We start from the raw sequence: 129,960 nt of genomic DNA, 5'->3' as shown, positions 1-129,960 counted from the left end.
GCTTGGGTTCAGAAGCCTGTTAAAGCGCAGTATTTTCAGCGCCCCAAGACCATAAAGTTCCGAGACGCTGATTGGCCATAAATTCACCTAGCAATAGTACATGATTGACAGATTCTCTGCAAATGTGGGTCTGTCTGATCAGCGCCCCCAGAACAGAGACGGTAGGAGTCTGTCTGTGGAAATCCACAAATTAATGACAGTAGATAGGGAAATGTAGTTTATATAATTTGTTTTGCTTATAGGTACACAGTCTAGAGAGTAAAACTGACATTTATGAGTTAATTTCTAAAAATATATTTTACGTTTCTCTCTTCTTATCAGGGAGGGCGGTGCCCCAGCGCCCCCTATGGGCCGGCCGCCACTGGTTTATATGTAGTTTTATCAGTTTGTTGCATTTAATGGCTCATGTATTTAAATATCAAGCCTTTATTTCACAACAATTTATATTTATGAGTCACTTATTTTTTTTTTATGAATTTTTAACTATGGCAGAATCGGTCCTCCATACTTCATCCGTGTATGATTTTCGATTTCTTTTTTTGTTTGTTTTGTTTTTTTTCAAGATCAATACAGGTAGATGTCATACAACTAAACTATGTTGATTTTCTATTTTTTCTTAAAGGGTCCACCATTACAATTGATAAAAAAACTGACGTCAGATTGTTGTGTTCAGGTGTTCCTTCAAATTACAAGGCATCCCTGGTTCACAAATAAGAATGCCTTGTGGATTTTTCTCTGGTTGAAAAATGGGTAGCCTATTAAGAAAATCTGTTGAAATTATCCGAGTTATCCAGTTATTTAAAGTGCATTCTAAGAACAACTATCTGGGGGCCACTTTTCATGGTACTTCTTACCCATGGGTATGTAAACATTAGTTCAACCAAAATCTATTTAGGGACCTTATGAACCTAGACTGAAAACAGAAAGGTGTTGCTTATATACATAAAGCATGCCTTGATATTCTGTGACATCTAACCCTGACACTAAACAATATTGGAATTAAGATCTCAAAAAAAGACTAATCCCACAAAAATGTTGCCAGAATAAAAAAAAATCAACAGGACATATTTTGTTGTTGCGGGACAAACCAGATGATCTTACGGTTATTTTGTTTCAAAATTATTTGTGCATTGTAAATGGGAATTTGAAGTTGGAGAGAGAATTACGTTCTATGTTTTGTATTTGTATAATTTAAAAAAATAATCACAAATGCAATGTTTTTTTTAAACACCTGTTCAAATTTTAAGTGCAAGTACACAAATTCTGTTCAACAAGTTGCAAATCAAAAACCTCTTACATTCTCAGTTTTGCTCCAAATGGTCCAGAACTATTGTTGCAAAAACTATTTGTGCATTGTAACTTTGGTGTTTTGTAATAGTAGATTTTTATTTTTATTTATTTTTTTATCTGTCACAATTACAAAAAGTTAAACCTCTTCAAACTCTTGAGTACAAATACACAATTCAAATTGTGTGTTCACATCAAAAATGTCTTCCATTCAGTTTTGCTACAGTCAAATGGTGCAAAAAAAAAAAAAAAAAAAAAAATTTAATGTGACACCAGTAAAAATGATCTGAGACTAGTGTGTAGTACCATTGATTGGACAGCAGGGGGCGCTCCCTGCTTGTTCAGTCTGCACCAACCGGAAATACATGCTAAACAGGTGTAATATATATATATATATATATATATATATATATATATATATATATATATATATATATATATATATATATATATATATATATATATATATATATATATATATATTCTTTTTCCTACAAATACAAAACTTAGAATCAAAATCTCCAACTTCAAATTAACACATTGGACAAATAGTTTTGAAACAAAATAATCTTCATTATCTGTGCGTTCTGTCGTTTCAGGCTTTCACCACTAGGTGGAGTTATTGCAAAGCCCCTTTTTGGTACTTAGGCTACTTTTATAAAGGCTGAACTCTTCTAAGACATGCTTACTTTGACGAATAAAAAGCACTATTGCAGTAAGACATCCAGCAAATCATTTATTGCAATGTAGCAAAGCCTGTGTCTTAAAACTTAGTCTCTTTACTCTCTTAGGAGTCTTTGGGGACAGTGATGCCTCTGAACCCAATTTATATCCATTTGGACTCAAACCAGTGGAAAACCCAGGATTCCAGCCAAGTTGGATCGCTTTATATAATTAATTTTCTTTTTTTTTTCTTTCATAACAAAAAATGGATAATACTGCAAAAGTCTTTACCTAAAAGAAAATATTAGCATATATCTAACAATGCATTTTCTAGAAGTCCGCAATAGGTTTATATATATATATTTATATATATTGAGATGATGTACAATAACTTTCAGATGCTAAAGCCTAAAATATTTATCAAAGCAATCTTCAGCCCTACAGGCTTTTCAAAAATGCCTCGAAATTAATCAGTTCCACAAACAGGATTAAACTCATTGAATAAAACATTGATGTCAGTGAGGCGTTTGGCAGAACAGCCCAGACTATGTCTAATTTTAAAAAAATAAATCAACAGTTCTTACATAAGGGGTGTGTTTATTTACACCTTGAAACATTTAATACTGTTTTTCCATGTTACAACTCCCAGCTACTTTGCTAAACTTAAGTTTTATGCTTTAGGCCTCATAAGTCAGCATCTAAAGTTGAATCTAGGTCTTTTTACAGCTCCTCTGTGAGATTGGGGTCTGGACTTTGAACTGGGGGCCAGCTAACATCAGTATGCTGTTAATGAAGTCATTTCACTGGAGCTGCTACTTCAGGACCTGGAAGTTCAAACTCCACTTGAGTCTCAAGTGTGGACAGCCTCCGAGTATTTAACAGCATTCATCTTTAAATCAGCTCTGATCAGCTTGAGAGATGAAGAAATGCACCATCTTCTGCTGTTTGGTGTGTGTGTAAGGGCCTGGCATGTAGAACAAAAAAATATCCAGCATTGGACCAGGAAAACTTTAGATTTGCAGAGTCCTCAAGATTCCTGCAAACATGGTTTTTGGATTTTTTTCCCCCCACGCCCTTCTTCTCTAAAGGCTCCAATTTGTTATTTCATATCTAATGAAGAATTCTGTCTACACAAAGCATCACAAATTAAAAATCAATTCTGAATTGATCTTTTTAAAGATGTTTACCATTAAGTATTAAACAAGCACCTCTGTGGCTGCACAGAAATGTAAGCTTGAATGCAGGTGTTCTGCAACAGCTTGATAATTAAAAATACTACAGCAAAGAGAAGCACAACAAGAGACACGCAACACACTGGGAGAGGGAGGGGTCCATAAAATGCCTGCACAACACCGGACAAGCACAAAACAGACAAAGACACACTGTCCATATTAGGGGAAATGGTTTAATTTCGAGACAGAGGCAAAGAAACACACCACACAAACAAACACTGATCAAAAAAATAAACAGAACAGTCTTTCAGCTAGACACTCTGCTATGGTGGGAAAAAACAAAAAAACAAGGTAAACATGTATAAAGCAAAGCTTTAAACTAAACACGCAACCTTGTAACTAAGACAATTATCCACACAAATTGTCAAAATCCAGACTATTAAATTATGTGGAAAGCACAAATCGTAGCATGAAACTTACCATGAGTTTAGAGGATCCCAACCCTCCCCCGAAACCGATTAACCAATGAAAATTAAATCTAAATCAGGCATATTTTAGAGGCAAAAGCAGGAAAATAAGCTAAACATCACCAAAAGGCCAAACTCAAGACCTGTTTTTTTCTTTTCAATATAGATGGATTTTTTTTCTTCTTTTCCTTTAATTTCCAATATAAAAAGCTTCACTGGTACAAAATACATATGAACAACCAGTAGAAATTGGGACAGCCTGTGAATGTCTATTTTTTTTTTAAACCCCACCCCTTCTCCAAAAATGTTTAGAACAGAAATAAACTGCTTGTATAAGACAGATCACATCAAGATTCACTCACTTTGGCTTTCCTCGAGACGACAATACATCTATGAAATTATTGGCGAAACATGAATAAAGTTTTACTTATTAGCAGACAATACGATTTTTTTTTCTTCTTTTCCCCAGATCAAGGGGGGGAAAAAAATCTAAAAAAAAAAAAAAAAAAAAAAACAGCTATAGAAATGCAAAAAGCTACACTTCAAATGAAAAGCACTTCAAAATGAGAAAGAGTCAAAGTGATTGTTAGAGCTGATGGAGATTTTGATGGAAGCCCCTGAAGTGAGTCCAGTTCCTGTTGGGAGTGCTCTGACTAAACATTGTGCTTCTTTTTTTTTTTTTGTTTGAAATTTTTTTTTTGTCGTTTTAAATAAATACCACACCGTAACATACTAAGCAAAACACCTGCAATAATCTTCAGTTACCAAAGCTAAGTTTTAGGCAATAGCTCAAATAGACTTAACCCCCCCTTTCTTAATGAAAACAAAAACACAACTAACATCAGTTGGCATCAAAGTGTTGCAATACTCACCAAGAGAGACGTTTACCCTTCAAATGTATAGGTAAGTTTATTGTTTATCTACAATTTTTTGTTTTTTTAGAACCAACTGTTCAAATCAAGTACATCACAAAACACATTTTACCAATAACTCAGCACACAGTAAGGGGGGGAGGGGCAGGAAAAAGTGGGGATATTAGCAGGTAACAGCTTTATGACTGGCATTTACAGACCAGAACCAAAAAACAGGAAAAAATTATAAAAAAAAAAAAAAAAAAAGGCCAACTGCAGCAACCTCTAAACCAAGGCCTAATAACAACGTGTAGGCAGTTTGTAGACATATTTATATTATGGCACTTTGAATATTGTATTGCATTTGGATAGAAAAAACACCGTAAAAAGCACATGCCCATATTAAAAGAGAAATCAGTGGTACCTTGAAAATTTCGGATCAAAATCACACACACAATCACCACATTCTGTCAACGTGTTTAGCTCCCACAATTGTGCTTAACATTTCCTTACAAAACTACAACACTTCTCTCGAGCACTGTCGCAAATTTTGGTATTTATTTAAATATATATACTGGGTTAACAACAAAAAAAGAAAAAAAATCCCAACTTAAAAAGGTTCAAAATGGTGAGAAAAGTGTGCATTTTGTGTGGTAATCCTGCGTGTTGAAGTTTGAAACGCATAAAAACCCCTGAGTTGATAACTCTTTAGCGCCACCAGATAAGCAGGTTTTTTTGTCTAGCTACCCTTTTTTTTTTTGCTTTATTTTTTTTTTCTAAGGGGTGGAGGGTGGGTGAAGTGGTTATTTATAGCAGGGTTGTTGTTTTTTTTTCTTATTCCCCCCAAAAACGTATATAGCACAAGAGAGAATATTTAACCCTGATAAAAAGTGTAAACTTGGTGCAGATTAATGGAATGTATTTGTATCCCAACCCTTTAGTGGTGGAGCTTTTTAAATGTGCCATGTGAGAAAGAAAGAAAAAAAAAAAAGCAAAATGGTGCGCCTAAAATGTGCAGAGACCCACAGGTTGTGTTTCATTTGTCCAAGTGATCTCCTCTTCAGGGGCTCCCACTGATGCAATCACATCAAATATCTGTGTGTTTAAAAAAAAAAAAAAAAACTAGATATTACAGCAAATAACCCCCCCAAAAAAAAGTTCTGCATTCAAAACCAAAGTTTGACACATGGGCACTTCAACAAACAAAAATCAAACATCTTCTAGTTATGATTAACAGACATTTGTAAATTATTTCTCCTACATGAGGCAATCCAAACTAAAGCAAAATGAAACACCCATCGATTAAGTTAGTAATGAAATAAAAATTCACAGAGTCAAGACGTACCATTGAAGTTGAACACTTTTATATAACAGGAAAAAAAAAATTAAAATAGCCTCAAAATTTGACCCTTAATTTTTCTTTTAATTAAACCAGAATTTAATTTACTACAAATGACCTTTAAATGGTCACCAAACTTTAATTTAGTCCTTTTTTTCTTCTTTAGACAAAAAAAAAAAAAAAAAAAAAGACTAATAATCTGATAGTATCCCCCCCCCGCCCTCCCCAACATAGACGACAATACAACAGAAATCTACAAAACAACCCAAAGTTGTGCCTGGGTTCTGTTAGTTAAACCTCTATAGATTCAATGGTATAAAATATAGGTAATCTAAGTGTGCATTTAAACCACAGATTGTCTATTTGTGAATCAGTTCTAAAAAAGTTGACTCATGTAGGTAGTCATTTCTCTCCGCAGAGCAAATGTACCTTTTATTGTGCCATTGATAGTTTTAATAAAAAGGTAAATACACGCAATCATATTTGTAAATGAAAGAAAATAAATTTTAAATAGCCTTGATGTAAATCATCACACTGCCCACATAATGTAGAGATCGAAACTGATCGCCCAGGGCGATTTTTTTCTTTTTTTTAACTGGTCAGGCTTGGATAAGTGGATCAGAAGGATCTTTGTTTATTTTTCTTTTTTTTTTTTTTAAAGAAGCCAAAATATTGCTAATGGCACCAAATAGCACAGAAGTGTGCCAATCCCTGTATTCAACGTTCAAGTGAAATTTTACTGAGAGGTAAAAAAAAAAAAAGAAATGTAAAAAGAAAGAACATAGCTAAGTTAAAAATTAGAAATCCCACAGGTTTTTAAAAATATTAAACAGAATAAAAAAAAAAAAAAAACCCAAACGTCTCTTCAATGAACTCATTGCAGCTAAGTTTTTCACATTAATATGCTTGACCTCTCTCTCCTGCCCGTCACATTTTCATATAGAAAAAAAAAGCAAACAAAAAAAAGCAAAAACATGATCATACATGCAGAAAAAAAAAATCAGGTTGAGCTAAGGTCAGGGTCAGTGGGTGGCCGGGTATTGGTCAGGCGAGCTTAGAGAGACATCACAGACAATGGTGGGATGATGAGGCCAGGGAGAAGGGGTTTGGCTTGGCTTTCAACATCATGAAGACATGCTAGGCTAATGATGAGCAAACAGGCATGGAGATTTGTTCTAAAAAAGGAACAAAAACACGAAGAGAGAGAGAGAGGAGAGACAGGACAAAGAGGAGAGAAGAGAAAGTTAGGGGCACAGCACAAGAAATTGTTTTGTTTTTTTAAAGCCATGAGGCACAAACAACAAAAACAAAATAATGCAAGTCACCACACAACAGGACAGCAGGATAACCCCCCCCCCCCTTCCCAACATACAAAAGAATACACAGATTTACAGAAGGGACACCACTAGGACTTATGGCAGACTCTGACATGCACATACTTTTATACTTGGCACTGAAAGAGATCCATCTAGAGCCCAGTCCCTGGTGGGAGACTTGGAGGATGGATGGAATGACTGGAGGAGGTTAATTGAGAAAAAGAGAGGTAGCCTAGCTCAACATGGCTTAGATCATGAATGTAAAGACAAAACAGAAGAAGGGGGGGGGGGGACGGAAGAGGCTGCAGAGGGGTAGATATTTACACGACGACGACACGGATGAGACGGACTACGGATGAGAATTTGAAAGCAGGTTGAAGCTCTGGCTCAGGGTCTGCGTGACCTCGCTTCAGCCCTTCAACACAACAACTGATCCTTAGTCAACCTGTCTGTTTACTTGACCTGAAGGCAATGAAGTGGCGTGGAAACATCTGATGCTCTCCACTAAATACAGTGACACAAAATACCTCCAGCAAACACCGACTCCAGTGATAGTCATAAATAATCATATACATTAAAATATTTCAGACTCAAAAGTACATAAAACCGCAGGAATGAAGTACAGCAAAAAACATGGAGAGATCTTAGAAACCGTTTTTTCTTTGTTTTGTTTTTTTTCTTTTGTTTTAAGGAAAAGGGTGAGTCTTCCTCCTGTGATGGGCTCATGTCCCCTTGCCCCCCTGAGTCTCTGCTGTGTGACCTTGGCAGGAGGGTGAACTTACCCTAGCAGTGCTAGAATTGAGCTGGGGAGGGGGGGGCAAGGCCCCAGGTAAGGATCAGTATGGTTTGCTGTCGTTCTTGGAGCGCTTCAGCTGAACCTTCAGCCTCTTCATTCCGATCTGGAAACCGTTCATGGCCTGAATGGCAGCCTGTGCTGAGACAGGATTGTCATAGCTGACGAACCCTGGAAGCAAAACAGACACCTGTTAGACGTCTTACCCACGGGGGTGGGGGGGGGGGGGCATTGCCTGTGAAAATACAACAGTTAACAGATGATGACATCAGGAGTTTGAACTGGACTTTGGAGCTGGAATACCTCAGAATAGAACAGAAAATCCCTTTATTGTCCAACACTGGGGAAATTCTGGTGTTTACGGCAGCAAAAAGATTATATAAAAAAATGGTCATACAACTGTGGACCTTGGAAAGAGAAGTGTTAAAAAATAAACAATAAAATACTGTACTGTAAAGTATTTAAACAACATAACAGCACACCTGGAGAATAAATAACCAATATACAGGCATAGGGCTGGGTACCGAACTTCGGTTCTTTTATGGCACCGACCGAAATGCTTCGGTTCTACAGAGTATCGAAACTTGCCTCGTCTTTCGGTACCAAGTTTCGGTGATTGGCTGTAACACTTAACGTGATTGCGTCATCCAGGAAAAATACACAGGTGGTCCCGCCTACAGCCAGGGTTCATGTGTATCTGTTGTGAACTGGTTGCGAGCGTCGCGGAACCCCTTTAAAATGCCCCCCAGGTCAAAAGTGCGGCTTCACTTTATTAAGACTGATGCCAATAGTGCGCAATGCAATACATCGTGCACGGAAACAATTTAAGAGCAGAAAGTTGCTCGGTGTTTGACTGCAAGAAGAGCGGACCGCAGCCGGCGCGACCATCCTCCTCTCAGCAGCCCGTGGGCGGAGCAAAGCCAGAGCGGAGTGAATCATGCCGCTTTCAAACTGGATGCAGCGGGAACAGCAAAATCACGTCTGCTGCTTCCTTTTTTGCTGCTTGTACCAGTTAGCTCTGACGCGCGGCTGAAGAAGCTTTGCTGCTCTGGCTGCGCGGTGCAAAAGTGGCTCTGACGCGCGTTGGGCGGAGCTACTCTATCCTTTATTTGCCTTGCAGCTATATTTGCTGTGATCAGTGGGAATAAAGTAGTTTTATTATGTTTTTAAGTGGGAAAATCCACCTGAAAACTTAATCAGTGCAGTCAGTTCATCCTGCCTTCCAATATTATTTCTGTCGGAGCCACTCAGACCCCCACATACCAGCGGTGCGCTGTCAGTAGGATCCCATTCAACGGGCTTGTTTGTCAGACATGGTAATTTTTCTAAAGGAAAACTGCTAAGGAAAAGGTCCTCACAGTGAATATTACACACTGAATTTTTTTTTTATGTAAGAGGAAAAATGTAAATGGAAAAATCAGAGCTTAAAATAAAACTCAAGATTTGTACTTTTTTATGTTGTGTAATTTTCTTTTTCTTCAAATTGATATTATAAAACTGGTATCGAAAAAAGTATCGTTCAGGAACCGGTATCAAAGTATAGGTAACGGTATTGCTACCGGAACCGAAAATTTTTGAACAATACCCAGCCCTATACAGGCATGGACATTTTTAGTCAGCATTTCTTCATTAAATCAAGAAAATCTGGTCATTATGCAGGAGTAAATTTATGTTCCACAAGCATCCACAAAGCGGAAAGGTAACTTTGACTTGGGCAGTTTCTCAATTCACTAGGATGCGAATATGGACTCGTGTCCTCGCCTCCTATGTTCTTGAGAAGAACAAAGTATGGGCAGAGCGGGAGCACGCAGCATAAATATGGGTCAATTGGAAAAATTTAACTGAGAACAATACTGTGAGGTAGACATGTAACAAACTAAACTGTTTTAACTAATTGAAAATTTGTTTCAACCATAAAGGGTGGCACTAAGACAGCTTCAGGCTGCCTTTTTAAACAGTTTACAAGAAAAAGTCAAAGCTTGATCAGCAACATAAAGACAGCCTGTTTAAGGCCTTATTTATTTAGCTTATCTGTAAAAGAGTATTTATTAGGGATTTAGTTACTGTGTAAGCTAGGTTCATCCATTCTGCATCATGACCTCATACAGCCAATCATTATGAAGACCCATCACGCTTCAATGGAGGTACAGGGAAGCAGTTCCTTCTCCAGAGCCATTAATCTCCCCATGAGGGGCAGCAGGACATATCAGCGGTTCTTTGATCACATTATTTGATCAGCCCCACTTATAACCAACTTGAGCCTGGAGGCTCGTTCACTTTACTGTGCAGATATTTTTATATCTAAAGGAAACATATTCCAGGACTTGGAAACTTTTCTTATGCTCTTTTGTACTATATACACTCCTTTCATATTGTCTGTTGTATTTTTATCTTTAATGGCATCTTGTTTTAACTCTGCCCTTTGAACCAGAATTTTGCTGAGGGAGTAATACCAGGGGATAAATAAAGGGCCGCAACTAACGATTATTTAGCAAATCGATTAATCTGTGGATTATTTTTTTTTTATTAATAATCAGATAGCCAAAGGTTCCATAAAGAAGATTTGTTACGAAATTAAATCAGGAAAAACAAAAACGTTTCCAACAGATGAGTTCTGGATAGAGCAGACTGACAGACGAACATTTTTTTAATCTTAAATTCTAAATGTTTATATATTTTTTACAATCTTGGTATAATTACTGCTCTAAATTGCTTTAGAGCAAGCCATCTGCTCTATACTCCAGTTAACGATTGATTACTGAATAGTTGACGATTTCAATAATTGAATAATCCGATTAATTGGTTCAGCCCTAATTCACTCCCTTTCCATTGAAAGGAACCCATTTGGGCATGATAGAGGAACCTTCTAACACTGGACCTCTTTTTGACACTTAAACATGTTTGGCGTGGATGCAGCATGAGTCTAAAAACATGAGCTGACCATGCTGAGAAGGAGCTCTTGTGTTGGTGAAGCATTATGGTAGAAACATGCAGGAAATTGTCTCAAGGACTAGATTGGCTGCCAACGTTATCGAAAAAGTAACGACGTGTTATTCAGGCAGCTCGAGGTGCGATAATAATGCATTTCTGCATAAATGGCATGTTGCTTTAAATCAAGACAATCTGGTCATCATTACACCGAGTAGTGTCGCATTGATACCAGTATTGGGCGGGGCCCCGATGCAGCAGTAAAATGGTGGAATCGGTATCAGTGAGTACCAAAAAATAGGGCAAAGATACCATTTTGAGAGGCAAAAATGTATTCAACTATTGTCACCCATTCCAGGTAGGCTAGGGATGGAATGGTTTATGAAAACCGTCCGAACCGTTCGGTTCGATTTGCGTGTGTTGCGTTCGGTTCATGCGCTGCTCCTTTTTCTCATAGGCGAAGCGATTACACTCCAGAGCAGAAGGGGGCGGCTACCAGTAGTAAACAAGAAGAAGAAGGGAAGCAGCGTAGCCAGGTGTAGCAGAAAAAAAATCAGTTGTTGTGGAGAATTGTGTGGGTATGACGAGTGGGAAAGAACAAGAGTTGGAAGACGTGCCAGCAGCACTTTATAGGTCTGCTGTATGGGACCACTTTGCATTTAGAGTGACCTAAGATGACGGCGGAAAGAAAGTTGTGGATAAAAGTGCAACAGTGTGCAAGCATTGTGCAACACGTTTTGTTTATGCTAACAGCAACACGACCAACATGTCAGACAATCAACATATACAGAACCGAAAACCGTGACCACGAAACCGTGGATTTTGTGAACCGTTCCACCCCTAAGGTAGGCAATAAAAAGTTCTACTGGATTAACTTTGTATTATCTTATTCCTGCTTCACTAAGGTAGGCAGCAGCTTGACAAAGCCATGATGGAAATTATATAATTGGCATGGTACCGGCAAATACTGCACAGCCAGGTATCGGGGCCAAAAAAACACTACATAGGAGTCAATTCAGGTTCCTTATCATCTGAGCACATGAGTCTGTAAGCTTTTATTACTGTCATGTAAAAAATTCAAGAACTAAAATCCCAGCTTCTGCATATAATAAAAAAAATAATCACGAGTTGCTGTACAAATGCAAGTTACCAACAGATCTACAAAGATAGCTTCCACTCACCAAAGCATTTGCTCAGATTGGTCTGTTTGTCAATAAAGACTTTGGCAGAGACCACATTTCCAAAAGGCATGAACATCTGCAGAAGATCCTGGTCCCCAAACTCTTGCGGCAGGTGGTAGATAAACAGGTTGGCGCCCTCTGGCCCTACTCCATTTTGTAAGAAACCAGGACCTCAAGTTACATACAAACTTGGAAGAATTCAACATCTATTAATGGTGTCTAGTTCAAATGAAACATGCATGATGAGTGTGGAAAGCATTGGCGTTCGTAAAGGATGTATTCACCTTCCTTCTGACTGCCAGCCACGCTCTGCTGCAGCAGAGACTGGCTGTAGAGGGAGGGCAGTGCCGAGGCTGTGTACTGCTGCATCCCTGAGTAGGCCTGTGTCAGTGCATCCATGGAGCTGGCAGCTGAAGCGTTAGCCATGGAGGCTCCAAGGCCCCCATTCATGGCCCCCATACCTAAAATAGCAACAAAACAAAAAACTGAGGAGCTGCACAAAAAAGGTTGTTTTCCAGAACTTCAGAGATGTAGGAAGAGAAGACTCACCAACACTGCTAGTGAGAGCGTTAAGGTTGCTGAGGCCCATTGAAGTGCCAGTGAGACCCTGCAGTGTGCCCAAAGAGGCCAAAGTGTTCATGGCGGCACCAGCACTGGACCCTGCTGTTGAACCTGGGGGAAGATTTTATTAACATACATCAGTCTCATGAAGAGTAGTGGCCTATTACTAAAGCGATCCTTGATTACACAAAGAGAAAACATTGACTTAAGGAGAGGCGTCCTTTGTCTACCGCTGTAAGTGAAGATTCTTAGTCATACAGGTTATAGTGATTCCAAAAAAAGAACAATACACTGGACTTTGTTTCCAGGTTTTAAGATGTTTCGCTTCCCATCCATGTAAAATGGAATGGGCGAAGGGGTCCACCATTCCACAGGGGTGGACACCTTCGTACGTTTTAATTTGCATGTTTTCAAAACAAAAAGAAGGTTTTGATGGGCTACTGTATAAAACCTCGAACTCAACGCTATTCCTGACATTGTGAATTGAAATGGATGGGAAGCGAAATTTCTTCAAACTTGGAAACAAATACCCCATTTACACTACCCTTGAAAAACCGATCCATGCCGAGACCGGGCCGAGCTCGGATCAGTTAACCAGGCCGAGCTCGGTTCTGACGACCGTTTACACACCACGCTATCTTGGTTCCTCCTAGTGACGATCTGCGGTATTACTGCCAGTTGGTGGCGGTAATGCACCAAAAGTTGTTTGCCAACCGCCATAAAACAAAAGAAGACGAAGGAAGAGGGAATCAAGCAAATCAAAATGGCGGTGCCCGTCACATTCAGAAAGTTATGCTTGATTATTATTGTTGTACTTCAGTGTTATTATTTAAAATGCCATTATTTAAAATGTTGCATGGAGAAGATTTCGATTGTTGTTCATAGTTCTTCTGTTTTGTGCTGGTTGAGAAAGCAAATTCCGGAGGGGCATTAGCGCCAACTACTGGAATGGAGTGTGAGTCGGGATGTGCAGCCTGACGGAGATGATGCGTTCTGCTCATGCGCTCTTGTTATCAGAGAACCGAGCCAGGGAAAAACCGAGCCGAGCCCACCTCTGGAACTGGTCTGCAGTCATCTTGGTTCGGTTGTGTCTAGCTTGGTTCAGTTCGCTTTCCATTTACACACGATAAGTTATCTCAGTTACTGAGCTCGGACCGCTCTCGGCACGGTTTTTCAAGGATAGTGTAAATGGGGTAAAAGTCTAGTGGATTGCTTTTAACTTTCTTTTTCTGGTTTGTCTTCCACTGTATTTCCGCCCTTATCAAAATGAAATACTACCAACAAGCTGGGCTTATGTTGAGATACAAGTTCAATCACCTGGACTTGTGAGCCCCCCCAGGGCTCCGCTGTTGGTTGACAGAGCGCTGGTTGAAGTCGGGCTGGCAGAGCTCTGGGCTGCAGCTGCGGCCGCAGCCAATGTGGCCAAGTTCTGTAGCTGAAGAGGATTCACACCTGCTGAAAAGACAAAGATGAAGAGCTGATTATGGAGGACGGCCATGTGTACGACTTAGTTCCTGTAGGCATACGCCTTTTCAGACTGTCGCTGTCTGCGGAAAATCTTTCTGCCCACAATGTCAGCAGCTGCCTTTATAAATGAAGCATCTAGTTAAGATATTTCCCGATAGTCTGGCCTTCAGATTGAAAGCTTCAGGTGTGGCATTTTTTAGAGACCTCAAAATAGAGGATTATGAAAATAACTTGAAATTACTTTCTACCTAATATTTTATATTTAGTATCAGCTTCACTAGCCAGAACTGGAAACAAATGGGGACTCAAAGTTCACACGTTTACAGAATATAGACAAATACTATTTTTAAATGTATGGAAAATAGAAAAACAGGTACACATACTTAAATTAAATTATTAAATTAAAATACATTATTTTTGTTTCACTGTTAAATATAACTCAATGTATCATTTTTAAGCTCTCAAATAGGAATCAACTAATTCTGCAGTTTTATGTCATTAATAGTTTACAGTTACACATAAGTTATCGATGTCTGGCTAAAATCTTTTTGAAAAGGAGTCAGATTTTTTTTTTTTTTTTAAACAGCCTGATACCATAGTTATTTAGCCATGAGAACTAACAATAATGGATTATGTTTTGTGAAATTCAATGAGCAAATATTTGCACAACTTAAGATATTTTATTTTTTATAATGTAAGGTTTTTATATTGCATAATCAAATAAGCATATACTTCTGTTAAAGGAAGCTTAAAACCTCTGCAGTGAGAGGAGTAGACAACAGATTGATACAAAAAGTGGATTTTTTTGTTGTTGTAATTGTTAAGATTTATCCTGGTTTAGCCGAGGACACAGACAGAATTGCTTCTTTATTATCATTTTTATGAAGGTGAATTTCTTGTTAGGGAAAAAAACCCAAAAACAGACAGGGTTACATTATTGTAATGTTAAAATAAAATACACAAAAGGCTTTGGGCATTTTCTACAGCAGGCAGTAAAATACAGGATTAGATTTAGATTTATTCCTCCAAACAAAACAGCTGCAGTGCATTAACTCGACTGGAGGAAATGTGTTGTAAAGGCTCAGGTCTGCAGTATTAAAATAAGCTTCCAGTTTGTATAATTCCCCCTGATGTAAAGCAGCAGCGTGATTAAATATACTTCAAACATGTCGGAGGGAAAGAACCATGTTGAGCTAGCGATATGCAAAGTGGCTTTTTAAGGTTTACATTTAAAGTGATGAGATAAATAGTTTCAGCTTCTGACTGTAAGAACTCACCTCCTAGCCTCTGAATGCCATTAAAACTGCTTTGATTACTGGTGGATGTAGCCTGCTGGAGCAACTAGAGAGAACAGGAGGAAAAGAAAAGGCAGAGATCAAACAGAGCAGCCAAACTAACCTCCAAAAAAATATATACAAACCTAAGGACGAACAACACATTTTAAATGTATTTAAAATGCTTAAAAAGATCCCAGGCTAAGGAAATATTTTTCTTTGGTTGGTCAAATTGGTGAAATAGCAGCCTTCCACTTTCTTGTCCTCGTTTTCTTGGCAGAAACAAAACGGCTCGTCTGTTGGTGTTCGTCACATGGTCTCTGGCTCAGAGTTGCAGAACACTCATGCAAGTCACGTGTCTTTCCTCATTAGCCAGAACACAAACTGGGAGTGAAGATGTTTAGTCGTCTGAGCCAAGAAAACGGGTGTAAGGATCAGGCTGAACCATTGCACAATATTTCAAACCTCAACGTTTATAAAGCATGTGGAAAGAAAACATAATGTCCCACCTTTCTCTTTCTGCTTCAATTTATTTAGTGTCGAAACATAGAATAGGGATTTTCTTTTTGGAGGCATGGTGTGTGTTTATTTATTGCCAGAGTCAATACTCAGTAGAAACAAATTTAAGGCACGTTTCTGCTAGATATATACAGCTAAAGAAACTTTGATATATTTTTTTAATAGGTTTAAATTAATTGGACGGAGAGCTTTTTTTTTTATTTATTTAGATGGATGAATTAATATTTTAGATTTCTAATAAAGATTGAAAACCAAAGATTAATTTTATCCCAGTTCCTTTTAAGGAGACACAGAGGTTAGGGGGTCTAAACTGTGGATACAGGAGAATCACATTGGTTGGTCAACACTTACAGCTAGATACTGCGGTGTCAGGGTCCCCAGCCCAGCCAGGTTTCCCCAGGTGGAGGCGTTGTTAAGCTGCTGAATCTGCTGTACAAGTTGCTGCTGCAGGCGCCGCTGCTCCTTATCCCTCTGGGTGTCGGCAAACTTCACAACCAAAGGTGAAGAGCAACCCTGGAGCGGTAAGAGAGGTAAAACGCGTTAGCCTAGCCCTAAAGCGCACACACCCACACATCTACCTCTTATTTACCAACGCACACATTGTGGCAAAAGGAATATATTAGCCTTGATATGCATTACACACTTGCATATCAAAGCTAACAGAGAGGACATCTGCCATGCATTGCTGAGCCAGGCTACATTCCAAAAAAAGGAGGGGGGGGTTATGGGACGATGGTGCAGACAGTGAATAATTTTAGCGCTCTGCAGAGCTAAACTCAGTCCACAGATATCACACAACAGATGGACAGAACGTTAAAAAAAAACACTCAAACATAGATGTGAGCGGACATAACGGGAAAAAAATGCATTTTATTACACAGAACCTTGAAAACATACAGTCACGTGTTGTTCAGACAGACGCATGGACAAGGCATGCGATGCAAAAGTTTGCTTTTCTTTCTTTTTACAGAGTGTGGAGCCAGACAGGGACCAGGCTGGATAGGGAAAATGGCTTCTGCATCAGCAGCACCTCCCATGGCAGCTAAGAAATTGGGGAGGAAATTATACTGGGAGAAAGAGGGGAGGGGGGTGAGGGAAGGTGCCCCCCCCACCCACCCCAATGGGGCTTAAATTTAATCTAGTAGGAGGAGCGTTCTGTTTGGTTGAGCTCCTAATTAGACCGGGTCCAACACTTCACTGGGGAGCCTCTGACCTAGCTGTCAAATTACTGCTGCTCTACTTCCACAAAGACTCTATGAGAGCTCAGCTCCAGTATCTCACAATGTGTAAAAAGGGCGGCTAATTTTATTTCCACCTAAAATTGATGGAGTGGGTTATTTTTACTGTGACAGGGAAAGAATAAAAAAACCTCAGAGGCAATGAGCTGCATTTATTTCAGCTCCAAATATAAAAAGACACCCATTCTTAACTATAACTGGCAAGGCTTCGACTTTTATTCAATTATTTTAATTTATACATTTGATCTAGTAATTACCAACGGTCATTATGGATAAATCTCATGCCCTAATAAATAATGCCTACTGCTACAACAAGCGATTTATATTTCCAACACAAGGGGGCAGCAGAAATGTATGAGGGGTAAAAAAGGGGGAAATGAGAAATAGGTGCTAAGGGGTACAGTACCTCCATAGTTTGAGCGTGATGCATGGTTTTGATTGCATTCTGTGCCATTGCCCTGGTAGAAAATGTGACAAACGCACAGCCTGTAGGGGGGATAACAATAGGAAAGGGGGGGAGGGAGGGACAAGAAGAAACAAAACAAGACAAAAAAGGTTTGGACAACTCGTTATGAACCCCAAAAAAAGACATTACAGTACAGAAAATGGCAACTCCCAAGCACACAGAACCACCCTCACTGGTTAGCACACGGAGAAAGAACACAACGAAGAGGAACACGTGTCACATGAGCACAATGATCAACAGATTAAATCGCCACCCAGAGGCTCGACTATGTGGTGTCAGGGGGGAGAGGTGATTATATACACATTAAATGCACACATACACAGTGCTGAAATAAATCAGACATCAAAGACTGATGCAGCCCTTCTGACTGCGTTTGCAGCGGCTACATAACTAGGACAGAGCTATCGAACAAAAACTATAGAACAAAAGGCTGAGTATATACGTTTAGAGTTCACTGCTGGCTGTGATCGGAGCCTTCGTGCAATAAAAAGCTATGCAGAAGATACGAGGTAATGCCAGCCTTTGCAGTGTATGATTAAGGAGGTGGTAAAGGAGCAGCTGAGCTCAAGTGTCTGCCAGCTGAGCCAATGAACACAGGCTGCCGGCAGTTGCCAAGGAGACGAGCCATTGTGCCGGACAGCGAGCGCAGCAGCCCTTCACCGTGACGTGGAGGCTCAGAGTCCCAGGGACGGCAGGACTTTGTGATTTTGCGGATGTTGGGCATTTAGATCGAATATTCCGGGGGGTGGGGAGTAAATATTCTTTATGAGAATCCCTTCCTGTTGAGAGGGTGGCGGCTGTAGCGCTCAGAGCTGAGTGCCTGGATGCTAAAAGGACCACTTACCTCTGCTCTGACCGTCTGGTCCCCGGAGGATCCGGCATTCCTCGATCTGACCAAATGACGAGAACATCATTCTGACCTCGTTCTCGCCGTATTTCTTCGACACCATTCCCACAAACAGTTTTCTGTCTTCCACTGCTGCAGATCGAATATAAAAAATAAAATAAAATGATCAGCTGTTCCTGAACAACCCATGAAAGCAGCAGCAACAAACTGTTGATATTGCACCAGTCCTCCTTAAAAAGCTTCCATGACTCTGTTTTACTCCAGTACCACGTTCATAAGCGAACTGCTGCCGTTCGCAGCTTTTTTTCCCCTCTACTTATTATTCCTGTCCTCTGAATGCATCTTAAGTTTGCAAATTCAGTTACAGCTCTTGTTTTGAAATATTGTTCTATAGAGTGGAGCTAGGGTTTGGGGTAAATAGACTGTTTATAAAGCTACTCATATCTGTCCTTTTAAAGGTGAATGCAATAAATCAGAACTAATATCTTTGATCCGATCACCCTTAAACTGGTTTATTATCGTAATGAGAAGAGGAGGCCTCTTGTTGTCGAAGCATCCGTCTATGCTGGAGCTCTAGATGTGAGCAGACAGAATTCATCCCCTTTGTAGAAGCCCTCATCTGTTTTTCTTAATAATTGAAGAACCCTTTGGGTACACAGTCGGAACCATGAAAGATTAAATAATTTGTCAGCACTGCAAAATAAACACAGATGGAGAGGAGCAACAGCTCGAGTGCTAGAATATAAATCTTATTCACAGCTTCTCGGACAGCATTAAAAAATTAGTCGTTTCATTTTAAATAATTGTAGACTAATAACCTAGGCTTAACCTAGGCTTAGACGCCGATATTGGCAAAAAAAATGCGTATCGGCAAAGCATGTAAAATGCCGATCCAGTTTTTAAAAAAAAAAATCCGGTCCGTATTTTCCAGTTTCGCCGATTGAAACGATCCATTCCACTATTTTGTTTCCCTGTTTTGCATTTTTATTAAAACTTACAGTAATACTTGCACCTTTAACTGTTTACGGTTTTACTGTTCACTGTGCAATTTCAGATTGCTATTCATAATTTTGTCCAGTTTGTGTTTATCTCTTAATAAACAGGTAAGTTTGTTGTTACCAAGCAATGTGTTTTATTCAATCTCACCTAATTTAGCTGGCTAGATGTTATCAAGAGTACTAAAACCCTTTTCAACATGAGTCTTACAATTAAGGCTAAATACTTTAACTTAAACTTAAATACATGCTCGATTGGTATCGGCCAGTATCGGTATCGGATCGGAAGTCCAAAAACAATATCGGTATCGGATCGCAAGTGCAAAAACCTGGATCGGGACATCTCTATAATAACCTCAAACTGTATTTATGTAGACTAAACAGATTCCTTTGAGATGTATAAAATTGTTATTGTATCGTGAAAAAACCTCCCCACACATTTTTAATCGCTTTCTTGGCATCAGGACAACCTAGATTAACTAAAACTAGAATATAGAGACGATCGAACAAATGAGTGAAAGCAGTCTATAAAGATTACAGCTTTCTTTGAAACACAGCTTCCCATTTTAATTTAAAAACAGCCTTAAACCATCTAAAATGTCAAATTTCTGTTAGCTGAATGCATAGTTTCACTTCAGAAAGACTATAATTATCGGCGTTAGCATGACTGAATGGCACTTCCCTGCTCTTTCAGTCTTTATTAGCTTGTCAAATTTGGATTTTTGGATCTCTGTATTTAAAACGAAGCCACCTACCACTTGTTTTCTCACTGTCAGCAGGTTTCATCTGGATAGGATGATGCATCTGTGGGAAGAAAAAGTAGCGACTTAAGAGAGTCAGTCAGTAACAAACCAATCTCATTACATAAGACAGAACTTCCCACATCTAAGCATCATGTTATGTTCTGCATCTTTAAGACCACCGAGACCAGTTGGAGATTCTGAGGCGAGTTTCTAAGCTGCTGGTGGATATCAAATGTCCTGGATCACATTTCACTTCAGGCTGGGGTGTGGAGTGGGGTCTGGACTTAATGATTCTTCTTGCTCACGTCTTATACCCTCAGGAAAATTCAGAGTATTCTTCAACTTAGGACGCTACGTTTTAGATCCGTTAATATATCCGTTACGCCATCTGATCTTCAGCAAATAGGACAAGGAGTGGCAAATCTGGGATGTGAGCGATCTAATTCTGGACAGAACATCTCTTCACACGTTGCTCATTCTCAGTCTTGTCAAGGAGACAAAAGTGAAGCCAGGATCCGTCATTTTGTATTAAATGAACACTTTCATCTACAGATAAATCAAACCAACACACACAGAGTATTTCCATACCGCGACACATAAAAGGAAACAAGCTCAGGCTTTAGCTGCCTGAGCACGTCACGTTTAAGAAACGGAGGGTTTGTTTTTGACGCGGACTAAAGGGAAGCGACAGATGGCCTGCTCAGTGTGGGGACCAGCGAGTGTCAATGAGCAAGCAGAGAAGAGAAAAAAACTCAAAGCAGCCTTTCCACCCTGACACAAAGCTAGCTCAGTCACACCTGCATAAATGCCACTAACAGTAGGACCAGGGATTGGCATTTGAAGCGCACCATTTGAAATGTCGAGCTGATGGATGGTTTTCCAGTGAAGAGACACCGATATAGACCCGGCAGCGAGACTCATTCATCAAACCAGTTCAATACATAAGCTATGCCTTCACTGAGGAAAGGCTCCACTCTAAACAGTCCGAGCTGCAGTTTAAATCGACACCTGGACTTGTCTGGTATAGATTTAATTGATTGGAAGGCGTCATTGAGACAGATTTGTAGCATCAACAAGCCGTTGCCCTTATTCCAGTTGAGCAGGCAGCAATCTCACCAGACAAATCAGAATAACTAGTCTATCTTTTTCAGACCTAAACCATAACTCAAAAACAAAAGTGGTTGTCAATGATTCAGATCAGCTTTTACTGCCCCGCTACATGGCGAACAAGCAGCATAAACTGTCTTTAAACCCCGTCTGTGTGACTCTGTTTAACTCCTCGGCTTAGTGTGCTGCAGTTCAGCAAAGTCTTCAGTTGGATGTTACTGATAGAGGGGCTTGATGTTTTTCCAGGGTCAGACAGGCCTTCAGTGAACCGAGAGCTCATTACTGGCCGACGTGCAGCTTACAGCCTGCAACAGGGGTAATGGAGAGGGGGGGTTCTGGCTCGGGCAGCTAAAAGCATCCCATGCTGTGCTTACTCACCCCACTTAAGGTCTTTATGTTGTGCAGTGCATTCTGGGCCTCCAGTGCAGCTTTTCTTGTATAAAAAGTTACAAAACAGCATCCTGCAGAGAAGGAGAGACATAAGAACAAACAATGGGAGGGGAGAAGGAGACAGAAGGACATTAAAAACAAAATATATTTTAAAAAAGGCAGTTAGTACTTAGGGGCCGGTTTGGGATTGAGCCCAAGACTTTGGGCAGAAAACAGGAAGGTAGAGCTACCATTTTATCCATCCAGGCTTCAAACTACATCAGAACATGCAGAATTTAGAAAAAGCAGCAGCCTACTGGAGATACCAAGTAAATATCTTCATCCAGACTTTTTTTTAATGACAACACTACAACAATTTACATGTTATCTGATTCAATACAACTTGTTAGAAAGAAGTTATGTTTCTACACCAGTTTTAAAAATCACTGACTCATCAAATATGGCTGTATACCCAAGCATCACAGCTGAATTATTGTCACCCGTTTTGAAATATAGCATTAAATTAATATTTATTTTGTTGCATGACTGTCACCTGCAATTTTCCTCCCATTTTATCCCCCGAAAGGAAAGCAAAATAAGAATCTTTACTCCAAAATCCTAAAGCCATTTTGGATTTTGAAGAAAAAGTAGCAACTGTAGTACTTAGAACGTCCACCAGAGGGTAAGTAAAAAATATTAGATCAATGCAGCAGGTTTGAGTAAATTATACACTTTATAAAATCATCTACATATAAAAAAAATACATACTTTTTTTATTTTAGGGCCAATTTCCATGTACAGCCCGTTTTCACAGGAACTGGCGTCACAGACAGCATAACATCCTCTCTGCTCTTACTTAATAAATTATTATACATCCTCTTACATTATTTTTAAGAGAGCCTTTTTGATATTGTGCATCTCCAAGTACCACGTTTAAAATGAGCCAAGATATTGTAGGCACCAAGGATGAGACACTTTCTACAGGGCGGACATGGACAGAGATGACCAACAGCGTTGGCAAGCTGGGAGAAAACTGATTCACAGTCTACAGGGCCACACAGTGCCAGCAAGCTGGAGCAGAAAAAAACCCAACATGTTCATCCAAGTTTTTTTTAGCATTGTACAGAGATTAAATAAAAAAAAACTAACAAAAATAATGTACAGGAGTCCATAAAAGAGCACAAAGAGAGCACATGAAGGAGCAAGCTAGATAGATGGATGGTTTGGGGGGGGAGCATTAAGAAATGAGGAACAGGTAGGAAGGGAAAAAAACCCTCTCATCCTTCCGTCCCAGTAGACCGCCAGTGGCGTTCCAGCCTGTCAGTTTCACTGGGTTGGGGAAGTGGAGCACTGCAGCGTCTCTGACCTACATAGTGTGTATTATTCCGTTAGTGGAGCTCCCAGGCTGTGGGGAGGGCTGTTGAACTCTAATATGCATCAAGCTGCACTCTTTTCACGACCAGCTGAGAGCTCCCTTTCTCCTCTGCTTAGCCTGGACTCCAATTTGTCGGAGCTAAATAAACCATCCAGAAAGGCATGACAGTCAGATGATTCTTCGCGACCTGAACATAATGTGACCTAAACGCCATCAGCAATCTGAAAGGGCTTTAGTAGATCTGTTAACCATCTACCCTGCTTTGCAAACATCTTTAATAAGCGCAATGTTTCTTGCAACAAACTAAGGTATTTCACTGGAAATGTTTTCACAGACCAATTAAAAATGCATTAATACAACGATAGAACAATATGTTGCTGAAATTATAGGATAAAATAAGGAGTGGGGTGTGTTTGTCTGCCATTTTATCTGTGAATCTGCCACCACCAGCAGTAGAAGGTGGCTATTTTATCACCGATGAAAATTTCTTTGGGTTTAGGTTCAAGACAGCTGTAATCAGGCCAGATTATCTATCAGAATAAATTTACATTTCATTACCATGTCAATAGGCTATCATGGCTGACAGAGAAAGGGGGGACGCTGATCCTAAAAGAAGGGCTTTGAACTTTTCCAATGAGCTACACTGAAGAGAGCATGCTTTTAAACTCAGAGATAAACAGACCTTTAGGTGGTTTTCTGACAGTGGCACCAGAATCACTAGCTACGTTTACATGGACACAACTAATCGGATCGAAGGCCTGATCAGATCAAAATGTTTCATGTAAACATGTCAGACTGAAGATTCTAATCCGATTCGGTCCGATCGGATCTAAATTTAATTCCGAATGAGAGAGGTGGTTTTTGCCGATCGCCATTCCGATTGGCGTCCATGTAAACACCCATTCGGATCTGAAGAGTAAAATAATCTTCACTGCGCATGTGTGCGACGTCAGCACGATTTTCCGCTTTGTCAACAACAGGAAACCACTGGTCGCTCTCGCTGTGAACAACATGGCGGGGGGAGTCTAGGAACGCCGACTTATACACTCAAGTTCATTTAAAGCTGCAGGAAGCAGGAATTTATCCTCCTCCTCTTCCTCTTTTCTCTCTCCACAGCCCACTCGCTCTCCCACGCCGGTTCAATCGCTCATTCTCTACATTTTCTCTCGTACATTTCGCTGCCAAGCGCTTTTTTCCTCCTCTCTCCTTTTTTTCTTTCCGCTCGCTCCGAGCGCATCGTTTGTCAGGCCTCCCAAAAACCAGACGCAGACAGAACTGCCAAGTTTGGCAGGAAGTTCTGCGCATGCTTAAAAGATTTAATCTGATCCAACGCTTGGTACATGTATACACACGTCATGATCGGATCATTTCATTTAGTATCCATGTAAACGGAGATTTTGAATTTCCGATCAACCAAGGTTTGGATCGGATCGGGGAAATTTTGCGCATGTAAACGTAGCTTCTGCTGCCTCCAGGTAAAAATCTAACATCAACCATTTTAATCCCAAAAAAAGGAATTAATCAATGGTTTATGGATGTGGAAACCAATCTTGTTGCATTTTTTAGGTGTTTCCCTGCTTGATCACCTGCAGTACTGGTGACATGTTGAAGGTATTGCTATCATTTGATACATGTGTGCTGCAGCAGACACGCATTGAAAACACATAGGGAAGTGAGCCTTGAGAAAGAGCTGAAAAACACCAGTCCATGCAACCAACTTTTTGCTGACAGGCATTTTTTTGCAAGTTCTTTTTCAAGGTTGTGTGTGTAAAGAATATTAACCACTTTACCTCCATGTTTCATGCAGCCACAGCAGTGCTGTTTTACTCTGGTTATCTCCATCAAAAGCTTTCATAAGACCCATGTAAAAGCTATGAACACATTTTATTACCTAAACATGTAAAATGCAAAAATTAATAGTTAAATTGTAAGTAAATTCTTTGGTAGAAGAGATTTGCCTGTGCGCGCTTGTAAAGAAAATGTGTTTGTGATGAATGTGTGTGTGCAGTTTGGGAACATCTGTCTGCAGTCCGGAGCAGAAATGAACATGTTGCCTTCTGCATTTTCCTCTTCAGTAACAAGTGCACATTTGGCACCATTTTTTTTTTCTCCTGTACACTGAGTGAGAACTGGTTAGTCCGACTGACTCTAGATATCAGCCTCAAACACTCAGTGGGAACAGGTCCTGAATGAACACTACATCAGAAGACAAGCTGTTCAATAAATCCCTCAAACCCAGGGATGGGAATCGAAAACCGGTTCCTGTTCAGAACCGGTTCTGTGTGTTCCCATTCCATGGCACCGCTTGGCAGCTCACCTAATGATTCACTTAACGGTTCCAGGCAGCACCAGAGCCTAGAGCTCTGCTCAGCATGACCTGCGTCACGTTTTTTACGCATTACTCACACGCCATTCAGTAAGCAAGTCTGGGACAGCGAAACCAACAAAAAAGATCCAAAGTTTGGCTTCATTTTAAGGAAGAGAACGATGGCAACAAGGTGCTTTGCAATCATTTCAAAGTGGCAATTACATCCAGAAAATATGAATACAACCATACATCCAACACACAGAAACACCTGCGCACACAGCATGGCAAACATTTTAACGAATGCCGTGTTTTTTATGCTTCCGGACAGAAGCTAAAGTTACGACCAGCATGGAAGGCAACTCTGGTGGTAAGTAGGTAGTTTTATATCACTGGCTGTGCTTAATGTGGTCCCTATTAAATCATATGCCATTTCTGGAAATAAACCAATATCCTAACTAGGGGTAGAACGGTTCACAAAATCCATGGTTTGGTTCGGTGTATGTTGATTGTTAGGAAAATCTCTAAGCTGATATGTTGGTCGTGTTGCTGTTAGCATAAACACCACAATGCTTGCACACTGTTGCAATTTTATCCACAACTTTCTTTCCGCCGTCATCGTAGGTCAGTCTAAATGCAAAGTGGTCGCATACAGCAGACCTATAAAGTGCTGCTGGCGCGTCTTCCAACTCCTGTTCTTTTCCACTCGCCATACCCACACAATTCTCCACAACAACTGATTTTTTTCTGCTACACCCGGCTACGCTGCTTTGCTTCTTCTTCTTCTTGTTTACTAATGGTGGTTGGCTTTGGTCGCAGTACCGCCACCTTCTGCTCTGGAGTGTATACGCTTTGCCTATGAGAAAAAGGAGCAACGCATGAACCGAATGCAACACACGTGAACCGAACCAGTCGAACCGAACGGTTTGGACGGTTTTCATAAAACGTTCCATCCCTAATCCTAACTCTCTTTGGGGTTATTAAGGGAGTGTGCCCTTCTCGTTAATCCAGCCCTTCATTGATAGCATGTTTCATTAGAACAGGTAGCGTGAATTCTGACATGATTCTAGCTATTGCAATGGACGTAACGAAACATGCTACGAAGTTGCTCCGCAGTTCAGGGAGCGAGAGAAAGTTGGAGCTCGTTTATTCAAATCAGTTTGAGTTTGTGGCCTGAAATTGTACAGTAATGCTTTTTAATTACACTGAATCGATAAGGAATCGAATTGTTTCACAGAATCAATAAGGGAATCGGTATTGTGAAAATCTTATCAATTCCCAACCCTACTCAAATCTTAAAACACCCAAATACTGTAGCTACACTTTCTTTTAAAAAAATTATATCTCCTGCAATAAAATAAGAAGGAAAGCCCAGAAGGACAGTGTGTTCATACCTTTACTCTGAGGAGGATTCTGAGTACGGTCACGGAGGATGTTGATTTGGTACACGGGTCCGAAGGGCTCAAAAAGTTCTTTTAGTTCTGTTTCTGTCCAGGACCGGGGAACCTGTCCCACGAACATCTTGATAGCGTCTGGGTCGGGCTGGTCCATGTGCTCCAGTGACCCGTTCATCTTGCTCCCGTTGCCGTTGCTGAGAAAATGAAAGTAAAACAAAAAGGTTGAGGTTTATGCAAAACTTCCCCAGTTTCTATTGCTCGTTTGTTTTTTCAGCCACATAATGATTTGCTGGGAACTTTAGAACGGCAAGGAACACGGAGAAGCAAAAATGTCCAACAGCAGCCTCATCTTAATTATGTGTAGAGAATCTGTTTCCCCTATGCTTTAAGTTTCCTGCTGTTCTGGAAGCCCAGGCAGTGTCATATGCTTCAAACAGTGCTTTAGACCAAAGAGAATCAAATCCATTCATCTGAATTTTAACATTTATGATTTTTCCTTACGGCTGTTTACGTCACACCAACTACAGGTGCTGGTCATAAAATTAGAATATCATGAAAAAGTAGATTGATTTCAGTAATTCCATTTAAAAAGTGAAACTTGTATATTATATTCATACATTACATACAAACTCATATATTTCAGATGTTTATTTTGTTTAATTTTGATGATTACAAATGACAACAAATGAAAATCTCAAATTCATCATATCAGAAAATTAGAATATTGTGAAAAGGTTCAAAATTGATGGCCCCTGGTGCCACACTCTAATCAGCTAATTAACTCAAACCACCTGCAAAAGCCTTTAAATGGTCTTTCAGTCTAGTTCTATAGGCTACACAATCATGGGGAAGACTGCTGACTTGACAGTTGTCCAAAAGACGACCATCGACACCTTGCACAAGGAGGGCAAGACACAAAAGGTCATCGCTAAAGAGGCTGGCTGTTCACAGAGCTCAGTGTCCAAGCACATTAATAGAGAGGCGAAGGGAAGGAAAAGATGTGGTCGAAAAAAGTGTACAAGCAAGAGAGATAACCGCACCCTGGAGAGGATTGTGAAACAAAACCCATTCAAAAATGTGGGGGAGATTCACAAAGAGTGGACTGCAGCTGGAGTGAGTGCTTCAAGAACCACCACACACAGACGTATGAAAGACATGGGTTTCTGCTGTCGCATTCCTTGTGTCAAGCCACTCTTGAACCACAGACAGCGTCAGAAGCGTCTTGCCTGGGCTAAAGAGAAACAGGACTGGACTGCTGGTGAGTGGTCCAAAGTCATGTTCTCTGATTAAAGTAAATTTTGCATTTCCTTTGGAAATCAAGGTCCCAGAGTCTGGAGGAAAAGAAGAGAGGCACTTCATCCACGTTGCTTGAAGTCCAGTGTAAAGTTTCCACAGTCAGTGATGGTTTGGGGTGCCATGTCATCTGCTGGTGTTGGTCCATTGTGTTTTCTGAGGTCCAGGGTCAACGCAGCCACATACCAGGAAGTTTTAGAGCATTTCATGCTTCCTGCAGCTGACCAACTTTTTGGAGATGCAGATTTCATTTTCCAACAGGACTTGGCACCTGCACACAGTGCCAAAGCTACCAGTACCTGGTTGAAGGACCATGGTATCCCTGTTCTTAATTGGCCAGCAAACTCTCCTGACCTTAACCCCATAGAAAATCTATGGGGTATTGTGAAGAAGAAGATGCAATACACCAGACCCAACAATTCAGAAGAGCTAAAAGCCACTATTAGAGCAACCTGGGCTATCATAACACCTGAGCAGTGCCACAGACTGATCGACTCCATGCCACGCCGCATTGCTGCAGTAATACAGGCCAAAGGAGGCCCAACTAAATACTGAGTGCTGTACATGCTCATACTTTTCATGTTCATACTTTTCAGTTGGCCAACATTTCTATAAATCCTTTGTTTTTATTGGTCTTCAGTAATATTCTAATTTTCTGATATGATGAATTTGAGATTTTCATTTGTTGTCATTTGTAATCATCAAAATTAAACAAAATAAACATCTTAAATATATGAGTTTGTATGTAATGTAAGAATATAATATACAAGTTTCACTTTTTAAATGGAATTACTGAAATCAATCTACTTTTTCATGATATTCTAATTTTATGACCAGCACCTGTAACTGTACACACTGTGATGATTTAAGGCACACATGCTTTGATGGACATTTTCATTTCTTTTTGCTCTGCTAGATACAAAAAAGACACAAAAAAACAAACATTTAAGACCCTTTGGCAGAAGAGTTTGGTGTGTTATCATCCAAAATAATCAGGACCAAAATCAGCTGGTCAGAACACACAAAACAAAAAGCTAAAGGCAAAAACAGCACCATGTATGAGGTAATAAGTCTAAAAAGATGAAGAAAGGTGAGTTTATTTAAAATCTATGATAATCAGCGTATGAAACTTGTCTTTACAGAAATATCTAAACCAATTACTGACAGTTGAAAAACATTTAATCACAAAACTTTTACAAACAGACCTTTGGACACGAGCCATCCATCTTTTATAAATTGAGCCCAGCCGTTCGGCTGAAACGCCAAACTCCTTGAGGGACTTCAACGACATGCTAACAAATTGCAGTTCAGTTCCCGTCCGTCTGATATCCAACTCCCAGCCTCGGGGAAAAAAAAAGAAAAAAAAAAAAGGAAGGAACGAAAAGAAAAGAAAATGTTCTTCTTTGTCCCTAGGCCTGTCGATATTTTCAAATCATGAAAGAGCAAAGCAGTGGCGAAACAAAAGCCAGTCTGCTCCAAAAAGGGGCGAGCAACCCCTCCCAGCAGCTAGTAACAGCTACAAGAAAACAGCACTGCAGAGGTCTGAACCTCAACAAATCGCTGGTTAGCAAGCAGAGATATTGCAGTGCATCTTCTCTTCAGGCGCTCTGGTGATGGTACAGGGTAACCTACAGCTTCTTTGCCACAGCAGGAGAACAATATGTGATTGTTGCCCCATGCTGGAGAACACCATTCACCGTTCCTCTGCAGCACAAAGGGCCAAGTCAGAGGGATGCTTTGCAACACGGCGAGGGTTTCGTCTATGCAGGCCGCAGCCCTGGTGTGCAACACTATTCAGTGCTGCAAAAAGCTCTTTCACACAGTTTTACTGAGGCTCTTTTTGATCAAACCTACATGTAAAGAGTGCAAACTTCTCTCTAACTGAATCCATAAAAAGCAGCCAAACATTAATAATGCCTTTGCAATTAAGGGGCGTCAATGTTTAATAACGTCCTAAACCTCCAGATGTCTATATATGTTGTTACTGTTACTGAAAGCATATCAAACAACGAGCAGATTTAAACTTTGTAAATCTGAAGAACATCTTTAATTCTTTGACTCAAATGTAAAGGTTGATTCATTTACTTTAGCTGTGGTCACAATTAACAGGTTAATGATTAAGATGACTGTCCATCTGCAAAACAATTTCTTCATGTACAACTACTAACTAGAGAAGACTGAGCTCCACTGCTATCCTGGGGGGGACATACTAGGTGTGTGCATATATTAGGCCTGCAAATCACAATTATTTTGAAAAATCAATACATTTTTCGATTATTTTTCGACTAATAATCTGATAGCCAAAGGCTCCTTAAACAAGATTTATGAAAGTAAACCAGATGAAACTTAAACTTTTCCATTTGAGGAGACTGGATAGAGAATATTGACAGATTACCCCCCCCCCCCCCCCCCCCCCCCCCCCCCCCCCCCCCCCCCCCACCCTTAAATGCAAAATGTCTTAATTACTGCACTAAGTGGGTTGTTGAGTCAGCTAAAAGCATGTTTAGTCTCTATACTCCAGTTAATGATTAATCAGTTACTGATTTTGTTGATTATTTGAGTAAACGATTAATAAGATTAATTGTTAAGACAGGAGGCAATTCCAAGTCTTTAAAGTTGGGAAAAAATGAAAACAGAAAAATTCAGGCTGCACAATCCCGTATGCGGTTGGAGAATCTACTTCCTGGCTTGTAGCGCAAGAGCAGGTTGGTTTCCTGTTTCAAGAAACAGTAGGTTTAAGTTTCAGAACCACTGAAGGTGTGCATTAGCCCAGTGCTATGAGCTCCCCAAATCAGACTGGTACTCCATATCCCCAGTTTTGCACTGGTTATTAACCAGTTGTTTTTTTGTTTTTGTTTTTAAATGGTAACAAGCTTTGAGGGTCAGCATGCACGTTATTACTGGTTAAAATGGCAAGACTTCAGACTTACTGGTTAACTTTCAAATCCCAAGCAACCCCACATCGCAATAAAGTTAAAATATAACAAATTATAAATGTAAGAGGCTTGATCATATTGACATTCAGAATTTAGACAGGAAATCTCAAAACCTTTTGAGAACAAACGTGAGTTCAGAGTAAACAAACATGGCCGACGAGAAACAAAACAGCCATAGTTTACGGATTAATTTCGGCACGTTACAAAAATTAATGGAGAGGAAACAGTATGAGCTATGGCTACTTGCTACGCTATGTTTTGTTGTTTTTTTTTTCCCTTCAAGAAACATCTTTACTTTGTATTTATAAAAAAGTTCTGATATTTAATCAAAAGATAAAGCTTTAAAAACCAACTGCCATGTTATAGTGGCATCATCAGGGAAGTTGTTTACTATATTGACCACTCATTACCATCATTACTTCCATGCAGCTCATTTCAGCACTCCAGCCTCTGCTGGGATGTCACTAATCGCAAATCTATAGTCTTTACAAAAATGTGCATCACATATAAATGCAAGATGTTCTTGCACTGGATGCTGAAAATAATGTGAGAAAGAGGAAATACTTAAAGAGGATGCAAGCAGGTTTTAGTATCTTTAGACTGCTCATCATTTAAAGTTCATTTGCAATTTTACCACTGCTAAAATGAGCATTTATTCATTTCAAGTCATATCCTCATCTCCGCTTTTACCGACATTAGTGCATGTACTCCTGATACCATGCTTAAAGCCACTTTAATATCTAATGCAATTAGATTTTAGTTAAAGAAACAAAAAATACTTCAAAAGAAGGCTTGTGAGTAATTTATGAATCTCTCCTCATGGTCTTTGGTTTTACAGTCACTGACTGACTGTTGATTTGCAAAACAACCAGCAGCATTCTAATGAGTACATTTTTGTTTTTATCTATAGTGGGTCTATGGTATATTGGTGATATTTAGTATTTAAAAAAAAGATTTTGTGTGAAATCAATTGGATCAAATCAACTTTAAAAAAAAAACAAAAAAAAAACACTGTATTCCAAAAAAGTAAAATATCAATTGGACTTCCAAGTTTGAAGATGTTTCGCTACCTCTCCAGGAAGCTTATTCTATCCAAATGTCAGAAATGGCATCGAGTTTGAGGCTTTATAAAGTGGAATTCATCACCGTAGGAAACTAATGTCACTTTTGGAGTCAAAGGTACGGAAGAGGATTAGGGCCACTGAAAAAAAAAGAAAAAAAAAAGTAAATTGATTTTTAAATTTTATTTCAGTTTAGTGTGGGGAAAAAAAAAGTCAGAATTTTGACTTTAATCTCAGAATTCTGACAGATAAACATGTTGGCATCAAGCCATAGCCATGGCTGTTAGAGGCTAGCTCTCTTGTTTTAATGACCTTCTGCTCCTCCATTAATGAGGGGACCCCTCGGGCACGTAAAAAGTTGCCTAATTCTGTCATTTTCCACCAATGTGTTAGCCTGACGTAGTCCTACTCAATTCTAGTCAGAATATGAGTCTGATGCTGCTCCATAGAGCTGTGATTATGGGGCGTGTTTCGAACGAACCAGGAAAAAAAATGCCTCTGCACTCAATTGGATAGACCTACAACCAATAAGAGCAACAGAGTGCGTGACGTATGTTAAGCGAGGCATAGTTGTTGTCCACAAAAATCAAAGCGTGCAGTTGCACGCCTAGAATAAGAAGATGAGCCTTGATCGCGTTTCTCTGTTCCTCTTTTAAAATTAATTTGCTGTCGATATCTTCTAGAACAGACCCAATAGCAGAATCTACTCACCCAAACTCTCCAGCGGCAGCCATTATTGTTGTCACCCAAGCGCGCATTGGTCACGTGGTTGATTACGTTACTGTTGGTCATCTGTCCATCATCATTTAAAGCCCGCCCTGACAATTTGATTGGATCGCCTGACAGTGGGCGATAATACTCGCGCTACTATGGAGCAGAGCCAGACCGAACTTCCCAACCTCAAACCTTGTGGGCGGGACTAAGTTCGGAATGACACCCAGGCTACCAATGTGTCACTGGCCACCTCAAACAACTCACATCTTTGTCAGTGAAGCTGAGTGCTCCACATCTCTTCCTTCATGGTGCCCATCTACATTAAGATCCAAAATTCTGAGAAAAAAAGTCATAATTCTGAGGGGGAAAAAAGTCATAATTCTGAGGGGGAAAAAAGTCATAATTCTGAGGGGGAAAAAAGTCATAATTCTGAGAAAAAAAAGTCAGAATTCCGACTTTTTTCCCCATACTAAGTTGAAATAAAATTTTAAAATCACTAAACTTTTTTTTTTTCCAGTGGCCCTAATCCTCTTCCGTACAAAGGCGAGTCAACCAGATTACCTTTAAGACACATCCACTGATTTAAATAACACAAGTTGAGCTGGTCGTTATTAAAAACAATATCTCGGGTAAAAAAAAAAAGTTCCTGCATCCTCAAAATAAATAAATAAACATTTAAGGAAAGAAAGACATTTTGCTGTCATAGCTGGACTGTTTCCTTAAATATAGACAGCTCAACCACAACTGTCACAGATGGAAGAAGTGTTTTACGGCTCTTTCACTGACGTTCTTACAACGCGACAGGTCTACGAGCTCCAAGACGGCCTACAGCAGCTGACCAGACACCCAAATCCTGGGTCACGACCGTCGGATGTCTACTGTTGCAGGACTCATAAAAGCATGTGATTTATCTGGACCATGTGTGGGTTGTGCGCTCTGACCGAGCAGCCATGCCAGCGACCACTCGGCTGCTCCCGCCCCACAAAGAGTCATTTTGCTTGATTGTGCACATTATTCTAAAAGCTCAGCACATGTGTTTGGACATTACTCATAGCTAAACCATCAGGGGTACAGAGAAAAAAAAACTAAGTCACAATACTGTGGGTGTTTCCACAGATACTGATGGAAAGTGATCTCATTGCCCCTTGTTCTGATTTAAAAAGAGCTTATAATACAAAACACTTTTTAAAATAAAAAGGTTGATTATTTCTAGAATCAACATTCTAATTTAATTTTCCCACTGTCTTATGAACCATGAAACTAGTTGGTTTAACCGTATTTATCTAATTTGCAAGCAATATAAATTAAATTTTGTATTACTTGATTTCCATTTTATACAACTGCAAAAACTCAACAGGACTTAAGACCCAGTTTAAACCATTTTAAGATAATGTGACATGGCTCATTTTGATCTGCCTTTGCAGTTACACTATCAAAAAAAGAAAGTTCAATGCAAGAAATTGATACCAAAAGTCTAAATCTAAATTCAAAAAGACAGTTCTTAAAGCAACACCAACTTTTATCCATTAGAGGTGCTATGGAAGCAATTCCCAGGTTTAGCGCCCCCTAAAAAAGCTAGCAAAACTGGATTGTCACAGAATGCACATGCATCCAGAAGAATGAGCCCTTAACACGGAGCGGCCAGCTTTCTTGGACTCTCAATGAATCACGGGATACCCAAGGCTACAGAGGACCTGTCCTTCCAACCGGGCAAAAATAAGGATGCATTTGTCATGCAATTGTCGTAATTGGCCCACGAATCTGGCCTTTGAAGGATGCAGCCACAAAATCGGAACACAGCCACTATGCCTGTGTTTGTTAGAATCTGATTGACCAATTTGGATCAGCAGATTGAGAAGTCATGGAGTTAGTCCTTAAGGCCACACTCACCCCTCATTAAATCGTAAACTTAAGCCACATTTGTTAAATCCAAGAACCTGAATATGTTGGATCACCAAGTGTCATCCGTTTTTTTACCCAAAGAGAGTTTTAGGATCAGGATTACACAGCAAAATCCTTCGTCATCTGTATCATCGACAGGCTGCAGCCATGTCCTGAATTCCTCCTTTTCCAGGCCCTTTTTTTTTAATTCGCATTTCAAACATTTTTCCCAATTCTCCAGCTACTTCTCCGCCCCAAACTACTTTTCCGAAGCTTTCCAGTAGCAGTTCCGCGCAAACACACAGAACAAGTTATATCTGATATACTATATATCTGACGAAATTGTTTTTATAAACATACTTTTTTTTTAAATAAAGCATTTGTAATGCCACAATAATCACATTTAATGAATTCTAATGCCAATTAAGGCCTTTTTAAATTATTATTTAATGACCTTTAATTATTTCTAATGACCCGAGGAAACCCTGTATATAGCACCACTGTGGGGGACATGAGTCATGCAGGGATCGATCCGACCCTCTATGACAGCCAGAGACAGTCGTACCAACGCCACTCATGGGGCATCAGTACGCGCCAATCGCTACATATCATTTAATATTTTTAAAATTAAGATAATACATGGATCCAAATCCAGCTTTAAACACAATGGAGAATTAAGTCAAGAATTTTTTCTTTGCATACCTAACCAGGGTAAAACTCCAATATTAGAAACAGCTCATCAACCCTGGTAGTTTTATGGATCTTTAAATGTAAAATCATTTGTTAATTTTGCTCCAATACCTACTGTTTGGAGCATGCAACAGAACCAGAAGGTGGGAGAGTAAACTTTCCTATGGTTGATTAACAAGTATGGCAGAAAACAGGAGTGAGAATAAAATATTAAAATCCAATCTTTATTTCATTTTTTTCAATTATTTTTAATCACACACCTAATGGACCTTAAGCTAACTTTTCAATAAGAAAACAGGTTAACAAAAGATTTGGAAAAATCCTTGCCGCTGCATCGCTCCGACATGTTTTGCAAAACAAACCACCAAGAATGGATGTCGCTTCAGGCACTAAAGCAGAAAGACGGATAATGTCGTTTGATTTCCATACCAGGTGGTTGAGCTAATCAGCACTTTATGGTTCCGATGAGAAATTAAGACGTTTTCCTTTCAGCTTTAACTCCAATTCAGCTCGAAATGGCCTAATTCCATTGTTGAATTTCCCCTGATGAAGACAGACGTGTTCAATCAGCCCCTGAACAGACTGCATGTTAACAGACGGCCAGCATCTGATGACAAGGCCAGGCCCATTAGCTACATAATCGCACTAAGTGTCTCTGGCGGTTATCGATGACGCTGCCGAATAAAAAGCTTTTGTGAGCCAACCGTCAAACAGACCAAATACAAGCAGTTTGTTGAAATCTTCGGATGGAGCCTCAGATAAAATGAAAATCAAATGCAGAAACTTTATTTGATTGTAGGGTGATTTTAACCCAAAATAAAGCATGAACCTCAGATTATTTTCTAGCTCCTTTAAGAAACAGTTACCCTTAAACAGACATACTACTTTAAAAAATGTTACTATGTTAGGTTACGCTTAAAGAACAATTATTTCAAAACAAAATTTTAAAATGTAAACTGTGGGTAATTCTAGAGAGCAGTAATGGTCTCATGTATTTTTTTGTCAGCTATTCAAATTTAGATCACTTGTAAATAAAAAAAAAGGCAATATAGCTTAATGAAAATCTTTTTGCGTACCAAATTCATGTTTGTTTCCTTCTGCACTTGGTTTAAAAAGACTTTGCTTTCATTTCAAACATCTGTGGGTATTGACCTGGATTCAAATTGCAGCTAAATCCAAGCTGTGAGTTGAGTTGGTAAATCCAGCCATTGCAAACAATTGAATTAGAACACCAAATGTTGGAAGCCTGTGGTATTACATGATGAGCCATTTTGTCAGATTTCAGTATACATCTCAGAATGAGCTAGCGTCACTTTTAAACCACGGAAGCGCAAAGAGTGCGTAAAAGGGCTGCAACTAACGATTATACTGCAAATCAATTAATCTTTCAATTATTTTTTTGATTAATAATCCAAAGGTCAAAGGTTCCTTAAAGAGGATTGTTTGACCAAATAAAACCAGGTGAAACAAAAACTTTTGACTTGAGGATTTCTGCATAAAGCATATTGACAGATGAAAATTATTTTTTTAAATCTAAAATGAAATTTTTATTTTTTATTTTTTTATAGATAATGCTCTAAGTGGGTCGCTCTGTCAGCTAAAGGCAAGTTTTAGAGTCTCTATGCTCCAGTTAAAGATTAATCGATAACTAAATCAGTGGACAATTTTAATAATCAATTAATCCCGTTTAATTGTTTCAGCACTAGTACATATTTATATGTAAAAAACTCAGAGGAAAGACACTAGAGAGGGCAAGAAAGGGGAAACTACACTTCGGATTTTTTTTTGATTAGCAACCAACGATCTTAGTTATAATTATTGAGACAAAAATTTGGTTTCATGTGGCAAACCATGGAGGTGGCATGCATATATATATATTAGGGCTGCAACTAACGATTATTTTAAAAATCGATGAATCGGGCGATTATTTTTTCGATTAATCGATGAATCGGACAAAAGATATTTTTATTTTATTATATATATATATATATATATATATATATTATATTTTTCTCCAAAATAAACATTTTAGACAGAACAAACAAGCACACAAGTACAGGTTGCTCATTAACTGTACTGGTGCAATATGAAAAATAAATGTTTGTGTTAAAACTACGCAAACTTACATGAGAAATGTAGCTGTACATCCACTAAATATAGGCTACTTTGTTTCATAAAGCGCAAAAAAAGGCATTTTTGTTTTCTAAAGCCCCTAAGGGGTTCAAACAATAGGCCCCCCCATTTCAACAAATGAGTTTGTTTTTTTTTACTAGAAGAGTTCTGCCTTTTAAGACAGGAAAGTATAGCAGTTAAAGTTGCTACTTGAGAAAATACTGAACCATAGAGATAAAAATAGCCCTGTGATTCAAATTATAAATTGTATTTGGAATAAAAATGAGAGAACTAGGGGTGCTAAAAAACACATCCTCCAAAGACATATTTACATGGGAATGTGGCAGATAATTAATTGACATATTACTGATCTTGCTGGATTTTATACTTTACTTAAATAAATTGCAGGATCTTCTTTACTTTATCTTTGCCAGAAGATTTAAACTTCAAAAGCCTTGCCCTCATAATTTGCAAGATAATTTATTTATAAAGGCTATTTTAATTATTGTGATCAATTTGCACCGTCAATCCCGGCACATGCGCGCTTCATTTGCAGTCTGGACGCTGAAACAGGCTGCAGCGGGATGCTTCTCCAAGTACATCCTGCGGCTTTGATTGCAGCGATGAGAGAGATTCCTGCGGGAGAACGGGGTTGGGAGGGGGGAGGCGCCCCACGGCAGCAGCTGCCGCTGGAGGACAAGATTAGGAACGATACATGCTTTCACGTAAGAGTCTCCAAAAGCCGCCAGTAACACCGTAAAAAGTCGCCAGATTTGTCGCTAGTCACTTTTTTAAAAAAAATAGTCGCTGGAGGGGTCTGAAAAGTCGCTAAATATAGCGACTAAGTCGCTGAGTTGGAAACACTGCGCACCTGCGGCGCTGACTCGCTCTGCAGTATCTTTTTTTTTCTTCCCCCGTTTCAGTCAAGTGGCAGTGATAATGGCGGCAGCGGATGACGCATTAATCGCGCGACACAACTAATCGATGATGAAATTCGTTGCCAACGCTTTTAAAAGTCGATTTTTATCGATTTTATCGATTCGTTGTTGCAGCCCTAATATATATATGTGTAAAAGTTTCAACATTTTTAACTGATATACATACTGATATTACGTTTATTCAAATCTAGGTACATAAAACAGAAGAATCAAATTCTGTGTTTTTGCAGACTGCAGAGAAATGTCATGCAAATAGTGGAGTAACAAAGTTGCAAAAAATACAGGAAAGGCAAAGATATTTTCGCCCTGTTGTCACATGCTTCACATCCACCCAGGCAGAGCTCCACTCCACTTGTTCACTCCAAACACTCTTCAAAAGTCAACAGCTGACCTCATTTAATGAGAGGAACACAAACTAACCTCTGGATCAGAGCCCCCACCCGACCCTACCTTTACACAAATGACAGCGATTTGGTTACTCAATCATACACTTTATTTGTACTCTTAAAATACATCTAGGCTAGATGTTAAGCCAGGAGCAAAAATATAAAACCTTCTAAAAGTAATATGTGCACTTGATTTATTTTTGTCAGCAAAAGCTTTGAGAAGGATTTGATCCACGTTTGATCAAAACATCCCTGGCTGAACGAGGAGGACATGACTCGGAGCATTTCAAAGCGTTGCACGTGGCTCCAGCCTTGTAATTACGACCTCAAACACAAGCAAGACGAAAAGAAAAAAAACACAGGTTACAAACCAGATCGGTGTCCTGCTTATTTTCTGGCTTTATACGTCTGGTTTGACACTTGTCTTTAAGATGGAAAAGATCAGCAAGCCCAAGCAGCTCCCAGGTCTTTTTCTTCAAACTGATCAACAGATTGTCGCCCACGAGAAAAAGGATTACAGCATCATTTAGCTTACTGACATAGAATTATGGCTCTGCTGGCTGCCAAAGGATCATGTCTAAGCCCTGATATCCACCCTTACTGTCAACATCAAGTCAGATAAATCAATTGAATACAACTCCATGGAGGAGTAATTACCCTTAGAGGTCTATCAATAAGTTTGAAGTTTGAAAAAAGTGTAGATTGTACCAAGATACTCGCACTTCAGATCAACCATAAACACTTTATATCCATCAGATGATTGAAGATGAACTCTTGCTGTTCAGCGCTTCTCAAAGGTTATCAGTAATAGCGCTCTTACTGCAGTAAAAATGTGTATTTCTGTGCGTTTAAAGAGAGGTAAAGAAATCCTCAGAGTGCACCTGACCACATTATTTTCAAGGAGATTCAAAACCTGAAAAAAAGGCATCCTCTTCAAAGCCATGGCACACACAACTACCGAAAACAAAAAAAAGAAACCACCACCTAAATTGGGGACAATTCCCAAACATGGCAAAATTTCTAAAATTTCAAATACCAATAGTGAGATAAATAAAATACTTGACATTGTTAATGGATTGGGCTTTCATGTTTTAGAGCAATAGTGTAGATTCACTGTAACCTCTGCCGATATTGGCCACATTAGACCGAAATACTTTTATAACCACAGAGAGAAAAGAGGGGGGGCTATTTTTTTCGCTTCATGACATAAGAGCTGCCAGCTAATTAACATTACGTGTGTTAATTCATTAAACAGTTAAAGTGAACAGCGCTATAGGGTTGTGCACGTAGCTTAACTCTTAAACCGATAGCGTTACTGTAGCTCCTGTCATCTTGAGAGGTTTACTACTTCACTGTAACTGATACAGGAGCTTTACTGACCTTTTAAGTTGCTCTCAAACATCAGTGTCATAGCGTTAGCACAACTAGCATGTGACTTCCTTCGACATTTCAGTTTCTCTTTCCCTGCTTGCCTGTTTCAGAAGGGAATCTACCTTTTGAACAAACCTTACCTTGAATCTTCCAGCAACGGCTGACAGTTTTGGTACAGTGAGCTGCTGCAGGGAGGGACTAGAGCCTGCTATTTAAACGCTTCTGCTGCGAGAAGTTAAGACAATTTGGGTAGATGTGAAATGGTTAGAATATACCTATGTTACCACTTATTACCTTTAAACAAATCTATAAACTTTAGATGTTTTATATTTGGATAAGGAGGGTGCCGGTTACCAGCCTTTCTGTAAACAGAAGTTTAAACGTTACGCTCTGGAAACTGCCCAAATTTTCCTTCATACCACTCCTAAGGGTTAAAGTCCGTTCACTGATATGCCAGAGAAAAGAGTGTCGTTTTTTTCCCCCAGCTGCACAAAGCATTATAGCACCAGGACAGCCCGACCCCCTCCAACCTGTTGCTGTTGTATTATTGTTTCATTAAAATAAATAAATAGTATTAAGCTGTTTTTTTAAATCATAGGGATAGTTGTTGCTTTGCTGTTTTAATTGACAATTGTTAGATCAAATTAAAGGTTTCGACTTCAATGTTTTCTTAGCATGGTTAATCAGTCATGTTTCAATATTGTTAATTCCAACACATCTAGTTCAGACAAAAAAAACTGCAAATAGAAACATGAATGTGTTTGCTCAACTTCAGCCACAAACTGTCATAATGAGTGTTTCTTAACATAAAGTTTCAGTTTTGCATCCCTTTTAGCCAGAGAAAATATCTGCTGATACAATGAAAACAAATGGACTACAAATACCATGTGATATTGGTTAGTTAGTTAGTTTAGGACTCTCGTGGTATAACCGCATCCGGTTAAAACATGAGTTTCTACTCTTCCATAGGAAAACCTCTAGTATTTATATACCATAAAGGATAAACGCTTGTGGAGGTTTATACGATTTTCACAACAAAAAATATTTACAGGGTTCCTACAGCATAAGGCAAGTTAAATTCAAGACGTTCTAATGCCACTTAAAATAAAAATTGAAGACCAACTTCATAATAAACACAAGAAAAACCTTGTAGCGACAAATTTACCACAAACTACTACTACTACTTCCTGGCCCAGTTGATATTAGGGGTGGGTATTGCCAAAGAAGTCACGATTCGATTCGAATCACGATTCACAGGCCACGATGCGATTCTATCACGATGCATCACGATACTTGAATTATTGCGATGCATTGCAATATTTTCTCCTCCATGTTTTGTTCTTGAATGACTCGGCACAGTATCCCACGGCCGGAAATGCTTGTGACACAAGGCAGCGTGCGTCAACACATCTACTGGACTGGAAGTTGTATTACACTTGTTTTTGGCTGATGTTCGCCAACCATTCATGCAATTTTATTTATTCATTTTTTTAAATTAATAATCGATTCTTGGCATCAAGAATCGATGCAGTAGATCACCAAAATTAGAATCACGATGCATCATCATCACGATTATTTTGCAAACCCCTAGTTGATGTTTCAAATTTTGAAAAACTTTCCATATAGGAAGAAAGCTAAAAACAAATAAAAAAATTTAAAACTACTGCACTGAATTCACGAACGTTGTTTTGTTCCCTACTCAATCCTTTTTTTTCATACTTGGCGTACTTCCAAACATTATGCAGAGATTTGGTTCTGATGGTGCTGTAGGTGGTGCGAGAGATGATGTGGAGTCGTTGCAGAGACAAGGGTGGAACAGAACAGAGAAATACCTTCTGCTTCTACATAACTTTATTTTGACGCTTCGAGTTTCATGCTTCACACATGTCTCCACTGCCTTGATTCCCATCGTGCCTCATCTACATTCCCTGGTAATGGTTTTAGCCATGCAGAAAACTTTTGGATAGCCTTTTTTTCGTTGAATTTAAAACTTTCCCATGTTGTCCAGATAAAAAGTTACTGGCACATCACCCCAAGGTCCGGCCGCAACATCATTGGTTCCGCTATCGGGATGGAACCAATAATAGTTACAGCGAGTAGTTTGGTAAATAGTGTCAATATTGTAAATTATTTTATTGTTTGATATGGCTTACAAAAAAAAAAAAACATATTTATGATGTGGTAACAATATTAAGACCTACGAAAGGCTGATTTAAGACATTTTAATACCAATAATGGCCTTGATTTTATATTAAAGAATTCAATATAAAAGACTTTTTAAGGATCTGCAGGAGCCCTGGTTTAGAAACAGCCACATTGCATTGAAAGTAACAGAAAAGTGAGGAAATAGGTAAATCGAGCTGACCAGCAGTGTGCAGCATTCAAAGCATTTTGTGGACTCTATATATCATTTCAATTACTTCAAACTGTAGGATGGCGGAAAACCACTATACTGGTAACCCGCCCAAGCCTGGGTGACACTTTTTATTACACTACACAAAAGGAGAATAAATTATGAGCTTTTACCCCACAAAAAATAAAGATCTTTTATATCTTCTACATATTTAGAAATTTTAAAAATCCAGCTGAATAAGTTTCATGTGTTATTCACGTGGTAACCGGTTAAATTTGAGCTCTTGCGCAACTTGTTTCCTAAATGACATTAGGTAATGTTATGTGAGTATTAGTGAAGTTAACCCCTGCAGCCAGCCTCCAAATCCCCCTCTTGTTTACATGCTCTGTCACAAGACCTCCGTTAATGGCTCAATAATGCAGCAAACCACGTGTTTTCTCTAGTTCAGCACACATTTTGTGCGATCAACGCTTTAGAGACGTGAAGAAGTCTCAAACTAAAGTTACACCCATCAAAATGTTCCCAACAGGCGGAAAATGGTGGAGATATTAGCCGTAAAGTGTTGTTAAGCATCTAATTCGGTTAATAATCCTGAAACTATGTGCCTTTGCAGGAATAAAGCTCTAAACACGAAGGTGGTGCTGCGTTTGTTCAGTTGCAGAAGTGCAAATAGATAAGGAGTTAGTGTTTGGACAAGCTGTCCTCGGTTGTTTTGCTCAACTGATACCGAATCGTGTGATCTCTCCGGAAGCACATGTCAGTTGACTGTGCTGCGCCCCGCGCAGCTAACTGCGTTTATTCACCGAGAAAAACATCTCAGCTTCCAGTTAATAAACATACACCGCTCTAATGGGCGCTTTGATGTTCTGGGTTAAATTTAAAAATGTTATTTTTTTGCATTATGTAAAGTTTAAGCAAGGGTTTTGAACTCCAGGTGAGCTGATCCCGTCACCGCGCAGAAGGTTAGCAACGTTAGCATGAAGCTAGTGCTAGCATAAACTGTCTTATTTTTCCCACCTAAAAAGAGAAATAAAACACTGTGCTTTTCAAGCTCCACTGAAGCGACGTTTTAACACCAAAGGAATCGATTTCGGAGCTACTTACATTGTGTCGCTCGAAGTCATTAACCGACTTTCGGCGAGGGGCAGGAAATCGAGGTTGTAAGTCGAAGTCATGGTCGGGAAACAGCGTCGAACAATGAGAGGAGCGACGCCCGCACAGAGCGAGAGGCTGGGACTCCTGCGAGACGACGAGGAGACGAAGCGGAGCAGGTGCGGGGAGGAGGAGGGGGCGTCTTCTTCAAAGCTGCATGAGAGTGACAGAGAGGAGGAGGAGGAGGTGGGGGCAACCAGCGACCGCCTTGCTTCTCCTTCGTCTTCCGAGTGAAATAAAGTGAGGAAAGCGAAGCTGCCTGCTTTCTGTCTCTGCTGCTCATCGAACTGCAGCAAAGCAGAGGCGTGGCCAGAGCCAGCAGAGTCTAGAGCAGCAGCAGCATCTCTGACCCCCATAGAAAATTAATCTGTGCCCCACTTGCTGCTCCGCGGAGACTTTATTATCTATTACTGGCAGCAGAATCGCTGCTGTGCTTCTATATTGAAAGGTTTTCTTCTGCCCTACATAAAAACGGCCTGTTTGAATCATTTTGTATGGATGTTACAGTAAATGATAAGAGGACAGAGTTAGTATTATTATTATTATTATAGGGGATTTTACAGAGACATTTACAGAAGAGGATTAGGGCCACTGAAAAAAAAGTTAACTGATTTTTAAATTTCATTTCAATATAATATGAGAATTCTTTTTCTAAGAATTCTGACTTTAATCTCCGAATTATGACTTTAATCTCAGAATTCCGACTTTAATTTTAGAATTCTGACTTTAATCTAAAAATAAAGACTTTAACCTCAGAATTCTGACTTTAATCTTAGAATTCTGAATTTAATCTCAGAATTCTGACTTTTGTCTCAGACTTCTGACTAATCTCAGACTACTGACTTTCTTCTCAGAATTCCAACTTTAATCTCAGAATTCTGACTTTTGTCTTAGAATTCTGACTTTAATCTCCGAATTCTGAATTTAATCTCAGAATTCTGAATTTAATCTGAGAATTCTGACTTTTGTCTCAGAATTCTGGCTAATCTCAGACTTCTGACTTTCTGCTCAAAATTCCAACTTTAATCTCAGAATTCCAACTTTAATCTCAGAATTCTGACTTTAATCTCAGAATTCCGACTTCAGCCTCAGAATTCTGACTTTTTTTCCCAGAATTTCGACTTTAATCTCAGAATTCTGACTTTAACCTCAGAATTTTGACCTCAACTTCAGAATTCTGACTTTAATCTCAGAATGTTGACTTTAATCTCAGAATTCTGACTTTAACCTCAGAATTTTGACCTCAACTTCAGAATTCTGACTTTAATCTCAGAATTCTGACTTTTGTCTCAGAATTTTGACCTTTTTCCCAGAATTTCAAGTTTAATCTCAGAATTCTGACTTGAATCTCAGAATTCGGACTTTAATCTCAGAATTCTGACTTTAATCTCAGAATTCTGACTTAAATCTTAGAATGTTGACTTTAAACTCAGAATTCTGAATTTCTTCTCAGAATTCCAACTTTAATCTCAGAATTCTAACTTTAATCTCAGAATTCTGACTTTTGTCTCAGAATTTTGACCTTTTTCCCAGAATTTCAAGTTTAATCTCAGAATTCTGACTGAATTCTTACAGCTAACAAACATGTTAGCATCAAACTGTAGCCATGTCTGTTTTAGAGAATAAACTAGCTCTCTTGTTATAATCTCCGTCTGCCCTTCCATTAATTAAATAGCATATTTGTGTTAAATAGCATCACGTAAAAAGTCACCTAATTCCGTAATTTTCCACCAGTGTGTTCCTGTTCCTCCCAAACAACTCACATCTTTGTCAGTGAAGCTGAGTGCTCCCACATCTCTTCCTTCATGGGGCCCATCTACATTAAAATCCAAAATTCTGAGATTAAAGTCAGAATTCTGACTTTTTTATCATATTATACTGAAATAAAATTAAAAATTCAGTTAACTTTAAAAAACAAAATTTAGGTAGTCCTAATCAGCACAAACGGATCAGGAGAAGTTATTTGTAGAATTTTAAGTTGAAATACATTCGAACATCTACATATCTAATAACAACAATCAATGTCTACTGTTATTATTATTATTGTATTAGAGAACCCAAGTTGATTGTGAAAGAAAGAAAACAATACAAAAAAAAATCTAAACAGTGTGTTATTTATTTATATAAATCTCCAAAATGATCCCAACATAAGTTTCAGCATTAGCAACTACATTAATTTCCCTCTGATTTCAATAGTAGTCCATTGTTCGTAAAAGGCCAGGGGGTTTGTCGAAAAAAAAAAATTGTATTATAAAGACCATATTTAAAGGAATGATTTATTGGAGAAGTTTAAAGAAGGGTTTGGAGGCCTCATTGATAAACTATTCAATCTGTTATCCCAAAACTGAAATAATTTTACACATCGGCAAACAAAAGGCGCATGGTAACACTGGAGGAGCTGCAAATATCCACAACTCCTGCTGATTGGACAACTTTTTGTCATGGGTTCTGTAAATCTTCTCTTTATGCATGGAGTGCAAAGCAATCCTGAATGTGAAAGAAAAAGTTGAAGAAAATAAACCCCACAGAGCCCCGTGAACACAGCAACCCTGTGGTAAAGCATGGCAGTGGCAACATCATACTGTGGGGAAGGTTGTCTTCAGTGGGCTAAGTGCAGCTGGTCAGAGTTTAGAAGATGAGCCATCACTACAGAGAACATGTCAGATGTTGTAGCATAAGATAAATGTTTTCTGCTTTTTCAGAGAGCCTTGCAACAGAGAAACAACCCTAAACCATTCACCGGGTTTTATTTTTACACAATAATGAATTTGGCTTCAGGTTGGCTCTACTTTATTTAATCTTTATTGTGGCCGAAGGGCCCAGTCAAAGTCCAATCAATACCGGTGGTACCCCGAAAAAGTTACTGCTGTAATTAAGAATAAATATGGTTTTACAAGAAATCACTTAGTGAAGTTAAAGGAATTCAGTCAAATAATGTTCTATGGCTGCAGTTATTTAGATTTATCTAGCAGTAAATTATTTCAATCTCACCTGCAAAATGTATGTATCTTTTTTTACAATTAGTTTTTGATTACTAACTGCTCTGAAGGTTTATTCTTTAAGCAGATGTCATTTCTAGCATCTACATATTTCAGGTTACCATTCTAAGATTATTAAATAAGTTGAAAAAAGATTAATAATTGATTAATCTGAAATAATCCAATAGATTATTTCAGTCTTGGTACCATAAATAGATTTTTTTGCTTGCAATTTAATAAAATATGTTAAAAAAAAAAAGAAAATTTTTCAGGGCATCTTAAAATAAAAAACAAAATACCATGATAATTTGCAAACACAGAGACAAAAAGATGCAGCAGAAAATGTTGGTGTTCAAACAAACATACATGCTTTGTACCTGAATGGGTAAAGCTGTATTTTAAATTATGATCTTATCAGAATGTTATCTGGATTTGTGTGTTAGAGTAAACTAATAGTCACTAAATAAAATGTCCCCTAAAAAAGAAAGCAAAACATGTAGAGATGTCTGTGACTGGGTATTTTAACTTTTAGTATCAGTTGCTTTTTAATTGTTTTCTCTGTTTTTACATCATATCAGGTTTTCCTGTTAGTCATCCACAGTTTCCAGCTTGTTCTACAGTTTCGATTGCAGAAACACCAATAGTGAAATTGCTGAAATGCAGTTTTTCTTGTCCCCCCCCAGTGTCACAGGTCATATCCCCTTTGTGCCGGGGTTGGGCTGTAGTTTCTCTGGGGGAGGGGGAGCCTATCTTTCTTTGTTGTGCTGGATTTGCAGGGCGAGGCCCTCTGAACATGGGGGGCAAATGGAAAAGGAGGGCGGGGGGAGAGAGAGAGAGACGTTGGGTCGTTGTCAAGTGCAGTTCGCCACAGCAGAGAGACAGGAGGCTTTTTAGGCTAATTATCGAACCATTCATTATTGCTCCAGCAGCTGCACAGTCCTAAAATATTATTCATAGCCGGCGTTAAGAAACAGCCCATTTATGAAAGCCGACTTAATCCACGTATCCATAGCAATTTCAAGGCAACCTGGCACTGGCTTTGAGCATGCTCTAATAAATAAATAGTGCTTATAAAGAGGTTTGTTGTGCATGGTGTGATAATGCAAAGTATTTTGCTGTATGTACAAAGGAAGCAGATGATCCTGCATGAACATTATAAAGGCTTGAGGGGCTGCTATAAAAAGGCTATCAAACCTCTCTGGAGAATCAGGTTTCATCAAGATGGAGGCTAAATACAATAATCTAAACCCATTAGAAGAGTTTACATAATTAGTTCTAGGAAGGAGAGAGGGGGGTACATTCATATAATAGAAAAGAAATACCTTTATTGTACCACATTGAGGGAATTCAGATCTGGCAAAAACAGAAGAAAGCTTACAGGTACACAGATTTCTAAATACTATGGAAAAGAAAACCTTTTTCAAAGTGAAACTGGACTGAAATAGTGAAAAAAAAAACATGTCTGAGAAAAGACAGTAATGCTGAGCAGTTATAATTAAACGGCATACTGGAGTAAAAAAAAAAAAAAGGTTGAAAGAATAGAAAACCACTAGCAGTATCAAGAAATAGGTAAAATGTCTAAAATTAAGTGTATTTAGCCGTAATTTGAGTAGGTAAATGAGATAATTTGCCAATGGAATGAGCATTTTTACTCTTAAAATAAGATAATTAGATAATATGCACCTGAAATAAGACAATGCAATTGTTTTTTTCTTATTTTAAATGTAAATTGTCTTGTTTGATTGGCATTTACCTCCTCAATTCAAGAGAAAAAGCACTTACTTTAAGAAGAAAAGACTTATTGAGATTTACATTTTTTGCAGTTTAGAGGTTAAAAAACTGTGGGAATTGTACAAAATGTTCTAAAAAAAGAAAAACAATCGGTATTTATGTAAAAAAAAATACATAATTGAGCAGATTGGAAAGAGCAAATAAAGGTGCAGGTTTTTGATTTGCTTTAACAAAGCATCTGCTTCTCTATGGGATGACTGATGCTGGAGGCCCTCCATGTTTAGCTGCCAGCATCTTCTAATACTTGATTCCTAATCTCAGATTTTTACTACTGTAATCCCATCTTACTTATTTGCGTGGAGTCATTTTTTTTGGTCGTTGTTTACATCAAACACTTCCTGTTCGTACAGTTAAACTTGAAAATCTCATCACCGCCATCATCTTTATCATCATCATCTGTAGCAGCAGCAGTGCATTTCAATTCGCTCTACTTCATCACAAGCTGCAGGGAGTAAAACTAGGTCAGCTTCAAGCCTCGACAATCAGCTCCTAAAAGCCCACTTTTCTTTCACAACTGTCTTTTTATGGAATTACTTGAAGAGCAGCTAAAGGATTCTCAAAATGGAGAGGGTGGACTACATCTTATGATGCATGATGCAGGAGATCTGTTGTGTCCAGATAAATACTGACTGCTCCTGGTTCTGCCTTTTGGCTTCACTCCTGCAGATTTCCATGGAAATGTTTTCTTCTTATTCACGGATAATATATTTTGTTAACAGACTGAACAGCAGGGCCTTTGTTGATCTCATGTTTCTTATATTCATCCTTGTTTGCTTTTTTTTTTTTGTTTTATTCAACTAGAGTCCCTGAAGAACTTGAAAACGAAAGCTCAACGCTTGGGAGCTGAAATAAAAACAGTTTTCTCTTTGTTTTCTTCGTTTCCTGTGTGGTAATTAGTTGATTTAAAAACTAAACCCTGTATAATCAGATGACTTATGGAAACACAGCAAAGAGACCATCCTGCCTCCAGCCATTGCATGGGAGAACGCTCAACTGGAAACAATACATCCTGTGACAAAATCCAGCTCAGACAAAGAGGCAGTCCAAATACAGACTGCTCCACAAAAGCTTATCCAGGAGTGAATGAGGGGGCCAGCCCCAAACGTACCTCATAGACAGGTCCTCATTCCTGACAGAGATCCCGGCCGCAGAGGGGGGGCAGCGCATGCTGTTGGCATACAGACTCTGCACCAGGGCCAGCTCAGAGGAGTGTTCCAACATCGGTGCTCTGGAAAAGAAAATCCAACCTGTGCAATGGACACTTTTTCACTCTTTCCGCTTTTTCCTCTATCTGTGTGATTCCTTTTCCTTTATCTGACTCCCACCCACTCTTTCTCCTTGCTTCAGTGCAGCAGAGCAGCACCCACCCCCTTCGCTGACTGTGGTGGCTGAAATAATCCTCTCTGACAGCTCATCTTGTGCTAATGCATTGTGCCGCCTGCGGCAGCCCGGCTCTCAGGCTGTAGAGCTGTGTCCATGGCAGCACTCTTGCACTAATAGAAACTTATATTTGGAAAACTTCTGAAAATTGACCATGGGTGATGGATTCCCACTGTCAGCCTAGAGGAGGGGAATATGAGGAAACGTCAGCTGAGCTGCCAGAAGATCTCATCTCGGCACGTTCCTGGTTCTATGACACGATTCTTTGGATGCTGGAATGAATTAGAAATGTTGCTACTAATGATGGCAAGCAGTGAAGCATCTGTATTCTACAAACTAATTATTATAATTGATTTCATCAGTCATACAAAGAGTCTGTGCAAAATAATGACTGAGGAATTAACAATAAACTTTATGTTCCTTTCTCCCATTAGCCAATTAGTTAAAAACAACAACGATTTATAAAACTGTTCCCAACTTTACATAAACCTTTTCTAATTCATTTTATCGGTATTTGCTGCAAAATGCCAATGTATTCAGTTCTGTTCTGTTTATTTGTATAGCACAAATATACAACTCAGGTCAAGTCAAGGAACTTTACAGAGACAATACAGTCAGATTGGTAAAAAGTTTCTATCAAGGAAAACCAGTTGATTGCTTTAAGTCATTGACTTGCAGGACGCGATCCTCCTTGATGAGCCTGCAGTGACGATTTTCTCCTGGATTGTGTCGTTTATCTTCAGCAATCCCTCCAACTAAGCATGCATGTAGTAACAGTGGAGAGAAAAAAAAAACATTAATTTTAACAGGAAGAAACTTTCAGCAGAACAAGGCTCAGTGTGAGCTGCCATCTGACAAGTCCTGCTGGGGAATTAAAGAGATAGAAGCAGACATACAAAAATAGGTAGATGTACGACAATAAACTAGCTCCTCAGGTGACTCTATCTGGGAAGTAAACAACTGAGCAGACAAGCTCTGAGCTAGTTTTCATGTCAAAGAGAGGATAAAAGCTCATACAGTTAGTCACACTAAAAAAAATTGACCCATAGCCACGTCTAGGAGAGAAATAGGACTAAGCTCTAGAAACAGGTCCAAATCTGTCGTCTATAAACGAAGGTGTTGATGGCAGCAGCTAAACTTATATTTATCTCCAGGATGGTTTCACAGCCAAACAGGTGAATACTATGAGAAAAAGCAGCAATAACATAAAGTTAGGGGTTGAACTAACAAATACTGCAGCATGGGAGAAATTAGATAGGATAAAACAAAATGTTGAAAAGTGATCCCTATATCCTCCAGCAGCCTAAGCCTATAGCAGTGTGACAGCAGGCTGTCACACTCTGAAGCTGTGTGGTAACTTTTACATTTTTCATTTTCAAAATCAGTTGCACATTTCATATATTGTCATTAGCCTGACTTTAAGGTAACTTTTTGCAGTGCACACATTTAGTTAACTTTATTTGTCAGGTTGGTTTTGTCAAGATGCAATTAATATTTTTCTTTGAGTTGCCAGTTTCAGGCGCGCTGGAAGCTGTTTCAAGCGAGGGGGGCTGATGGCTGGGTTTGAAAACACATGACGTCATTATGTTGAGGGCTGTGGCTGACATTTTTAACATAATATTGTAGGCCTACATTTGTCGCCAAAAACTGCCATTTGAAATGCATCGGAACAAAGCATGAACATTTTAAACTTTATTTCTTCTCTTTTAATCATTCAAAACAAACAACAGCTCCCAATCAACAGGATCAGGAATACTTGAATAAAACATGGCCTAAATATCGCCTAAACTGAGCATTGAACGTCTTGAAAGTCCATTCGACTATAGATATGGGGAATGATTTCATATCTGAAACAAAAAACACAAAAAAAAAAAACTAATTTCATATTTTATCACTTAATAGCCTAATACAGACATAATATTTAGTGATATGCAGCCTTATTCTAGCGTATAGGGGAATTAAAACCATTTTTCACCTCGAAATAGTCAGAAATACGTTTCTGCTGCCTTTTGCTAGCCATGCCTAAACGAATGTGAGGTGGAGGAAGCACTTCCGGGGGAGTAGCCTAGTTTTTTATGAAATATTAAAATAATGAATCATTAGTTTATATCTTATACACAGCCAATCATTTTAATCCCATATCAAACACAGTCTTTTAAAAATAAATACATAAATAATTTCATGTTTTTAAGTACGATATTATGTTACTCCACAGCCCCCCACCATGGGGGGCTGATGCTATGACGAGGGAGGCTGCAGCCCCCGCAGCACCCCCCTTCCCGTGCCACTGGCCAGTTTCCTTGGGATCTGCTGGTGGAGGGCTGCAATGAGCTCCAGCTTTCCTCAATTGGTGGCAGGCTAATCAGTGGATCAAACCATTTGTAATGGGAAGGGAAATTTGTTTATCATTTGTTTAAATATTCTTAGTTTGGGTAATTTTGTTAATTAGTTAAACTTAAAACGTATTTAGTGTCTGGCCAGTATTTATCTGTTTAATTAAGTTTATTTGTTTATTAGTTTGTTAGTCAGTTACCCCCCTTGTAGGCCTATGTCAACAGTGGTCTGATCAGCCACTATTTAAGTTTCCCTCATGTCCTGTTTGTTACTGTAGGTCAGATGGTGCTTGAGTTCTTTATGTTAAAGCCTGAATTGAATTCTGTTTTGTTGACCTCTATTTTTGGGCCCAGTTTTTCATCTTTCTGAACATTTTTTGGAATAAATTAAGACTTTTTTGAAAAATTTCAGTGGTTTTCTGGCTGGTTTGTGCAAATCCCTCACGCAGCATAACTATAACCTAACTGTTTTGGATGAGTTAGGTTAGATTTATCCTTGTTGATGATGTGTGAGTCTGTTATACCCTTGTAATACCTGCCTGTTGTGTGTTTTCACAAGTAGTTTATCTAATTAGGACAGTTCCTATGTCTGGAATAAATGGCTTCTTCATTATGTGGCAAATATCTGAGAATGAAAAGAGAGCTGTGTCCTTGATCTAAGAACAAAGTGTAATATTCTGATAAGGCTGGAGCCATGTATGTCTCTGCAAACGTGTATAATGTAACAATGTGATGATGGAGCGAGACTGGAGTTCCATAAAATGCGTCTGTAACTGTGAATCATGGCCACTACAGGAGATTTCTGACCGCTGCCTTCTGTAACCCAAAGCAAGTTCTCTGGTCTGAGTAAAATTACAATTTCTATCAAAATCTGTTGTCAAGTCTCATGTTTATTTAATACATATACATTATAAATTTCTTTTTTGAAAGTATTTGCCCCAAGTGATCTCTCTTCAGGAAAAAAAACGGAGAGACAAAGCTTTAGGTGTAAACACAGAGCTTTCCATAACAGTTACAAGAAAGTTAAACCCAAGGAGAAACGTCCGTCTGGACTGAAAAGTAGCACATCAACCAATGTATCCCTTCTCCAGTTACAAAGCGTGCCATTTATTTGCATTCACCTCCTGTGAGTGGAAACTTTCTAGAGGTCTTCTCTCCACCAGCAGCTTTGCAAAATTAAAAACTGAATTCCTTCTGATCCAATTTACCAGAACAGCTAAAGTGCATTCAGATATCCATCTATGAGGATCAATGACACAGATTCTCAGTCATATGAGGCTCCGTTTGTATCAAAAATAAGCAGATGTAAAATGTCTAGATGTTGTGCTGTTGTTGCATATGTGTTTTCTGCATATGTATAAGTTGCACATGTATTTGCAGCATATATGCAACATAGACATATGCAGAATCTATATATGCAACATAGACATATGCAATATACAACATAGACATGCAGAATCTCCATATGCAACAAATACATGTGCAACTTAAACATATGCAGATATTACATATGCAACAACAGCACAACACCTAGACATTTTACATCTGCTTATTTTTGACACGAACGGAACCTTATACAGTCAGACTTTTGGTGTGGACTTTGACTAGGCCATTGTGTTCTCCTGTTGGAAGACAAACCTTTTATTGAATCCTGTAACGGGTTTTTCCTCCAGGATTACCTTATTTTCAGTTCCACCTGTCTTCCTATTCACCCAGAGCGACCTGCAGCAGAAAAGTCACCACCTTAGTTTAACCATAGGTCTGATGTGTTTAAGGGTAAAGTGGTGCGTTAGTATTCTGCAGATTGCATTCTCCATGTCGCTCATAATGTTCCATTGTTGTCTCACTAGAACTGATAACCACCTTCCACTTGTTATAAAGTTCACGGACGATTTACATCAGTAAAAAGTGACAGCAACAGAGGTATAGAAGACCAGAAAAACACTTTGTCCGAAGCAGACATGCTCACAGCTTCAGTCTACACACAGTCTGCATACGGTGCAGCTCTGTTAGAAAAAGGTCATTCATAGCTTGGGCAACCATTATAGATGGCAGCAGAAGGCCATCGCATGAATTACATGTGCCTGCATAGATTTCTACCGGAGGATGAATCTTTTTACCTCTGAATAAGCTGGGGAGGGGGGGCTATAAGATGGCAGAATTCAGCATCAGGCTGGAGAGACTCAAAAGAAAGCCTCACGCCTTAATTTGCATTAGACAAAGCTCATTTGACTGTGTTCTGAGCCATGTAGGTAGGAGTGCGACGAAGACAAAGCTGCCTTTGAAGCTGAAAAAAAAACGCTCTTTCCTCACATGACTAATGCTGCGAAGGCTCCACATTCGTGTGCGTTCAGATTAAAACCTAGAATCCATTTATTACAACACTACTTTCACAAGAAAAAAAAAACCCCAAGAGGAACTGAATGTGGGTCTCAGGCTCCCACAGGTATTGGGTCCCACTGTTTGTCATGTGACATTAAGCAGGAAAGTCATCTGAAAAAGTGTCGGCGTCTCTGTGTGCTGGTTTCACAACTGAGAAAACCAGTTTGAAGGGGATCTAGTTCCTCTTAAGCGTGCTGCAGAAATCCTCTTCGTTTAAACTCTGGTATTTCTGCCAGCATGAATATTTCAGGCGGTGATGCTGAAATCCACTTTTATTTTATTCTTTCAAGTGATGCTGCTAAGAATTACTGTCAGGCCCACAGGCAACCACTCTGCTCACAGAATCACTGGAAGACTCTGATCTGCAGCACATGAGAGCCTTCCTTTTCATGTGTGCTAATCCTTCATAGCTAAGAAGGGATTGCAAAGGTGAAATAATAATAAAGGAGGCTGTTTTTTTTTTTAAATGAGCACCTAAAACGCTACAAACTTGTGAGAACAACATATTCAAGGCGTGGTTGTGCAAGAAGTGGCCACATCCTGCTTGTACTCACTGTAAATGTGAGAGGGAGTGTTGCAGGGAGCTGCTGCTGCTGCTGAAAGACAAAAAGCACTCAAGTCTGTAGCGTAACAAGGCAAATTACTGCACAACATGTTTAGGGCACTGCAGGTGGCATCAAGATGAGTGAAAGTTTTCCCTTTTTAACCACTCCTGGGCTCCTTTGGGACTATTCGAGCAGACAAACACCGTCTGTCTTTTTTGCGGTTTAAAACTGAAACCGTTTCAGCTCGGTGAATGTTCTGCTCTGCAGAGCATGGGGAAGACCAATAAGGTTTGTGAGCTTCAGCATAAAGGAAAATCATTTAAAATAATTAGCACTGCTTCATAAATGGCGTGTATCTTGTACAACATCAGCATGAGAATGCGCCGTATGAAGGGCCCTGCAGAGCCTCTTGAACTTTTTTACATTTCAGTCACTTTGCAGCCAAGTGCTTTAATGAATTTGTGTGCAGCAGAAAGGATGCGAAGTGCATGGCTTTCATTTGTAAAGGATTTCAGTAGTTTATAGAACCAACCTTTGATCTGATTGCAGCTTTTAGATAAATTACATAGAGAGTGAAACTGGTGCGATTTTATCTTAATTATTCCACTTAAGGATTTCCTCCCAGTTTTCTCCTTTATTTAGCTGCATCCATCATCCTGCTGCTAAACAGAAACATCAGTGCAGCTCCATGATGCCAACAAATAAACATTAGCGGGAGGCCATTATGGGTTGGAGATTTCTGGCACAGATAGTTTTTAACATTCAGGCCAAAAAAGTTAGATTTTTATCTTTTTCTCATTAAGGATATTCTCAGCTGAGCCGTGGATCTTTGCAGCCCCTCCAAAGATAACCTGGACACCTTTGCTGCTCCTGAGCTCAGCTATTAATATTCTCCTTACTCAGCCTTCCAGTCTAAGTTCCTGTCTATTTCTGCACGCTGGACCGAACGTGTCCCCTAACCCTAGATAGATAGATAGATAGATAGATAGATAGATAGATAGATAGATAGATAGATAGATAGATAGATAGATAGATAGATAGATAGATAGATAGATAGATAGATAGATAGATAGATAGATAGATAGATAGATAGATAGATAGATAGATAGATAGATAGATAGATAGATAGATAGATAGATAGATAGATAGATAGATAGATAGATAGATAGATAGATAGATAGAAACAAGTTGACTTTTTATTATGCAAAGAATAAAAGAAAGTTTGATGCAATACTTGCAGATTTTCCCAGATTTGAATTTAGTTGATTTCTCATTAAAAAATCCTGCAAAATACATAGAAGTTGTGCTTTTTTTTGTTTGCTTCCCTTTTATCCAAATTGATGTATCAGGATAAGAGAGGACCCTTTTTAACCTCATAAGAAATAAAGATGTAGCTGTTTTTTTGTCATATGTCACACAGCTCTATCTCAGGAGCGTGAAATTTATGATCCAGCAGATGTAAGCCACAAGCCTTGACTTTATGCGACCTGACACCAAGGCGTGTGACTGAGAAGGAAAGCTGACACCCTGAGCAGAGTCTGGATTGCTAAACTCAGGGAGAGAAAGTGCAACTGCTGTGGGTGTTAGTCTGAACATCAGCTGCAGACCATTTTCAAACCAATCGTTTTCTTTCTATCTCTATAGTTTTGTCCCAAACTCTGTCCGCTGTTAGCTCCTGCGTGCAATTCAAAGCTGCTGCGCTGAATTAAAATGTCAGCATATTTTTGCATGGCCTGCGGTTCTTTTGCTTCCCCTTTCTTTGGTCGCACATCAATTTTTTCCACTTCCTCTTTGATTCTCTTTTATCAGATATCACCGAGTAGATATCCGCTCAGGCCATCTGCTCAAAGAGACAGAGAAGTGGAGAAGTAATAGCTTTTTTTTAAAGCATAATTTTAAATTTGAACGACCGATTCCTACAGTGTCCTTTAGCTGGATTGTTACACTGCAATGAGCTTTTCAAATCAGCACTGATTCTCCAGAAATGTCAATATAATAACAGTTTAACTTAATATTTATGAAAACTGGGTGATTTATTTTGCTTTTCTATTTAAGGGTCTGTAGTTTGAAGCCGTGGACTTCCCCATGCAGCCAGCCCTGGTGTGCTGACAGACCTGCAAACTGCAGAAAAGTGACAAAGAGTCACTGATGACTACAAATGAAACATAAAAGATCTGGCTTCCCTTTCTCCTGCGGGCGTTTCCGCTCTGAACTTTGCATCAAAGAATGGAAAAAGTGAGCTCACATGATGGCCCCCCCATCATTGCATGTTGACTGATAACTCTGGAAGCCCTGTTTTACCTGCATTTCATGATCTGGCTGAGTAGCTGCTAGAAGATTATAAAATGTTCAGCTGTTTTGCACATAGAGCAGCAAATAGTGTGCAAAGTCATTTGGGAAACTATCGTCATCTGGATTCTTTTCATAACTGTGAAAACCCGTGCAGATCTGTCCAAGGACTGGGGGGAAAAAATACCTGTTCTGCACCATCTGAATGGACAAGATCTGATTATCTGAGAAAAGAGAATTTAAGCAGAAAATAACATAAAGTTAGAAAGGCAAGTTTTAGCAGAAACCCTGATGGAGAAGTTTAGATATAAACAGAAGCAATGTGTGCAAGCATCTGTAAAGAAGAAAGACAAAAATAAAACAGTGAAAATGAACTTAAATTTCATTTCAGATGAAAAACAAACTCATACGGCGTCAGTATTTTGTTTTTGGGGTCAAGCATGATTCAGATCTTTAAGCAAAACTCTAACAAAGACAAAATCAACTAAAAAAAAACTGTGCTCAAAAGAAGATTTCATCTCTAAAAAAAAAAATCATCCAAACCATCCAGACTCTCTGCAAGGCAGCAACACCGAGCATCACAGGGGGTCTAGTGGTTAGAGCAGTGCGCTTGTGCTCAGAGATAGTTTCAAGTACCTGGTTTCATTCCCACAGCCTCCACCCTGGGTTCCTGAGCAAGACCCTTAACACCACACTGCTCCCCGGTTGCTGCACAATGGCAGCCCACTGTTCCCCAAGGGGATGGGTTAAATGCAGAGGTAAATGTCTCCAATGTGAGATCAATAAACTTCAATTAGGCTTAAAACTTTCCTTTTTGATAAAACTTAGAGTGGCTCACGTTAATCTGAGCTATCTATAGTTATGCTGCTATAGGCTTAGACTGCTGGAGGACATAAGGACCTCTTTTCATCATTCTGCTTCATTCTACCTCTATTCTCCCACTCTGCAGAATCTGTTAGTTCAATCTCTAACGTTCTGCTCTCTCTGCTTTTCCTCATAGTAGCTTCATCTGGTCTGTTCCTGTTTGGCTGTGACTCCATCCTGGAGAGAAATATCAGCTGTGCTGCTGCCATCAACACCTTTGTTTATAGATGTTAGAGATCGGCCTGTTTTTCAGTGTAGTCCTGTTTCTCTGACTGTGACTGGCTGGATGTGCTCTCTTCATCCTCTGACATGGGAGGTGGGTCGGAGCTCATCTGCCTGGCTGTGTGTTTCCTGGACGGGGCCGCCTTTTACAGCTGCTTTTTATATGTCTGCTTGTGTCTCCTTGAACCCCAGTCGGCCTCGGCAGATGGCCGCTCACACTGAGCCTGGTTCTGCTGGAGGTTTCTTCCTGTTAAAAGGGAGTTTTTCCTCTCCACTGTCGCTACAAGCATGCTTAGTGTGAGGGATTGCATTCCAGCCAATGAGTTGATGCAATCAACTGGTTTTCCTTAAATAGAAAACTTTAAATCAATCTGACTGTATGATCTGGTGAACTGTAAAGTGCCTTGAGATGACATGTGTTGTGAATTGGCGCTATAGAAATAAACTGAAATGAATTGCATTTTTATTATTATTGTCAAGTATGTATATGTTAACCAGCCCGGAGTCTTTCATATGTTCTGCTCCATTGTTCTTTGCAGAATTTCTTTAATTCAGTCCTATAGGAGGGGTTCCAAACACATACCACCTGCTTATATTCATGCCACAAGATTTCAACTGCAGAGACGTAGACTGGAACGCTCCAGAAGCGTTTTTTAGTTTCCTTTGGGGCTTTCAGAGGGAAATTTGGCAATATATCTCAGATTATTTTCCTGCTGAACATCCAGTTGTGTTTTTTTCCCATATAATGAAAAAAAACCCCATCAAAATCAAAAAACTAATTTGTTTAATTATCCAGCCTTTCTCTATATTATATTTTGCTTGAACCTTAAGTCTTGAAGTCTGATTAAAAGAAAAATAGAAAAAAGGTAAGTGAGAAAATATCTTATAGAAACTAGGCAATGTCAACATTGTTTTAGGGCAGAAAGAAAAAAAAAACACTGAACCATGAATATCTATAAAAATACTGTGTTTTTAGAAGATATTCTTAAAAAAGAGAAGTTCTCTGTATTAGTCCTGTATCTCGTGACCCGTTAAACAATTTGAAATATGTTTCCTGCTGATAGGGGAAGTATCGGGCCTCCAAAGAGCATCAGATGTTTGGAGGATTCAAAGCGTCTGCCTGTTCATTTCTAAGGGGATTTGTATATTATTATGCAGACGTTTTTTTTTCTATTATTCTTCATGATTTATATCAAGCTTCTCATGATCGCCTGTTGGCAGTTTTGCTGAAGGTGGAACACCGCCTTCCCCTCAGAGACATCTTTGAAGGTCTTGGCTGGCTACTCTGCAGAATACTCCCATGCACGTCAGCCATGTCCGGGTTAAATGTGCTTCTCAGACCTTAGAAGAACCTGCTGGTTTGTCTTTTGCTGTTTGCATTTAGTTTCCACCCGTCTCCCTGACTTCTAGTGGTGCTTTGTATCCATTAGTCTCCCACTACAATCCACCCTTCAGATACAGCAGCTAACCTTGTTTCCTTCTGCCCATGAAAACAGTTTATAAATCTGTCCTTATGCATGGCTGAAACCATCACTCTTTGGATCTTATCCTTTGGTGGTTTTGGCCTCCATTAACTTCTACTAAGCTTCCATGTTTCCAAGTAGGCTGCAGTTCAACTGCAAGGCGGCGCAGCAAACGGCCGAGTTTGTTTAACCCAGAGGTCTGCAGCCTGTGGCTCCACAGCTGCATGTGGCTGTTAGTGACACCAACCAAAAAAAAAAAAAAGACAGGGATGAATTTAGGTGTGAAGATAAGAAAAGTAACAGCACTTCTTTCAGCTGTCCTACATGTTTTGATGGAATATTTGGAATTATCTTCAAGAAACAGAGTTTTCTTTCTTTCTTTCTTTATTTTTTTTACATGGCTGCTGGTGAAGTTTCCCAGCCATCCAGGTCACAGTCGCTCCAAAAAAGTTAAAAAACAATCCACTGGACTTTGTTTCCAAGTTTGAGGATGTTTCACTTCCCATCCAGGAAGCTTTTTCAATTCAAAATGTCCTTTCAGAAAGAATCCTTTTTTTTTCCTGCCCTAAAACTGTTGGCATTGCCTATTTGCTATAAGATATTTTCTCACTTTTTCTATTTTTTTAATAATCACACTTCAAGACTTAAGGTTCAAGCAAAATATAATATAGAGAAAGCCTGGATAATTAAACAAATTAGTTTTTGATGGGTTTTTTTTTCATTATATGGGAAAAAACACAACTGGATGTTCAGCAGGAAAGTAATCGAAGATATATCAGCAAATTTCCCTCTGAAAGCTCCAAAGGAAACTTAAAAACGGTTCTGGAGCGTTCCAGTCCACGTCTCTGCAGTTGAACTATTGTGGCATGAATATGAACAGATGGTACCTGTTTGGAACCCCTCCTATAGGACTGAATTAAAGAAATTCTGCAAAGAACAATAGAGCAGAGAAACCAGAAACAGTTTTTTTTACATGGCTGCTGGTGAAGTTTCCCAGCCATCCAGGTCACAGTCACTCCAAAAAAGTTAAAAAACAATCCACTGGACTTTGTTTCCAACTTTGAGGATGTTTCACTTCCCCTCCAGGAAGCTTTTTCAATTCAAAATGTCCTTTCAGAAAGATTCTTTTTTCTTTTTCCTGCCCTAAAACTGTTGGCATTGCCTATTTGCTATAAGATATTTTCTCACTTTTTCTATTTTTTTAATAATCACACTTCAAGACTTAAGGTTCAAGCAAAATATAATATAGAGAAAGCCTGGATAATTAAACAAATTAGTTTTTGATGGGTTTTTTTTTTCATTATATGGGAAAAAACACAACTGGATGTTCAGCAGGAAAATAATCGAAGATATATCAGCAAATTTCCCTCTGAAAGCTCCAAAGGAAACTTAAAAACGGTTCTGGAGCGTTCCAGTCCACGTCTCTGCAGTTGAACTATTGTGGCATGAATATGAACAGATGGTACCTGTTTGGAACCCCTCCTATAGGACTGAATTAAAGAAATTCTGCAAAGAACAATAGAGCAGAGAAACCAGAAACAGTTTTTTTTACATGGCTGCTGGTGAAGTTTCCCAGCCATCCAGGTCACAGTCACTCCAAAAAAGTTAAAAAACAATCCACTGGACTTTGTTTCCAACTTTGAGGATGTTTCACTTCCCCTCCAGGAAGCTTTTTCAATTCAAAATGTCCTTTCAGAAAGATTCTTTTTTCTTTTTCCTGCCCTAAAACTGTTGGCATTGCCTATTTGCTATAAGATATTTTCTCACTTTTTCTATTTTTTTAATAATCACACTTCAAGACTTAAGGTTCAAGCAAAATATAATATAGAGAAAGCCTGGATAATTAAACAAATTAGTTTTTGATGGGTTTTTTTTTTTCATTATATGGGAAAAAACACAACTGGATGTTCAGCAGGAAAATAATCGAAGATATATCAGCAAATTTCCCTCTGAAAGCTCCAAAGGAAACTTAAAAACGGTTCTGGAGCGTTCCAGTCCACGTCTCTGCAGTTGAACTATTGTGGCATGAATATGAACAGATGGTACCTGTTTGGAACCCCTCCTATAGGACTGAATTAAAGAAATTCTGCAAAGAACAATAGAGCAGAGAAACCAGAAACAGTTTTTTTTACATGGCTGCTGGTGAAGTTTCCCAGCCATCCAGGTCACAGTCGCTCCAAAAAAGTTAAAAAACAATCCACTGGACTTTGTTTCCAAGTTTGAGGACGTTTCACTTCCCATCCAGGAAGCTTTTTCAATTCAAAATGTCCTTTCAGAAAGATTCTTTTTTCTTTTTCCTGCCCTAAAACTGTTGGCATTGCCTATTTGCTATAAGATATTTTCTCACTTACTTTTTCTATTTTTATCAGACTTCAAGACTTAAGGTTCAAAAAAAGTATAATATAAATAAAACTTGGATAATTAAACATATGAGTTTTTGATTCTGATGGGTTTTTCATGATATGGGGAAAAAACACACTTGGGTGTTCAGCAGGACAATAATCTGAGACATACCAGCAAATTTCCCTCTGAAAGGCTCAAAGAAAACTAATAAAACCGTTCAGAAGCGTTCCAGTCCACGTCTCTGCAGTTGAACTATTGTGGCATGAATATAAACTGATGCTTCACATTTGGAACCCCTCCTATAGGACTGAATTAAAGAAATTCTGCAAAAAACAATAGGCGAGCATATGAAAGACTCCGGGCTGGTTAAAATATACAAGCTTGATGCTTGGTGTTGCTGCCTTGCAGAGGGTCTTCCTATGTCTAATTATTCTTTTATTTGTTTTTATATAAATTAAAGGGACTCAATTGTCCCATTCATGCATCTGCATAATGATTAGGGAAAAAAAGCCTGAATTTATCTTTCACTGCAGCTGAATGATCTCATGTTAGGAAATTCAGGTGGCATATCTGTCATTTCCTCTCCAAAAATCCTTTATATTCCCATTTAAGCATTACTTATACCTCTAACACTTCATAAGGTTAGAGCACGCTGATGCGCACCATTGTTCTGTCCTCTTTGCAGCTCAGCCCACACCCTGTAGCATTTATGTTTAATGACTGTAAACATCAATAAAAGAAGGTTGATTATTTGTGCGTCGAAGCCTCTGTGTTGAGGATTATTATCCTTGTTAAAGAGCTGATGATGGCCCATTTGCTCTTCTCCAATTAAAGCTGTTCTGGTCTCTCAAATGTAACATGATGCTATGCTTCTGCAACGGTCTTGCCACATTTGGGAGAGATAGCACCGCAGCATCACCCACCCTCCACGGTTTAAACAATGGGTGTTTCTTTTTAAGATACTTAATCTCTTTGTTTTACAACTCAAACTTAGTGTGTTTGCTGCTAAAAAACAAAAATTTTGCCTCATTTTAACAAACCTCAGGATGCATTTAAAGTTCTGATAGAATTCCACAAACTACATATGTTTATTTTACTGAGAATAGAAAGAAAAGAAAAAAACTTTGCTCAGCATACATCCCAGATTATTGGATCTTATTTAATCTATCATTAGTTCTCCAACTGTTATGATTGGAGTCTTTCTTTGGGTAAAAAGGCATCTGAGTTATTTTAACACAAATAAACATCATGCATTATTTTTTCATATCGATACAAAACTCAAAATTAGGCATAGATTATTCCAAAAATGTTCAGTTGCATTAATTTAAATGACCATCAAGTTGAGACAAATAAGAGAAAAATAATTCAGGGTTGATTTTCAGAATATACCACAGAAAAGGTTCAATCAGTCAAAAGCTTTATGTTCATATCTTCACTCAGGGTGAAAACAATTTTCTCTGCATCTTATTCTAAAGTATTAAATTAAAATAGCTTTTTTTAAATATCTATAGAATCCATTAATAAAACCAAGTTTCATCTATTTAAATCATCTTCAAAATCAGACACCAAGAGTAGCTCTATAGATTGTGAAAGTTCGTTATAAAGTAATAAAATTATACTTTTATTGCAGTTTAGTGCCTTTTTTCTTGATACTTTTACATCTTTGTTTGACTTTGTCATATTTTTAAAAATGTAAATGAATTCTGACTCAGCAAAGGGGTATTTTGAACCTCCTCTATTATAAACATATCTTCCCTTCAAGATGCATTTCATCTAGAGAGTCCATTTGTACTAAAAAAACAGTAAATAGCTGATCAGCATGAGAAAAATATGGGAAAATATCTAATAATTTTACTTAAACACAGGATAAAACCGTTTTGTCTGTTTTTTTACACCCTTCTGTGAGAAAGCAGCTAATGTGACTCAATAGTGACACCTTGTGGTCATTTGTGTGAAGACAGGAGCATTTAACCTATTAGAACCTATTTTTAAAACTGCATTTAAAGGTATAATGGAGGATTTTGGGGAATTTTTGAAAAGACCCGCCCTCTCCACTTTTTAAAAAAAATGCACATGCACAACCCTGTACCTGCTCCCAAGAGGAACGCCTATTAAAGGCGTGCGAAAGCATGCACAAGCCCATTCTCCTTGTGCACCGTTTAAAAGTTGCTGCCTGCATCGCTCATACAAGCTTACTTTCCAAAAGAAGATTTGCAATTTGTCCACTATTTCACACTCACTATCGGTAAGTGAAAATGGGGGCGAGGACGTAGGACGGCCTAACGTAAACATATCACCAGAATGATCATCACTTATTTAGATGATCCACTTAGAAAAAGAAAATCCTCCACTATTCCTTTGCATTTTTTTCTAAAAAGCAAATAAACATCCCAAAAATAAAAGGTTAAAATATTAAAACCCTAAGAGGTGAAAACAGGTTAGTTTCTTTAAGCCTGCGTGGACACAGATGGTTCGTTCACCTTTAATATGGAAATATCAGCAAAAAATGATTTTACATTACAAGCACAGCTACAGTATATGACTCCGAGACTAATCCGTGTGAAGAAAAGAAAAAGTTAAAATTAAAAATACAAATTTTAAATTTAAAAAAATGTACAGATATTACAAGGAAACGGTTGGATTTTAAAAACCAATGAAAGAAAGTGATTCAAACGAGACACAATCCTAAGAACAAAATGCACTTGGCTTTTAAGGTGGTATTTACATATTTATACATGCCCGATGCGATCATCTTTATATATACATGACATTTCAAAATGTAGAAAAGCTGCAGGAAGGTCCGTCGGCGAGACGCTGCTCTGAGGCAGTTTTCACTGACTTGGTTGCCAGGATTGGCAAACAGCCGAGGAAACGGAGGGGAACATTTTGCAGGTGATGCAGGGTTAACCGCCCTGCAGCAGGGCCAAGGCCGACCGTGTGCTGGTTAAAGCTGTTTTTTCCTCCTCTCAGCAGCTCACGAAGCGCGGTGGCAAACCTCCTTTTAAAAAATAATCCCCACAATTCAATGTCAGGCACAGATTTCTACTTTCTCCTTACAGCAGAGCCACCAGCGATCAGCAATGGCTTTAGTTGAGCAACTTCCAAAATGTGCCAATCTGTTTACGTTTGCATAGTCTCAGTGCGGTTTGTGTTTCTTCTTCTTGTGTTTTTTGTCCTTTTTCTTACTGGAACATTTGACGCAGAACCACGGCTGGTCCTCCGGCGGCGGTGTTAGGATCCCGACGCAAGGCCTGGGCAAAAAGAGACGCGTTACAGAGAGAGAATTAGGCTGCAGTAATGATGGGTTTGACAACTGTAAACAACGTCCATGTGGTGCTTTTTTGTTTATGTTTTACGTTCCTGGAAATGTGAAATAAGGGCAGAAAAAAATGTCTAAAATCTGGAATCCCAGATCCTCACAGTACATAATTTAAAATACTTTAATAGTTTTCCACAAATGATCGACTCCAAATCTGGTTTCTGGATTTTAGCGGCGTTTAACGGACTGCTTCAATGAAATGGGTCATTCATTAAAGAAACAGTTACTTTATGTTTGGTTTTTAATATGTAAATATGAGCTGTTTAAAGCATTGGATACATTTGTGTCGTCACATTATTGTGAGGTTTGGGTTTGTGTACAAGAGGCTTGGAGATCTGCCTCTGCAGCAGCCTGCTTGATTTGATCTGTTCAGAGTATTTTGTTGTTATTTTCTTTTAATATTCTTGAAAAAAACTGTAAAATATGGTTCATTTAGTACCGTATTTTCACGACCATAAGGCGCACCGTACTAAAAGGCGCAGTCTCAGTTATGTGTCCCATTTCTGTATTTAACACACACATAAGGCGCACCGGACTATAGGGCGCGTTTTTTATATACAGGTACATGTCCTCTACTACCTTTAAATACCTCTACTGCGTATTTAAAAATACAGCGGGGGCAAAACTGAGTATGACTGTGCTTTATTCATGTATTTATTACAAAGTATTAATCAAACCTGGCAGCTGGCCGTGAGACAAGAGACATCGCAGATGACACAGCGCTGTGATCACTCCTAAATTAACTTAAAATCCTGAAACCTGCTGACGGAATATGTTCGCTTTTATTGCCGGTATCCTGGTGCCTGCAGCTAAAATTATTTAGATGAAAAACACCTGCCAGCAGCCGCGGTGAACCCCAGGCTGCCCAGCCTACAGGCTGCTGATGAAGAGATTTCTGCTGTCAGCGCATCGCTGGTATGTGGGGGTCTGAGCGCCTCCGACAGAAATAGATAATCTGGATGAACTGACTGCAATTATTAAGTTTTCAGGTGGACTTTCTCACTTAAAAACATATTAAAACTACTTTATTCCCACTGATCACAGCAAATATAGCTGCAAGATTTAGATTATTTAGATGAAAAAACACCTGCCAGCCACCGCGATGAAGAGGAGGAGACGCGCCGGGGATGCTGTTGAATTAAGTTTTCAGGGAGAAAAATAGAGCGGGAGCAAAACTGAGTATGATTGTGCTTTATTCATGTATTTATTACAAAGTATTAATCAAACCCCTCAAAGTCCTCATCCTCTGTTTCTGAATAAAACAGCTGCGCTAAATCAGACATGACAGTTTCCCCTTCTTCGCTGTCAGTCACTTTCCGTGCAGCGCAGCTCCTCAGAAATAATGCCGGCTTTTGCGAAAGCTTGAACAACAGAGCCAGCAGACACGTTAGCCCAAGCATCTACAATCCATCCGCAAACGGTGGCGTAACCTGCCCGGCGCTGCCTTCTTATCCTGAAACTGTGGTCTCTGTCTGTCATCCATCGCTCCCACGCCGCTCGCAGCCTTACTTTGAACGGCCGCTTCACACCGATGTCGAGCGGTTGAAGCTCCTTTGTCAGACCCCCGGGATAACGGCGAGCACAGCGTTCATTTGATTCACCTTTTTTTCACATCGGCTGTGAGATGGGCACGCAGCGATGGTGATGCGTGGAAAAAATCACCTAGTCTTCTCACATACACCTGCCTCAGCCACGCATCCATCCAGCCTTTTCCATTTGCGTTAATATCATATGTCATCAGAGCGCTGTCTGTCTCGCTGGCAGCTCCCAGATCAGCTTCTCTGATTGGTTGATGCGGCGCGTCCAGCAGCAAAACTTCAATTTTTCCATCTCGAGCAGCAGAAGCGCGGCGCTTCAGATGCTTAAACGCTCCCGACGTGCTGCACCAAAATGCGCTGCGGGACCTTTTGCTGCACCTATATGCGCGTCAACCATTGACTTTGCATGTAAACTCGCTGCTTCTGCTGCACCTGCTGGGTCCGGTTCACACCGATGTCGAGCAGCGTTAATTTGTTTCCCCATGTTTTTCACATCAGCTGTGAGATGGGCACGCATGGAGTTACATATTAACAGCGATGGTGAGGGGTGGAAAAAAAACACCTGGTCTCCTTACATTCAGCCACTCTTTCATCATCTCCTCAATGAGGTGGTCTCAAAAGTCGCAGTTACAACACACATAAGGCGCACCGCACCATAGGGCGCACCGCACATTTTGAGGGAAAAAAAAGACGTTTAAGTGCGCCTTATAGTCGTGAAAATACGGTAGTTGTATATGTGAACTTAAAGACAATAAGATCATGTTTACCTCACCTCAGGGCTACAATGGTCGTATATTTAACCTGAAACATCCTGAAAACATGAAAGGTCGTTACAGAACTCATAACTGGATCCCAATTAAGAAAAGAGGAAAAAGGAGAAATTTTATATGAGAGATTTTTACAGCCGAATTAGCTCCATTTACAAAATGATTATGTCATAAATAATACAACACTTAATTTTTTTTAGACACATTGTTTATGTTTTATTGTAATTTCATTGGAAATAGAGAGCCAAATATATTGGGTCTCTAATGTTTGGCGCTGCAACTCTTTGAAATCTGTTTCCAAAGAGTGACCAATATCTTTTATTTTTTCTTGTTTCATTATGCTAAAGCCCCAGTCACACCTTGACAATTTAGACCAGCGTGTCCCTGACATACAAAAAATCGAGCAAAAACGCAGGCATACGTTGGATAAGTTATGGGTATGTTTTGTACAAGTTATATATAAAAGTATAAAGGGGGTTCACAGGAGCAAACCGTCAGTTCTCCACCAGACTTCATCCCCATCATAGGGTTAGGCTGAAGGTGAGTGTGATGGATCCTCCCTACGTTAACGCCCACCACCAACAAACTTCCTAGCAGACATGCTGCTGAATCTGCTGCGACTACAAACCTTCTTTCTTTCTTTTTTCTTATTATTTCGGACTAAACTCGCCCCCACTTTCTCTCCGCCTCGGGCGTATCTAGACCCACAGTGTATAGCACAGACCACGCTTCAACACTGAGCATTAATCAAAAATGTCTGTGTCAAGCTTAATGCAACACACTGCTGTAAGAGTATAACCAGGAAGCGAGGTAGGAGGGCAAAATAGGTTTAGCGCCACCGCAGCACGGGAGGGAGAATTACGCCCAGGAGCAAATGGATAAAAATAGACCGGAGGAAAAAAAACATGAATCGATTCTCTTGCGAACGTGTCGATGCATCGATACAAAACGATTATTATTTACACCCCTAGTAAATACTGCAATCACAGATATCTTTTTATGCAGCCCGGGCGCATCGCTGCCCCCCTCAGGACACTGGCTTGTGACATTTCATGAGGCGTTACGCTGCCATGCATTATGCATAAGGTAGGCTGTCGTTGGACACACGCTCTGGATTTGTTATGACTACTCCATGTATACACCCAAAATTGAAAAACTACAAAGAAAGTTCAGCGCATGCCAGAGTTTTAGGAGATTCTGGGACGTCAGGCATTCGCTGGCTAAATCGGAAAGGTGTGACGGGGGATTTAGAAGGTAAAATGGGAAAAATGTATATAGGTGGACCTTTAGTACTTTTAGCAGTGATTTTTAGCCCATGTAGCTAATTGTTCTCCCATCAGCTCAGTCCAGATGTTGGGCTATTTGGTGTCCGACTCTGCAGTAGTTTTCTGATCCATAACCTTCAAACAGCCCTGTTGATGAACTCTGTTCAGTTTTCAGGAAGAATCAACCAGTTAAAATGTTAAATTGTCAGGTATCTCCGCGTGTCCGTAATGTTACCAACCCTTCAAAAGTTTCTAGGGCCTTTAGAGGACAAGCAGGCCCACAGCACTACAGAGCCATGGCCCTACATGAACTAGGGTGCAACAAATGATTGTTTTGCAAATCGATTAATCTGGTGATTATTTTTTAAATTAATTGATTACCATATTTTCACGACTATAAGGCGCACATAAACGTCTTTTTTTCCCCCTCAAAATGTGCGGTGAGCCCTATGTGTGTTGCAAGTGCGACTTTTGAGACCACCTCATTGAGGAGATGATGAAAGAGTGGCTGAGGGAGGTGAATGTAAGGAGACCAGGTGTTTTTTTTTCCACTCATCACCACACCATCGCTGTTAGTCTGACTCCATGCGTGCCCATCTCACAGCTGATGTGAAAAACATGGTGAAACAAATTAATGCGCTCGCTGTGAACCGGACCCAGCAGGTGCAGCAGAAGCAGCGAGTTTACATGCAAAGTCAACGGTTGACGAGCGTATAGACGCAGCAAAAGGTCCCGCAGCGCGTTTTGAGCAGCAGGCGCAGCGCTTCGGGAGCGCGCCGCCAACGCGCTGCTGCTGCTCGAGATGGAAAAATTGAAGTTTTGCTGCTGGACGCGCCGCATCAACCAATCAGAGAAGCTGATCTGGGAGCTGACAGCGAGACAGACAGAGCGCTCTGATGACATATTAAGGCAAATGGAAAGGGCTGGATGGATGAGGAGATGATGAAAGCGTGGCTGAGGCAGGTGTATGTGAGGAGAACAGGTGTTTTTTTCCACGCATCACCATCGCTGCGTGCCCGTCTCACAGCCGATGTGAAAAACATGGTGAAAAAAAATAAACGCTGTGCTCGCCGTTATCTCGGGGGTCTGACAAAGGAACTTCAACCGCTCGACATCGGTGTGAAGCGGCCGTTCAAAGTAAGGCTGCGAGCGGCGTGGGAGCGATGGATGACAGACGGAGACCACAGTTTCAGGATAAGTGGAAGGCAGCGCCGGGCAAGTTACGCCACAGTTTGCGGATGGATTGTAGATGCTTGGACTGACGTGTCTGCTGGCTCTGTTGTTCAAGCTTTCGCAAAAGCCGGCATTATTTCTGAGGAGCCGCGCTGCACGGAAAGTGACTCTGACAGCGAAGAAGGGGAAATTGGCATGTCTGATTTAGCGCAGCTGTTTAATTCAGAAACAGAGGATGATGACTTTGATGGGTTTGATTAATACTTTGTAATAAATTCATGAATAAAGCACAATCATACTCAGTTTTGCTCCCGCTCTATTTTTCTACCTGAAAACTTAATTCAACAGCAGCCTCTGGGCGGGTCTCCTCCTCTTCACCGCGGTGGCTGGCAGGTGTTTTTTCATCTAAATAATCTAAATCTTGCAGCTATATTTGCTGTGATCAGTGGGAATAAAGTAGTTTTAATATGTTTTTAAGTGAGAAAGGCCACCTGAAAACTTAATTGCAGTCAGTTCATCCAGATTATCTATTTCTGTCGGAGGCGCTCAGACCCCCACATACCAGCGGTGCACCGACAGGAGAATGATTTCTCCATCAGCTAAAGGCACATTTTAGAGTCTCTATACTCCAGTTAACGATTAAAATGTGTAAAATGTGGTTAATCGATAAATGTGATTAATTAAATGAAACGTTTCAGCCCTCCTATAATGGTAGTAATCGTTCATTATGTGCAAATAAACTGAACTGAAGGATTCAGAATGAAGGCAACATTTTTAACCCACCTAAAAAAAAGAGAAGATGAATTAAAAAATGTATCATTTAATAAAATTATTACTAAAAAGCTATTCCTTAATAATACACCCATGGTTAGCATAAGAGGTCAAGCTCTTACCAGTGATACCAGTCGTCACAGTCGTCACATCCAATCATCGGGCTGCCGTCATCCGGTTTGTTGCATCCGGGACAAATCCAGATCTGGTTTCCCCATTCATCCCGGATCTGCCACACAAACACCAGACCGGATTAGGAGGAAGTGTCACCGCAACCAAACAGCTGGCGCACGGATCCATTAGATTCATGCAAAGTGTTGCAGAAGCTGCAGCGGAACAAGGATCCTGTAGGAACCTACCACATAGGTGCTGACGGTCTCCGTCACTACGCTGCGGACCGGCGTCTTGGCGGAGGGGGGCATCATGGAGGGCGGCGGGTGCAGAGAGGACGGCGGGGGAGGAGCGGGCGGCAGTGGGGAGGGCGGTGGCAGAGTGGGGACCACTGGGGGGAGCACTGGAGGCAGAGGCGGCGTCCGGGGGCGGCTCCCTGGACCCAGTTTGGCAGCAGGAGCCTTGGTTCCTGCAGGCTTTGGCTCCGAGTTTGGAACAACTTTGCTGATGACGCTGAAGAGAAGTTAGCATGTTAGCATTAGCAGCAGACCTGAGTTAAGTTTGGAAACAATAACTAGATTCTCACAAAGATCATTAGAATCAAAATGAATAATTTATTACATTTTAATAATGTTTAAATAATTGACAAAGCTGATAACTAGAACATATTTACAGGTTTGTTAGTGTGGATTGAAGGCATCTGTTTTATGAGGAACTATAAGCATGAATATAAGAATTATTATTAAGAGAAATTTCTTGTACATCTATAGAAAAATAATATAGAATACCTACAGGAATAATAATGAATACTTAGAGATTTATGACACATATCAGGGCTCGATGTTAACCATCGCCCGATCGCCCGGGGCAAGTGGTTTTTATTGTCGGGAGAGTACAAATTTCGCAAAAAAAAAAAAAGTATGTATCACTCAAAATTACTTTAAAATCACCGACATTCGCTGAAAACGATCCACAAGCGTTGCCAGCACTATCTTTGTTGTTTTGTACACATTCTCGCGTGATTTGAAAAAGCTGCGCGAATTTCCGCTAGATGGCGTGATTTTTCTCTCCTTGGGGAGAGAATTTAATCTATACTATAATACACGCTAGATTAAAAAATGATCAGTCAGGGATTAGGAAAATAATTATAATAATTGTATGCGCACAATGTAAATATTTCTATCATATGGCAGTCTTCTGTACAGTGATGCAGGTCATAAATTAAAAAATGTTCATTAGATTTTTTTCTCTTAGACATTGGAGTGGTGCATTTAAATGTTATAGAGCTAAACATGTTAAATTGGTGAGTAGTAGTAATGTAAGTTTTTAACCTGTCGAGTTTTTTTTTTAGATTTTTAACATTAAAATTTATATTTTTTCAAGCACACAACAGTTTAAAGCAAAGTTTAGTTTGAAAAGAATGTGCAGGAAGGATTGAAAAGCATGTTAACACGGTAATGTAGGATTGAGTTCATTATCTGACGCATGCAGATACACACCAGGAACCTGGAAACTTACTGAGTTACAAAAAACATTATAAAAAACAAACATGTTTCACTGATATATAAACAAAAATGAATATTAGGAACTATATTTATCAAACATTATACTGGGCAAGTAAAAATTGTTTCTGGGCAAATGAAATGTTAAAGTCACTTGCCCAAAGGGCAAGCGGGTTGCATATGACTCTAATCAGTCATATGCAACCCCTGCAAATGACTGATTAGATCATGAAAACCCAGAGATGATGCAGTAGATCTGTTGGATGGCGATGCAGGTGAAAGCAGGTCGCCCTTTCAGCCGGGCATACACTGTACCATTTCTTGCCATTTTCGGGAAAAATTCTCTAGTCCTGCGACAGTTTCAGCCTGATCTTACATCATGTAGCAGGGTTTATACAGGAATGCTTTTTTAATGCTCTTAGAACTACTTTTAATGCCATCAACAGGTACCTATGAGTCTCATATATATATTTAATACTGGAAAATCCTTCGTCTCTACGGTCGACAGGCTGCAGCCGTGTCCCGAGTTCCTCGTTTTCCAGCCAAATTTGCATTCATTTCATCGGGCTTCACGATCAACCGGAAGCAGTTCCACGCAAACATATCGCGATATAATACATCTGAAGAAATTGTTCTTATAAACGTTTTTTTTTTTTTAAAGGCACACTATGCAACATTTTTCAGTTAATTAATGTGTTCCATAACGTTATGGATGATTAAATGAGTCATTTCAGGTTGAACAAAGGTATTCTCGGCCGCCCTGGTGGTCTGTGGGGGAAATACTGCACTTGCAACTGCAGGAGCACCGACCCGCACCCACAGGCTCAGAAGTCTTGCGAGAGTCAGTCTTGCTTTACGGCGAGAACTGCTACACCCCCCCAGTTAAAAGCATTCTCGTTGCTAGCACAGTGGCGATCTTTGTGCAGTTATGCTACGTTCACGCAGCAAAAGCAGCAAAATCGCGTCTGCTGCTTCATTTTTACTGCTTGTACCAGTTAGTTCTGATGCGCGGCTGAAGCAGCTTTGCTGCTCTGGCTCCGCGGTGCAAAAGTGTGTCTGACGCGCGTTGGGCGGAGCTTCACTATCCTTTGTCTGCCTTGCAGCTATATTTGCTGTGATCAGTGGGAATAAAGTAGTTTTAATATGTGTTTAAGTGAGAAAATACACCTGAAAACGTAATCAGTGCCGTCAGTTCATTCAGATTATTATCCTGCCTGCCAGACCTCAAGCAGAAGTGCGCAGACAAAAAGCTGCTACGACTGGTCCTTGGTATGCCTTTCCGGCTCTCTGTGTGGTCGTCTTTCTCTATTCGGCATCGGGGTGCGTCGTTTTTAAAAACCGAGGAACAACTACGACCAAAGGTTAGTCGAGGAGGTTCGGAAGTACAACCACTTGTACAATGCTTCAGACAAATTATATCAAGATGCCAAGGTGTCTGCCAAAAACGAAGTTCTCGGGACCATCTGCCGAAGTTCTTGCGAGAATAGGTTCTCCCTTGCGCTTTGGCGGGAAAAAGCTGTGCGTCCCTATAAATTCCAGACCGACGGTGCAGAAGCATACCAGCAAAACTGATTCGTGACCAGACCCCAGTTACATTTGATGTGTGCGGTTGCAGAACTCTAATCTGCCCTTAAACTGTCTTGTTCCATTGGCGAAATGTCTCTTTTATCTTCTCAATCCAAGAACAAATGCACTTATTTTAAGAAAAAATTATGACAATTTTTTTCAGTGCTCAGCCCGGCCTTTGTCCAAATACGTTGTCGCCTCACGTTTCACTCTAGCAAGCTTCATATTTTAACAGGAGGCATCGAAACTTTCGTCTTTTCCCTCTTCTACTCGTTTGGCTTCCTGATAGACGAGTCCGAGTAGCTCCATCTCACTGCGGAGGTGGCGTGAGCCGGTAGATCGCATCAGAGCGTCGGGCCACACAGTGTGAGAACAAACGTTAAACCCTGCGTTTTCGTCACACATTGCGAGCTGTAGCTGCGTACAACGATTGAAAAACAATCGTACAGTGTATGCCTGGCTTTAGTTAACAGAAGTCCTGCAAATACTCACTGCAGGACTTAACAGAAAGTTAAATGGAAGGAAAAAAGGCCCACTATTGAGTGCTTGTACTGACCGGTATGTGGACATGCATTCTGGGACTTTCTGAACCGTTTTTCTTTAATTATCTGTAAGCTTCAATCATTAATAGGTCATTCTGTTTCAGCTGTAATGGTTTGCATTCCTGCGTCGGCTGGTTAGTGACTGTTGCCAAGGAAAAGATGATGGATGAATTGTGGGAAAGATGAGCAGACTTACATCTTGTCCTGACCGGCTCCCACCCTGAGGGTCAGCCTGGGGATGACCGGAGACGGGGGGACGGCTGGAGTCTCCATCTTTACCTGAGTCCACAGCAGGATGGGTTAATGCCAGAAAGAACCGATAAAAAAACAAACAACAAACAACAAACCAAGGCTTACCTTCTCCATCCGGATTTTCTCCTTCTCCTTTTCTCTCTCCTTCTCCCGTTTCTCCTTTTCTTTCTCCTTCTCCTTCCTTTTCTCCTCCTTCTCCCTCTCTTTCTCCTTTGCCTTCTCCCGCTCTTTGTCCTTGTCTTTCTTCTTCTTCTTCTCCTTCTTGTCTTTCTTCTTCTCCTTCTCCTTGCTCTTCGCCTCCTTCTCGTGGAGGATGGGAGCCAGAGACGGCAGCATGGGAGGCATCCGCAGGCAGGTGGAGGGGCTGAAGAGCGGCGGGATGTCGCCGAGCGAAAAGGTGGACAGGGCCGACTGTTTCTGCTTGTCCTCCTTGTTCCTGTCCTTGTTCTTCTCCTTCTTGTCTTTGTCCTTCTTGCTTTTCTCTTTGTCCTTCTTCTTGTCTTTGTGCTTCTCCTTGTCCTTTTTGGAGCCATCCCCGTCTCGTGATTTGATCTTGATGGAGCCCTCTGGCAGAGTGAAGTCTCGCGGCATGAAGAGGTCTTCCTCCTTCCCTCCAAACTCCTTGTGAAAAGGAATATTCATCTCCTTGGGGAACTCCATTTTTTTGGCCTTGTTTTTCTCCTTGTTCTTCTCCTTGACTTTGCTTTTGTCTTTTTCCCGATCTTTCTCCTTCGGCTTCTCCTTCTTCTTCATCTTGGTTTTAAGCTCCTTCTTCAGCTTCTTCTTCACGTCGGGAGGTGGAATAATCTTGTTCTTCTCAAACACCTTGAGCAACGGCTCGGGGGTAGGCGGCGAGGCTGATCCCGACGACACGTACCCAGCTGGGATGGCAGGCGGCAGCGGCGGAGGAGGAGCGGCGGCGGCGGACGGGCCGCCCTGGTTGGCTCTGCGCACCACCTCGTTGATCGAGTCGTCCAGGGTCCAGTTTCCCAGACCTGTATGCGCGTGTGGGTGAAGTGGCGTTGAAGTGTCCTTTATAAACGGCCCGGCGCCGGGGGGGCCCTTCGGCGTGGAAGGCTCCATGATGGTCAGCCTCCTGGGGCTGGAGAAGCCGTTGCTGTCGGAATCAGAGCCAGATGAGAAGGCGAAGGGATCGGGTTCGCGCTCGGCGCAAGCCCTAGCGATCACGGCGGCGATGGAGTCTTCGATGGCGGTGTTATCCGGCTCCAGCTTCTTGAGGGATCCTTCGGGGAACTGCAGGTCCTCTGCGGCCGGGCGCAGGTGGACGTTGTCCTTCCCCATCCTTTCGCTCAGCGCAGGCAGCGGCAGCTTGTGCAGACTTTCTGCTTTGATCTGAGGGGGGGTTGCTTTAAGGGCGCTCAGCTTCGGACTCTTCGGGCTTTTCGGACTCTTGGTCCGGCCCGGGGATTTTTTCCGCTCCTTCGGTGGTTTGGGAGAATGTATGGGACTGCCCCCGACCGGAACTGCAATCCCCCCCTTCGGGGACTTAGTCCGTTGCCTCCCAGGAGACGAGACTTTAGGCTTCCTAACCGGGGTGGTCAGCCCCTTCTGATCCGAGTGCTTCGGTACCGCCGGCTGAGGCCTGAAAGGAGGCAGGACTCCCGGCGGCGTTTCCGGGGACAGGGCGTCCAGGCTTTCGTGGGACGGCAGGATGCCGGGCGGGACACGCTGGGAGTTAAGAGAAGAAAGAGGCTCCCTGGGTTCCACCCCCCACTCTGGGCTCAGTCCAGGGTACATGCGCGGCCTCTTGGAGGCCATCATGCCCAGAGCCGCGTCCGGACTTTCCAGGTCCCTCTTCAGTGGGTGGTTTTCGTCGTTCACCATCTCATCTTCATCCATTTCATCCTCCTCTTCCTCCAAGGCCACCTGCATCGCCTCAGCCGAGGTGCCCATGTCAGGAGGCACCTCCTCCTCCTCCTCTTCTGCTGTGCAAAGACAAAACAAACCAGATAAGCAAATCCCCCAGCTAATGAACACCTCATCAGCCAACTTACACCTCAGTGCAACTCAGCTTTTATACTTCATGTACAGACAGAGCTCAGAAGAGCTTCTCTAAACACACGAAGGAGTTATAAACAGATTGGTAAATTGAAGGAACATCTGTACCGGTTTGAAAAGCAAACACAAGCCTTATCAAAGGTATTTCAATCAAGATAAGAGAGTTTGTTAAATGCCAGGGGGGAGCATTTTTTACATTTCTGGTCACAAATAATCAGATTCAAGGCCTGATCAGATCAGAAAGCTTTCATGTAAACAAGTCAGACTGAAGAGACTAATCCGATTCGGTCTGATCGGAAATCAGATTGTCATTCCGTGTAAACACCCATTCAGATCTTTGGAGCGCAGTATGCCCAGCTTAACTAAATGAGCATCTCTATTGGATAATGTCTCCCACCCCATGCATGAAGCTGGTGCTGAACTGGACAGTTCCTTCAGTGACAGACTGCTGCACCTTAAATGCACCAGGGAGCGTTATCACAGATCCTCCCTCCCAGCAGCTGGAAGACTATAGATCCACCACTGTTCCCATCAACCTCAATAAGTTGCTACATTCATGCTGATTTTGCACAGTTTCTACCGTAATCAGTTAAATAACCCGCTGCTGTCATTTTGTACATCTCTGATGTTTCTGCTATTTTCAAATGTCCATTACTGTAAAAATGTCCATAGCTACATATTGGTTATTTATTTAAGTGCATAGTTTTTATATTGTTAAAACAGTTTTCAGTACAGTATTTTAACTCTTCACTAGTATGTTATTCTTATACATTTTTCTAACGCCCACAATTGTGTGACCATTTTTTCTATAATCTTTTTGCTGCCGTAAACACCAGATGGTGGGATAATAAAGGGATTTTCTATTCTTTTAACTCGGAAGGCCCCAATTGGATCAAATTTATTGAAACAAGACAAAACTGTGTTCTCTGACAGTAAACAAGTCAGTCTAACATGCTGTTGAGAGAGAAAGCTCTAGGTGAAAAGGAGTCGTCATTGGCTATTGAGGGCCAATTAAACTAATTGAAATAATTTTGCCTAAATTGCCTAATTTAATAATTTCCAATCTGGTTCAAAGTCAGCATGATTAACAAACATGTACATTTCCTTCAGGGTCAGTTTACCATAAAGCTTGTTGAGTTTTGAATACATTAAGGACTCCAAAAAGGCAATTTATTCATCAGGAACAATATAGATACAAGAGGCTTTCGCTGCTCAGGCCTCAAAATGGATCACCTTAAGCTGCTAAAGAAACATGGCAGGTGGCAGTGTGATGGTCAGCGGTGAAGCCGAAGAGAAACACTTTGGTTATAGTGAAGGAAAAAAAGGATCTGAAGCACAAAGCTGCGTGGTTTCGGAGTGGGCTAGTCAAAGTCTAGCTTATTAAAACATTACCCCCCAAAAAAAGCCCAAATATGACCTACAGAAATGAATGTGAACACCTGGCGGCCGAAGTGAACGTCCAAGGTTAGCACACCCAGTTAAAGGTGCTGTAGGAGATCTTGGAAAAACAGTTCCAGCGAGCTATACATTTGAACATACACAACCATGCCTCACGTCTTGAAACGATGCCTTCAAAACACATGAACGCCCATGCTGTCTGCAGCGCGTTTAGAGCAGCGCGTCGCTGATCTGGGAGCTGGCAGGGAGACAGGCAGCACTGATGATGCAGAGCGCTATGATCACTCCTCTGAAACAGTTTATTAACACCTAAATTAACTTAAAATGCCAAAATTTGCCGGGAAAACATGTTCGCTTTTATTCTCCTGGTGCCTGCAGTTTGGTTTACGTACATAAAAAACGCCTTCCAGCTTCCGCAGCAAACCATGAGGAGGCGATCGGGCCAGAGGCTGCTGTTGAATGGGATTCCTAATGACAGAGCACCGCCGGTGTATGGGGGTCTGAGCGGCTCCGACAGAAATAATATTTGAAGGCAGGATGTAATCTGGATGAACTGACTAGGGTGGAACAGTTCACAAGATCCACGGTTCGGTTCACGGTTTTAGGTTCGGTATATGTTGATTGTTAGCCTGACATGTTGGTCTTGTTGCTGTTAGCATAAACAAAACGTGTTGCACAATGCTTGCACACTGTTGCACTTTTATCCACAACTTTCTTTCCGCCGTCATCGTAGGTCACTCTAAATGCAAAGCGCTCCCATACAGCAGACCTATAAAGTGCTGCTGGCGCGTCTTCCAACTCCTGTTCTTTCCCACTCGCCATACCCACACAATTCTCCACAACAACTGATTTTTTTCTGCTACACCCGGCTAAGCTGCTTCGCTTCTTCTTCTTCGTGTTTACTACTGGCGGTTGGCTTTGGTCGCAGTACAGCCACCTTCTGCTCTGGAGTGTAATCGCTTCGCCTATGAGAAAAAGGAGCAGCGCATGAACCGAACGCAACACACGCGAATCGAATCGAGACAGTCGAACCGAACGCTTCGGACGGTTTTCATAAACCGTTCCATCCCTAGAACTGACTGCACAGACGATGTTTTAAGGAGGACTTTCTCACTTCAAAATAGCTTCAAACTACTTTTTTATCCGCTGATCACAGCAAATATAGCTGCCATTGTTCCAGGCAAAGAAAGGATAGGGTAGCTCCGCCCAACGCGTATCAGACCCACTTTCCACCACGTAGCTAGAGCAGCAAAGATGCTTAAGCCGTGCATCAGAACTAAACTTGTACAAGCATAAAAAATGAAGCAGCGTGCACGTTTTTGCTGCTTTAGGTTTGAACATGGCATAACAGTGGCTAGCTTCCAGCCATGGCGTCCTGCACGAGCATTGGGGGGTCGATTCGTTCATGTGTCAGGGTACGCGCACACAGGGGAGGGACGAGCAGACCGCCATGATTGACGTGTCAAGAACCAATCGTGTACAACGGACCGTCTTTTGAGATTGGTTGGGGTTATTCATTGATTTCTCACCAAAGCGGGGAACATTTATTTTAGTTTCACTTCCAGACCTTCTATTTCACTGCTTGCTAAGCTGGTGTGGGGAGATCTTTAAGCCACATGGTAAAAAATGCATCAGAAAAGATTTCCTACTGCACCTTTAATATTTTGTAAACACTCTGTTTATCTGTCTGATGGTAAAACGTGCAATGATAACCCAAAACATCAAAGTCAGAGAAAAAGCAGAACAAGTCTGCGAAAAAGGAGAATCTTTTTAGCAGGCGCAGTTTTCAACAAGAACACTGACCTTCCTGTAAGGAGACCAGGAGCGGCATATATTCTGGAATATAATCCTTTCTTTCTTCTGCATCTCTTACTCCAGGCTGGGGAAACTGCAGGACGTTGTTCTTGCTGACAGGAAAGATGGGTGTCTGATGGGTGAAAGCCACCGGCTCCAGGTTGTTGACGTAGTCCTCCAGTTCATTCAGGTTGACCCCCATCAATCTGAAGGCCTGGCTGAGATCGTCCAGAACCGGGTCTGTTCTTCCATCTACAGGCACACCATCAAAACATCCAGGTTAAAGCTTCATCTGTGGCTCAGGATGGGAAAATTGGAGAAAAATACAAATCAATTAAGACGTAATGAGGGATCAACAAGTTTTCAAGAGAAATAAATCAATAAATAAGATAAGTTATTTACAAAAATAGATATTTTTCCTGTTTTTCCCAGGAAATAACTATGCATTAAGTTTAGTGAACCCACAGATGTAAGGAAGAGGTAATCAGCTGCTGTACTTTTGACACATCAACCTTCGCTAGGGGGCGCCAGTCCAAGAACAAGTCAACAACAACGTGATCGACAACTTCTGGTTTATTGGAGCAAAAAAAGTGACCAGAGTATGAAACAGAGCACTTACACAGCTCAGAGTAGCGATGGCAAACCTTTGCCAGCTGCTGGATGTACCTGTGCAGCACATCGGACAGCAGATCGCAGGCAGTGAGCTGCACCGCATCCCAGCCCAGAGCCTGGCAGATCTGCGCCACCGAAACACGCAGCAGCGAGCGGGCATAGTTCTCGCACATCTCGGTGGCTTCACTACGGTAAAATTACCACTCAGTTCCGCTTCGAAGACATGCCCCCGGCCGCCATGTTTGACCGAACCCCAACCTGACAAGGGAAAACCCCGCTAATTCGGTTAGTTTTGGACATTTACTTTAGGAGATATATTGGCGCTTTCGCCAGAGTCGCCATCTTGATTCCGTCGGTAAAAAACCCAACCCCGAGATCTGTTCTGCGCATGCGCAGAAGAGACTGTCAGACAAGAAAGGAAATTCGGTCGATCTGCTGAGATCCGAACCTTTTTGCTCAGCGCGGAATGAACGAATCTTTCAGTCGTGGGCAGCTTTTTTTTTTTTTTTCCACAAGCTGTTAAGTACGGAAGAGGATTAGGGACACTGTAAAAATTAAGAAAAGTTAAAGTGGAAATTATTTTATTTTTTTACCTTGGGCCCTTGATTTTACGTTATTACGTCATGTTCTACTAACCCATATGAGTTTTGTATCACTTTGAGCTGTTCTGAAGATACTCCGTTTACAGCAAGCCGTTTTAACATAAATTCGGTTGGGTCGCCTTTACATTCAAGATATCTCAAATTGCTTTATGACTAGACGTTTTAGCGATTTAAGATATCTCTAATTATATTTTGACTAGTCAAAATTCCTCTTCAGGATATCTCTAATTACATTCTGACTAGTCGAAATGATGTCAGATTTACCATTAACTTGTATGGACACCTCAATTTACGATATCTAGAATGAATTATTGACTATCTGAAATACACATTTCAGATATCTACAATTAAATTACGACTAGTCATAAAGTAAATTCAAGATATCTCGATTTTAGTTTTGACTAGTCATAATTATAATTAAAGATATCTCAAATGCCACCATAATTCAAGATATCTTAAATGTATTTTAGGATAGGAGATATGCAGTTTTGTATGTTGAAACGGCTTGCCATATTCTGTCGTCTTCCTATGGGCGATCAACTTGAAGGCGCAAACTAAACTGTTTATAATTTATTCTTTATTGTACGCCAGCATTCATAACATGTAGGCAAATCACTGTCCCCCAGACATCCAAGGGTATATTTTTTATATTTATATCTTTTAAAAGCAAAATCCCTTTATTGATGCGTCGCAGGCTGCATCATTAAAGAGATTTTCTATTTTAATATTTAAAAGGTGTTACAAAGATATAGGTAAATTTAAACAATGGTATGTTTAAAAAAAAATACATCTGCAAAATCTTTTATATTCAACAACAAAAAATACTTACTTATTGTGCAAAATAGCAATTGAAAAATAAAAATCCTATCAGATAAATAGTCCCCACAATGCAGGTATATTAGAATTACAGCCAAACCCATTTACACAGAAACAGATAAAAACCTTTAGATAAATCAAACATTATATGCCGCATATCTGACTCAATAACCATTAAAACAACTATTTTCATTCATTTCAGACGGAACTATTTACATACTTGTATTTAATTAAACTGAACTTCCAATATTCACCACTGTTTGGCGCCATTTACCTTTTTTTCTCTGAGCACTGAGCAGCCGGCTTGCATGGTCTCGCAATGAATCCTGGGATATTCATGGATAGATAGGATACTATAACTAAGAGTTTGGGTTGGTTGTACTTTAAGGACAGATTGTAATGTATGTGGGGATTATACATCTAATATAATTTTTATTTTTTTATTGCTATTTTGCACAATTTGCTTAACTAAGTATTTTTTTGTTCAATATAAGATATTTTGCAGATATATTTTAGACATACATTGTTTAGATTTACTTATATCTTTCTACCCCTTTTATAGAACCCCTTTTATAGCACATCAGAGATGTGCAAAATGACAGCAGCATGTTATTTAACTGACTAAGGTCTCTACCCTTGACGTCATAGGCCTACGAATCTGGCCTTCGGAGGACGCATCGCATGAATTCAAACACACCCTGGGTCCTTGGAGGGTGCAGCCTTTGAAATCGAACACACCCTCGGTCTTTTACATGAACCGGTCGATCAAGTCGGTTCAGTAATGAACGGCACATCTGTTCTGTCTGAACGGATCCAGGAAGTTCCTCCGTGAGGGTAGTCGGAGAAGGCGCATGCGCTCGGAAGGTTGGTGGGTCGTCCTGTCGGTTGGGCCACGGAAGGACAGAGAGAGGAGGATTGCATGTGGATGGTCGTTTGGTGCATGGCGCGTGTTTTGAAGCTGCTTATGGAGAAATGTCTTGGGCCGTGAGTAGTGAGGAAACAGGAAGCGATTCTTGTGGGATGGAAGAGGGAAATAGTGACAATGAAGGTTGGAAGATAGCAACATCAAAAAATGAGAAAAAGCGGAAAAAACAGAGATCAGTTCAAGGGGAATCTAGTTCAGAACAATCCAGTGATGATCATTCCATACATTCCACAGCACAACAAAATGAATTCAAAGTCATATTCAAAGTCGTTAATCAGGCAGACTCTTTTACAAATTGGAATCCGGTTCACTTAACAAAAACCATCAATAAACTTGTCGGAGAAGTCAGAGGTGCCAGAATTCTGTACAGTGGAGACCTGCTAATTAACTGCAGAGACAGCGCCCAGCAAGGCAAAGCAATACGGATCAACAAAATTGACGGGATAAGAGTTCAGTGCAGCCTAATGGAGAACAAAAAGATCAGCAGGGGAGTCATTGGAGGAGTTCCTCTAAAAATTTCTGAAAAAGAGATTCTGGAAAACATAAGCGGTGCAAAAGTAAAAGAAGTAAAACGGTTAAAAACAACAAGAAACGGAGAAAGATCTGACAGTTTATCAGTGCTAATTAAATTTGAGGAAGAGCAATTACCAAGCAAAGTATTCATCGGTTACATAAGCTATAATGTCAAAATCTACAATCCTCCACCATTGAGATGTTTCAAATGCCAAAAATTCGGTCACATTGCAGCAGTTTGTAAAGGGAAACAGAGGTGTGGAAGGTGTGCAGGAGAACATGAGTACGGAAAATGTGGAAAAGAAGCTATAATAAAATGCTGTAATTGTGGTGGAGAACATACTGCTGCCTATCGCGGCTGTGAAGCAAGCAAAAGGTCTGAGGAAATTAAAAAAATGAAATTTGAGCTCGGAATAACCTACGCTGAAGCTGCAAAAAGGATCCCATCTCAGTCAGAAAAACCCAAACCTACAGTTCAACACACGGCAAATTCCAAACCTCTAGAGAATCAAAAAATTGATGAAGACTCACTTATTGTTAAAAAGACAAATTTTGTTCTTTTCATGGTAGAAGTAATTAATTGTACTGCACAGACAACAAAAAAAACGGAAAAAATCAAAATAATAGTGAAGGCTGCAGAAAAATACCTGGACATTAAAGATTTGAACTGGGAGATGGTTGGAAGTATGATGGGAGGACCGATGGGACCATCAGAAACTGGCAGAGTTAAGATGACCTAGAGTAAATTAAAATTATATGGGCAAATGTGATTTAGTATTATGTTGGTTTAAGTTACACAGGTTTTTTTTTTTTTTTTTTTTTTTTTTTTTTTTTTTTTTTTTTTTTTTTTTTTTTTTTTTTTTTTTTTTGGGTGAATCGTTTTCTGTTTTCTTGCTTTACTCCATATCAGTTGGTGGCGGTAATGCACAATTCACAAGCCTGCCAACCGCCATAAAACCCCATAAGAAGAAGAAGTTCCTCCGTCAGATCGTTGGAGGAACAGTCAGGGGCGACATGTTCGATGGCTGAGCGCCGTCTTTGTCAGAAAAGAACCACTTTAATCAGACTCTTGCTTATTTTAGCAGGATAATCTGAATATAAACGCTTTAAGGAACCTATAGTCACTTCCAGGTTTATACCTCTGAAAGTAGAGCTAGCTTTTGCACCAAGGGCAGCAAATAAAATCAATTATCCCCCCAGTTTTCACATATCACTGGTAATATTCAGACTTATTCCTATATTTAAAAGCTCAGATAAATTGTGAATATGAGCTATATTGGCTTTTTGGTGTTTGCTTGTGCAGGTTTTCCTATCTACACAAGGTGGTGCTGGATAAAAAGGCTCAATGGTTTGCAGTGATTGAAACTTTTCTCTAGATCCTTCAAACTGTTGCTAAAATGTTGACTGAAAGTGTAGTGAGTATATTTCATAATCAGATACAGACTAAGAGGAGAGGACTTTATTTGATCTCAGACTTAATCTTGTTCTAAATGTTACAGGAAAAGTCCTGGTTTCCTCTTGGAGACCAAATCCTTCATTTATTTATTAATACTGCTGTGTAAATTAGTGTTTTCTTGCTGTGTGATGAAAGCAAATGCAGAAGGAAGCAAAACAAAACTTAATTTTTGAATTAATGAATGAAATCATATAATCACCCCCTTAATACTCATGTGCAATAAAGCTGCATCAGGTCTATAAGGCTATTTTTTTTATCAGATTGTCGTCCAAACTATAAGGGACAATAAAGAGATATTCTATTCTAAACTTCTCTTTCTCAAAATGAACAAAGCTGTATACTTTTATATTCAGTGCAGAAGTCGGCTCACAGGTTTAGTCCTTCACTTTTGCAAAAACTGCAAACAAACCTCTTTGTGTTCCTCAAAACAAAGGTCCTTTTTTCCTCTGGCTACCAAGGGCTTATTTGTCTTCTTCTCTAGTTAACAGTCATTGGTTCGTCTCTTTAGGCATAAAACGTCCTGAGAGGTTTTTATCTAAACTTGGGTTTTCTCATCACTGGTTAAAAAAAGTGCTTTGATATCTGTTCAAAACTCAAAAACATAATTCCTGACCCATTAATGGCCTTTCACCGTACTGTGTTCTCTGACAAACCTCTCCTAAAACAGCAAAACTGGATGTTGTTACACACATATGGATTACTTAACAATGCAATGGCAATGGAATATTTAATTTCGGTTTATCAAAGTAAAATTTAGTTAATAAAATACAGATTTTGTTGAAAAAAAAAAGTATTGAGTATTTTCCAATTCTGTCCTTTCTGATGTTCCATTGCATAACAGACACTCTGGTTGTAATGAGATGAAATGTGAAAATCTTGCAAGGGGTTTGAATTATTTCTGCGAGGCAGCATGCAGGTGAAGTGTAATGGGTGGGGGAAATTTATAAAAAAAAAAAAAAAAAAAAAAACAGATTTGTAAAAGCGTGTTCTAGAAATACAGGTTTTATTCCATTTTTCTTCGGAGACGTATCCAGAGCTGAAAAGCATCCAGACTGTGCAGAAATCCCTGCAGTAGCTTTCCGTATGGTTCCATTCAAGTTTAAGGTATGCAATCATTGGGTGTAAAAAAACAGATTCTGTGCAAAGCTATAAGCTTCAAGTTAAATCTGCTTGAGAAAATAAGACTCTGTGAAAGTTTAATAAACATTTATATAAAGAAAAAAACAGTAGGAAAATAGAAAAGCTACTTTCCCAGATACAAAGACGGAATCTCATACCTGTTTACACACATTCAAATAAAACACTATACAGGTGCTGGTCATAAAATTAGAATATCATGAAAAAGTAGATTGATTTCAGTAATTCCATTTAAAAAGTGAAACTTGTATATTATATTCATACATTACATACAAACTCATATATTTCAGATGTTTATTTTGTTTAATTTTGATGATTACAAATGACAACAAATGAAAATCTCAAATTCATCATATCAGAAAATTAGAATATTGTGAAAAGGTTCAAAATTGATGGCCCCTGGTGCCACACTCTAATCAGCTAATTAACTCAAACCACCTGCAAAAGCCTTTAAATGGTCTTTCAGTCTAGTTCTATAGGCTACACAATCATGGGGAAGACTGCTGACTTGACAGTTGTCCAAAAGACGACCATCGACACCTTGCACAAGGAGGGCAAGACACAAAAGGTCATCGCTAAAGAGGCTGGCTGTTCACAGAGCTCAGTGTCCAAGCACATTAATAGAGAGGCGAAGGGAAGGAAAAGATGTGGTCGAAAAAAGTGTACAAGCAAGAGAGATAACCGCACCCTGGAGAGGATTGTGAAACAAAACCCATTCAAAAATGTGGGGGAGATTCACAAAGAGTGGACTGCAGCTGGAGTGAGTGCTTCAAGAACCACCACACACAGACGTATGAAAGACATGGGTTTCTGCTGTCGCATTCCTTGTGTCAAGCCACTCTTGAACCACAGACAGCGTCAGAAGCGTCTTGCCTGGGCTAAAGAGAAACAGGACCAAAGTCATGTTCTCTGATGAAAGTAAATTTTGCATTTCCTTTGGAAATCAAGGTCCCAGAGTCTGGAGGAAAAGAAGAGAGGCACTTCATCCACGTTGCTTGAAGTCCAGTGTAAAGTTTCCACAGTCAGTGATGGTTTGGGGTGCCATGTCATCTGCTGGTGTTGGTCCATTGTGTTTTCTGAGGTCCAGGGTCAACGCAGCCACATACCAGGAAGTTTTAGAGCACTTCATGCTTCCTGCAGGTGACCAACTTTTTGGAGATGCAGATTTCATTTTCCAACAGGACTTGGCACCTGCACACAGTGCCAAAGCTACCAGTACCTGGTTGAAGGACCATGGTATCCCTGTTCTTAATTGGCCAGCAAACTCTCCTGACCTTAACCCCATAGAAAATCTATGGGGTATTGTGAAGAAGAAGATGCAATACACCAGACCCAACAATTCAGAAGAGCTAAAAGCCACTATTAGAGCAACCTAGGCTATCATAACACCTGAGCAGTGCCACAGACTGATCGACTCCATGCCACGCCGCATTGCTGCAGTAATACAGGCCAAAGGAGGCCCAACTAAATACTGAGTGCTGTACATGCTCATACTTTTCATTTTCATACTTTTCAGTTGGCCAACATTTCTATAAATCCTTTGTTTTTATTGGTCTTCAGTAATATTCTAATTTTCTGATATGATGAATTTCAGATTTTCATTTGTTGTCATTTGTAATCATCAAAATTAAACAAAATAAACATCTGAAATATATGAGTTTGTATGTAATGTATGAATATAATATACAAGTTTCACTTTTTAAATGGAATTACTGAAATCAATCTACTTTTTCATGATATTCTAATTTTATGACCAGCACCTGTAGCTATCAGGCTTTTGCAAGTAATGCCTATCGTTAAACTAAAAACATTTAAGAAATACTGTACAAGTGTAATCTTTAAATTATGCAATGTTTAAAAAAAACAGACAGATGAAGCTTTCTTGCTTTGCTGTAAAAATATACAGTCAGTATGTCAGGAGAAACATTAAAAAACGGCTAAATTACAACACAATATACAATCTTTAAGTTAAAGGTTGGTTGAAACAGCACAGCTGCCAGCATTTCGGCAAAACGCCAATCTATTCAATAACAGAATTAGAGCTAGGATTTATACAGAGGCCTGGAAAAAAAAGAGGCCTGCTTAAAAAAAAAGAAAAAAAAAACTTTTGCTGACAAAAATGTTCATTTAGGATTAAATGCTTGTGTAGTATAGCATGTTGGAAAACCATCACTCCAAACATGCCTGTAAAGAGCTTCTGATTGTCTGAAGGTCCAGAGAATCTCATCCATTCGGCTTCTTTTTTAGTTCTGACTCAAGATTTCTGATGGAGACTTTGTGAGAAAAGCGTTTAAAGTCATTGTTAAAATTCCATTCTCCTCAAAGGCACCTTCTGTGGTTGCATCTGGGGAAAAAAAAGGAAAACATGTTAGTGATTTGGCAGAGAACAGAGAGCACATTGCATAATTAGGGCTAAATGGATTAATTTGTGGGATTCGAATCTGCTGCAAGCTGCAGCGGCTCAATTAGGGGTGTAAATAATAATCGTTTTGTATCGATGCATCGATACGTCCGCAAGAGTATCGATTCGTGTTTTTTTTCCCTCCGGTCTATTTTTATCCATTTGCTCCTGGACGCAATTCTCCCTCCCGTGCTGCGGTGGCGCTAAACCTATTTTGCCCTCCTACCTCACTTCCTGTTGCAGTAAGCTTGACATAGAGATATCAGAGGATGGAAACTGGCCGATAGCAGGGCACAAATATTAAGAATTCCTGAAAAGATGGGGGTGTAGACTTTCGAGTAAAATATGACAGACATTTTCTGTAGTTTGTCAAAAAAAATGCATAACAATATTACAGCTTTTATTGATTTATTTCAAAAAAAAAAAAAAAAAGAACCAATTAATCGAATCGTATCGTGGTGTATTCTTGAGCATCGAAAATAATCGAATCGCTGGGTCAGGAAATCGATACTGAATCAAATCGCCATGATGGGTGTGATTTACACCCCCCTAGCCTAGTGGTTAGGGCATAGAGCGTGGAGTCCTGAGGTTCTGAGTTAAAGCCCCACTACCACAGACAGCCACTCTGGGTCTCTGAGCAAGACCCTTAACACCACACTGCTCCTTGGGCACCCCACAATGGCAGCCCAATGTGAGATCAATAAAGTCCAATTATTATTATAGTAAACTGATCTCTACCATCCTCTGAATTCCCCATGGCCATATTGTTCATTCAGTTAATATTTTTTTTTTAAATGGTGATAAGTACTTGGTTTACATTTTTCTAAATGATCAAGTTGAATAATACACTGATTTGACTGCATTGTTTTATAGCTTTTGAAGAAAATATCCTCTTATGCCACAAAAAGCTTAGATTGAACCTGTTGGTGGAGAGGATGTGGTTCTCTGACTGCGTTTGGAAGTAGAAATAAATGTTTTTTTTCTGACCTCCTGCTTCTTACTGGTGTTTAGTTAAATGTTCTGAGACCACATAGTTCAGGGTCCCATTCTTAATGCAAACTTTCTCCCTACCTCCTTGCTTCCTACACATATATCTGGTTCAACAATTAGTCCACAACATTCAATCGTGCCACTTAATTTCTCTAGGAATGACCTAAATTATTTGTTAAATACGAGAGTAATACGATATATACACATTTGTCAAATTGCTGTTTATTGTTTTGTTCAAATTCAGAATAAACTGAAGATTACTAAAGCCCCGTCACACCTTGACGATTTAGACCAGCGAATGCCTGACGTACGAAAAATCGGACAAAAAAGCTATGGGTACGTTTTGTATAAGCACGCTGAAGTACGCTGGCGAACATCGACATATAGCGAGTACGTTCCAGCGTATGCCATACGTGGGGAATAAGTTACAGGTAAGTTATCTGATGGTTGCCATACGTTAAGTGAAAGTTACTCATAAGTTGTGGCGTCTAGCTTATCGAAAACTTATGAGTAACTTGTGCAAACTTATGCATAACTCATCAAGAAACCTATCTCCAACGCATATCAACGTATTTGACGTGTTCCAGACGACCGCTGAATGTGTTTCTAACTTACAGCTACTATTTAATGGCGCATTGGCCGCATTTTGTTATAAAAGGGCGCTCACAGGAGGAAACCATCAGTTCTCCTCCAGACTTCACCCCATTTACACTACCCTTGAAAAACCGATCCATGCCGAGACCGGTCCGAGCTCGGATCAGTTAACCAGGCCGTTTACACATCACGCTATCTCGGTTCCTCGACTCCTCGCCTCCCAGTGACGATCTGCGGTATTACTGCCAGTATTGAAGGAGGAAATCAAGCAGTTGGTGGCGGTAATGCACCAAAAGTTGTTTGCCAACCGCCATAAAATGCAAGAAGAAGAAGACGAAGAAGGAGGGAATCAAGCAAATAAAATCACATGGATCCATATGTGTGTAACGTTACATTCAGAGAGTTATGCTTGATTATTATTGCTGTACTTCGGTGTTATTATTAGGCTGGGTTAATACCGCGATCAAAGACATCTTTGTATGCAGGCCGGGTGCCTCCAGGCGCATTGCTGCCCCCCTCAGGACACTGGCTTGTATATCATTTCATGGGCATTACGCTGCTGTACGTTATGCAAAAGTTAGGCTGTTGCTGGACATAAGTTCTGGAATCGTTATGAATACTCTATCAAAATTGAAAAAATACATAGAAAGTTCTACATATGCCAGTTTTTTAGAAGATTCTGGGACATCAGGCATATGCTGTCTATATCGGCAAGGTGTGACAGGGCCCTAAGTATTGTAATAGAAGTGGGTGTTTTTTAGAAAAACAACCAAAACCTTCTGCCTCTGGGAGCAGCTCATTAACAAATCAATTAAATACTCTGTATCTTCCAAAGGAAAATTTAATGTTGTAAATGTTTTTTTTTTATCTTGTTGCAAAGGTTGATGGATGTAGAAAGAATGTGGTCTATATTCTTTGACTGAACACATTCGCCCCATGGATCAGCTGATCTAACAGCTGCAGCTTTTCCCAGACGCATTTCACCGGGGGCGTATAAGGTGAGGGGAAACTCTGCGTGGCTGGACTGTGATAAAATCAGGGTTGCATCAGAGCAATAGCAGTGTAGCAGAGAGTGAGGGGTGATTAAATTCACCAGTTATTGAGTTATTGCAACAAATGGATGTGGCTGTTGTTCCTGTAGGTTAGCAACAACATAACTGATTACATAAAATGCAGTGTGGCAAAAGGAAAAGGTGGAATGTAAACAGTTACCACTGGCAAACTCTGGGCAAATAATATGGACAAAAATATCCAGGATGCAGACGTTGCAAATAGCTTTAGGGCAGTCTTCACTCTCAAGTAGGAGTGAAAATAATAATCGTTTTGTATCGGTGCATCGATCCAACAGCCGACGATCCGATGCATCGATACGTCCGCAAGAGAATCAATTCATGTTTTTTTTCCTCCGGTCTTTTTTTATCCATTTGCTCCTGGGTGTAATTCTCCCTCCTGTCCTGCGGTGGCACTAAACCTATTTTGCCCTCCTACCTCGCTTCCTGGTTATACTCTTACAGCAGTGTGTTGCAGTAAGCTTGACGCAGACATTTTTAAATTATGCTCAATATTGAAGCGTGGTCTGTGCTACACACTGTGGGTCTAGATACGGCCGAGGCGGTGAGGCAGTGGGGGCGAGTTTAGTCCGACGACGGAGGGACATGAGGGCCAAAAAGAGAGATCCAGGTGGAAAAAGGGTCCCAGCGTTCTCGCCCACCTCACTCTTCTAGCGGGTCAAACTTCGAGAGTTGTTTTCCGCAATTTCGGTCATAAAAACAAAACAAGCCGGCCTTCTGTCTGCGGTCACCTACAATTTGGGAGAGGTGCGGCGGAGCGTCTGTGGAGGGGGCGGGATGTCTGGAGCCGAGATATTGCATTGCACCCATTGCACTGATTTTGTGCAGTATTTTTTGATGCAACTTTTCTACTTCCGTTATTTGCTGTTGTTTCTCAAAAAAAAAAAAAAGCATAACGATATTACAGCTTTAATTGATTTATATCAAATTTGAAACATTGTCTAGCCTGTAAGGTGTAAAAAAAAATAAAAATGAACCAATTAATCGAATCGTATCGAAAATAAAGGAATCGTTGGGTCAGGAAATCGATACTGAATTCAATCTCCATTAAGGATGTGATTTACACCCCTATCCTCCACTATACCTTTAATGCTGTGTTAATAAAGAAATGTTTGGTTCTTAATTGAAAGCAGCATCAATCTCATGTCAACTAGATCAATACACCTAAACTGAAGTGGAGTGGCAATAAAGCCACCAATTTAAACTTATTTTTGCCATGATGTACTGCTAGCAATTTCCGTTTCTTTACAGTCTGGTAAATATCCTACTGACTTCACCAATGAATTTAACAATTACTAACAAAATACGGTGTGTCAAATATAGTTTCTCACCTGTTATAAAAACAGTCAAACGAGATGATATATGTTGGACTTGCAATCGGCACAAACATGCAAGATAGTCTGGTTGATCTTTGGTCATCTGGTCACACTCGTGGTAAGGCAAGACCTCCAGTATACCAGCATCCTGGCACCAGTACATGAAGAGCTTCTTCATGTTCGCCTCTTCGCTCATCCTGAAGTTCAGAAAAGGTTAACTTTTAACACAAAAATTATTAAAAAAAAAAATCCTGTGAAGAATTTCAATATAACGTTTAGCATAAACACGTATGATCAAGGATGTTAAATCATGTGACAAAGTTTTTCATATCAATCAATATATTTTCTAAGCCAAAACAAAGCTTTGTTGGGCTACTCCATACAGCCTTGAACTCAACGCTATTTCTGAAATTTTCAATTGAAAAGGTTTCCATGATGGGAGGTGAAACGTCTTCACACTTGGAAACAAAGTCCAGTGGATTGTTGAACTTTTTTGGAATAGTTTTCGTAATGACTTTTAAAGAGATTCTCACTGATGTGACCGGAACTACGCATCTCTGAAGACACACCCCTCCGGCGTAGGTTTTAAAAACACTACCTTCTCATATTATTGTCCTATTTTGCCGGTGGCTCTGTGCCGCTAACGGCTAGACAAAAGTGCTCACAGCTGAAGGCTACGCTACGTAGCAACCAAACCCCTCCGGAGAAGTCTGCGCTCGCTGGACCGAGTCACACTGCCTTTTTCTTGCAATTCAGAAGGAACTGAACGCAGCGTTTTTACTCTTTCTGCGATTCAAACCGAGTAAACACAGTTTATCATGAATCCTGATGCAGCAGAGACAGAGCAGAGCTAATCCAGCTCTGCTAAGCGCCGAACAACGGGGGCCCCGACCGCTGTTTGCCGAAGAAGCCCTTAGAAGCCACCAGACCTTGACCGCCTGTGAGACGAAGGGACGGAGCAGCGCTACGGAGGTGCTGCTGGAAGTTGTGGCTTAGTGCTAACCACCATAGCTAAGAGTGAAACGTCCCATTCAACAGTGAGTTATGAAATAAACCCCCTTGCAAATCGCCTCTTATTGTAGCATCAGATTGATCCAAATCTCTTTGAGTTGCTGTTGGACGAACGGACTGGACCGAAGACGGGCCTGCAGAGAACTGGACTGAGCCGAAGGCCTTCCCTCCACTGAACCAAAAACAGTAACTGCATCCTTCCCCCTCCTTCACATCTGATGCTTAATAAGTACTCTGCTTGGGTGAACTATAGGTAGAATAGATAATGGTATAGGTTTTTTATTTGAAATAAGCTTTCTGATTGAACTGCTGATGGTTAAAGGTTTAACTTAATGCTAATGCTCACTACAGACCGAACAAGTCACGTGCGGCTGAAGCTAACTGCTACATCGTGAGCCAACCCTCTTTTTGTTTTAGTTGGACCCGACCAGAACCAGAACCCAAACCCCTGGAGGCCAGCTAAGCTAACGGGTCTTTCAGCCTCATTATAGTTTAATGCATTCCGGAGTCATTATTCATTTTTCACCATAAACTGAGTAAAACTTCACTGTTTTGACTGCAGTTAACATCTGTGTCAGGGTTTATTTACATATTATCTGCTGCTATTATACAGGACACTTAAAATGCATTAAGCCTTAAATTTCAAACATCACAGACTTTGAACGGACTCTTAAACCCCTCTTCCCCTTTTATTTCTTTCATTTTGCTTATTTTCAGTAGTGTTTAGTGTTTGCTTAGTTATTAGATATAATACTGTGGTACTGTAGCTAATAAAGGTACCTTTGTATTTTTAACCTGTGGTCTTTTGTGTTAATTTTATCCAGTAAACGATTTATCACTCAGGCTGGATTCACTCTTCTTTCAGTAGCATCCGAATGAACAGAGACTAATTTATTTGGTTGGTGATTAATAACGTTGCAAAGAGCCATAGCCTAAATGACTAAATTTGTCAAAGACAACTGGACTTTTAACAGCCAGATTCAGGAGTCTAAACCTTTTAGGAAAGGGGCTAAAACCCTGGTCAGTAAGCAAATTACAGTTATAATCATTCAACTGATAATAAATAACTAGTTTTTAAGCAGAATGGCATAACAAAACCAACCTTGCATTTTCTTTCAGGCGACGGCTGTCTCTGTAGTGTAGCATCCATTTCCACTTCCCAGTTTTACTGAGCTCTTGCAGGTTTTTTGAGATTTCTTTCATGTTGCCTACAAATTCACCGAAATTTGAAAATGTATAAATTTAGGACCACTTCTTGAAGCACTATAACATTTAAATCTAAAAAGAATGATTTAGATACATGAACATACAGATGCTGAGGGGCTCCAGGACTGCTCTGTCAACCATTACAAAACCAGCTCGAGTGAAAAGCTCCTGATGAGTGAGATTAATGACATCATCTGGTTCGTCGATTCCAGCAAACAGCACACCTGGGGTCAGCTTCAGCTTGAGCAAATGTGGTACCTGAAAGGTTGAGATCAGCCATTAAATACTGACACTTTATTTAACCAAAAATCAATTAGCTTGACCTGTTCTTTCTTTACCTTACAAATGTGGTCCGCAATATCTTCATTCCTGAGGATGATGAGAAGTGAGGAAGAACTGTCTTCACCGAGGAAGAATTCAGATGGCTGAACAGCAGAGTGGCCCTCTGCCTCCAACTGATCCTTTGGGGGAAAAACATAAAAATAAAATAAACAACCAAACTTAAAATCGCCATTGCCAGCACAAAGCTTACACTAATTCGAGACAAACAAAGGGGTAATTTAACAAAACATATACCTTTTTTTAAACAAATGCACTGTTGAAAATGTTTGGGTGCTATTAATATTGCTAGTATGACCAATAACCCGTGTTATATTAATTTCACTTTAACTCCAAAAAAGTAAAAACAATCTACTGGACTTTGTTTCCAAGTTTGAAGACGTTTTGCTTTCCATCCAGGGAGCTTTTTCAATTAAAACTGTCAGAAATAGAGTTGGGTTCGAGGCTTTATACAGTAGCCCAACAAAAGCCCCTTAACTGTCTATGTCTTTGAAACGGGAGTCGTTAAAGGGAGGTAAATTGTTGGCCTGGTGCAGTAGATGAGGTCTTCTGTTCCCCTGTAAAGGTGTTGGGAGTGCTATGATAGCAGGAAGGGATCAATTCAATTGCTGCATTGTAGGTTTGAATTGAAAAAGTTTCCTGGATGGGAAGCGAATGACTATGACCTGGATGACATTTTATTCCCTACCATTTTGATATTGCTTTTCTGCTTCAGCTAAAAAACACCCTGCAGTCATGCATTGCATCACTATCACTGCCATAAGCCAAAAGATAACCCCACAGCTGACTTCCTCTCTTTCCAAACGCATACAAGATGTTTTTTTTTACTATCGCATCACATCTTTAAGATGATATCTAATGCATTTCAAATGTTTTCACATAATCTTAAACTTCAGAGCATTTAAAATGAGCCAACATATTGAGATATTTAATCAAGGGTTCTAAAACAAAAGTTTCTTTCAGCATTGTGTTAGGAGCTTTTCTCTGCAGACAATTGCAGATACTGGAACACCACAAGTTTCCATACTAAAATATAAAATTGTGTTGAGACTTTAACTTTTCATTGTAAGGACAAAAAAATTGACACTGCTTCCTACATGCTGGTACATTCATCAGCTATAAAACTACAGACTGTAGGAAAATAATATAAGGGAGGATAACTACAGGATAGCAAACAGATGAAAGGATTAAGAGTTTATGGCCAAAAAAATGAATTCAAGTATGAATAATATTAATGAAAAAACACTAAAGATGAATTCTCTCCGCCCCCACCTCGGGTCATCAGATCACTTATCTTTCATGCAAATTCCTGCATACAGGCCCCAGTGAATCATGGCAAACAGTGAAGGAGGTCAGAGTGTGGACTGAAAGGGGCATGGAGAACCTCCAGGACTGTTTTAAATGCTCTGACTGGAACATGTTCAAAGCTGCGGCTACATATGACAACAAGATCAATATTAACGAGTATGCCATGACTGTGGCAGCATACATCAACAAATGCATTGAGGACGTCAGCACCACAATGAATATCACCACCCGGGCCAACCAACGACCCAGGATAAAGGGGGAAGTTCGGAAACCGCTAAAAGCACGGAACTCAGCTTTCAAGTCTGGTGAAAGAGAGGCACTGAGGACAGCGAGTACCAACTCCGCCAACTCCAATACCATGCCATCAAAACAGCGAAGCAAAACCACAGTTGGAAGATCTAGGATTTTTTTCTCGATGCCTGCAAAAACAAGGAGGATTTGCCAAGGCATACAGGTGATCACAGTCTACAACTCCCCCCCTGGGTGGGTGCAGCTGATTCTGACTTCCTAAATGAACTAATCAATTTCTTTCAAAGGTTTGAGGCACTAAACGGCACTCCAGCGAATAAACCCATTCCGCATCAGGGGGAGGAGGCACTCAACCTTGACACAGCTCATGTGTGGGAGACTCTAAGGAGAGTCAACCCAAGAAAAGCCCCAGGGCCCGATAACATACCTGGGTGGGTGTTCAAGGAGTGTGCAGGTCAGCTGACTGGTGTCCTCAGGGGGATTTTTAACAACTCGCTAGTCCCAGCCATAGTGCCAGCATGCTTTAACTCTGCCACCAGCATTCCGGTCCCAAAGAAGCCTCAGGTCACCTCAATCAATGGCTACCGGCCTGTTGCACTGACTCCCAGCACGATAAAGTGCATCGAAAGGCTGATTAAAGAACACATCATCTCCAGTCTCCCCCAACATTCGACCCGTTCAACTACCGACGGAACCGCTCCACTGAGGATGCCATCTCCTCCTCTCTTTACCCAAGCCTAGCAGACTTGGAGAAGAACATCCATGTGCAAATGTTGTTCCTGGACTTCAGCTTTCAACACCATCATCCCACAGAGAGGAAGTGGAGTAGCTGGTGGGCTGGTGCAGAGATAAGCGCCTGATCATGAACTTGGAGAAGACTGAGATCATTGTCGACTTTAGGAAGTACTGGCCTAACCACCCTCCACTGCTCATTAATAGCTCATCCGTAGAGGTGGTCAGCAGCACCAAATTCCTGGGGTTGCGCATCACAGACAACCTCACCTGGACAATGAACACTTTCTCACTGGTCAAAAGGGCACAGAAGCGCTTGTATTTCCTGCAGAAGAAGAGAAGAGCCCACCTGCCCCCACCCATCCTCACGAGAAATTTAATTTTGTATACGCTCTGTGTACACAAAATAACAATAGTTTGTTTAATTTTAAGTCTATTAGGTCCCAGCAGCGAAACAGCTGCAAAGGCCTATTATTAATTCTGTGTTTAGCCTAAAAGAGCTCCCAGCTCCCGACATGACTCTGCTGTCCACTTGCACATTAAGGACAAGTGACATTCGAGGACCAGATTGTTCACATTTCAGGCAAAGAATACAGGTGTTTTGAAAGGGGTGTTATGGAAGCCATTTATGTTAAGACAGAAAAACCAACCTTAAACTTTGGGGGACTCAGGTTTCAGCTCTCAAAAACCTACAAGGCAGGGATAGAGTTGATTCCTACCCGCTATCATTTCAACCCCCGACCCCCATCCAGGGGACAAAAAAAACAAAAAAACATCTCGCCTGGGTAGTCAAGCCAACAATTGCACCTAACGACCGCGTTCAGAGGCATAAGGGCGGACCCGTTCTCCTGATTCAATTGGCATGTTTTCTAAGCCAAAACAAGTTTTTGGGCTACTATATAAAGCTTCGAACTCAAAGCTAATTCTGACATTTTGAATTGAAAAAGCTTCCTGGATGGGAAGCAAACGTCTTTAAACTTGGAAACCAAGTCCAGTGGATTGTTTTTTTTTTTACTTTTTTGAAATGACTATGACCTCAGGAAGTTAACAGTGTTGAATCAAAGCCACCACTTGGCAGTATTTCACTTATGTCATATTTCAGGAAACTCCTCCTAAGCTTCAAAGTTACAGGCTTTATATTGACTATGCATAAACTTAATAGATCTGGGAATCAACAGTTATCAAATGAGTTTTTTCTGCATCAATCATGTGGCCTCGGCCAAACTTCAAATTTGGACTTATCGCCAAAAAATCTTGTCGTGTTAAGTTTCAACACAAATTCTGTTCACACAGGGTCAGCAACACAAACACAGGATCTGAGCCATATTAGAGTTGCAGTGTACTAACTCAAACCAGCTATTAATATAGAAATCCATGCAAATATTTGTTGGGTGTGGCTTAATGTCTTAACAGCTCTCTGTAGAATCACTCAAACAGCCCTAGCCTGAGGCCATACTTTTACTGAGAATTTAGAATATTGGTACACATGCGTAGGCCTGTTTCACAAAGCCGGATTACAAGCTTAGCAAGGCAACTTCAGGTTTAACCCAAACTTTCCGACAACAGAAAGCTGGATAGATTCTTACCCAAGGAAAGTTACCATGGTAATGAAATCTGAATTGCACACCAGCTCCAGGCCAGGATAGCTTTCAGGATTGATCCTATAAAAATCCCATAGTGTAGACACCACTAGGCCAGGAGACCTAGAACCGGCCCAGCAGCCACCAGGAATGAGTCAATGTTCCTGATCAGACACAGACACCTCTCATCGGACACTAAACATATTCTTAGAGTATCCTCCCGGGTCTAGAGGCCAATCTCACTAGGGGGATCAGGCCCAAAGACCCAGGAGGAGATACCGAGACCACTCATTGTGGGTAAAGGGCAGGCAGCTGGATCTGGGTTTCGGTGGATGGAACTGGGTGCCACCAAAGGGAGGAGAGAAGCACTGTAGCCTAGGTATATTCCCCCAACAGCACCGGCCACAGGACCCTTGAGCAGGTAGCCAAGCCGCCGAAGAGCCTATCACGGCCCTAGCCAGTCACAGCCATTCCAGGCCCTCACATCAGTTTAGACCTCTTATACCCATGGCTGAAGGACAAGCAGTCCAAGGCAGGCCTAGACACCCCCTGAGCGTCCCCTCACCCAGCTGCAGGCACAGGCTACATCGGGGTCAGGACAGGAAGCCAGGCAGACCTACACCATAAGCTGAGTTGCATCCTGGCATGGTGGTTGCATCCCACCTGCCATACAGCCATGCCTATAATTTAACTGTGAAATAGAATATTCAGAATAAATTTTGAATCAATTTGACTGTATGATCTGGTTGAACTGTAAAGTGCCTTGAGATGACTTGTGTTGTGAATTTGGCGCTATATACACTGAATTGAATATAGATCAAGCATTTCCCTTTCTGCCTGGTAGAGCAGAGAGTCTGTATGAGAGTGAAACAAAAAGCCTAGTCATCACAGGAAGTTTAATTTAAATAGGGAAGATGTATTTCTGTACATTCAGAAATGCATGGTGTTTGAGCACTTTCACTTTTTAAAAGAGTAGATCTTTTTTGCCATTTGCCCCTGTTAGGTTCTGACACAGTTACATTTTTGTGTTTTTCTGATTATCTGTAATCCCGAGTCCTCTTCATTCCATAGGGGTTACATTTGGAGGATGGGACTAACTGCCATAAATGCAATTAATATGCAGCACAGTGATTAAGAGTAATGGCTTTGTGAAATGTCACTGATGTGAAACTTCAGTATTTATATAGTCAGCAATCCTTTGGCAAGCCATTTGGCCATTGCAATTGCTGCGGATAGGTTGAGCTGGATAGGCTGGAAATATCCCTGGGTACGTTGAGCTTGGTTCGTGTTACAGACCCATTGCTGTGAGTAAACATAGGTCAAAGGCTTATGTTTATCCACTACACCAGCAGTAGTGGTGTTCATAGTGCCATACTAAGTACCCCTACGGTCACTGGTGCTATTAGTTTTCTTTCGAACTATGACGCGAGCAAGGGTCTGTCCCAGGTAGCAAAGTGATATTCAAACTCCAAAAAGCAAGATGCCCCATCTGGGAATCAGGTCAAGAAAATCCATCAAATCTACAGGGAACTAAACTGCTATCACACATCAGTTTTTCAAGATGATATATGGTTGCTTACTGAACACAATTTATACAGTGTTATACCTTTTTAAAGACTGTGCCTTCACAAAAACCATGCAAACGAAGCAAATTAAAATATAACTTACCCTTGTTTCTTCAAAGAAGACGTCATCAGAGGTGACCAATATGTAGAATCTATACTTTGTTTTACAGGATTTCTTCACAACCGCATTCAGATTACTTCGGAAGGTGTCATCCAAATCTCTCTTCATTTGATCACAGAAGTCAAAATGGTTACTTGAGTCAGTTCTTGTGTCCCATTGATGACCTTTTTTGCTTTTAAGTCTCAGTGGGACCTTTTTGGCTGAGCAAACATCTTGCATCTTTGCTTCATACAGTCTAGCACATTCAGCAGTCATGGTAGAAACCCCAACATGCTCCATTGGGTTACTTAATTCACGGGATGGAGAACAGACTGCCTTTCCTTCCTCCTTGGAAGCTCTCCGGTTCTTAGTGTCAGATATATCTACTTTTATTTTTTGTTCAACGAAAGGGGTGTCCAAATCCTCCATTGAATCATCAAGTTCCTCAAGGTTGGAAAAACTGACAGTTAAGGGGCTGGTACAAGACGTTGAAGTGTTATTAGTATCTAACTGGCAAAGGGTCTCTTTTTTATTCTTAATAAGATTTTTCATTTGTTCAGAATAGATGAGGCACTCTTGTTCCATTGATGCTTGAGTGAGATCATTTTGAAGACACCTTTGAGAAATCTGCTCTATAAAAGAGGAAGCACCCTTCTCACCACTATTAAAGATTGTACACTGGACTGACGTTTGAGCACTGCGATCATCCTCACTTAGTGCATCATTTTTGTCACGAGTTAACGGCTTGTTTGAGCTTTCTCCTCGATTAACAAGTTCGATTACATCCTCACCTGTCCCATTTACGATGTGTCCATTCCCTAGTCCTTGGGTTAGGGTTTTTCCAGATTTATGCCACAGTACATCTGATGGAGATGAAATTGGGTGGAGCTTTGAAAAGGTTCTTTTGTGGTGATTTGGATCTAATGGGGCAAATGTACCATCTATGTTAGATTTACTGCAAGAACTATTTTCCAACCAAGTGGTTTTGGAATATGACTCATGAACACTTTTACTAACAACTCCATCTAAATTTTGTTTAAAAGTTTCTGTTTCCATTAAAATCATAGAGGGTGCTAAGAGGTATGTGGTTACACAATCACTAGCCTGTTTACTCTGGGAGGTAGTTTTAATATTCATGCCTTTAGAGAGCCAATGTTGCAGATGTTCCTCATTTTTAGCTGGTTTTACTGCAATGGCAGGATGCTTACTACTACAACTTGAATTGGATTGTGATTTCATTTTCTCTTTTCGCAAACCTTTAGAGATAGAGGCGTTTTCAAGATGAAAATCTGGGCCTATCTGTGTTTTCTCGTCAGCAATTTTAAAACAATCTGAAGAAGTTGAAAAATGTTTTTTCAACTGCGGTCGTTTTAAACCAGGAACATCTTTAGATTTACTTTTTACAAAAGCCTTGTGGAGATCAGATTGTTTTTTGGTCCGTGTTTGCAAGATACAGGTTGATCCTAACTTTGTCTTTTTGTCCTTTATTTGCTTGTTCCTTGATCCCAATGAAGGGGCAACAAATTTTTTGCTGTCGACATGGTTTGAGGTAGAAAGGAACTCGTTTATACTTTTCAAAACTCGTAATGTTCTTTTTTTGACATCGGAACTAAGATGTGCACTGGTTTTAGGATTAGTGTCACCTGCAGATGCTTGGAGTTTCTCCTCTAAAGCCATCTCTTCCATAGAGGATTTTGAGTTTCCAATAATATTATGGTTGTCTTCACCATCACTGGTAACACCAGTGCTACTGCTTGGATTTGAAAAAAAGCCAATTCCATGAGGATTTTCATCTATAGTGGGAGTTGGAGATCTCCTGTAGAACCCATTCATGTCAGCAGCAGAAATACTAACTGTACCGAGGAGGGGTATTGGCTCCTGGTCCTCAGTTTCCTCTACATCTTGTGGTGATACATTCAGTCCAGCCCCGTCTTTTGTGATGTATAGATTTAGACTTTTGCTAAGATCATTTATTTCCTCAATTGAATATCTGTTTTCAGTTTGTTCTCCATCCACCTTAGACACATCTTTAACTTCAGATTTGGAATGGGACATCTGTAGTTCTAGCAAAGCATTGCCAATGTTTCCCTCTTTACATTCCAAATTAGATTCCTGACTTTTACAGTCATTACTAGATGTGCAAGAATTCAAGTCTGATGCTATGTTTTTGGATTCAATTCCATCCTTTTCCTGAGGAAGACATGGAATTGTGTAGGAGTCTTTGAATGATAAGCTGCTCTCATTAGAAATGGGCAACACCAGCTTCTGACAGTCTCTTTTGCTTATATCCTGTAACGTAGTGTCTTGAAATTTAGGGGCAGGCTCTGATGGAGTGTCTAAAGTGGGACTTTCATCTTCCAAAACTGTGGGATTTCCACTCAAGGGAGCCTCTCCTGTGCTGTCAGACGATGGCAGCCGTTCATCCATTTGTATCCGGCTAATCTCTGAAATGTAAGCTTGCTGTATAAAACCATCACACAGCTTGGGTAACAGTGGATTTCTCAAATCTCTGTCAATGTCTGCTGCAGAAGAGCAGCTTTCCTCTTCATTATCTCCATCTTTTCTTAAACACTTATCTTCATTATCCAACTCTTCTGTTGTAAGCCTTGTACAAAAATCCATATTTTCTCCAAGACTGTCAGTCTTTTCTAAACTTTGCTCACTTGACTGCTTCTCTTTTACATCTCCATTACAGACAGTATCTAATTCTTCGTTCACATTTGTATCACATGTGTTTATCATGTCTAGAGGAGTTTCATTGCCATCTTGGCATGGATAGTTCCCCTTTTGGCAGGATTCCTTAGCCTTTAGTTTCACACCAGCACATACATCTGTACCCATCACATTGCTGTCTCCTGTGTTGGAGTTCTCCTTCTTGTCCAAAGCGGGTGTGGGTGAGCACAGTTCATCTTCCTTGTGTAAGCACTTTACTGTAGCCTCTCGATTTTCAACGCCATTTTTTTCAGAGACGACATCTTTATTAGATTCATAAGACACAGGTCCAATTCCAAATGTAGCTCTGTCAGGTTCAGGCTCAAGAAAGACAAATGTCTCGTCACTCTTAGGTTTTTTATCATGATCAGAAAGTAATGACTTTTCCTGAGTTTCAGTTGCCTCACATTTCATTTCTACATTCTTTTTATCACCGGAAATTTCACCAACAAGTGGCATCACTTTGTTCAACTGTAAAAGAAAGTGGAAAAGGTAAAATTAGATTTAGAAATCTAGCGTTTTTTTAGTAATAAATGTCAGCCTTAAAAAAAATGCATTAGTTATACAAGAAAATAATTGGTACAGCTGACAACAGCCCAATAAACAATTAGTTCTCTTAAAACTCATGAAATTTAGAGTACAATGTGTTAATATAGAAAGCACAGATAATCACAACTAATGTATTGTATTATCTAGTGTTTAGACTTACACTTTCAAAGGTGCTCCAGTTTTAATTTCCTAGTTGGTGGTAGAAAATTCAAGTACAAACTGAATGCATCCTTGCATGCAGTCACTGGAGCTCCTGTGACTATACAACCCTGTTCCTGAGAGGGAACGCCTATTAAACACGTGCGAGAGCATGCACAAGCCCGTTTTTCCTTGTGCATGTTCTGTTTAAAGGTTGCCATTTGCATCGCTCACACAAGCTTACTTTCCAAAAGAGGATTTGCAATTTTTCAACTATGTCAGGCTCACCACCTGGGGGACAAGCGCGTACAGTAGCAGGTATTCAAAATGGCCCTTCCCACTCAAACGCCAGGAGAATGGCAGCCCACTTCCCACAAACTTCCAGCCACTGGAGAGACCCACCTGTTGCATATTTTATTTACTCCGACTCCCTTTCACTTAATTACAGGGTCTGACCAGGAGATGATGCTTGTCTTTATATCTTAATGTCCACAAATCATGACAGAATATTTAAGGAAAAAATATTGATGTATAAAAAGGAATTGTAGGGAACCAGCCAAGGGCCCATCAATGAAAGTGGGGAAATTTGAATTGCTACTACTCTAGGACAACCTTACATAAACATGTCACCAGAATGATTGACAATTAGGAGGACCACTTATTTTGAGGATTCACCCGGAAAAAGAGCCTCCTCCACTACACCTTTAATTTCTAAAGACTACGATGTAATTTTGCTATATTGAATGATAAACCTACCAGTTTAATAATTAATGAACATCAAAAACATTAATACAGACGCTAATAACATTATATAGTAATATAATTAAATGTTAATTTAATCAAAGGGTTATGAAACAGCAAATATACTGAATAATTTTTTTTTATTATTTTTTTTAATCAGTTTATTGCTTTGTATGGAAAAAGAACACAACCTGAATTGTTTCCTTCTCCTGTTGGTCTGCTGCTGGCTGTAGATTGCTCCATGGAACAGGTTTGGCTTCAAGTTTTTTCACCGACAAATCCAAAATTTCAGATTCCGTTACTGAGTCACTGCTCTCTGGTTTGCTTAAGTCCAGCATTTCTGAAACTCCCTGGTTTGGAGTTTCTGCTAGAGTTGCAGTTGAATTGATCTCAGGCTCCGGCCGAGTTTGGCCTAATGAAGTTCCACTTGTTATTTTGAGTGGCCCACTCTTCTCTGAACATGGTGGCATAAAACTTGGATCAACTTGAAAGAACCGTTCTGTTGACCGGCTGTAAAACAGGCCTATCCACATGTGGAAGATGAGTCGCACCTCTTCAGTAGTGTCTTGGATGAAGAAATCCCATGGCCTATAAAAAAAAACAAAAAAAAAAACACACCGATATATTCATACACACGATCATATTATATATATATATATATAAATAAAAAATTAACATGAAAATGTACATACCCATGCAAAGCTCTGATGACTGCTTTATCCTTCGGGTCACTAGTAAACCTGCTGTCTAGATTGAAGTTGTAGTTTTCTTGCCATTTTCTGGTGACTTGTATAGTATTCTCCTTCATTACGAAGGTTCGTGAGGTTTTGAACCTTTCCTTCTGCTTCGACAGGTATTCAGAGGTCTTGATGTTTTCACCTGTGTCCTCCATATTGACAGGGGCGTGTAGTGTTTTAAGTCCATCGCCATACTTTGTGTGGTGATGGTTTAGAAGTCTCGTTGAACCACTTAAGGGTGGTACCTGGAAGGGTGTACCTGGCAAATCCAACAGTAGAGAGGAAGATGGGGGAAGTGAGTAAGCATGATCTAAAGATATTAAAGCAACCAGTTCATTGTCTGCCATAAGGGAGCATGTTGTGGGAGACTCAAGAGGCGGAGTTGTTCTAGCAGCAGGATTTCTAAGCAAAGAGTGAAGAACTGACTCTTGACCAGCACTGGAAAGACCTTCTGAAAGGTCAGATATCTTCATACTCTCTTTGGGAGGACTTTCAAGTGCTTGATTTGGTTGAGGAAGGATTTTGTCATTACTGAGTGCCAAGTCAGCAAGTAAGTTCAAAGCATCTGTAGATGTGCAATCACTTTTCATTTTTTCCTTAACAGTCTTCCTGACAGTATTATCACTAGTACAGTCATTGATTTTTTTTTCACTTGTAAAAGAAGCTGGAGTTTGAAAATGCAACCACCCTGTGAAGACAAAATAGAGAAGAAAAAGAGAAAAATGCATGAAGATATAAAGTAGCACATTGAAAGCACATGAAATACACCTCTGTAATACAATGAGTAATTTGTCACCAACATGTAACTCCTTTGTTTCACAAGGGACAAAGTTTACTTGTTCAATCATGGCATGCTTAAACAGTTTGACAAAACAGGCAAAAATGCTGCTTTAGCAAGAAAACACACAATTTTCAAGTAAATACAGATAGTAAAGAATAGAAATAGCATGCTAAGGAGAGGTGACAGGGCCAAGGAAAGGTCAACGTCAGAGATATTCACAGCACAAGATATTACAAATTCTAAATAATTCAAAGATATGACTTACATTTCTTTTTAACAGTTTCAGCAGAGATGCCCTGAAGTCTTTTCAGAGTCTTTATTCTACCCCTCGTTGGAATAAATGAGGGGGGCTTTTGAATTATTTGTTGCTGTTTTTCCGAGAAGGTATGTTCTGCTTTCTCATTTTTTACATTCTCTTTAGGGGTCAAGCCTAAGTAATATGCAAATCCAGGATCAACGGATGCCATTTTGGAAACACTGTCACTTTGGGGAGTTATATTATCCTCAATTGTCTCTTTGTCAGAGTCCACTTTGGTTTTCTTCAAACAAGGCTCGCTTTCTTGGTCTACACATTCTGTCTTTTGTCGCTCCCTGATAAGACCTAGCTCTCTCTTTCGACTTGAGAGAACTGACTTTAGTTTACTTAGTAATAGGTCCCCTTTTGCAAAAATCTTGGTTGGAGAAATGTTTCCAGGCAGTTTGGACTCAACCGTTGTAGATGAAAGACTATTTGTGTCAGCATTTCTTGGAGAAGTGGTACACGTGGTAGGGGGCAAAGGTATCTGACCACCATCATCACTTGTTGGAGTTGAAATGTCAGTCGCCATCAGTGAAGCTGTGCCAAGTTGTTTATTCATTATAGCCGAGTCAGGAACCATCACAGGGATGTCATTTGACAACTTGTCAAGGCACTTGTCTTTTGCTGCACACTGCATTGATTTCATCTGATTGACAAAATCTACAGAGCCAAAAGGATGCAAAACCCTTCCACATTCACTGGTGACAGGTTTAATGTCCCAACGAACTGTTTTCTTTCTTAGAGGTAAAGCCTGAAGACCCAGAATAATTGGGCTTTTCAAACTCTCCGGTCCAGCATCTAAAATCTTCTTTGCATCTTTGGCTGACTGAACTTTAGCAGACTTCAGTTTCTTATTTTTTGATGATAGTGTCCCAAATACACGCTTCCTCTTGTAAGGTCTTTTCCATTTAGGTTTTGTAGGACTTAACTGCGGTAGATTTAATTGTTCATTTTGCTCCTCTGTTTTGTGGTTTAAATGCTCAACCTCAACTGAGGATACAACAGTATTTAAACTCTCAGTCTTGACAGAAGTTTTATGAACCTTTTTCTTTGTTAGGCCGCGTCTTCTTCGCCTTCTCCTTCGTTTTGTACTCGTTTGGTGCTTGGTGACCATAGATAAATCCAAACAGTTTTTTGTTTTGTCAGACTCCTCAATGGCAGAGTTTACCTCAGCTGTTTGTAATTTGGTGATGGTTGAAAGACCACAAAAATGAAAGTCTGTATGCTTGGCTTCTGAGTCTTTGTCGGGGACACTTGGTTCCGCTGAAGTTAAGCTGACGATGAGCTCAGCAGGGAGATCCTCTGTTGTCGATGGACTAAGTGGGTCTTGTGCTTTCGGATCGTCAGATTTGTCCATCTGCTCAGTGACTGAAGTACATTTTATATAGTCTTTGGTACCATTTTCACTTAGCAAAATGTCTGTCATCCGAGAAAATTGGGTTGGAGCAACTTGTAATTCAGTACTTGGCAAATCAACATCCATGGATGTCTTAATATTATCTTGTGATTGCTCATTTGAGAAGTGATCTTGTGCTTCCATGCTAACTGGGCTGGTTGGTCCCGCCTCAGGGGATGACAGGCAGATGTAAACACAATCATCAAGATCCTCTCTTCGCTCCTCTTGTCCTGACGCCAAGATTTCAGATACCTTGGCAATTGGAAGTTGAAAGGAGGCTGGTTTATTCAAGTAAGACTTGAAGGTTTGCCATGTCCTGGTATTCCACTCAGGAGATGAATAGAGATGTTTGTGGGCATCTGCCACATCGTACTGATCTGGAAAGATACTCAGTTCCCTTGATAGTCTCGATGAACCTAAGGAGAATCCTGGATTTATTAAAGTAGCATAGCTCTGCATGTGCTGAGCAAACACTTCACAAAGTTCGTCGTTTGGACCCAAGCATGCCTTCTCAGCTTCGCCCTCAGCGTAACTTAGCACTGGTAGAACTCCAAGAATCTCATTAGACAGGGAAGTGCTTTTCCCTCGGAATTTTGTGTCTGTAAAAAAATTGAAAAATAAAAGTACAGTGAGTGTTTGCTTTGGTGATCTTTTAAAGAACAAAGTATCAAAGTCAGCAAAATATTTATGAAGTAGGATTGGACCACTGACTGTATAAGGAACAGGGATAGAAATTTTAGGAAAAACTAAAATCTGAAAATCCAAAATAATTTTTATGCTTGGCTTGTGACTCGCTCACCTCCCTGTCCATTTATTAAATTGGGCTTAAGTTGCCTTTTACTCATACAGTGTTTCCCGATATATACGCTGTCAGCACAACACATTTGCTATCTTCACCTAAGTTCCCTTTTCTTTTTTTTTTTTTTTACATATACATTCTAAACTTTAAAATACTTTTAAAGATAGTCATACCTCATGATTTTTATTTTGTCATGGTTCGGTCAAAAGCATCAGCATATTTTAGCTTGACTTTTGTGGTAAACCAAAACAATAAAGTGTATAACTGTACATCTAAAGAAAGGGCATAAATGGTTCCAAGTTAATCTGAAATGCAATGTGTGTTTGTATTTATTGTCCTTCTCAATCACTGATCCATAGAACCACCATTTCCTGGAATCGCAACTTTAACTCTTAAGGTGCATTCACACCGAATATGAAACCTGCGAAAATTTGACCATTTTTGCTGGCCTGAATATTTGTCTGTGAAACAAATATTGAAATAGAACAGCCACAGCAAGGAAAGCCTACAGCTGATCAACTGTAAAGGATTGAAGGAGCACAGCGGTAGGTCGGATAAGTCTGCCAGGCAGACAGAACACTGGAGGTGGGGTAGAGGCTATGGCTGGCAATGAGTAGGACAGGGGTACAACGGAGAACAGCTGGCCAGGGAACTAGCCTCTAGAGCAGGAGTGTCAAACTGGTTCCAGAAAGGGCCGTGTGCCTGCAGGTTTTCTTTCCAACCAAACAATAGCACACCAGACTCCATTCATGTCATCATGTTCAGATTGGACTCCCTTGATGAGATGAATGGAGTCTGGTGTGCCATTGCTTGGTTGGAAAGAAAACCTGCAGCCACACGGTCCTTTCTGGAACCAGTTTGACACCTGTGCTCTAGAGACTAATTGTGGGTGAAGGAAGGAGGACAGCCGAGGATCAAAGAAGACTGTTAGGCAAACCGGATGGCCGGCAGTGGAGAGATGGCATTGGCCAGCCAGTGTCTGTGCTAGAGGTGAGACTAAGAAACGAGTACTTCTAGTGCTAAATTAAAAAATAACTTTTTTAAAGGCCACTTTAAAACCTCATTCCAACTTAATCCTTTGTCAACATTATTTTCTCTTATCTTTTAATTTTTGTTTTAAAAAAAACCCTAAAACAGTTAATAAAAATAAACTCATCTCCACCGCCCCCTTCGTTGTATCTCACAGCCACGTCTGGTCAAAAATTGGATTTTGCATCGCGAATGTAAACAATATTTCAGATTTCTCAAGTTGCCACAATTAGGGTTGGGCAATTAATTGCATTTGCAATGTAATCACAATTTAACATAATACAATTTTCAAATGACATTGGTTCTCAATTTTGGTATCAGATTATATTTAACAACAGAAATACACTACATTTTTTTACTGCAGCTTTTTACGGGGCAGTAATACACTTAAAGTGGGTTTGCCGCCACACAGAAAAGTAAGAGAGTTGCAGCTAGCATTCCATTAAAAGTCGTGGGGAAACGGCCGTTCCAACCGTTGCAGTTCGAAATTCTCCCGAGTGGTGCACGACTTTAAACAAGTAAATAAAGTGAATTTGATTGGTCGTTTATCAAGAGGGTGGGGTTGTTGTGGCAGACGGTTTGCAAGAAAGATTGATTGTGGTCGATTTCTACCCTTGTTGCTAAACAGGTAGCAACTTAGTGCTAGTAGGTTGCCTATGGGAAATTACATTGGGACCAAGAAGCACTAAATTGGTGACTCAGAAACGACACTGTCAAAGAAAGCTAGTTGACAGCGGAAACATGCAAGAGGAGGAGAGTTTTGTGTCGGCGGTCGTGGATGAGTCCCCTCCGCTATACATTTTTTTTAGAGGAGGAAAGTGGGGACGAAGATGTTGTGGAAGACGACGCCAGGGAGTCAGAAGCTTGGTTTGATTTAGAAAAATTTGATTGACAGATGACCGTTGATATATGATTGGCCGAATTTAGGTGTTCAGGCTGACGTATAATAAACTGGCCTGCATAAGATAATGAAAAACATACACAGATTTTACAATAGTTTTTTTTTTAAATAGAAATTTTCTAAATTTTGCGACAATATCATCTGATGAAGAGTACATTTATATACAGGTTTAAGCCAGAATTATTCGACATTTAAATAGGATTTCCCTACGACTAACGCATGCGAGTAGGATTAAAACTTTTCACACAAAGGTTCCAGTACAGTCTCGCAACAAGCAAGCAAGTTTTAATAAAACTTCTACAAGCTTGTAGTTAGTAAAAAGGAAAATATAAACAACATTGCAATTGCTATAAGTCGAAGATAATCACAATTTTTAATTTTGGCCAAAACGTTGAGCTCTAGTGGCAATCAAAATCTGATATCAACATAAAGATAACATGAAAATCCTCTGCTCCAGCTGCGAAATTCATGTTCGGTGTGAACACACCTTTAGGGGGTATAGATCTACCGCCTTTGCAGACTAAGAGATAGAATACACATCCCATCCTTTTTTTTCTGAATACTTTAACTAGAAGTGTATTGAGAAAATTCAGAATAATAATTTATAAGTCAGGTCACTAATTCTTAAATGGATGTACGTCTGGGATTGGGCTGAGCCATCGTAAAGTGATAATGCTTTTGCATCTAAACCATTTTGTTGTCGTCTTGGCACCCAGCCCTAGTGGAATTCTAGCCTGCAGCGGCAGCTTTTCTAAAGTGTGCTGTTTTCTCGCTAATCTAATCTTTGTCTTGTTCATAAGTTTAGGTCTAGGTATGTCTGCAGTCATCCCACTCAATTTTTAGATGATGTAATAAATCATCATCAGTGCAGCATGAAATATTACAGTATATTTTGTAAAGAGATATGACTGCTGAGGTCTTTAATCTTCATAACGTTAGGTCATTAATGTTCGTTAAAGAAATGTACAGAGTAGCTATATTTAAGCAGACTTTTAGTTGAAAATGTTGATAATTAACTAATATGGTAGGGCAGTTGTTTGCTCTAGGTTTTACTGAGGGGTATCAAAGGAAAGGGAAATGAATATAAAAGTTTGGCATGTTAGATTAAAAGAAATGTATGCTAAACCTTAGAGAGTTCAAACTTGTCTAATGATAGCTATGAAATGTAGATAAGAGTAGTTTCCTAAATTTATACACAGGTGAGAACTAACCAATTACATCTAAATGTAAAACAAGGACTATAATCACCTCTCCTCACAACCCGCGAGTCAGGAAACACAAAGAGGCCATTCATGACCTCTGCTGAGGTAGACTCAGCATCTAAAAGAAGAACAAAAAGTTACTAAAAAGCCTGATTAAAGGGATAGAATAAGTGGTTTAATATTCCATTAACAGTCTAAATTCACAACTTACCGTCATATCTGAGGAAGTGTGAAGAGCGCATTAAAATAAGAAACCCTCCATCATGTAGAGGAATGCAAAGAGCCTGAGACAAATAAGATATTTAATTTCATAGATGAAAACAAACCACGTTGAAACATTGATGCTAGTGCTCCCTGCACCTGAGAACACCTTCAATAATAAGTTCCATTAATAGTTAATACTAAAGATAAAATAATTTAAAAAGGAATTTTGTAACTACAGCTTTGGTGTTAAACATTAAAAATCTACTGGGCTGGGCTGAAACAGTGTTGCTTTGGGTAAGTCATCCATTGTAATTGGTAACCAACTCACAAGATCCTTTTCCTTCATCTTTGAGAGGAGGAGAGCAAATGAGTTGGCTTCCTTTGCTTCTGAGGACACAAACTCACACAAATCACAGTAAAATCCCTCCAAGAAGACTGAAAGAAAAAAGGGATTGTGTGTTGATATTGATTCGTCCAAGGCCTGTTTAGAATGTGTAAGGAGAAAGACTTTCAAGAAAAAAAAAAAAAATGAATCAAGACATACCTTCTTCAGTAAAGCTCGTTTCAAACGCAGCTCTAGGCAACAGGATTCTCAGATCTGACATGGAAATGGCTTGGTTGACCTTGATCACTGGTGGTCTTCAACAGAAAAATAAAAACTATATCAGAATAAAGTTGATAAATCACACATTAAAATTCAAAAGACCAGACTTTAATTTGCAGATTGGACCTACAGCTGTGCAGGAATAAAAGCCATGACGTTGGACCTGAGGTCAACATGGTAAAACTGGCTCTCAATCTGAAGCTGACCTCTCCACGTCAAGTAGTGACAAACTGAGCAAAAAAAAGAAAAAAATGAAACAATCCACTGAGGAATAAGCAAACAAGTTACACCAAAACCTGCAGACAGTTGGTTGTTTTGTTTTTTCCCTTTTATACAGCAATAACAACACCAACGAGGTGCAGGAAATAAATGAATATCGTGCAGAGATACAGTCGCCTACATGGCTTTAAATAATACTGATGGGCTATTTACCTTGTCATTTCATCTAGCACCATGATATAGAGTCCAGAGCAAGGTTTAGATAATGATCAAATGTTCTATAGAAGGTTTGTTTTACCAGCTAGAGTTCAAGTAAATAAAGGTGGTAATTTCTAACGGGTTGTTTTCCTAAACAGCAAAAGATATTACTTCTGATACACATTTTAGAGAACGTTCGCTCAGGAACAAAGTTAAAACTCTCCTCAACATCCCCCTATTAATTTTTTGTAGTAAAGGCCGTTTTGCGTGGGGCATGTTATTAAAAGGAGAGAGAATTAATGTTTGGAGGTAAAAGTTTGAAAATATATTCACAAATATTTCCTGCAATAGTGTACAAATACAAAACAAAGAAACACACACACAAAAAAAACAATGCATTTCCATTTGTTTTTCTAAAAAAAAAAATAATAATCATCCAATAACTTTATGTATTTGGAAAAATAAATTAAAATAAAAATCTAAATGTATTGACTACTTCTTTATACAGTGAGGAAATTAATTATTTGAACACCCTGTCATTTTACAAGTTCATCAGATTAGAAATCATGGAGAGGGGTCTGAAATTGTCATTGTAGGTGACATCACAATATATAATTTTTGTTTAACAATTTATTTATATGATACAGCTGCAAATAAGTATTTGAACGCCTGTCTATAGGCTAGAATTCTGACCCACAAAGACCTGAAAGTCTGCCTTCAAAATGTCCACCTCCACTCCATGTATTATCCTAAACTAGATGCACCTGTTTGAAGTCATTAGCTGCATAAAGTAGAGGTGGGTTGTTGTCTGCGTTAATGGGTGCGTTAACGGCAAAGTCTTAATCTATTCTCAAAGCTGTGTTGGGTGCTATATTCTATAATATGTAAGGTATAATGACTTTCACCTTGATATTTTACCTCTGATGTATGTCTGGGGTGAATTTATTTAAACCAGCACATGTCAAGCCCTGTCTTAAGTTTGCCAATTACCATTTGGATCATCATCCAGAGGAGTCATGGGGAAAAGTCATGTTGACAGATGAGACCAAAAGACACATTTTTGGTCATAATTCCAGAAACCGTGTTTGGAGGAAGAAGAATGATGAGTACCATCCCAAGAACACCATCCCTACTGTGACGCATTGGGGTAGTAGCATCATGCTTTGGGGGTGTTTTCTGCACATTGGACAGGGAGACTGCACTGTATTAAGGAGAGGATGACCGCGGCCATGCCTTGCCAGATTTTGGGAAACAACCTCCTTCCCTCAGTTAGAGCATTGAAGATGGGTCGAGGCTGGTCTTTCAACATGACAATGACCTGAAAAACACAGCCAGGATAACCCAGGAGTGGCTCTGTAAAGAAGCATATCAAGGTTCTGGCGTGGCCTTGCCAGTCCCCAGATATATATCCAATAGAGAATCCTTGAAAGGAAGCTCAAACTCCATGTTTCTAAGCAACAGCCCAGAAACTTGACTGATCTAGCGAAGATCTGTGAGGAGTGAAGGAGTGAAGAGTGGGCCAAAATCCCTCCTATCGAAAAACTACAGGAAACATTTGACCTCCGTTATTGCAAACAAAGGACAACATTGATTTTCTCAGGTGTTCAAATACTTGTTTGCAGCCGTATCATACAAATAGTTAAACAAAAAAATAAAAATCATGGATTTTTGTAGATTATGTCTCTTAGACTTAGAAAAACTTGTAATATCACTTTGATGATTTATAAATGGGAGAATATGCAAAATAGTAGGGTGTTCAAATACTTATTTTCCTCATCAGGCTTTAAAGTGACAAATATTTTGAAGATAAACATATTTTTTTTGCATTTTGAGATGTACACTTTCAGGGAAATGTTCAAGACCTAGAGGGTAGAGACAGTAAAGCAAATGCTACCATTGCAGTACACAACACAGCCTTTTTATATAACACGTGTATTTAATTTTTTTGTTCCTATTAGAGCCAAAAGACATGAGTAAAATCATATCAAGAACTACTGTATGTACTGAGACCAGACAGAATGCTGATGAAGTCTTCTGCTGACTGCTGATGCAACAAAAAGCCATGTGTAGGAAGATATTTGACACGTTAGTGGGGGCTCAAAACGGTTTGTTTTCTTCTTACAGGAATATTAAGATTTATTCCTATAAAACCACTAGGCATAATTATATATGTAAACAGCAGTGATGGGCAGTAGCGCCGCTACATGTAGCGAAGCTATTAGTTTAACTACATTTTCCAGTAGCTTGACCGTAGCGTCGCTGCTTTATTTATCAAGTAACTTTCCTGTAGCGACGTTATTGTTTTGATCAAGTAGCGACGTAGCGTCCACAAACGCTACAAAATCCAGGGCAAAACTAAGAAATGAAACCAGGTTTTCTATTTCTAAACAACAATCAGCCACAAAACTACTGTAAATAGCAGTTTCAGCTGACGCTCTTATAAGTGGCGTAGTAGCACAGGCACACTCAGTAGGGTTAAACAAGCGCACCCTTTCCGAGGCTGTCGTTCTATTGGCTGGAAAGGTTGCTAGGCAACGATCCAACTGCAGTCTCAGAGAGCAAAACAAATCCGCAAGCAGAACCTACGGGTTTGCGAACGTAACAGAGCGCGGTTTGTGCGCGAAGAGAAGCAAGCGAGAGGAGAAAATATCTGTGCAAGAAGCATTAAATCTGAGATAAGAAACAAAGATTTGAGAGAGAAGAGAAAATATTTGAGAGAGAGAGCGCATGTTTTGAGTGTGAGCATTATAAGTTTTGAGAGCAAGAAGATGAAATTCTTTTCTCTAATTGAAGTTATGTGCTCTTGCATTATGGCAGGATAATTCTCCCATATCTATGTGCCACTATACTCTAATTAGAGAGCAGTAGTCAAACTTAGATATTGTATTTTCATGGCCTAGTTTACCTGACAGAATGTTTACATAAATCTGTTTTTAGGCTGTGCACAGATAAGATTTTTTATGGAGGAACAGCTCTACCGTATATAAAATAAATACATAAATAAATAAATGCTCAATAAATAAATAAATAAGCATTCAATTAATTGCCTCCAAAAATACAATGAATAAATATGTAGGTAGAAATTAAATTATATGGTGAGACATATATATATGTATCTCTTAATTAGCTTCTTTATTTTTTCACCTTCTTTTGTAAACAGTTTTGTTTGTTACTTGAATCAACTGTTTAATTGAGATCTTTTGTAGGGTTTTGTTTTCCCTAGAGATGTCCATTGAATGCAAACTCATAGCCATGTCTCGGTGTGTAGAACACTACACAGTACCTTTAATTTGGTTCTAATAACATCAGATTGTTTACTAGTTTGTCTACTAGTAATTACTTTAGTTTTTATTTTAATATGCTGATCATAAAGCAATGTTTACACTGTGTTATGTCATTGGCTGATCTTTAATAAATATTTTAACCAGTGCATCAGACTCATTTTGAATTGGCATTAGGTTGGTACAACGTTAAGTAGCTTCTGATGTAGTTAAGCTACTTTTAACACATTAGTGTAACTTAGCTTGCTATAATTCTTAAGGTGGTAGCTTTGGTGTAGTGAAGCTTAATTTATTGTTGAGTAACTGATAGCTTAGCTCACTACACTGGACAAGTAGCTTGCCCAACACTGGTAAACAGTTACCCCAAAAAAAAAAGAAATAAGAGTCATTTTCTTTAGTTCAAACCTTTCTTACCTTGTATTTTCAGCTCACTAGAACAAAAAGAAAAAAAGACAGAAAGAGGAAAAGAATAAATAAAAAAAACAAATAAAAAATTTGGCATTAAAATATATAACTTGAATAAAAAAATAAAAAAAGTGTTCAATAAAATTATTCACTGAGGGAAAAAGATTACCTTTTCTCTTGTGGAACATGTGATGCTTTTGTGTCCATATATGAAAACGACACAATAGCAAATGGACATGCGGCGCTGGGACACCGAGATGTTCCACCGCTGCCATCATTTAGCAGCTCGTATATGTAAAACTGAAAGGAGTAAAACAAAATGCAGTTTTGTGTTCATATAAACCTCCAGCTATGTACTTGGGCAAACAAGTGACCACATGAGCACTTTTGAGGGCCAAACTCTAACCTGGGTTCTCTCAAAAGCAAGGAAGGAGCTGGTTTTGGCAGACACAGAGGGCAGCTGGTCTGACACGTGACAGTCGAAGCCAACGGAAGGTTCTGTGAAATTCTGGGTGTAGTTCTCAGCAACGTTTTTCACTTTACCCTTTAAAGAGTAAAAAACAAACAATTATTAACCCAGCGGCAGCAACTCTTCTAAACGGAGGCTCCAGTATGTTACTTATCAGTACCTTTGTCAGCTTGATGATGGCAATGTACCCAGATTTCCCATGATACCAGCGATTTAGATCCAAACAATCAGAGAACATGGATATGTAAACACCTTTAAAAAGGAGAAAAATAAATATAAAGCACTTTAATGTTTTAGGTAAATGCAAAAAAACAAAAAAAAAAAAAAAAAAATATATATATATATATATATATATATATATATATATATATATATATATATATATATGATTTGAAATCCAAAGTGTTTTTTTTCTTTTTTCCTTTTCTTCTTCTGTTTTTCTGCTCTATTTACATTGCAGTGTCCATATAAACTGTAAAACTCCCTGCATAATTATAATAAAGCAATTTATATGCATGAAACAAGTGGAGCTATACGGCAATTGCCATACTGCTACACTTGTGAAAGTAAAATCTGTTGGGCTCTTTTTGGCATCAAGACAATTATTCTTACACTGTAAAAAAAAAAAAGAAATCCAAAGTGCTCAAGGTGAAGTGTCAAAGGAGAATCTCATAAACCTGACACACCTTCAGCAGAACAACCACACCCAGCAAAGTCACCTCTGGAATAAAACAAGCCGTATGCAAAAAAAACAAACAAAAAAAACCCACACACCCTGAATGATCTCATTTAGTTAGACTGGCCGTGCTTCTTACATTCATCTTGGTGCTGCTGCTGTTGCAGCAGAAAACAATCGTTACAAAAAAGATAACTCACCAAAGATAAACAAAGCTGTTTTTTATGTTACTATAACCATTGTTTGAAAAAAAAAATACACATATATAATCTGTACATATAAAGCTGTATTGTGGGCAGTCTATGGCACATCTATGCACTAATCATGGTGTCTAATCAACAACTTGATATGGCACACCTATAAGGTGGGATGGACTATCTCAGCTAAGAAAAAGTGTTCACTTTCACACATTTAGACTGGTTTGTGAACAATATTTGAGGGAAATATTTGTGTATGTGGAAAAAGTTTGAGATCTTTGAGTACATCTCATAAAACAAAATGGGAGCACAACCAAAGTGTTGTTTATATTTTTGCTGAGTGTATGAAAACCCTCCACAGAATGAAAGCTAAATCCATTAAAGCTCAGTAGAAAGAAAGACAAAAGATCATGCCACCGATCTGTTTTCGGTCAGAAATCTGAGCAGCCAAAAACCTGTCTGGCAGGTTACTGGACCCCGTCTTGTGTACAACACATACAGGTGCTGGTCATAAAATTAGAATATCATGAAAAAGTAGATTGATTTCAGTAATTCCATTTAAAAAGTGAAACTTGTATATTATATTCATACATTACATACAAACTCATATATTTCAGATGTTTATTTTGTTTAATTTTGATGATTACAAATGACAACAAATGAAAATCTCAAATTCATCATATCAGAAAATTAGAATATTACTGAAGACCAATAAAAACAAAGGATTTATAGAAATGTTGGCCAACTGAAAAGTATGAACATGAAAAGTATGAGCATGTACAGCACTCAGTATTTAGTTGGGCCTCCTTTGGCCTGTATTACTGCAGCAATGCGGCGTGGCATGGAGTCGATCAGTCTGTGGCACTGCTCAGGTGTTATGATAGCCCAGGTTGCTCTAATAGTGGCTTTTAGCTCTTCTGAATTGTTGGGTCTGGTGTATTGCATCTTCTTCTTCACAATACCCCATAGATTTTCTATGGGGTTAAGGTCAGGAGAGTTTGCTGGCCAATTAAGAACAGGGATACCATGGTCCTTCAACCAGGTACTGGTAGCTTTGGCACTGTGTGCAGGTGCCAAGTCCTGTTGGAAAATGAAATCTGCATCTCCAAAAAGTTGGTCAGCTGCAGGAAGCATGAAGTGCTCTAAAACTTCCTGGTATGTGGCTGCGTTGACCCTGGACCTCAGAAAACACAATGGACCAACACCAGCAGATGACATGGCACCCCAAACCATCACTGACTGTGGAAACTTTACACTGGACTTCAAGCAACGTGGATAAAGTGCCTCTCTCCTTTTCCTCCAGACTCTGGGACCTTGATTTCCAAAGGAAATGCAAAATTTACTTTCATCAGAGAACATGACTTTGGACCACTCACCAGCAGTCCAGTCCTGTTTCTCTTTAGCCCAGGCAAGACGCTTCTGACGCTGTCTGTGGTTCAAGAGTGGCTTGACACAAGGAATGCGACAGCAGAAACCCATGTCTTTCATACGTCTGTGTGTGGTGGTTCTTGAAGCACTCACTCCAGCTGCAGTCCACTCTTTGTGAATCTCCCCCACATTTTTGAATGGGTTTTGTTTCACAATCCTCTCCAGGGTGCGGTTATCTCTCTTGCTTGTACACTTTTTTCGACCACATCTTTTCCTTCCCTTCGCCTCTCTATTAATGTGCTTGGACACTGAGCTCTGTGAACAGCCAGCCTCTTTAGCGATGACCTTTTGTGTCTTGCCCTCCTTGTGCAAGGTGTCGATGGTCGTCTTTTGGACAACTGTCAAGTCAGCAGTCTTCCCCATGATTGTGTAGCCTATAGAACTAGACTGAAAGACCATTTAAAGGCTTTTGCAGGTGGTTTGAGTTAATTAGCTGATTAGAGTGTGGCACCAGGGGCCATCAATTTTGAACCTTTTCACAATATTCTAATTTTCTGATATGATGAATTTGAGATTTTCATTTGTTGTCATTTGTAATCATCAAAATTAAACAAAATAAACATCTGAAATATATGAGTTTGTATGTAATGTATGAATATAATATACAAGTTTCACTTTTTAAATGGAATTACTGAAATCAATCTACTTTTTCATGATATTCTAATTTTATGACCAGCACCTGTAAGTATTAAATTGAATAAGAAAAGAATTGAGAATATGATGGAACAACGGTTTAATCTACGTCAGGGAATCATTGGATAAAAGAATTTTAAAAGTCTTGGGAGAAAAGTGCACAGCATGTCTGCATTCATTTAGACACAATAAAGCTTTTATTTGCTCTGCTTTTTACCTGTAGTCAAAATAAAAGATTTCAATGAAAGGCAAAACAATCGCATTTGTAATACACAATACTCGAGTTGAGGGGGGATGGCGTCCTCCTTCTTAAAAACTTAAAAACAAATCACCCCCCTTTTTAAATGACCACCCTCCCATACCACGCCCTGTGAATTGTATAACTGAATGTGTAAAGTTTCCACTATATATTTACAGTAATGGCAATAATATTTCCCTTTCAACATATTTTGGACTGTTGGCTTATGAGTAGCTTGAGCAAAATAAATAAAATCAAAGAAGTGTCCTACCATGACTATGAAGCTGATCTCAGTGGGAAAATTGTCCCTAACTATGAGGGGCAGTGATGCCATCTCAGCACAGGGACTGACTGCACTACTACAGTAAGGTGACTCGGTCAAGGTCAATGACCGCCGTACCTGACATGTAACAATACTATGCACGGGGGGGATTTACCATTAGGCAATACTAGGCAGTTAACTATGGCTCCAAGTTCTTGGGGGCCCCATAAAACTCCTTACATTTATAGCTAATACAACAATTTGCACAACAGTTGTGTTTTGCTAAAAATCCCTCGCCATCAGAAAACTTATATTAAACATTCTTAATGCTTAATATTAGGAAGCCCCCATAGTGTCCACTAGGGGTGTAAATAATAATCGTTTTGTATCGATGCATCGATCCAAAAGCCGACGATCCGATGCATCGACACGTCCGCAAGATAATCGATTAATGTTTTTTTTTTTTCCCTCCGGTCTATTTTTATCCATTTTCTCCTGGGCGTAACTCTCCTCCCGTGCTGCGGTGCCGCTAAACTTATTTTGCCCTCCTACCGCGCTTCCTGGTTATACTCTTACAGCAGTTTGTTGCAGCAAGCTTCACACAGACATTTTTAAATTATGCTCAATATTGCAGCGTGGTCTGAGCTACACGCTGTGGGTCTAGATACGGCCGAGGCGGCGAGGAAGTGGGGGCGAGTTTAGTCCGACGACGGAGGGACAATGGGGCAAAAAGAGCGGAGATTCAGCTGGAAAAAGGCTCCCAGCGTTCTCGCGCACCTCGCTCTTCTAGCGGGTCAAACTTCACGAGTTGTTTTCCGCAATTTCGGTCATAAAAACAAAACAAGCCGCCCTCCTGTCTGGTGCACTGTTTGCGGTCAGCTACAATCTGGGAGAGGAGCAGCAGAGCGTCTCTCAAGGGGTCGGCGACGTCAACACTCTGGAGCCTTCTTCTTCTTCTTTTTTTTAATGGCGGTTGGCAAACAACTTATAGGTGCATTACCGCCACCTTCCAGAATGGAGTATGGACCAGACAAACTATTATATTCTCCCTAAAATACCCGTTCTTCTTAGAAAATTAAAAATACTACCAAAAACTACATCCCCAGATGACCTTTGAAACAATTCCCTTATATCTAGTTTACGTTTATTCCTGTCTAACTCTCTACACAACATCTCTCTTTCCTGAGTATATTTATTAAATTCTAAAAAAATATGTTGGACAGTTTCTTTGGAGCCGAGGTATTGCATTGAACTCATTACACTGATATTGTGCAGTATTTTTACAGCATTTTTTGATGCAGCTTTTCTACTTCTGTTATTTGCTGTTGTTTCTAAAGAAAATGCATAACGATATTACAGCTTTCATTGATTTATTTCAAACTTGAAACTTTGTTTAGCCTGTAAGGTGTAAAAAAAAAAAAAAATAATAATAAAAAAAAAATTAACCGATTAATCGATTAATCGAATCGAATCGTGGTGTATTCTTAAGTATCGAAAATAATCGAATCGTTGGGTCAGGAAATCGATACTGAATCGAATCGCCATGATGGATGTGATTTACACCCCTAGTGTCCACCATATTGGATCAGTCCATTTGCTGCACATGTTCAAAAAGGTCCAAACAGTCAGCAGCAAACCATTAGAAAACAAACGGCAGGAAGAGCAGTTTTGCCAACTTAGCACTTTTTTTCGCTATATATTTAGCGACTTTTTAGACCCCTCTAGCACTTGATTTAAAGAAAAGAGCCTAGCGCCAAATCAAGCAACTTTTTTCTGCTACTGGAGACTTTAGCAACATCATGTAAAAGCACCGAAGTCTGCTCTCCAGAGCAAGTAGATTGATAACCCTGCCTCCTGCTCTCCACCATCTTGTCTGCTGTCATGATTCATGCCGCTATCATTACATACAATTGAAAAATGTAGAACAGATTAGCAGGTCATGACAAGGAATGTTTTATTTACTTCTGCCGTCGCCCTTTTTCGAAACACAGGAAGGAGCAATCAGTTAAGGGAGCTTAGTGCTTAAAAAAAAAACTTTCATCCCTTTTGTGGCAGCATGAAAAGTCAGCTGAGTACAAAACAGAGAGGAAAACAACAAGAGAAGGGACAAAACCTAGAACAAATAATGTATGTCTGTTCTATTCAAATTTCTCTATCTGTATAATGAGTTTGCTTTGTGTGTCGTCTTATCAATTCAAAGGGCCCCCTGCCTGTCTTTGCCTAGGGCCCCAAATTTCCTAAATCCGCCTCTGACCATGCATATTGCTTTAGGCTATATTAATTAGGCTATGTATGCTTCAAAAATTTAAAATAATCCACCATCCCCCTTCTTTTTTTTTCTTTTACATTTAGACTACTGTTAATACATAAATAGAAACTCAGGAAGGCCATGTTGCTGCTGAAACCCAATAAAGCTGGTGCTGCAGTGATCATAGTGCCTACAAGTTTATACAGTTCAGCATCCTGCCTATATGTCTGCAAATCACAGTTTCACTTTCATTCAGAATAAGTTTTTTTTTCACTTTCAGTTGTATACATTAATAGAGCTCTAAAAATTGCTTTCTCTTTCAAATGGAGCACACAGCCAAACAAACAGCGTCTGCTCTCCATTTGGACAACAGATCTGGATTTATTCTCCTCTAATCATTTCATAGGTAAGTTTATCTTAAGTAATTATATTTAAAGACCGACTCAAAACATTTGTAGTTGTGGTTGAATTCGCCTGGCTGAATCAGAGCTCAGAGTGAGCGCGTTTAGTAGAAAACAGGTGTGATTTATTTTTTACCTTTTGCTGGGTCTCCTAAGGTTGTGCATGAGCCGTTTCCAGAGATCACACCGCTTTTTCCAACAGCATTCGCCTTTAAGAACATCCAGACAGCAAAAATCAGCTACATTTGACAACAAACCTTTATTAGGCCGGGTTTATTTAAACTATAGACTACCTTGCTGCCATCGTCAAACAACAAAAAGCCAAATGTTTCCTGGAGATCCTCTTCCGAGTAGCCTGCGGTTCTTTTCCCTGCTCGAAACGCGTGGTACTAATGTGGAAAGGGACGTTTAAAACATAAATAAAACTTTTAAAGGTACAAAAGGAGGTTTACTTTAACATTTAACTGGTTTTACTTTGATTACTTATTATATAAAGGGGGTAAATTTACATAAGTATTAAATAAACAGTATAACTAAATGTGAATTTATGTAAATTGTGTATAATTCTGGTTAAATTAAGGTTGTGTGGTGAAGGAAGGGCAGACTGAACAGACCTTTTCCTCCAGGTCGGGGTTCTTGACTAGAACAGCAGAATTGTATCTGAAAAAGTGCTTTGATTCTTCGTATAAGTACGCACTTTGAAGTGGAGCCAATATACTGGTGTGAAAGAGCTCCGAAGATTCACACACAGGTATCAGAATACCTGAAGAGTGCACAGAAAATATGGCCATTAGTGAAAAATGGACAAGGAGCTGGAAAATTACAGAAAACTGCAGCCAGAGAGCAGGGAAACACGATTTGACAATTCAGGGACAGGCTGACCTGAAAAACAACACCTAGGCTGGATTTAAGGCTTTAAAAAAAAGCTACTAACTGCGTCACAAATGGGGGTTTTACGTCTTTTTAGTTTCAAACGCTTAAAAAAAATAAAATAAAAAAAGACGTTCGTCACCTTCACTCGATGCACCACCATTACGACTTTCCATCGCTTATGAAATCTGCCCCTTTCCCTTGGCGTATCTTTTTAAAGAGTTATCCCCGCTTTCAAACATCTCAAACGAGTGAAGAAAAAAAATAATAAATCCCACAAATCCAGAACCAGCGGAAGCTTCCAGGGTCCTCCGAGTCTACTGACAGGTCAAAGCGAACCAGGAAGTTACAAAATATCCACCACGTCCAAACACGACGAGGCGAATATCTTCAACTTTATTCACTTCCCCCCTCCTCTAAATCATACATCCGCCAAATAGGAAACTTCTCGAGTCCCCCTACGTGTCTCCTGATATGGATGGTCGACCATATGCGCTCTGCGAAGCGAAAAAGAAACAGAAACCTATCTAGCTTATAGCGTCCATCTTGAAAGTCACCAAACTAGTGAACCAGTAGCTGCTGCTGCTGCTCAAAACTATGGCGAACCATGCAGCTCACGTGTGCTTCTGACCGACTGCACCCTTCATTAGGGGGAAAAAAGCAGAAAGACGTCCGATTTAAAGTTAACCAGTCATAGTTTATTTTAAATTATATATTAACGGAATTCATCTTGATTTTATATGAGGGTTTAGTGTCAGTATTCTTCCTAGTGTGAGGAAGTTCTCAACTCTTCCAACTTCATACTGGTCCAATGATGTTGGCCCCCTACCGATTGTGAACTAGGACCCCTCTTGTGCGAAATTCTGTTTCCCCATGAAAATCTGTTCCCCCTGTGTCGGGAGCGCGCATTGCAGCCAGAGAGGCGGATCTGACCATCCTCAAGGCGCTCCTGATCATTTTTCGGTAAAAACAGCTCATATAATCATCTCAACTTTGTAACATCCATTTTAATCGGTTGCTCTTTTTTAAAAAATTGTAAAATAAATACATTAACGAGGTCCTCTTACGCTGTTTTGTGTTGTTTTTTTAAACGCCAAGAGAATCGGTATTTCTCCAACTTTTGTCCCTTCAGCCTGACAGAAATAAACGTCAGTCACCGAACACAACAACACGTAGTGTATTTTTAATTTTTCATTGCTGATATAAGAGGATGGAAACTGGCTGATAGCAGGGCACACAAATTAAGACGTCCTGCGAAGATGAGAGAAGAATTTCTGGTTAATCACCTTCTAATGTAAAATATGACAGATTACTGGATTAAGGACATTTATAGTAGGCTATATCACATCACACATATCAATTTTAGAGAAATTGGAAACAGTTGCTCTTTATTTCCCAAAGATATGGGAGGAGGAGAGGAGAGAATGGATGTTTCAGCTGCCTGAAATAATCTGTTCCCCCTCCATAACAGGGGAAGAAATTGATTTACCTGCAAGTCTTTAACTGTGCTTATTCCTCTCACCACCAAGAACAAATCTTGCGAATTTGGTCATATTTACTCTTTATTTGCAAAAATTAAAGGGGGGGAACAGATTATTTCAGCTGCCTGAAATATTCTGTTCCCCCTCCATATCAGGGGAAGAAATTGATTTACCTGCTAGTCTTTAACTGTGCTTATTCCTCTCACCACCAAGAACAAATCCTGCGGATTTGGTCAAATTTACTCTTTATTTGCAAAAATTAAAGGGGGGGAACAGATTATTTCAACTGGATGAAATAATCTGTTCCCCCTCCATAACAGGGGAAGAAATTGATTTACCTGCAAGTCTTTAACTGTGCTTATTCCTCTCACCACCAAGAACAAATCCTGTGGATTTGGTCATATTTACTGGTTATTTGCAAAAATTAAAGGGGGGGAACAGATTATTTCAGCTGCCTGAAATATTCTGTTCCCCCTCCATATCAGGGGAAGAAATTGATTTACCTCAAGGGCGTAGGTTTGATTTGAACTTTGGTAGGGACACTATTGGTCTGGTGTCATTGGTGCTATGCAATATGCATGTCCTTTTTTATGCTCGATGTGAGCATCCGTACTGATAAGAGGAATTCATTGTTAAAAGAGAAAAGCAACATTTTGCTCCATTAATAAAAATGTTATAAGCTCTACACTCATTAGATGCTGTTTATCAATGTTTGAAGTATCACCGGCCCTGATGAATGTGGAATTAGGACTGTTTTCCACTTTGAAAATGGTTTCATTTGAACGACTAAGAGAGAAGGTAAATACAGTATTTTCTTTTGAAGATATAGAATTGTGCAGAGTTAAACCCCACTCTTATATTTGTACCTACTATTCTCTCTCTGTATCAAGCAAAATAATACATTCATTAAAATATTAACTTCACTATAAAAGTTGAACATCTGGGCTGTAGTTACTCTGTGTCGCCCATTTCATGTATTTCATCTGGGGCTGAAAAAAATGAATCATATTAATTGATTATTTCAATAATCGTCAACTAATTTAGTACGTGATTCATCATTAACTGGAGTATAGAGACTTTAAAACATACAGTAATATAAATGTAAAATGTGCCTTTCCCCACAGAGCAACCCACTTAGATCAGTTATTATATCAAAATTGTAAAAACAAAAACAAAAAAATGAAAACAGTAATATCAACTTAATATCGGTAAAAATTGAAATCCTCACATTTTCTTTTTTAGTTGGCTGTGGATAAGAATCAGAAATGTTGATGGCTTACAGCCTTTATTTGCCCATTTTTCCAGCAGTCTTCAGAACTCCTGGCTGACTCAGAATATTTCGTTTTATAAAAGAAAAAAAAAGGTTTTTGTTTTTTAGTGTACATGATATTCATTTTTTTTTATTGGGACTAGTTTTGTAGCCTAATATTAATTGTAGTAACCGCTGCATTCTAGTGTGAATACTTAAGGCAGAACAACCAATGAGAGTTGAGTTAAACAGCGCAGCACAGTTCCCTGCGCTGCTACATGAAAGGGACAGGAGAGACCAGGCAGAGGAGCTGCGAGAGGAAAAGAAGCCACTGCTGCAACAACTACTGCTGTAAATTATAAACATGTTGCTCACATCCAATTATTGGTCGGGACAATTAGGTCGGTTCAAAATTTTGGTAGGGACATGTCCCTATGGTCCCTATGCAAACCTACGCCCATGATTTACCTGCAAGTCTTTAACTGTGCTTATTCCCCTCACCACCAAGAACAAATCTTGCGAATTTGGTCATATTTACTCTTTATTTGCAAAGATTAAAGGGGGGGAACAGATTATTTCAGCTGCCTGAAATAATCTGCTCCCCCTCCATATCAGGGGAAGAAATTGATTTACCTGCTAGTCTTTAACTGTGCTTATTCCCCTCACCACCAAGAACAAATCCTGTGGATTTGGTCATATTTACTGGTTATTTGCAAAAATTAAAGGGGGGGAACAGATTATTTCAGCTGCCTGAAATATTCTGTTCCCCCTCCATATCAGGGGAAGAAATTGATTTACCTCAAGGGCGTAGGTTTGATTTGAACTTTGGTAGGGACACTATTGGTCTGGTGTCATTGGTGCTATGCAATATGCATGTCCTTTTTTATGCTCGATGTGAGCATCCGTACTGATAAGAGGAATTCATTGTTAAAAGAGAAAAGCAACATTTTGCTCCATTAATAAAAATGTTATAAGCTCTACACTCATTAGATGCTGTTTATCAATGTTTGAAGTATCACCGGCCCTGATGAATGTGGAATTAGGACTGTTTTCCACTTTGAAAATGGTTTCATTTGAACGACTAAGAGAGAAGGTAAATACAGTATTTTCTTTTGAAGATATAGAATTGTGCAGAGTTAAACCCCACTCTTATATTTGTACCTACTATTCTCTCTCTGTATCAAGCAAAATAATACATTCATTAAAATATTAACTTCACTATAAAAGTTGAACATCTGGGCTGTAGTTACTCTGTGTCGCCCATTTCATGTATTTCATCTGGGGCTGAAAAAAATGAATCATATTAATTGATTATTTCAATAATCGTCAACTAATTTAGTACGTGATTCATCATTAACTGGAGTATAGAGACTTTAAAACATACAGTAATATAAATGTAAAATGTGCCTTTCCCCACAGAGCAACCCACTTAGATCAGTTATTATATCAAAATTGTAAAAACAAAAACAAAAAAATGAAAACAGTAATATCAACTTAATATCGGTAAAAATTGAAATCCTCACATTTTCTTTTTTAGTTGGCTGTGGATAAGAATCAGAAATGTTGATGGCTTACAGCCTTTATTTGCCCATTTTTCCAGCAGTCTTCAGAACTCCTGGCTGACTCAGAATATTTCGTTTTATAAAAGAAAAAAAAAGGTTTTTGTTTTTTAGTGTACATGATATTCATTTTTTTTTATTGGGACTAGTTTTGTAGCCTAATATTAATTGTAGTAACCGCTGCATTCTAGTGTGAATACTTAAGGCAGAACAACCAATGAGAGTTGAGTTAAACAGCGCAGCACAGTTCCCTGCGCTGCTACATGAAAGGGACAGGAGAGACCAGGCAGAGGAGCTGCGAGAGGAAAAGAAGCCACTGCTGCAACAACTACTGCTGTAAATTATAAACATGTTGCTCACATCCAATTATTGGTCGGGACAATTAGGTCGGTTCAAAATTTTGGTAGGGACATGTCCCTATGGTCCCTATGCAAACCTACGCCCATGATTTACCTGCAAGTCTTTAACTGTGCTTATTCCCCTCACCACCAAGAACAAATCTTGCGAATTTGGTCATATTTACTCTTTATTTGCAAAGATTAAAGGGGGGGAACAGATTATTTCAGCTGCCTGAAATAATCTGCTCCCCCTCCATATCAGGGGAAGAAATTGATTTACCTGCTAGTCTTTAACTGTGCTTATTCCTCTCACCACCAAGAACAAATCCTGCGGATTTGGTCATATTTACTCTTTATTTGCAAAAATTAAAGGGGGGGAACAGATTATTTCAGCTGCCTGAAATATTCTGTTCCCCCTCTGCTCCAGCACCACCTCCCTCTGCTCCATCATCTCCCTCTGCTCCAGCACCACCTCCCTCTGCTCCAGCACCACCTCCCTCTGCTCCATCATCTCCCTCTGCTCCAGCACCACCTCCCTCTGCCCCATCATCTCCCTCTGCTCCAGCACCACCTCCCTCTGCTCCATCATCTCCCTCTGCTCCAGGATCATCTCCCTCTGCTCCAGCACCACCTCCCTCTGCTCCATCATCTCCCTCTGCTCCAGCACCACCTCCCTCTGCTCCATCATCTCCCTCTGGTCCAGCACCACCTCCCTCTGCTCCATCATCTCCCTCTGGTCCAGCACCACCTCCCTCTGCTCCATCATCTCCCTCTGCTCCAGCACCACCTCCCTCTGCTCCACCATCTCCCTCTGCTCCAGCACCACCTCCCTCTGCTCCATCATCTCCCTCTGGTCCAGCACCACCTCCCTCTGCTCCATCATCTCCCTCTGCTCCAGCACCACCTCCCTCTGCTCCATCATCTCCCTCTGCTCCAGCACCACCTCCCTCTGATTCCACCATCTCCCTCTGCTCCAGCACCACCTCCCTCTGCCCCATCATCTCCCTCTGCTCCAGCACCACCTCCCTCTGATTCCATCAT

General features: G+C 39.9%; 4 protein-coding genes across 10 annotated transcripts; all 4 read right to left on the bottom strand.

Moving 5' to 3' along the window:
* Positions 1–7,761: 7,761 nt before the first annotated feature.
* Positions 7,762–49,642, bottom strand: LOC119799150 (CUGBP Elav-like family member 2). Of its 6 annotated transcripts, none has more exons than XM_038308938.1 (13): positions 43,500–43,918; positions 26,658–26,854; positions 21,593–21,675; positions 20,120–20,168; positions 18,367–18,501; positions 17,463–17,542; positions 16,170–16,331; positions 15,303–15,366; positions 13,876–14,013; positions 12,547–12,669; positions 12,282–12,458; positions 11,998–12,144; positions 7,762–8,059 (listed from the first exon to the last, which is right to left on the bottom strand). In XM_038308938.1, the coding sequence occupies exons 1-13, from the start codon at positions 43,901–43,903 to the stop codon at positions 7,932–7,934; spliced, it is 1,887 nt and encodes a 628-aa protein (XP_038164866.1). In that variant the 5' UTR covers positions 43,904–43,918; the 3' UTR covers positions 7,762–7,931. The 6 variants fall into 6 exon arrangements, with proteins under 6 accessions (XP_038164866.1, XP_038164871.1, XP_038164870.1 ...); XM_038308943.1 differs by having other exon boundaries at positions 11,998–12,141; positions 13,876–14,010; XM_038308942.1 differs by lacking the exon at positions 43,500–43,918 and adding an exon at positions 49,425–49,642 and having other exon boundaries at positions 7,878–8,059; positions 13,876–14,010.
* A 14,936-nt stretch (positions 49,643–64,578) lies between these two features.
* taf3 (TAF3 RNA polymerase II, TATA box binding protein (TBP)-associated facto) lies at positions 64,579–81,157 on the bottom strand. Of its 2 annotated transcripts, none has more exons than XM_038308909.1 (7): positions 80,774–81,157; positions 80,164–80,406; positions 75,049–76,889; positions 74,888–74,970; positions 71,330–71,594; positions 71,093–71,199; positions 64,579–65,388 (listed from the first exon to the last, which is right to left on the bottom strand). In XM_038308909.1, exons 1-7 carry the CDS (start codon positions 80,937–80,939, stop codon positions 65,274–65,276), a joined length of 2,820 nt encoding a protein of 939 aa, XP_038164837.1. In that variant the 5' UTR covers positions 80,940–81,157; the 3' UTR covers positions 64,579–65,273. The 2 variants fall into 2 exon arrangements, with proteins under 2 accessions (XP_038164837.1, XP_038164838.1); XM_038308910.1 differs by having other exon boundaries at positions 75,049–76,886.
* Positions 81,158–86,062: 4,905 nt separating this feature from the next.
* LOC119799138 lies at positions 86,063–102,716 on the bottom strand. Its single transcript, XM_038308924.1, has 7 exons — positions 100,680–102,716; positions 95,142–95,264; positions 94,908–95,061; positions 94,700–94,805; positions 92,602–92,783; positions 87,976–88,559; positions 86,063–86,381 (listed from the first exon to the last, which is right to left on the bottom strand). The coding sequence occupies exons 1-6, from the start codon at positions 102,507–102,509 to the stop codon at positions 88,459–88,461; spliced, it is 2,496 nt and encodes an 831-aa protein (XP_038164852.1). The 5' UTR covers positions 102,510–102,716; the 3' UTR covers positions 86,063–86,381; positions 87,976–88,458.
* LOC119799149 lies at positions 102,593–124,884 on the bottom strand. Its single transcript, XM_038308937.1, has 18 exons — positions 124,435–124,884; positions 124,037–124,185; positions 123,716–123,811; positions 123,559–123,631; positions 117,500–117,591; positions 117,277–117,414; positions 117,040–117,170; positions 116,880–116,896; positions 112,898–112,997; positions 112,708–112,802; positions 112,492–112,598; positions 112,171–112,243; positions 112,006–112,077; positions 106,600–108,627; positions 105,509–105,812; positions 105,008–105,404; positions 102,693–103,859; positions 102,593–102,607 (listed from the first exon to the last, which is right to left on the bottom strand). The coding sequence occupies exons 1-18, from the start codon at positions 124,466–124,468 to the stop codon at positions 102,593–102,595; spliced, it is 5,088 nt and encodes a 1,695-aa protein (XP_038164865.1). The 5' UTR covers positions 124,469–124,884.
* Positions 124,885–129,960: the final 5,076 nt, after the last annotated feature.

The sequence above is a fragment of the Cyprinodon tularosa genome, unplaced genomic scaffold (genome assembly GCF_016077235.1).
Source record: "Cyprinodon tularosa strain WSP-4 unplaced genomic scaffold, ASM1607723v1 ctg65, whole genome shotgun sequence".
NCBI lineage: Eukaryota > Metazoa > Chordata > Actinopteri > Cyprinodontiformes > Cyprinodontidae > Cyprinodon > Cyprinodon tularosa.
Note: the sequence above shows the minus strand (reverse complement) of the source record. Positions and strands in the feature narration are given on the sequence as shown.

Excerpts from the sequence above, each read along its gene's own strand:
- LOC119799150 (XM_038308938.1), bottom strand. The coding sequence starts at position 43,903 with ATGGGGGTCAGAGATGCTGCTGCTGCTCTAGACTCTGCTGGCTCTGGC. Across the intron at positions 12,670-13,875 it reads GGGGGGGCTCACAAGTCCAG|GTTCAACAGCAGGGTCCAGT; the intron begins GTGATTGAACTT and ends ATCTTCCCCCAG. Across the intron at positions 8,060-11,997 it reads CAATCTGAGCAAATGCTTTG|GGTTCGTCAGCTATGACAAT; the intron begins GTGAGTGGAAGC and ends TTTTGCTTCCAG.
- taf3 (XM_038308909.1), bottom strand. The coding sequence starts at position 80,939 with ATGTGCGAGAACTATGCCCGCTCGCTGCTGCGTGTTTCGGTGGCGCAG. Across the intron at positions 74,971-75,048 it reads AGAAAATCCGGATGGAGAAG|GTAAAGATGGAGACTCCAGC; the intron begins GTAAGCCTTGGT and ends CTGTGGACTCAG. Across the intron at positions 71,595-74,887 it reads GGAGCCGGTCAGGACAAGAT|CGTCATCAGCAAAGTTGTTC; the intron begins GTAAGTCTGCTC and ends ACTTCTCTTCAG.
- LOC119799138 (XM_038308924.1), bottom strand. The coding sequence starts at position 102,509 with ATGAATGGGTTCTACAGGAGATCTCCAACTCCCACTATAGATGAAAAT. Across the intron at positions 95,265-100,679 it reads TCTTCTTTGAAGAAACAAGG|GATCAGTTGGAGGCAGAGGG; the intron begins GTAAGTTATATT and ends TTTCCCCCAAAG. Across the intron at positions 88,560-92,601 it reads TTTGACTGTTTTTATAACAG|ATGCAACCACAGAAGGTGCC; the intron begins GTGAGAAACTAT and ends TTTTTTCCCCAG.
- LOC119799149 (XM_038308937.1), bottom strand. The coding sequence starts at position 124,468 with ATGGAAAGTCGTAATGGTGGTGCATCGAGTGAAG. Across the intron at positions 112,599-112,707 it reads AACGAGCTTTACTGAAGAAG|TCTTCTTGGAGGGATTTTAC; the intron begins GTATGTCTTGAT and ends TTTTTCTTTCAG. Across the intron at positions 103,860-105,007 it reads AGGAGAAGGAAACAATTCAG|TTGAACAAAGTGATGCCACT; the intron begins GTTGTGTTCTTT and ends TTTCTTTTACAG.